This window comes from Mauremys mutica, chromosome 17, assembly GCF_020497125.1.
Source record: "Mauremys mutica isolate MM-2020 ecotype Southern chromosome 17, ASM2049712v1, whole genome shotgun sequence".
NCBI classification, from domain to species: Eukaryota; Metazoa; Chordata; order Testudines; family Geoemydidae; genus Mauremys; species Mauremys mutica.
Genome location: NC_059088.1, coordinates 7529513 through 7671126, shown reverse-complemented (window position 1 = coordinate 7671126; position 141614 = coordinate 7529513). Strand labels below are relative to the sequence as shown.

At 52.9% G+C, this 141614-nt stretch overlaps 3 protein-coding genes across 3 annotated transcripts; 1 reads left to right on the top strand and 2 right to left on the bottom strand.

Moving 5' to 3' along the window:
- Positions 1-1923: 1923 nt before the first annotated feature.
- On the bottom strand, positions 1924-39625 carry LOC123351886 (IgGFc-binding protein-like). The gene is made up of 11 exons (XM_044991567.1): positions 39503-39625; positions 13911-18715; positions 12330-12906; positions 10989-11578; positions 8616-9183; positions 7634-8235; positions 6515-7088; positions 4416-4615; positions 3552-3932; positions 2745-3033; positions 1924-2388 (listed from the first exon to the last, which is right to left on the bottom strand). Exons 1-11 carry the CDS (start codon positions 39552-39554, stop codon positions 2378-2380), a joined length of 8649 nt encoding a protein of 2882 aa, XP_044847502.1. The 5' UTR covers positions 39555-39625; the 3' UTR covers positions 1924-2377.
- A 36699-nt stretch (positions 39626-76324) lies between these two features.
- LOC123351770 (IgGFc-binding protein-like) lies at positions 76325-111460 on the top strand. The gene is made up of 20 exons (XM_044991383.1): positions 76325-76347; positions 79883-81109; positions 81538-81878; positions 82757-83330; positions 85373-85971; positions 86803-87352; positions 91007-91596; positions 92092-92665; positions 93594-93793; positions 96572-96713; positions 97191-97522; positions 98817-99387; positions 100087-100682; positions 102463-103027; positions 103391-103986; positions 105544-106114; positions 107356-107555; positions 108450-108830; positions 109668-109951; positions 111401-111460. The coding sequence occupies exons 2-20, from the start codon at positions 79903-79905 to the stop codon at positions 111408-111410; spliced, it is 8883 nt and encodes a 2960-aa protein (XP_044847318.1). The 5' UTR covers positions 76325-76347; positions 79883-79902; the 3' UTR covers positions 111411-111460.
- A 2677-nt stretch (positions 111461-114137) lies between these two features.
- Positions 114138-134634, bottom strand: LOC123351768 (IgGFc-binding protein-like). The gene is made up of 13 exons (XM_044991381.1): positions 134522-134634; positions 132137-132187; positions 129964-131199; positions 129408-129733; positions 128021-128597; positions 125701-126293; positions 123677-124196; positions 122456-123024; positions 121248-121791; positions 119645-119844; positions 117300-117677; positions 116518-116807; positions 114138-114262 (listed from the first exon to the last, which is right to left on the bottom strand). The coding sequence occupies exons 1-13, from the start codon at positions 134610-134612 to the stop codon at positions 114202-114204; spliced, it is 5436 nt and encodes a 1811-aa protein (XP_044847316.1). The 5' UTR covers positions 134613-134634; the 3' UTR covers positions 114138-114201.
- Between the last annotated feature and the right edge of the window lie 6980 nt (positions 134635-141614).

The window sequence follows — 141614 nt, the reverse complement described above, 5'->3', positions numbered from 1 at the left end:
GGTTAAATTGCTTCCCCTGGAATAGGGGTACAAGGCTGAGGCATAGTAGCAGGTTGCCTGGCCTGACATGAGACATTAAACACATGGGGCGATGCCTCAGTCTTTGGATGATAGGATTAGGGAGGTAAATAAATCATCACGCTGGAAACCAAATGTTTTTGCTAACCAAGGTAAGTAAATAGGTCAGTAAGCGACAAGACAGAATGTCTGAGCTAGCTAAGATAAGAGGGAGAACTCCCAGGGAAATATTTACTGTGAACAAATTCACAGTGGACAAGATAAATTAGGAATGTAGAGATGAGGTAAAGAGTAGGTCGAACTTGGACAATATGTGCCCAGAGCATGCTGCACAGGGATTGGTTCCTACAAAGTAACCAACCCAAGCCAAGAATGTGTGATGCAATATGAGATGTGTAAATGTATTTAAAGGGAGAGAGTTTCTGTGTAATTTGGGAGCAGTGACGTGCCCACCATCCACCCCACCTGTGTTTGCCTCCCACCTGCACATCGCAGGTCACAGAATGTCACCACCCATCTGGCTGAGGGATTCAAGTCCTCAAATCTTGATTTAAGGACTTCAAGTTAGAGGGACTCCACCATTTACTCCAGCAAATGGCCTGTGCCCCATGCTGCAGAGGAAAGCAAAAGCCCCCCAGAGTCTCTGCCAATCTGATCTGGGGGAAACTCTTTTTTATAAAGGTCGATCATGCCAGACCAACCTGATCTCTTTTCTATAGCTGCATATTTCCCATCTGCCTTCCCATCATCCTGCCCTTCTTTGGGACAACTTTCCCTGGGCTTTCCTCTCTTGACCCAGTCACCCTGAATCTCTTTTCCAAGGAATTAACAGCTCTCTGCTCCCTGATGCCTCTCTGGCACATTGGCCAGTTCAGCTGCCTCCACCACTGGGGCAGGTTCTTTATAGAGTGTCCACCTTGAACTCTGATGGACAACCATTCCACAACTGCTCCGGATCACCCTGGTGCAATGCCTTTCCCCAAGTGTCTGCTTTGTGCCCTGGCTGCTGGTGCTCTAAACACTCCTCCAGTGTGGGGAGCAAATATTTAGTAACGGGCTCTTCCATCAGGCAGAGGAAGGTCTAATACCATCCGCCGGCTGGAAGTGGAAGAAGCTTCATGAAGTCAGACTGTAACTGAGGTGTAAATTTTGAACAGCGAGGGGAATGAATCATTGTCACCATTTCCCCAGGGGCGTGGTGGATTCTCCATCACTGGCCATTTTTAACTCCCGGTTGGATGCTTTGCTAACAGATCTGCTCAAGGGATTATTGTGGGGCAGGTCTCTGGCCTGTGTTATCCAGGAGGTCAGACTAGATGGTCACAATGCTCCCTTCTGGCCTTGGACTTCGTGACCCTATGAATCTGCCTCCTGGCACAAGTTTTCCCTCCTTATTTGATGCATTTCCCTGAATTTCCTTCTACGATGCCCAGGGGTCAGTGTGATACTGCTTTTCACCATCCTTTGGTGCATCTACCTATTGTTCCATCCGTCATCCACTGCTCTCTCTTTCTCTCCCTCTCTCTCTCTCTAGTCAGAGAGCAGGACGGGGGCTGAGTAGGGGGCTTCAGGCTGCAGAGAGCAGGGCAGCGGGGGCTCAGAAGGAGACTGTCTATTTAGCCACATGCAAAGAGAAATGGCTAACTAACTAAGATGTAGGTGGGAGAAAAATAACGACACAGAAGCAAATCCAAAGCCTTTGCCAGAAGCGTTTATTGATTCATAGATTCTTAGAGCACTTTCAGTTGAATTCAGGATTCTCCTTCACTTACTGTCCCAAAGTGTTGCTGTGCATCTGTGTGTTAAACACCTGTTGCACCCCACCCCAGAGGAGGCTGCATCTCAGCGCTGGGCGAGCCATCCCTGTGCGGCTGTTCCCAGCTGCCCCACCCTAGAGGTGGCTGCATCTCAGTGCTGGGCTAAGCATCCCTGTGAAGCGTCGCTGTGTGGCTGTTCGCCAGCTGCCTCCCCAGAGGTGGCTGCATCTCAGTGGCAGGTAAAGCGACCTCAACATAAATAATTTGCATAACACTTTGAGACAAAAAGGGGCTTGGTAATATTAGTAAAAAACACGGAGAGTTTTGAAATCAGGCATTAATTTGCATCTAGACTAAGATCTTCAGCTGGTGGAAATCCATTGCTGGGTCTACGCCGATTGACAGCAGCTGAGGACATCCACCGCCATAGCGTTTAAACAGCATCTCTGCATTGCAAGCAATCCACAAAGTCAGCTGCTCTGCACAGGGATCTAGGGAAGGGAATTTAGTGCTTGTGCTAAGCTGGGATCCGTTGTGTCTTAGAGCCTGGTGGATTTCCAGAGGGCGACCTGAATCCTTAGAGGGCTTCAGAAATTCGTATCTCAGTCGTAATCTAAAAATAAAATAAAAAAGGGTGTGTGGGGGGGAGGTTAAATAAAGCAACCACTTAACTTCCTCTTAATTTGAGAGTCAAAATTCTGCTATTCCAAAAATACAGGGCTAGATGGGCCCATGGGTCTGAAGTGGGGCCTTGGTGGAGGGATACTGGGCCCATTGATCTGATCTGGGGTGGCGATGGGGGTTGGGGGAACAATATCAGGGTAGATGGGCCCATGGATGGCAGGTGAAGGTGGGATATCAGGTTAGATGGGCCCATTGATCTGATCTGGGGCAGGGGATACCAATCTGGGACACTGGCCCCTTAGCTCCTTTGGACCCAGACTCTTGGTTCTGCTCTGCCCCACGTACCATCCTGGGGGTTCTCGGAGAATCTCCAGTAGCTGAGGACCTCGCCGATGTTGTCCAGGACTGTCCCATCGGGCAGGCGCAGGTCGTCGGCGCTGTTCCCGTTGTAGTTCCCGCAGGCGGCTTGCACCTTCCTGGCTAGCTTCCCATCAATTCTCACCGTCACATCCCCACTGGTGCTGAAGAGAACCCGCAGTGCCGAGCCCTGGGCCACGGTCACCACGTTCCCTGCCCGGCTCACTGACACGGCTCTGGAGGGCCTGGCTGGGAGCCGCACAGGGCGCCCATTCACCTGGAACATACAAATGGAGAGGTCACTGCCAGAGATGCCAGAGAGACAAAGAGAGGGGATAGAGAAATACCTCAGACTGAGGAAAGAGGGTCTGCGTCGGGTGGGTACAGAGACAGACATTGTAAGTGCCAGGGATGGAGGGTGGATGGACAGACATTGCAGATGGCATGGATGGATCGACACTGTAAGTGCCAGGGATGGATGGATGGATACTCCAGGTACAATAGACAGACGGATGGATAGACAGATGCTATAAGTGTTATGGATGGATGGAAGAGTGGCTGGACATTGTAGGTGGCATGGATGGATGGATGGAAGGATGGACATTGTACATGGCATGGATGGATGGTGATGGGAGATACAATAGATGGATGGTTAGATGGATGGACAGATGCTATTGACGGATGGATGGATGGACAATGTAGGTGATATGGCAGATGGATGGACAGACACTGTAGGGGCAATAGGCAGACAGACTGACAGGCCCCCAGTGGCACCTCCCCAGCATTTCCCCTTACCAAGACTCTGCCATTGCGGTTGACCAGGATGGTGAGCTTGTGAAAGTAGACGGTGACGGCCGTCACTCTGGGTGCACGGCACTTTTTGCAGGTCTGGAACTCTACTACCACCCGGAACCAGCTGGCAGCCCTGGTGTCGATGAGCGAGGAGATCTCATAGGTGCCATCCAGGGGCACCTTCCCTGAGACCCCATCGTAAGAGGTGAAGACATCGCCTCGGGTGATGGTGCAGTTCCCGTCCCGTCTCACGCAGCCCCATCGGCCTTGGCTCAGCTCGCAGAGCTCTCCCGCTGGGCACTGGAATGACTGGCACACCACCCCTCCTCTTGGGATGCACCTGCACCGCTGCCGGCACCGTGGTGTGAGCACCCTCTCACCTGGCTGCCAGGAGAGACAGACACATGGTCGGACAGAGAGCAGACTCCGGGGTTCTATCTCCAGCTCTGGGAGGTGGGTGGGGACTGGTGCTTACAGTGGGAGAGAGGGGGCTAGGAGCCAGGAGTCCTGGGTTCTGGGAGGGGAGTGGGGTCTAGTGGGTTAGACCAGGGGGGCTGGGAGTCAGGACTCCTGGGTTCTAACTCCAGCTCTGGGAATATCCAGAATGGAATGTTACATCCTTTCTGATTTCATAGTAGCAGATTCAGACTGAAGGATTCCAACGTTAGGGTATTTTGAGCTATCCATCCCCATTCACACCCCTCCCACAGCCCCCTATCTCTCTCTGTTACCCCCTCACACATCCAGTCCTGTGCTGAACCCCTGGTTCCTCAGCTCTGTGTGGGGCAGCTGTGGATTCTCATTTGGGTCCTTCTCTGCCTCCAGATGCCTACCGCGCTGGGCTGGCCCTGTCGGGCGAGGGCTCACCTTGTAGTACCTGCCCTTGCGGAAGCAGTGGCAGTGCCGAATGGAGACACACTCATTGCCGGCCCAGAAATAGCCTTTGTTGCACTGGCACCCTTCAGCGCAGATCTTGGGGCACTTGGTGATGTTGGCCACTCCTTTGCAGCCGCTGGAGCAGGGGTTGGCACAGAGTTTGTAATGGCTGTTGGCTGGGCAGGTCATGGCTAGAGGGGAAGAGAGGGGAATGGAGAGGGTTAGTGCATAGAGGAGGGATGGGGAGGGAATGGAACAGTAGGAGTGGGGAGAAGGGGTTTTATAAGCGTGTTCTCTTTCTGCTACTCTTGGATGAATGGGTGGATGGATGGACAGATGCTGCTGATGGATGGAAGATGGAGGACGGGATGGACGGAGATACTGAGGCTGGATGGATGGAGGAAAGCAGTAGTGGAGATATTGCAGATGGATGGATGGGGATACTGCTAGATGGATGGAGGCAGGAATGGCTGGATGAATGGATAGACAGAGATACTGCTGATGGATGAAAGGAGGAAGGGATGAATGGATGGTCAGAGATACTGCTCATGGATGGATGGACACAAATATTGCTGACGGATGGAGGGATGGCTGGCTAAACGGAGATACTGCTGATGAAGGAATGACAGAGATACTGTAGATTGATGGATAGATGGACAGACAGAGATACTAGGATGGATGGAGGAAGGGATGGGTGGATGGATGGACAGATTCTGCTGATGTATGGATGGAGTTACTGTGGATGGATGGATGCGCGGATGCAGATACTGCTGACGGATGGATGGATGGTCAGAGACTGCAGCTGGATGGATGGAGGTATGGATGGGTGGACAGCTACTGTGGTTGGATGGACAGAGATATTTCAAATAAAGGGATAGATGGATGAATTGGATAAATGGAAAGAAAGCTATTGTGGGTGGCTAGCTGGATGTATACTGCAAAAGGATGAGGAGAGAGATATCATGGATGGTGGAATGGATACTGTGAATGGATGGGTGGATAAATACCTTGGATGGAAGGATCTGTGGAGAGATAGATCCTGAGCAGGGATGGAGGGACTGAGAGAGAGATTTCAAACAGATGGATGGATGAATGTGGAGGGAAGGATACTGAGGAAGGACGGATGGACGGTTGGGTAGAGATATAGATATTGTTAGTAGATGAATGCTGTGGAAGGAGAGAGAAATAGATTCTGAAGACAGCTGGATGCTGTGAATGGATGGACCAAGAAAGAGGTGGATGGAGGGATGCAGAGACAAGCTGTGACGAAGTTGGGGATTTTTGTAGTGTTTTACATGAATAGTGTGAGTGTGCCTCAGTTTCCCTGTGTGTTGCATGTTTAACAAGGTGGTGGGAGAGGGTTTGTTGTTGCAGAGGACCAGGGGTGACCTCATCTATCAGCCAGGACCCCTGAACAACAGCCTGGAGCTGGGGAACCCTAACAACTGGTGACCTGGTGACTAAGAGGCCCACCCCAGCTTGGCAGTCAGCTGGTTCAGGCCAGTGGGAGGACAAAGGGCTGAGGCTGGTGACCTGACCAACCAGTTCCAACCAGAGGGGAACAAAGAACTGAAGAGAGAGGGACCCAGCGACCTATTTACCTGGACAGAAGACAAAGGACAGGGGAGGAGCTGTGGGGGCTGGTGATATCCGATGCCCAGCTGGACTGGAGAAAGAGAGAGCAGGCAGAGCCCACCTGGATGCAGGGGAGACTTAGATGTGCTGTGCTGAATGAGGCCAGGCCTGAGGCCCTGAGAGTTTCCTGTGCTGGGTTCAGACGCTCCATAAACCCTCCTGTTTTACGCTGGCTGAGAGTCGCTCTGGTGCAGAGATCAGGGTGGCATTATTCCCTCTGGGAGTGGAGGCCCCGGGAGTCCAGACAAGTGGGGGCCCACGGCGAGAAACAGGTGTGCTAAGGCTCAGAGAGGTGGAGGGGCTTAACCCGAGAGAGAGTGGACCCCCGAGAAGGGCTGTCACACTGAAGGGGGTTTCCCGCAGAGACCGTACGGGGCCAAGAGTGGGCCCGACCTGTGAGTCCATGACACAAGCAGAGGGATATCGAGGAGGTTTCAGCCACAGGCAACACTTACGGCAGAACTTCTTGGTCCTCCAGGGCTTGATTTTGACACCAGCGGCCTGGCAGGCAGTGACGTAGCTGTGGATGGACCTGCACATCAGCCGCCGGTTCCCCCCAGCTTTACACAAGTCGTGCACGCAGTTGTTGAAGAAGACGGTGGGGTTGAGGGTGGAGTAGCAGGTGCTGAAGGGCCCATAGGGTGCCCGGATGATGCCACAGTAGTTGTTGTGGACATAGCTTGCCTTCCGGGACTCCTGGCAGGCAGGGCAGACCAGGCTGGCACAGCCGTGGTCACACACCGCCCCGGGGACTCTCACCCTCCAGGAGACACCCAAGTCCCGCAGGTCTCGGGCCAGGTGGCCGTTGGGCCGCAGGAGATCGTCGTGTGGTTTGCCATTGTAGTTGCCACACAGGCCGCAGGTCTGGCTACGGTAGCTCTTGGGCACAGTGATGGCCAAATAGTAGTTCAGGTCAAAGGAGATGTGCAGGCCAAATTTGGTGCGCAACACCACATTGGCACCATGGTAGTAAACACGCACCAAGCCGCTCTCCAGCTGGAAGGGAAGGTAGTAGGAGATGCCATTCACCTGGGGCAGGGGAGAGGAGAGAGTGGGTTTAATAGGAACTGTGGCATTTACTGTATAAGGCAGCTACTGCCTATGATAGGCCCCCTTACATATCCTTTCATCCATCCCATTCCCATTCCCCTTGTCCATCCATCCATCCACCTTTTCTGTCCACCCACCCCGCCTTGGCTGTCCAGCCATCTACCTTCTCCATCCCATCCCCCTTGTCCGTCCACCTTATCCATCTTGCCACCAATTCACCCACTCACCTTATCCATCCATCCATCCACCAGTATCCACCCACCCAATGAGCTGTATCCATTCATCCACTAAAATCCATTTATGCATCTCCTTATCCACCCATTAATCCACCCACCTATTCACCAGTCTAGTATCTATCTCTCCACCCTTCTCTCTCTGCATCCCCTTATCCTTCCACCCATTACCCTCCTGCATCCCTCCATCCCTCTTCTCCATTTCCCCATCCCGCCTTTCCCCCATGCCCTGCCCCCTTTGGCAGCCAATCAGAGACAGAGGCTCCCCAGGAGCGCTGTGTGCGCTCTTACCAGGACAATGCCATTCCTGTTCCGCACCAATGTGAATGTGCGCCTGTAGACGATGATGGACACAGTGTTGGTGACAGCAGCCTTGCTCCTGCCCAGCCGTTCATTCTTCACATGGATGGCAAAGGAGGGCAGGTAGCCCTTTCGGACACAGCTCTTGGCAAGGACGTAGGTGCAGTTGCCTTGAAAATCGAAGGGGAAGCCATCGAAGGTCAGGTAGTGGGGGTCACCAGCAGCATGACATGTGCCAGCCCTGGGCACCACTGGGTGGCACTTCTGGATGCCGTCGACTACCCGGCACTCCTCATTGGGGCCGCAGGAGAAATGGTGGCATTCCACGATCCCGCCTGCCTGGCATGAACACTTCTGCTTGCAGAAGCCGTTGGGGTAGAAGGTCTCTCCCGGCTTGTAGTAGAAGCCCCGATGGACGCAGCCGCACTGGGAGAGGGGGACGCACTGATCACCGCTCAGCACAAAGCCTTCGTTGCACACGCAGCCCTCCCGGCACTTGCTGGGACAGCGGGTTGGGACGTAGAGACTGCGGCAGGTGGCCGGACAGCTGCTGGAGCACATCTCGTAGTGGCTGTTCTGGGGGCAGGGTGGCCCTACGAGGAATATCAGAAGGATGTGGACGTCCCAGCTTCCTAGTGCTGACTATGACCCCTATTCCCGTGATCCTCCCCTCATCCCCTCTATGCTCCCAAACCCCCTTCCCCTCTTTTCCATCCCCCAACAACCCATCCCCTCCTCCCACATGTCCCTGCCCCTATCCCACCCAACCAGAAACTGGAGAGAGGACCTGCCTCTTGGATCCCACCCCATCCCTGGACGACTGGGACCGTGAAAGTGTCACCAGCTGGCTTGTCCGTGGGAATGTATTTATACAGAGTGCCCAGTGGGAATCAAACCTGGGACCCTTGGATCTAAAAGCACGAGCCCCAGGGATGGGGGAAGAGATGACACACCATGCAGTGGGCACACTCACGGCAGAATTTGTTGGTCCTCCACTCATAGACCTTGGCACCAGCTGCTTGGCAGGCAGCAGCATAGCAGGCGAGGATGTGGCAGACCACAGTCTGGTTGTCCTTGTGGGAGCAGCGGTCGAAGATGCAGTCTTTGAAGTACCCCTCCGGGTTCACCTTGTTGTGGCACTTCTTGAATGGGCCGTCCCTGATCAGGAGGAGCCCGCACTCTTTCTTGCTCTTCCTATGCTGCTTCTCTACCCTCGCTATGTCCATGCAGTCTTCCTTCTCCATCTCTATGCAGCCTGGGATGTCCCGGGCCTTCCAGCTCCTCCCAAAGTCCGATGGGGTGGGTGCCGGCAGCAGGTTGCTCATGGTCATGTCATTGTCATCTTCCCCATCAAAATTGCCACACAGGCCACACACTGAGCGGCCATAGGTGGCTGGCACCTTCACCCGGATGTGGTTCTGGCCATCAAAGGTCACGGTTAGGCCAAAGGCCGTCTTCACTACTATGTCCCAGCCCCGGTGATAGGCCGAGATCTTGTCATAGTCGATATTGTAGGGGAGGTTGATCTGCAGGCCGTTCAGCTGTGGAGGGCAGCAGTGGAATACGAGGGGAGAGAGAATACTGCAGGATTAAAACTGATCTCTGGCCATGGAAATGTCTTTAGCCCAGGAGAAAACACCCATCAGTGTCTAGGTGAATACAGATCCCGCTCAGTGGGGACAGGACTGAGACTGGAACATCTTGTACATCTTTGACTCTCAGAGCCTAATCCAGAGTCCTTAGTATTTAGTCAGTAGTTTTTATTAATTACTCATGATTCATTCCTTATTCAGGAGTTACTCATTCCCTACACACTACCTACTTATTCCTTACCCCTTAGTAACTAAGGGGTGGGCAAACTTTTTGGCCTGAGGGCCACATCTGGGTATGGGAATTGTATGGCAGGCCATGAATGCTCACAAAATTAACAATTCATGTTCAAACAAGGACATAAGAACGGCCCTACTGGGTCAGACCAAAGGTCCATCTAGCCCAGAATCCTGTCTTCTGACAGTGGCCAGTGCCAGGTACCCCAGAGGGAATGAACAGAACAGGTAATCATCAAGTGATCCATCCCCTATCGCTCATTCCCAGCTTCTGGCAAACAGAAGCTAGGGACACCATCCCTGCCCATCCTGGCTAATAGCCATTGATAGACCTGTCCTCCATGAATTGATCTAGATCTTTTTTGAACCCTGTTATGGTCTTGGCCTTCACAACATCCTCTGGCAAGGAGTTCCACAGACTGACTGTGTGTTGTGTGAAGAAATACTTCCTTTTATTTGTTTTGAACCTGTTGCCTATTAATATCATTTGGTGACCCATAGTTCTTGTGTTATGAGATGTAGTAAACAACATTTCCTTATCTTAACAACACAAGATTGTTTCAAAATCAACACTATTAAAATAATTCTGTTGAACAAGGCGCTGTTAGAAAATTACATTACTGAGCTGTTTGTTGATTACTCACTCCTTACTCAGTAGTTACTCATTACCTACTAAGAAGTTATAACTTCCTTGCTCCTTACTCAGTATTTGTGCCTTATGCATTCCTTACTCAGTATTCACTACTTACTAAGAAGTTATACCTTCATCAGTGTTTATGCCTTACTTTGTACTTACTCACCTCTAACTCTGTAGTTACTACTTCCTTTCTCCTTATTCTGTACTTACTCATTCTTTCTCAGTATTTACTTGCTATTTACTCATTCATTATTCATGACTTACTCATTCCCTACTAGTTGCTCAGTAGTAAATTAATTTCTTGATCCTTAGCCAGTATTTATTCACTTCCTCACTCCTTACTCAACACCTGTTCCTTATTTAGTAGCTACTCATTACACATTCCTTACCCACTACTTATTCAATACTTATTAGTTACTCGCTAATAACTCCTTATTCATTCCTTACTCAGTAGTTTCTCTTTACTCATTCTTTATTCTGTATTTACTCACTCTTTACTGGATAGTACTCCTTGATGTCAAAAGAAGGTGCCTGCATCTGTGCAGCTGCATGCAGCAACTGCACACTTACCCTGCAATGACTGGTGACCAGGGCCGGCTCCATGGGTTTTGCCGCCCCAAGCAGCCAAAAAAAAAAAAAAAAGCCGCGATCGCGATCTGCGGCAATTCAGCAGGAGGTCCTTCGCTCCGAGCGGGAGTGAGGGACCCTCTGCCGAATTGCCGCCGAACACCTGAAAGTGCCGCCCTGCTCCGGAGTTGCTGCCCCAAGCACCTGCTTTATAAGCTGGTTCCTGGAGCCGGCCCTGCTGGTGACTTACCCTGCAGCGACTGCACAGTTACCCTGCAACAACTGCACACTTACCCTGCAGTGACTGCACACTTACCCGGACCTTTCCGTGGATAATGACAAGCTTCACGCCGTAGACATGGATCTCTACCACCTTGGTGCCAGAGCCACTTTGGCTGCCCTTCCTCTGGTACTGCACCAGGACCTGGAACTTCACCAGGCTGGAGTTCTTGTGGCACAAGCCAGCCAGGAGGTAGACACAAGTTCCACGGAAGTCATAGTGCAGCCCGTCGAAGGTGATGTAGTGTGATTCCCCCAGGGCAGAGCAAGTTCCGTAGCGGGTGGGGTAGCAGCTCCGGATGCCGTTGGCCACCCGGCACTCCTCACCCTCCTGGCACCGGGAGAGCTGGCAGGTGACCTTCCTGCTGTGCAGGTTGCACTGGCACTTCTGCCGGCACTTCTTATCTCCCCAGAAATGCTCTCCGGGGGCGTAGAGACGCCCCTTGTGGATGCAGCCGCAGCGCCCCTTGGGGATGCACTGACCCCCGTCCAGCATGTAGCCCTGCTTGCACTGGCAGGTCTCCATGCAGGGCAAGCGGCACTTGTCCAGGGATGCAAAGTTGTTACACGTGGAAGGGCAGGCGGAGCCACAGAGCTGGTACTGGCTGTTCTCTGGGCAGGGCAGAGCTGTCAAAGGGAAAGGACACCAGCGTCAGTGGTTACTTCTCCCTAACAAAGCTATCGCCACTGGAGTCTCAGCTGCATTATACAGGAGACACAGGGTCTCCTCCTGCTGTGCAGACACAGGCCTGGGCCTCCTGAACTAAAGGGGAATCACTCTCTGTTGACAGCAGTATGTGGGATATGACACACAGCTGTTCAAATCTGATTCCATCCAGAAGTGAGTGTGGGCACACACACACACACAGACCAGATGCAACACATCCTGCGAGAGGTGGTAGTTATTACTCATGCACACTGCAGACAGTATATTCATCCATCCAACCAGTTACAGTCCATCTCCATCCACAGCATACATCTAACCGCCCTTCTGCAATATCTATCCATCCATCTTCCATATCTCTCCATCCATTTGCGGTATCTATCATCCATCCCTCAGTCTATCCAGGTATCTTCCATTTGTCTCTATCTATGTGTTCACCTCTCCATCCATCCATGGTATCCACCCATCAATTTAATAGATGTCTGTCCATATATGCATCTACTCTGACTATCCACCCTTCTGCAGGACCTATACCTACCCTTCCATCCAGACATTTACACCACATTCCATCATATTGGGACCCAGAGCCCCATGCTGCTGGAAACCCAACAAAATGCACCCATTGGACAGAACACCCATGTCCTCAGCCCTTCCCCACGCTCCCAGCACTCAATGATATGGCTGCCCATGGCCCCATCTCCTCTTATTACTCACGGCAGCCAGCCTGTTTTCTCCAGTCTTTCACCACTGCGCCCTCCCGCTGGCAGGCGTCCGCGTAAGTCTTGAGCGCCCGGCACAGGATCTGCTTGTAGCCATCGTAGGTGCAGAGGTCGGCCACGCAATCATCCAGGAAGGCTTTGGGGTTGATCAGGGCATGGCAACGCCGGAAGGGGCCATTTTGGGCTGTCTTGGTGATCAGACCACAGTAGGCCTCTCCGCGGTAGCGCCTCACCAACTCCGGCGAGCAGCCCCAGCACTTCCCCTTGCAGCCATGCTGGCACTGTCTGTCACCATCCTCCACCTTCCAGCTCTTGCCAAACTTCACGGCATTGGCGGCAGGGTGCCCCGAGGGGGTGAGGAAGTCATCACTGGGGTCCCCGTTGTAGTTGCCACACAGGCCACACAGCTGGCCCAGGAAGGCCTTGGTGACCCTGACCACCAGGTAGTAGTTCCAGTCGTAGTAGACCTTCAGGCCGAACTCGGCCTCCACGACCAGCTGGCCTCCTCGTTGGTGGAGCCAGAGCTTCCCGTCGTGCAGGGAGACGGGCAGGCGGGTCCGCTGGCCGTTCACCTGGGGAGGGTTAAAGGAACAGCCTCCATCAGGCTAAATGCCAAACACCAGGCTGAGGGGAAGAGCAGCCTTGTGGCTAAGGCCTTGGCTGGGGTCTTTGGAAACCTGAGTTCAAGTCCCACCGGTGCCATTTGGGCTCTCCCTCAGCATTGGTTTGGGAGCTGGGCTAGGCCTCAGCAGTGTTGATTCCTGGTTCTGTCCCTTGGACTAGGGTGGGATTTTTTCCCACCACCCTTTACAAGGGATCTGGATGCCAACTTCCCTTGGAACCAGGCAGCCTACCCGGCAGAACTCGGCCATAATCTCCCAGTGCAGTGCCAGGACCTCCTCCACTGGGGCATCTAGGCCCCTCACAAGCATTAACAGATCACAACCCCTGGGAGGGAGAGCAGGGCCATTATCCACAGAATACAGGGATCAAACAGAGGATCTGTGGCACAGCAGGGAATTGTAAACCAAGGTCTTCTACCCTGTAGGCTAGTGCTGCAACTGCCTCCTATTCCTGTTCAGCTTGTGAGGTCTTGGGGGCAGGGAGTGTCTCACGCTGAGTCTGGGCAGTGCCCGGCACAACGGGGCCCTGATCTCAGCTGAGGCAGGGCCTGTCTCGTGCTGTGAGTCTGGGCAGCGCCTGGCACAACGGGGCCCTGATCTCAGCTGGGGCAGGGTCTGTCTCTCGCTGTGTGTCTGGGAAGCACCTGGCACATCAGGGGCAGGGACTGTGTCCTGCTCTGTCTGGGCAGTGCCTGACACAACAGGGCTCCAACCTCAGCTGGGGCAGGGATTGTGTCTTGCTCTGTCTGGGCAGCACCTGGCAAAAAAGGGTGGCCACTGGATGCATCTGATCCACTCTGTTGTAGTCAGTGGACCTGATTCTCCACTTGCACACAAAGGTGTAACTCCGTTAGCTCCAGTGGAGTCACTCTGGATTTACACCGGGTGAGTGAGAGGTGACTTAGCCCCGCTGACCCCAGCGGCCTGGCTGTGGGTGGCGCTGAGTTCCTTACCCTGGCGAGCCCGTACTCGTATTTGACCATGGTGATGTTGTAGTGGTAGGCCTTGACGGTGACCTGGCTGACGAAGGAGACCCGCGTGTTGTCGCGCTTCTGGCTCTTGGCGATGATGTGGAAGGCAGGGAGCTTGGGCTTATGGCGGCAGGTCTTGACCACAGTGTAGCTGCAGGTGCCGTGGAAGTCGTAGCTGTGCCCGTCGAAGGTGTGGTAGTGGGGGTGGCCTGAGGCCCAGCAGACGGGCTGGGAGCGCGATGCCAGGACGCACTGGGGCCAACCACCTGCCACCTCGCACACCATCCCTTTGCTGCACTGGACAGTGTCGCAGGACTTGTGGGTTGGCACGCACTTGGGCCAGCCATTCACCACCTGGCACACTGTTCCTGGTTTGCAACGGATGCTGGCACAGGAGGGTTTTTTTGGCACGCACTTGGGCCATCCATTCACCACCTGGCACACTGTTCCTGGTTTGCAACGGATGCTGGCACAGGAGGGTTTCCTTGGCACGCACTGGGGCCAACCATCCACCATCTGACACAAGGTATCCGGTATGCAGAGGATGGTTTCACAGGAGGGTTTCTTTGGCACACACTGGGGCCAGCCATTCACAATATGGCACACAGTACCTGGTTTGCAATGGATGCTGTTGCAGGAGAGCTTCTTTGGGACACACAGAGGCCAGCTGTCCACCATCTGGCACACGGTGCCCGGTTTGCAATGCACACTGTCACAGGAGGGTTTCTTTGGCACGCACTTGGGCCAGCCGCCCACCATCCGGCACACAGTACCCGGTTTGCAACGGATGCCATCACAGGAGGGTTTCCTTGGCACACACTGGGGCCAACCGTCCACCATCTGACACAAAGTATCTGGTTTGCAACGGATGTTCTCACAGGAGGGTTTCTTTTGCACGCATTTGGGCCAACCGTCCAGTATCCGGCACATGGTACCTGGTTTGCAATGGATGCCATCACAGGAGGGCTTCCTTGGCATGCACTTGGGCCAGCCATCCACCATCTGGCACACGGTGCCCGGTTTGCAGGCAGTTTCAGCACAAGATGGCGGAGACAATGGGGCAGCTCTGAAAAATCGCATACACTTGGGCCAGCCATCTATGGACTTACACACAGTCCCTTCCTTGCAATGTACTCCGTCGCAGGCCGGTGGGGTGTGCACACACTCTGGCTGGCCATTCACCAGTTTGCACACAGTGCCCTCTTTGCACTTGAAGTGGTGGCAGGATGGCACTGGGACACAACTGGGCCAGCCGTGAACGATCTCGCACACAGTCCCCGGAGGGCACTGGAAATTCAGGCAGGATGGTGGCACGGGAACACACCTGGGGCCATCTTTCCCCATCTCGCACATGGTCCCTTCTTGGCACAAAAAGGCAGCACATGATAAAGGCGGGGAGGAGACACACATGGGCCAGCCCTGAAGCATCTCACACACCATGCCCTCTTTGCAATGAGTGTTCTGACAGGACGGCACAGGGAGGCAGTTGGGCCAGCCGTTTACCATCTTGCATGCTGTTCCTTCTTTGCACTGGATTTCTTTGCAGGATGGTGGGATGTGGACACACTTAGGCCAACCATCGTCAAGCTTGCACACAGTCCCCTCTTTGCAGCGGGTGTTCTTGCAGGATGGCACAGGGACACACTTGGGCCAGCCACCTTCCTCCTGGCAGAGGGTCCCCTCTTTGCAGTGGGTGTTCTGGCAGGATGGTACAGACACACATTTTGGCCAACCATCTTCAACCTTGCACACAGTCCCCTTTTTGCACTGTGTGTTCTGGCAGGATGGCACAGGGACACACCTAGGCGAGCCATCTACTACGCTGCAAAAAGTCCCCTTTTCGCAGTGGGTGTTTTGGCAGGATGGCACAGGGACACACCTGGGCCAGCCGTCTATGATCTGGCACCTGGTTCCCTTTTTGCACTGGATGTTCTGGCAAGACGGCACAGGGACACACCTGGGCCAGCCATTTACTATGCTGCAAAAAGTCCCCTTTTTGCAGTGGGTGTTATGGCAGGATGGCACAGGGATGCACTTGGGCCAGCCGTCTATATCTTTGCACACTGTCCCCTTTTTGCAGTGGGTGTTCTGGCAGGATGGCACAGGGATGCACTTGGGCCAGCCGTCTATATCTTTGCACACAGTCCCTTTTTTGCAGTGGGTGTTATGGCAGGTTGGCACGGGGACACACTTTGGCCAGCTGTCTATGATCTGGCACACAGTGCCCTTTTTGCAGTGGGTGTTCTGGCAGGATGGCATGGGGACACACCTAGGTGAGCCATCTACTATGCTGCAAAAAGTCCCTTTTTTGCAGTGGGTGTTCTGGCAGGATGGCACAGGGACACACTTGGGCCAGCCGTCTATATCTTTGCACACTGTGCCCTTTTTGCAGTGGGTGTTCTGGCAGGATGGCACGGGGATGCACTTGGGCCAGCCGTCTATATCTTTGCACACTGTCCCCTTTTTGCAGTGGGTGTGATGGCAGGTCGGCACAGGGATGCACTTGGGCCAGCCGTCTATATCTTTGCATACTGTGCCCTTTTTGCAATGTGTGTTCTGGCAGGATGGCACGGGGATGCACTTGGGCCAGCCGTCTATATCTTTGCACACTGTCCCCTTTTTGCAGTGGGTGTTATGGCAGGTCGGCACAGGGATGCACTTGGGCCAGCCGTCTATATCTTTGCACACTGTGCCCTTTTTGCAGTGGGTGTTATGGCAGGTCGGCACAGGGATGCACTTGAGCCAGCCGTCTATATCTTTGCACACTGTGCCCTTTTTGCAGTGGGTGTTATGGCAGGTCGGCACAGGGATGCACTTGGGCCAGCCGTCTATATCTTTGCACACTGTGCCCTTTTTGCAGTGGGTGTTATGGCAGGTCGGCACAGGGATGCACTTGGGCCAGCCGTCTATATCTTTGCACACTGTGCCCTTTTTGCAGTGGGTGTTATGGCAGGATGGCACAGGGATGCACTTGGGCCAGCCGTCTATATCTTTGCACACTGTGCCCTTTTTGCAGTGGGTGTTCTGGCAGGTCGGCACAGGGATGCACTTGGGCCAGCCGTCTATATCTTTGCACACAGTCCCCTTTTTGCAGTGGGTGTTCTGGCAGGATGGCATGGGGACGCACATAGGTGAGCCATCTACTATGCTGCAAAATGTCCCCTTTTTGCAGTGGGTGTTATGGCAGGTCGGCACAGGGATGCACTTGGGCCAGCCGTCTATATCTTTGCACACTGTCCCCTTTTTACAGTGGGTGTTCTGACAGGATGGCACAGGGATGCACTTGGGCCAGCCGTCTATGATCTGGCACACAGTGCCCTTTTTGCAGTGGGTGTTCTGGCAGGTCGGCACAGGGACACACTTGGGCCAGCCGTCTATGATCTGGCACACAGTGCCCTTTTTGCATTGGGTGTTCTGGCAGGATGGCATGGGGACACACATAGGTGAACCATCTACTATGGTGCAAAATGTCCCCTTTTTGCAGTGGGTGTTCTGGCAGGATGGCACAGGGATGCACTTGGGCCAGCCATCTATATCTTTGCACACTGTGCCCTTTTTGCAGTGAGTGTTCTGGCAGGATGGCACAGGGATGCACTTGGGCCAGCCGTCTATATCTTTGCACACTGTGCCCTTTTTGCAGTGGGTGTTCTGGCAGGTCGGCACAGGGATGCACTTGGGCCAGCCGTCTATATCTTTGCACACTGTGCCCTTTTTGCAGTGGGTGTTCTGGCAGGATGGCACAGGGATGCACTTGGGCCAGCCATCTACAACCTGGCACACGGTCCCCTTTTTGCAATGTGTGTTCTGACAGGATGGCACGGGGATGCACTTGGGCCATCCATCTATGATTTGGCACATGGTACCCTTTTTGCAATGAGTATTATGGCAGGATGGCACAGGGACACATTTGGGCCATCCATCCATGACCTGGCACACGGTGCCCTCTTTGCAGAGTGTGTCATGGCAGGATGGCACAGGGATGCACTTGGGCCAGCCATATATCATGTGGCACACTGTGCCCTTTTTGCAGTGGGTGTTCTGGCAGGATGGCACAGGGACGCACTTGGGCCAGCCATCTATATCTTTGCATACTGTGCCCTTTTTGCAGTGGGTGTTCTGGCAGGATGGCACAGGGACGCACTTGGGCCAGCCATCTATATCTTTGCACACTGTACCCTTTTTGCAGTGGGTGTTCTGGCAGGATGGCAGAGGGACACACTTGGGCCAGCCGTCTATATCTTTGCATACTGTGCCCTTTTTGCAGTGGGTGTTCTGGCAGGATGGCACAGAGATGCACTTGGGCCAGCCGTCTACAACCTGGCACATGGTCCCTTTTTTGCATTGGGTGTTCTGGCAGGATGGCACGGGAACACATTTAGGCCAGCCATCTATGATTTTGCACACTGTCCCCTCCTTGCAATGCGTGTTCTGGCAGGATGGTACAGGGATGCATTTGGGCCCACTGTCTGCCATCTGGCAAAAGGTCCCGTCCTTGCAATGGGTGTTCTGGCAGGATGGCACAGGGACACAGCTGGGCCAGCCATTCTGAAGTTTGCACACAGTCCCCTGTTTGCATTTGATGTGATGGCAGGACAGCAGGTTTGGGACGCACCTGGGCCAGCCGTGTACAATATTGCAAGTAGTCCCTTCTTTGCAGTGCACTGAGTTGCAGGTTCGAAAGTCAGGGATGCAATCTGGCTCTCCATTCTTGTCAATGCACTGGTACCCCCTTCGGCACTGCACCCCACTGCAGGGATCTGGGTGCTTGGGATGCTCGGAACTCACAGCTGAGGAAGAAAAATACACACAAGTAATTGAAAAGGCCACCGTGGAAGAATCCACTCATGCTCAGGGCAAGACCTGCCACTTGGGTGGTATCTAGTGAGAGCTGGAAACGAAGCTGGTTTCTGCAAACAGCAGTGTGAGAAGGATGGCACAAGTACCCACCTGGGTCAGCCATCTATGGCATTGCACATAGGCAGCCTGCATCTGTCCCCATTAGTTGACTCTAATTAAGCCTGTGTGTCTGTCACGGAGGTCATGGGAGCATGAGTGGTACATCTAATACGCAGGGGAAAGCTGTGCCTCCCCAAACACCCCCGCGTTGCCCTGCCCACGTTCTGTCCGGAGGTCCCTTCTTGCTGTTTGTTGGCCCCAGCCCAGGCAGGCTGCTCCTCTTCCAGGAAGGGAAGCCTGCTGGGGCTGGGGCTTGGGAGGCTGGGACTTGGAGTAGCTGAGGGTGCCCAGTGTTGGGAGGGCCCCTGGCACAGGGGCTGCGCCACCCAGTGCTCCAGGGCTAGGAGGGAGCTGGGGGGGGGCACATGCCACCCGCCTGCCCAGTGCGCTACGGCTGGGGGCTATGCGGTGTCTGGTGCTCTGGGGCTGGGGGCGGGGTGGGCTGCCGGCCCGGTGCTTTGGGGTTGGGGGAGGTGCATGCCCACGCTTTGCTCAGCGTTCCGGGCCTGGGGGCCACCTGCCTGTCCAGTGATCCAGGGCTTGGGGCTGCAGAGGGTGTGTCTGGGCTTGGGGGGAAGGAGGAGGGAGGGACGGGGCCAGGCCAGGCCAGGGGCCAGGCCAGGGGCTAGCCTCCCCAAGCCACTGGTTCACCCACCGCCCACGCATGCAAGTCATGGATTTTGTGACTTTCCGTGACCTCTGTGACTTCTGCAGCCAGTGTGTCTGGCTAAGGGGCTGCCTGAGCCGGGCAACCTCTGGGCCAGCAGCAACAGCAGTTTGGGTGTGGGACGGGGCTCAGGGCTGGGCAGGGTTGTTGGGGTGCAAGGCGGCACTTACCTGGTGTGGGGGAAGAAGCTCCCTGGCTCCCACCGGCATGTCCCTGTAGCGCCTAGGCGGAGGAGCCAGAGGGCTCCGCGCACTGCCCACACCCGCAAGTGCTGCCCCCGCAGCTCCCATTGGCTGCGCTTCCCGGCCAATGGGAGCTGCGGAACTGCCGCTTGTGGTGGGAGCATGCGGATCCCCCCTGGCTTCCCCTCCCCTGAGGAGCATCAGGGTCATCAGTGGGAGCCAGGAAGTTCTCCCCCTCAGGTAAGCGTTGCCCCCACCCCAACACCCTGCCCCAGCCCTGAGTCCCCTCTCCCCCCAGCACCTGTGGGGGTCCTGGGTCATAGAATCATAGAATCATAGAACTTAAGATCAGAAGGGACCATTATGATCATCTAGTCTGACCTCCCGCAAAATGCAGGCCACAAAAGCTGACCCACCCACTCTTGAAATAATTCTCTCCCTTGACTCAGCTGTTGAAGTCCCCAAATCCTGGTTTAAAGACTTCAAGTAGCAGGTAATCCTCCAGCAAGCGACCCCTGCCCCATGCTGCGGAGGAAGGCAAAAAACCTTCAGGGCCACTGCCAATCTACCCTGGAGGAAAATTCCTTCCCGACCCCAAATATGGCGATCAGCTGAACTCCGAGCATGCGGGCAAGACTCTCCAGCCAGACACTCAGGAAAAAGACTTTCAATATCCCAACATTGACTCTCGGTACTAATTACCAGTGGCAGCACGTTATTGACCTATTGACTAAATAGTGTTATCCTATCAAACCATTCCCTCCATAAACTTATCAAGCTTAATCTTAAAGCCAGAGAGGTCCTTCGCCCCCACTGTTTCCCTCGGTAGGCTGTTCCAGAATTTCACTCCCCTGATGGTTAGAAACCTTCGTCTAATTTCAAGCCTAAACTTCCCGACTGCCAATTTATATCCATTTGTTCTCGTGTCCACATTAGTACTGAGCTGAAATAATTCCTCTCCCTCCCTGGTATTTATCCCTCTGATATATTTAAAGAGAGCAATCATATCTCCTCTTATCCTTCTTTTGGTTAAGGAAAACAAACCGAGCTCCTCAAGTCTCTTTTCATATGACAGGCTTTCCATTCCTCGGATCATTCTAGTGGCCCTTCTTTGTACCCGTTCCAGTTTGAATTCATCCTTCTTAAACATGGTCGTGTGCCATTGCCCATCCCCCACCAGCACCAGTGGGGGTCCCGGGCCACCCCTGCCCAGCACCCGAGGCCCCTGGCCCAAGTTTTATTTAGGGGTATATAGTAAAAGTCATGGACAGGTCACGGGGTATGACTTTTTGTTTACTGCCCGTGACCTGTCCATGATTTGTACTAAAAATACCCATGACTAAAATGCAGCCTTAACGCCAATATGTAATACATCAAGGGGCTAAATGTCTGGGAGGGGGAAGATCTATGAAACTGAAGGAGAACATCGGCACAAGAACCATTGTGGGGGCTGTGATCCAGGAATTTCTTGATTCCAGCTGGTGGTGGTGGTGGTGGGGGGGGGGGAGGAGGGGCTAGAGTTTCACAGTCAGAGGTATGCACATACCAAAAGGCGGCATGTGAGGTCTCTACCAAGACCCCCAAAACCACTGGTCATCTTAGTTGTTGCGAAACGTACGTATGGATCATGTTTAAGGAATAACGTATCTGTGCTGAAAATGATGTTCTGAAAGCCTGTGAAATACGGCAGGGCCCCATGTTATGAAAGAATTGGACTTGACATAATTCGGTTGTGTATTGAGCCACCATTACCTGGAATTGAGAACACCATGGAGTCAGGAATAATTTGGCCTTTGTCTAAGTAGAGCAGACAAAACAGCTGCACAGATTCAGTGTTGCTACCAAGGATAGATAAAGTAACAGATTCACAGGAAAGGAAGGGAATGTGGATTGCTAACCCTGAATCTGGGTGTCTCTGACTATGAGTCAGGGGCGGCTCTAGTAATTTCGCCGCCCCAAGCATGGTGGCACGCCGCGGGGGGCGCTCTGGCGGTCGCCGGTCCCGCGGCTCCAGTGGACCTCCTGCAGATGTGCCTGCGGGACGTCCACCGGAGCCGCGGGACCAGCGGACCCTCCGCAGGCACGCCTGCGGGAGGTCCACCGGAGCTGCCTGCCGCCCTCCCGGCGACAGGCAGAGAGCCCCTTGCGGCATGCCGTCCCAAGCGAGCGCTTGGCGCGCTGGGGTCTGGAGCCGGCCCTGCTATGAGTGCTTTTGTTTGGGAGTTGCTTTACTGATAAGTAGAATTATTAGTTACTTTTGGTGTTGCTAGGGAAATTGTAAACCTATTAGGGGTTATTATAAGTTATGTGCTTGGCTTTGAACAACTGATACAAAGATTAGAGTGTGTACTTGGGAGAAGTTTGGAGAGAGATTTCAACAAGCTAGGAGACTGGCTTCCAACTCCGCAGCGGCTAGGAGGAAGGCTGGCCACTGGAAACTTGCTGCTTTAGACCCAATAAAAACAAGGATTTGGGAGTGAAAGCACTCTTGTGTGTACCAATCATTTATCAGATGGAGGAGCTGTGTCCCCAGGGATTTATGTCCTGAAACTGCCTGGGAAACAAAGATTACCATAGTTTTGGGTTCAGAAAACCCTGGGTAACACCAAGAGGGCGATAAACATGCTTCTGTCAGGTAGGAGGGAGAGATGCTTCTTTCTCTCCAGCTGGCCATTATTGTATCGGGGCTTGTCCGCTTGTCACAGACCCAGCTGAGTGCTAATCAAAAGATTGTGGAATCAACAGGAAAGAGGCACACAGGAAAGTCATGAGTAAAGACAATGGTTTTGGGGGCTATGACCCTGATACACTCTGGATCTTTTCCACTGGAGAGGCAAGCTGACAGCATGTCCTGTCTTGGGAATGGAAAATCACAGCCAAGTGTGTCTTTAAGATGCTGGCAGGATTTTGGGTAAGCTTTGCCCTTTGAGACACAACAGTAACTAATTCATAGATTCATAGATTCCAAGGCCAGATGGGACAATTGAGACCATCTAGTCTGAACTCCTGTGTCACACACACCAGAGAGTTACCCCCAAATAATACCTAGAGTAGATCTGTTAGAAAAACATCCAATCTTGAGTTAAAAATTGTCACCGATGGAGAATCTGCCATGCCCCTTGGTAAGTGTTCCCATGGTTAATTATTCTCACTGTTAAGAATTTACCCTTATTTCCAGTCTGAATCTGTTTAGCTTCAGCTTCTAGCCGCTGGATCGTGTCAGACCTTTCTCTGCTAGATTGAAGAGCCCATTATTAAATATTTGTTTCCCATGTAGGTATTTATAGATGGCAATCAGATCACCCCTTAACCTTCTCTGTGTTAAGTGAAATGGATTGAGCTCTTTGAGTCTATCACTATAATGCATGTTTACTAATCCTTTAATCATTCTCGTGGCTCTTCTCTGAACCCTCTCAGGTTTATCAACCTCCTTCTTGCAAAGTGGGCTCCAGGACTGGACACAGGATTCCAGCATCGATCACACTACAGCCAAATACAGAAGTACAATAACCTCTCTGCCCCTACTCAGGATTCCCCCACTTATGCATCCCAGGATCGCATTAGCACTTTTGGCCACAGCATCGCACTGGGAGCCAGGGTTTAGCTGATTATCGTCCAGGATAAGTAAGTCTAGTTACGCAAGTCTGAAATGTGTGTTAGGTTTTTATTTTATATGTAACCATCTGTTTCCAATATTTCTACTTGCTGTCATTTGAATTTCAGTGCTTTGTTAAATAAATTTGTTTCCACTATAAACATATCTATGTGCCGTTTGCAGCGTTGGTCCCAGGATATGAAAGAGAGAAGCTGGATGAAGCACTATCTTTGATTGCACCAACTTCTGGTGGGGGAAAATACAAGATTTTGAGCTTCCCAGAGCAGAAGATGAACTCTGTGAAACTCAAGAGTGTCTCGTCCACCAACAGAAGTTGGTCCCGTGAAAGGTACTACATTACCCACCATGCCTCATAGACTTTAAGGTCAGAAGGGACCATCATGATCATCTAATCTGACCTCCTGCACGCTGCAGCTGACAGAACCTCACCCACCCACTCCTGTACCTGACCCCTAACTTCTGGCTGAGTTACTGATGTCCTCAAATCATGTTTAAAGACTTCAAGTGATAGAGAATCCACCATTTACTCTAGTTCAAACCAGCAAGTGACCCATGCCTCATGCTGCAGAGGAAGGCGAAAACCCCTCAGAGTCTCTGCCAATGTGACCTGGGGGAAAATTCCTTCCTGACCCCAAGTCTGGTGATCAGTTAGACCCTGATCATGTGGGTGAGACCCACCAGCCAGACACCTGGGAAATAATTCTCTGTTGTAACTCAGAGCCCTCCCCATCTAGTGTCCCATCACTGGCTGTTGGAGATTTTGCTGCTAGCAGTCACCAATGGGTTCCATGCCATTGTGAGCAGTCTCATCACACCATCTCCTCCATAAACGTATCAAGCTCACTCAGGCTTGAAGCCAATTACGTTTTTTGCCCCCACTGCTCCCCTTGGGAGGCTGCTCCAGAACTTCACTTCAAACCTTTGCCTAATTTCAAGCCTAAACTTTCTGATGGCCAGTTGATATCCCTTTGCTCTGTGTCTGTTTCACATGTAAGTACTGTGTGTTCCGTGGGGCAGTGATGGGTAAACTGGGGTGTGCTGGGGAGCACCTGGGGGAGCAGGGGGACGCTCAGCAGACTTGGGGGTTGGTGTGTCCTATTGCTGATTGAAGAGAGGCAGTGGGGCCGGCGTAGGCTGAGAAGAGGGTTCTTGCGTTGCCCACAGCTGGGGGAGTCGGGGAGCTGGCCTATGGCCAGAGACGATGTGTAACTCTTGATGGTGGTGGGGCACAATTCTGGGGTGGCACATAACCACCCCACATGTTGCCTCTGGGCTGAGGAGCAGCAGCAGAGCCAGGAGCGCCAGGACAGTGGTGAGCGAGCACCTTGGGAGCATCTCATGCAGACGGGCTCCATGGGCAGGGGCCAGCTCCAAGGGTCCGGCATGGGGCTCCTTCGGGGGAGAGGCAAGAGCTGTGCTGCCCGCCCTGTCTGAGAAGCGCACGGCCATGCAGAGGCGGCCTGGCCCAGGGAGCAGGGCAGGGAGGGCTGCCGGGCAGCCAGTCAGCATCCCATTTCCTACAATGCAGAGGCCAGGGGCCTGAGTAGGCTGGGTGGCTCCCACCAGCTTCTGATCTGCCAGCTCCTGGCAGGAGGTGACGGTTTTGGGGCAGACCCCTCAGTTTGAAAACTACTGTGCTAAATGGAAGGCAGAAATCTGTGGGGGAGGCATGTGACCTGGTGTGCTCCCCTCCCCCACACATTTCCTCTGCCTAGGGCAGGCATCATTTAATTCGTTTCGGAGAGATATTGACAAATTTATGAGTGGGACTGCACGATGGGGCTTCTTGTCATGGTGGAGGGCAGGGTTTGGCAGCATTGGGGGTCCCTTCTGGTTTATGTCTGATGTTCCTAGACTTTCATGCTTCAGGGCTTCAGACAGTCACCTGCAGGGGTCAGGAAGGGATCCACCCCCATCTCTATTCTGGGTTATGATTTTTCTCCTGCCTCTGAAGCACTGGGGGCAGCCACGAGGGGACACCGGGCCATGTGGGCCAGGGCTCTGCAGCGGCACCCAGCTTTCTGTCCTTGGGTGCTTGGCTGGCTGGTTCTCACCCACATGCTCAGGGTCTGGCTGATCACCATAGGTGGGCTCAAGAAGGCATTCCCCTCCCCCTCCCAGCTCAGATTGGCAGGGATCTTGGGGGATTTTTTACCTTCCTCTACAGCATGGGCGGGTGGGTCACTTGCCAGGTTATTTGCATATTTCTCACTTAATCATTGCCCTGCTATTACTGGGGCCTCGGGCACCGGTGAACCTTGGTTCCTCCTATTCTCTGCCTGTGGCACATCGTAGTCCCGTCTCCTGTGAGGTGTAACTTTTTGGTCTCATTTTGGTGATTGGGTTGAGCGTGGGGGTGCTGGGGGATGTTGGGGGATTGTGATATACAGGTGGTGAGGTACCCCCCTATGGCTCCAGGATTCTCTATATCAGTGGCTCTCAACCTCTCCAGTCTACTGTACCCCTTTCAGGAGTCTGATTTGTCTTCCAAGTTTCACCTCACTTAAAAACTACTTGCAGACATAAAAATACGAAACGGTCACAGACACACTAGTACTGAAAAATTGCTTCCTTTCTCATTTTTACCATATCATTATAAATAGGGCTGTCGATTAATCACAGTTAACTCAGGTGATTAACTCACAACAATTAATCATGATTCATTGCAGTTTTAATTGCACTGCTAAACAACAGAATACCAAGTGAAAGTATTCAATATTTTTGGATGTTCTTCTACATTTTCAAATACAGCAAAAGCATTGTTATTCGGCATGTTGGAGGAATGGGGGGTGCCGGTAAGTCAATAATTCCGGTTAACTAAGAGGGATGGAGTTTGGGTGTGGGAGGGGGCTGGGGCGCAGGAGGGGGTGCGGGGCATGGGCTCTAGGAAGGAGTTTGGGTGCGGGAGGGGGCTCAGGGTACGAGGTTGGGGTGTGGGAGGGGTTCCAGGGAGCCAGATCCAGGTGGCGCTCACCTCGGGCGGCTCCCCGCAAGCGGCGACATGTCCCTGCTGCTGCTCCTAGGTGACATGGCGTCCTGGCCAATGGGAGCTGCGGAGACAGCGCTCGGGGAGGGGGCAGTGCATGGAGCACCCGTGGCCATTCCTCCGCCCAGGAGCAGCATGGACATGTCACCACTTCTGGGGAGCCACGCAGAGCAGGTAGGGAGCCCCGCGCCAACTGGACTTTTAATGGATATCAGAAATGCTGATTTCTAGAGCTTTCCAGTTGGTAAAGTGCCAGATAGCACAGCTTTTACTGTATATTGATTTCAGTTACAACACAGAATGTAAGTGTATGCTGCTTACTTTATATTATTTGTGATTCCAAATATTTGCACTGTAAAAGTGATAAATAAAAGAAATAGTATTTTTCAATTCGCCTCATACACCTCTACCTCGATATAATGCTGTCCTGGGGAGCCAAAAAATCTTACTGCGTTATAGGTGAAACCGTGTTATATCAAACTTGCTTTGATCCACCGGAGTGCGCAGCCCCGCCCCCCCGGAGCATTGCTTTACCACATTATATCTGAATTTGTGTTATATCGGTCGCGTTATATCGGGGTAGAGGTATACAAGTACTGTAGTGCGATCTCTTTATCGTGAAAGTGCAACTTACAAATGTAGATTTTTTGTTACATAACTGCCCTCAAAACCAAAACAGTGTAAAACCTATAAATCCACTCAGTCCTTCTTCTTGTTCAGCCAGTCGGTAAGACAAACACGTTTGTTTACATTTATGGGAGTGTAGTGGGGTGGTCACCCGCTCCGGCCTCAAAGGGCTTAAAACAGCCCAGGAGAGGGCTGTGGCTGGGAGCAAGCAGTTCCCAGGCTGATTGGGGAAGCAGGCTCAGCTGTGGCCATGCCCCAATCAGGGCTCAGCAGGCCTTTATAAGAGGGCAGTGGGCCAGGAGCAGAGTCAGTTTCTCTCTGTCTCTAGAGGGAGAAGGGCCTGGATGTTGGGAAGCTGAACAGGGTACCTGAGAGGGGCAGGGCTGGGGAATAGGGCAAGGGACCTGGGGAGCTCCCGCCCAGAAAAGCCCCAGGCTGCGCCTTGTCAAAGGCCAGAAAGGTACTAGAGTGCAGACAGGGTAGGCAGAGGCAGTTGGTCCAAACCCCCCTTGCCTGTGATGAGTGGCTTGTACACTGCAGTCTGCCCCAGTGAGCGGGGGCTAGGTGGTGACTGGCAGTAGCCCAAGACTGAGGCGAGGTGGGGATAGTGGGTGGGGGTTCCCCTGGGTGGGGAGACCCAGAGAGCGGGTGTACTGCCAGGGGGCAGCGCCCAAGGACAAGGGGCACCGGGTCCGGGAGGGACACGGGGGCCAGTGGCAGTGAGGCACTAGCCTGCAGAGGGCGCTCTGGGTCAAAAGAACTAAGTCCCAGGATGACCGACAGGAGGTGCTGCAGGGGGGAGTCTCGCCCCTGTTACACGATGGTGGAGAATGTGGGCATAGGCGGTTCACCCCGATACAAGGGGCATGGGAAGGATGGTGGGACTATTGAACTAAAAGGAACAGGGGATGATAGATCCTGGATACACTGGGGTTTTCTATGGGGAGACCCCGGGTGTTGTCCCTGGGTGGGCCCCGAGGTCAGCGCCCTGGTGGAAGGGGGCTAATGACCTGCAGGGGGGCCGGAGACCCAGAATGGACTGTGGGAGGTGCAATGGGCCCTCCATAGACAGATGGCCCAGCTGGTGGAGGAACAGTGGGCCCTGACAAAGCTCCTCCGGAGGGAGTTCAGGAGGAACTACCGAGGGCCGGGGAGGAGCCCAGTGCCAGGGCTAGGAGGCCTGGTGCGGAACGGAAGACGTGTTACACCTGTGCCAGGCATAGGCATTTAAGATGGGACTGTCCCTATTGGGGTGGAGGCAGGGCGCTGCGGCCGAAGCAGGGACAAGGACAGGTCCTTAGGACAGTCTGCTGGGTGAGGGAACCCAGGCGGCTGCCGACCTGTTGGGCCTGTGGGCGACAGGGCCGCATGCAGTGGACATGCCCAGGCTTGATGCGAAAGGTCCACGTCAGTCCTGGCAAAAGGACGGAACTCCAAATGGACCAGGAGAAGCCCCGGGCAGCACGGGGAACTGAGAGGCGGCCAGAGGAGGTGCCAGTGGGCCCAGAAGGGCCAAAGCTGGAGAAGACAGTAACCAGGATGGAGGGGACCCCGAAGGAGGTCGGGACCCAGACCATTGCTGGGCAGGTCGCCAGTACAGAAACCCAGACTGAGTGGGCACAGCATGAGGCTGCGGCCCAAGTGGCCCAGGAACAAGAGACGAAATGGACCCAGACCCTGAAGGAAGAGGGCCTGGGGGACCCTGGCCTGAGGGCACAGCTCGAAGCGGCGGAGCTGGCCCGTTGGAAGGCCGAGGCGCAGGCCCGGGAGATAGCCTGAGGCTGGAGGCCTCGGAGAGGAAGCGTGCGGGACTGGAGGGGTGGCTCTGGAGGGCTAATTTCAGGAAGCCCAGACCAAGAGGCCCCCCTTCCCCCATGGGTGGGGTTTTGAGGGGTGTGTGTGTGGGTGTGGCAGGGTGGTCACCCGCTCCGGCCTCAAAGGGCTTAAAACAGCCCAGGAGAGGGCTGTGGCTGGGAGCAAGCAGTTCCCAGGCTGATTGGGGAAGCAGGCTCAGCTGTGGCCACGCCCAATCAGGCCTCAGCAGGCCCTTATAAGAGGGCAGTGGGCCAGGAGCAGAGTCAGTCTCTCTCCGTCTCTAGCGCAGGGGTCGGCAACCTTTCCAAAGCGGTGTGCCGAGTCTTCATTGATTCACTCTAATATAAGGTTTTGCGTGCCAGTCATACATTTCAACGCTTTTAGAAGGTCTCTTTCTATAAGTCTATAATATAGAACTAAACTATTGTGGTATGTAAAGTAAATAAGGTTTTTAAAATATTTAAGAAGCTTCATTTAAAATTAAATTAAAATGCAGAGCCCCCTGGACCAGTGGCCAGGACCCGGGCAGTGTGAGTGCCACTGAAAATCAGCTCGTGTGCCGCCTTCGGCACATGTGCCATAAGTTGCCTACCCCTGCTCTAGAGGGAGAAGGGCCTGGATGTTGGGAAGACGAACAGGGTACCTGAGAGGGGCAGGGCTGGGGAATAGGGCAAGGGACCTGGGGAGCTCCTGCCCGGAAAAGCCCCAGGCTGCGGCCTTGTCAAAGGCCAGAAAGGTACTAGAGTGCAGACAGGGTAGGCAGAGGCAGTTGGTCCAAACCCCCCTTGCCTGTGATGAGTGGCTTGTACACTGCAGTCTGCCCCAGTGAGCGGGGGCTAGGTGGTGACTGGCAGTAGCCGAAGACTGAGGCAAGGTGGGGATAGTAGGTGAGGGTTCCCCTGGGTGGGGAGACCCAGAGAGCGGGTGTACTGCCAGGGGGCAGCGCCCAAGGACAAGGGGCACCGGGTCCGGGAGGGGCACGGGGGCCAGCGGCAGCGAGGCAGCAGCCTGCAGAGGGCGCTCTGGGTCAAAAGAGCTAATTCCCAGAACGACCGACAGGAGGCGCCGCAGGGGTGAGTCTCGCCCCCGTTACAGGGAGATAATGTTGCTCACTTCTTATTTACAATGTCACTTGAAAGTGAGAACAGGCATTCACATGGCACTTTTGTAACTGGTGTTGCAAGGTATTTATGTGCCAGATATGCTAAACATTTGCATGACCCTTCATGCTTCTACCACCATTCCACAGGACACGCTTCCAGGGGTGGCAGGTTTGTATAATTTTTGGTGGTGCCCAGAATGGGTTCAAGTCCCACGTGCGTGCCACCCCTCCCCCCCGTAAGCCGATATCTATCTATCTATCTATCTCATATTTTAATGGACTGGAAACAGTAAACATGTAACACTTTCCCTATATTGAACAATGTGGGGTGGGGGGTGAGGGCTAAGGTAGAGGGTTGGGGTGTGGGGTATGAGGGCTCTGGCTGCGGGTGAAGGGTTTGGGGTGTGAGGGGGCTCAGGGCTAGGGCAGAGGGTTGGGGTGAGGGCTGCAGGGTGGGCAAGGGATGAGGGGTTCACGGTGCAGGAAGGGGCTCAGGGCTAGGGCAGAGAGTTGGGGTGTGGGGTGTGTGTGGGCTCTGGGTGGGGCAGGGCTGGGGATGAGGAGTTTGGGGTGCAGGCAGGCTGTCCCAGGGCTGGGGCCAGAGAGGACTCCACAGTCCCCTCAGCCCTCTCCCCCGCAGCAGCTCACTCACCCAGCACCGGCACTGCACATGCTACTAGAGCAGGGGTGGGCAAACTATGGCCCGCGGGCCGGATCCGGCCCTTCAGGGCTTTGGATCCGGCCCGCGGGATTACCCCTGGTGGTGCTGCGGGCCCGGCGTTGCTCTCAGAAGCAGCCCCCGGGCCGGGAGGCAAAGGGCTACATGTGCGCACGCAGAGCCCTCTGCCCCCCACCCCCACCCAGGGGCCGCAGCACTTCCTGGAGTGGCGTGGGGACAGGGCAGGCATGCAGGGAGCCTGCCCTGGCCCTGGTGTGCGCCACTGCCACCCCGGAGCCACTTTAGGTAAGCGGCACCGGCTGGAGCTCAAACCCCTCCTGCCCCCCGCCCCCCAACTTCCTGCCCTAAGCCCTCTGCCTGTACCTCGCACCCCTCCTGCACCCAACTCCCTGCACTGAGCCCCTTTCTGCACTCCTGTGCATTCCAACCACCTGCCCTGAGCTCCCTGCTGCACCCTGCACCCTGTGCACCCCAACTCCCTGCCCTGAGCCCCATCCTGCACTCCGTACCCCTCCTGTACCCCAACCCCCTTCCCTGAGCCCCCTCTTACACTCTGCACCCCTTCTCTGCCCCAATCCCTTGTCCTGAGCCCCTTCCTCCACATCCCGCACTCCACCCGCCCTGCCCCGGCCCTGCATACAATTTCCTCACCCAGATGTGGCCCTCGCCCCAAAAAGTTTGCCCACCCCTGTTCTAGAGGCTGGGGCCCTCTCAGGTCCAGGAAGCCCCTCGCCCAGGGCCGGCTTTAGGAAGTGCAGGGCCCGATTTGAATAGTTTTGACGGGGCCCTAGCAAGGATGACTCACCCGGTGGCACTCCGGGTCTTCGCTCCGGGTCTTAAGCCGACGAAGTGAAGGACCCGCTGCCGAAGACCCGGAGTGCCGCCAGGTGAGTAAAAATTAAAAAGGCGCTCTTCTTTAGGGCGCAGGGCCCTCTTAGGCACCGGCCCTGCCCTCGCCTCCCCTGTGGTGGATGCCAGGGAAGGGGTGGGAGGGCTACCATCATGTGCGTGCCTCTTCCCCTCCTCCCTCCGCAGGCGGCGGCGGTGCCACCACCTCAGCCTGCCACCAGCACTGGTCCCTTTTGTAGCCAGCAGCAGCTGGTGAGGGAACGCAGCGCGGAGCAGCAGGGCAGCCGCCCAGTGCCCCGGGATGCTCCAGGGGAGGTGCGCAGGGGTGGCAGGTGGGGCCGGGGGACACTCCAGGGGAGGCACACGGGGCAGCAGGCAGGGCCAAGGGAGAGACCTGGCCCCAAACACTGGTGGAGCCAGGCTCCTGTGACCTGAATTTGTTGGACCACGGGCACCACGGGCCCATATAACTCGCTGCAGATGCTTCCATGCTGATGACGCTCATTAAAAAAATCATGCGTTAATGAAATTTGTGACTGAACTCCTTGGTGGAGAATTAGATGTCCCCTGCTCTGTTTTACCCACATTCTGCCATATATTTCATGTTAAAGCAGTCTTAGATGTTTGTTTCAAGAACACTTTAACTGCAGATTTGACAAAACGCAGAAGGTACTAATATGAGCTTTCTAAAGATAGCTACAGCACTCGACCCAAGGTTTAAGAATCTGAAGTGCTTTCCAAAATCTGAGAGGGAGGAGGGGTGGAGCATGCTTTCAGAAGTCTTAAAAGAGCAACACTCTGATGCAGAAAACTACAGAACCTGAACCACCAAAAATATATATATATATAATCAACCTTCTGCTGGTGGCATCTGACTCAGATGATGAAAATGAACATGCCTTGGTCCACACTGCTTTGGATCGTTGTCAAGCAGAACCCAGCAGCAGCATGGACGCATGTCCCCTGGAGTGGTGGTTGAAGCATGAAGGGATATATGTATCTTTACGTGTCTGGCACATAAATACCTTGCAATGCTGGCTACAACAGTGCCGTGTGAAGGGCCTGGTCTCACTTTCAGGTGACACTGAAACAAGAAGCAGGCAGCACTGTCTCCTGGAAATGTAAACAAGCTTGTTTGTCTGAGCGATTGGCTGAAGTAGGACTGAGCAGACCTGTAGGCGCTAAAGTTTTACATTGTTTTATTTTTGAGTGCAGTCATTTTTTATCCATAATTCTACATTTGTAAGGTCAACTTTCATGACAAAGATTGTACTACACTACTTGTATTAGATGAATTGAAAAATACGATTTCTTTTGTTTTTTACAGTGCAAATATTTGTAATAAAAATAAATATAAAATGAGCATGGTACACTTTGTATTCTGTGTTGTAATTGAAACCAGTATATTTGAAAATGTAGAAAACATCCAAAAATATTTAAATGGTATTCTATTATTAACAGGGTGATTAATCATGTGATTGATCATGTTTGTATTTTTTAACCGCTTGACAGCCCTAATTATAAAATAAACCAATTGGAATATAAATACTGTACTTCCATTTCTGTGTATAGTATATAGAGCAGTATAAACAAGTCATTGTCTGTATGACATTTTAGTTTGTACCGACTTCACTAATGCTTTTTATGTAGCCTGTTGTAAAATTAGGTAAATATCTAGATGAGTTGATGTGTCCCTTGGAAGACCTCTGCGTACCCCCAGGGGTACATGTACCCCTAGTTGAGAACCACTGCTCCATATGATCCTAAACTGGAGTCACTCTCTTTGAAAGCAGATGGGTTATGTCTTTACTGGTGTGGCGCCACACTGAGATCCAGAGGCAATGGAGGGCAAAAGGGAGGCTGAGGGAAGGCAGGAGGATGTGGGGGAGGGAGGACATAAGGACGGCCATATTGGGTCAGACCCATGGTCCATCTAGCTCAGCATCCTGACAATGGCCAGTGCCAGATGCTTCAGAGGGAATGAACAGACCAGGCAATCATGGAGTGATCCATCCTGTCCTCCACACCTGGCTTCTGGCAAGTGACAGCTGAAGCATGGTGTTGCATCCCTGACTCTCTTGGCTAATAGCCATTGACGGACTGTAGCACATTCCTTTTTTAACCCAGTTATACTTTTGGCCTCCACAACATCCCCTGGCAATGAATTCCACCTGCTGTCCCCTCAGCTTCCCTCCTGCCCCCACAACCCCCTGCTCCCCCCTCAACCAATTGTGCATTGTGTGAAAAAATATTTCCTTTTGTTTGTTTTAAACCTGCTGCTTAGTAATTTAATCAGGTGACCCAGGCTCTTGTGTTACATGAAGAGATAAATAAATGACACTTCCTGCTTTACTTTCTCTGCACCATTTGTGATTTTATAAACCTCAATCATATTCCACCCCCGCCCCCAGTCGTCTCTTTTCCAAGCTGAAAAGTCCCCGTCTTATTAATCTCTCTTCATATGGAAGCTGTTCCACACCCCTCATAATTTCTGCTGCCCAGCTCTGTACTTTTTCCAATTCGATTTCTTTTCAGAGATGGGGTGACCAGAACTGCACAGAGAATTCCAGGTGTGGGTGGACCATGGACTTATATAGTGGCATTATATTTACTGTCCCTTTTTTCCTAACATGCTGTTAATTCTTTTGACTGCTGCTCCACACTGAGTGGACGTTTTCAGAGAACTATCCACAGTGACTCCAAGATCTTTCTTGAGCGGTAACAGCTAATTTAGAGCCCATCATTTTATATGTGTAATTGGGAGTATGTTTTCCAATGTGCATTATTTTGCATTTATCAACACTGAATTTCATCTGCCATTTTGTTGCCCAGTCACCCAGTTTTGTGAGATCCCTTTGTAACTCTTCACAGTCTGCTTTGGACTCAACTATCTTGAGTAATTTTGTATCGTCTTCAAACTTGACCACCTCACTGTTTACTCCTTTTTCCAGATCATTTATGAGTATGAGTTCTTAGATTTTATGAGTTCATAGATTCTAGGGCTGGAAGGGACCTCGAGATGTCATCGAGTCCGGTCCCCTGCCCTCATGGCAGGACCAAATACTGTCTAGACCATCCCTGACAGACATTTCTCTAACCTACTCTTAACTATCTCCAGAGATGGAGATTCCACAACCTCCCTAGGCAGTTTATTCCAGTGTTTAACCACCCTGACAGTTAGGAACTTTTTCCTAATGTCCAGCCTAAACCTCCCTTGCTGCAGTTTAAGCCCATTGCTTCTTGTTCTATCCTTAGAGGCTAAGGTGAACAAGTTTTCTCCCTCCTCCTTATGACACCCTTTTAGATACCTGAAAACTGCTATCATGTCCCCTCTCAGTCTTCTCTTTTCCAAACTAAACAAACCCAATTCTTTCAGCCTTCCTTCATAGGTCATGTTCTCTAGACCTTTAATCATTCTTGTTGCTCTTCTCTGGACCCTCTCCAGTTTCTCCATATCTTTCTTGAAATGCAGGGCCCAGAACTGGACACAATACGCCAGTTGAGGCCTGACCAGCGCAGAGTAGAGCGGAAGAATGACTTCTCATGTCTTGCTCACAACACACCTGTTAATGCAGCCCAGAATCACGTTTGCTTTTTTTGCAACAGCATCACACTGTTGACTCACATTTAGCTTGTGGTCCACTATAACCCCTAGATCCCTTTCTGCCGTACTCCTTCCTAGACAGTCTCTTCCCACTCTGTATGTGTGAAACTGATTTTTCCTTCCTAAGTGGAGCACTTTGCATTTGTCTTTGTTAAACTTCATCCTGTTTACCTCAGATCATTTCTCTAATTTGTCCAGATCATTTTGAATTATGACCCTGTCCTCCAAAGCAGTTGCAATCCCTCCCAGTTAGGTATCATCTGCAAACTTAATAAGCGTACTTTCTATGCCAATATCTAAGTCGTTGATGAAGATATTGAACAGAGCCGGTCCCAAAACAGACCCCTGCGGAACCCCACTCGTTATACCTTGCCAGCAGGATTGGGAACCATTAATAACTACTCTCTGAGTACGGTTATCCAGCCAGTTATGCACCCACCTTATAGTAGCCCCATCTAAATTGTATTTGCCTAGTTTATCGATAAGAATATCATGCGAGACCGTATCAAATGCCTTACTAAAGTCTAGGTATACCACATCCACCACGTCTCCCTTATCCACAAGACTCATTATCCTATCAAAGAAAGCTATCAGATTGGTTTGACACAATTTGTTCTTTACAAATCCATGCTGGCTAGTTCCAAGTGTTTGCAGATGATTTCTTTAATTACTTGCTCCATTATCTTCCCTGGCACAGAAGTTAAACTAACTGGTCTGTAGTTTCCTGGGTTGTTTTTATTTCCCCTTATAGATGGGCACTATATTTGCCCTTTTCCAGTCTTCTGAATCTCTCCTGTCTCCCATGATTTTCCAAAGATAATAGCTAGAGGCTCAGATACCTCCTCTATTAGCTCCTTGAGTATTCTAGGATTCATTTCATCAGGCCCTGGTGACTTGCAGGCATCTAACTTTTCTAAGTGATTTTTAATTTGTTCTTTCTTTATTTTCTCTTCTAAACCTACCCCCTTCTCATTAGCATTCACTATGCTAGGCATTCCTTCAGACTTCTCGGTGAAGACTGAAAAAAAGAAGTCATTAAGCATCTCTGCCATTTCCAAGTTTCTTGTTACTGTTTCTCCCTCTTCACTGACCAATGGGCCTACCTGTCCTTGGTCTTCCTCTTGCTTCTAATGTATTGATAAAAAGTCTTCTTGTTTCCCTTTATTCCCGTAGTTAGTTTGAGCTCATTTTGTGCCTTTGCCTTTCTAATCTTGCCCCTGCATTCCTGTGCTGTTTGCCTATATTCATTCTTTGTAATCTGTCCTAGTTTCCATTTTTTATATGACTCCATTTTATTTTTAGATCATGCAAGATCTCATGGTTAAGCCAAGGGGGTCTTTTGCCACATTTTCTATCTTTCCCAGCGGAATAGCTTGCTTTTGGGCCCTTAATAGTGTCCCTTGGAAAAACTGCCAACTCTCCTCAGTTGTTTTTCCCCTCAGTCTTGATTCCCATGGGACCTTACCTATCAGCTCTCTGAGTTCCCCAAAATCCACCTTCCTGAAATCCATTGTCTCTATTTTGCTGTACTCCCTTCTACCCTTCCTTAGAATTGCAAACTCTATGATTTCATGATCACTTTCACCCAGTAATCATGATCACTCCCTTCAGGGGTCACTCCCTCCATGATCACTTCCTCCAGGGGTCCCAGTACAGACCCCTGGAGGGAGACACCATTATTTACCTCTCTCCATACTGAAAACTTCCTACCCTTTGTTTCCTTCTTTTAACCCGTTCCTGATCCATGAGAGGACCTCTTATCCCATGACTCCTTATTTTGCTTAAGAGCCTTTAGTGAGGCACCTTGTTAAAGGCTTTCTGAAAGTCCAAGTACACTATAGCCACTGGATCACCCTTGTCCACAAATTTGTTGGCCCCCTCGAAGAATTCTAGGAGATTGGTGAGGCATGATTTCCCTTTACAAAAGCCCTGTTGACTCTCCCCCCCAAAAATTGTGTTCATCTACGTGTCTGACAATTCTGTCCTTTACTATAGTTTCAACCAATTTGCCTGCTACTGAAGTCAGGCTTACCGACCTGTAAATGCCAGGGTTGCCTCTGAAGCCTCTTAAATAATCAGCGTTACCTTAGCTATCCACCAGTCATCTTGTACAAAGGCTGATTTAAGCAATAGGTTACATACCACAGTTATTAGTTCTGCAATTTCATAGTTGAGTTCCTTCAAAACTCTTGGGTGAATCCTATCAGGTCCTGGTGACTTATCAATTTGTTCCAAAACCTCTTCTATTGACACTTCAATCTGGGACAGTTCCTCAAATTTGTCGCCTAAAAGAATGGCTCAGGTGTGGGAATCTCCCTCACATCCTCTGCAGTGAAGACTGATGCAAAGAATTCATTTAGCTTCGCCCCAATGGCCTTGTCTTCCTTGAGTGCTCCTTTAGCACCTCGATCACCCACTGGCCCCACTGACTGTTTGGCAGCCTCCTGCTTCTAATGTACTTAAACGATTTTTTGCTGTTAATTTTTATGTCTTTTGCTAGTTGCTCTTCAGATTTTTTTTTGGCCTGGTTAATTTTACTGCCATGCCAGTCTATGATTTGACTTCCATTTTTTAAAGGATGCCCTTTGGTCTCTAACCACCCCGTTTGCTCCCATGGTGGCATTTTTTGGTCCTCTTTCTGAAGGGGAGAGGAGGAAAGCTGGGAGATATAGGGGACAGCGGAATGTGGGGTGGGTAGGAGGGAGGCTGAGGGGGGAACAGGGTGTTGTGGGGGCCAGGAGGGAGGCTGAAGGGGGAGCAGGGGGATGTGGGGGGGGGGTAGGAAGGAGACTGAAGGGGCAGGGGGATGTGGGGGCAGGAGGGAAGCTGGGGGGGTGGGAGGGAGACTGATGGGGGAGCAGAGGGATGTGGGGGGCAGGAGGGAAGCTGGGGGGAGGAGAGGGATGTGGGGGGAGGGAGTCTGGGGGCAGAGGGATGTGGGGACAGCAGCAAAGCTGAGGGTGCAGGGGGATGTGGGGGACAGGAGGGAGGCTGAGGGGACAGGCAGTTGTGGAAGGCAGGAGGGAAGTTGAAGGGGGCAGGGGGTTGTGGAGGCAGGAGGGAGGCTGAGGGGGAACAGTGGCATGTGGGGGCGGGAGGGAGGCTGAGGGGGAGCAGGAGAGAGGCTGAGCGGGGAGCAGGGGTATGGGGGACAGGAGAGAGGCTGAGGGGGAAATAGCGGGTTCTGGGGGTGGGAGGGAGGCTGAGTGGGAGCAGGAGGATGTGGGGGCAGAAGGGAGGTGGAGTGGGATGGGGCAGGAGGGAGGCTTGGGGGAAGCAGATAAATCTGGGGGGCAGGAGGGAGACTGAGGGGGCAGAAGGGAGGCTGAGCGGGAAGGAAGGGTGTCTTAGTTGGGGGGCATGCTGGGGAGCGAGGTAGGGGGTAGAGGGGAGCTGTGTCATGGCAGGTGAGGGGGTCCTGTGGCTCCCCCCTTTAGCCAGTGCAGGAGGAAGGGGTGGGGGCCCCAGGTACAACGTTGCCTGGTAACTTATTCTAATGAATTGTGAGAGTGGGGAGCACCCCCCCCATATATAGCACCTTCTCCCTCTCCCGTATACAGCACATCCCTCAAGCACACGGTATGTCCCCCCATGTACGCAGAACCTCCCACCAGGTATACAACACCTGACCCCTCCTGTATTCAGCACATTCCCCCAGGCACACGACACGGCATGTCTTCCCCCGTGTACACAGATCCTCCCACCACTGCAGGTACACAGAACCTGATCCCCTCCCTCCCGTATACAACACGTCCCCCACAGCTAGGGCCCTAACAAATTCACATTCCATTTTGGTAAATTTTGTGGTCAGGATTTTAAGAATCTGTGAGAGTGGCGTGCTAGGGTATTGCCACCCTTCCTTCTGTATAGCCACCAGCAACAGCGATGGAGCTTCCTGCAGCCAGGGGAGGTTCCTGGAGGTGGGTCTGACCTGGCCCTGGAGTGGCCTGTGCAGGAGAAGAGGAAGTCCAATCCCTCCTCAGTCCAGCCGGGACTAGCAGCTCGAGCCCAGTAGGAGCCCTTGGCTGGGGTGCCCCCAGCCCTGCCCCTCCCTGGCTCTGGCCCCATCCCTCAGGGATTAAAGGAGCCTTGGGCTGGCAGTGTATGTGTGTGTGTGTGGGGGGGCAGGGTGGTGGTGACCACAGTACCCCCCCTCCATGGTGCCTTGGGCGGCTGCCCGCATCACCCACCCATAAGGCCAGCCCTGACAATGCCCCCATATCATGCCACTCTCACTTCTGCGCTGCTGAAGACAGCACAGAAGTAAGGGTGGCACTGCGACCCCCCTAAAATAGACAGATTTCATGGGGGTGACCAGATTTCACAGTCCATGACATTTTTCATGGCCATGAATTTGGTAGATCCTTCCCCAAGAACATGGCGTAACCCCATATACGCAGGCCCTCCCCCCAAGACATATAGCATATGCCCCCCTGCGTACAGCATGAACCTCCATCCAGTATACAGCACCTAGCCCACAGTTCAACTCACCACAGAGGAGAGCGAGCCAGGCCCAGAGCAGTAGCGTTCGGATGGGCCCCATTTCTGCAACAAACAAGAGACAATAAAAAATGGGACCTGGAAAAGAAAGGGCTAGAAATAGACTGACACCCCCCCCACTCTAACCACTAGACCCCACTCCCCTCCCAGATCCCAGGATAGAACCCAGGAGTCCTGACCCCCAGCCCCTCCCTGCTCTAACCACTCAATCCCCCTCCCCTCCCAGAGCCATGGATAGAACCCAGGAGTCCTGACCCCCAGCCCCTCCCTGCTCTAACCACTCAATCCCCCTCCCCTCCCAGAGCCAGGGATAGAACCCAGGAACCCTGGCACCCAGCCCCCCCCATGCTGTAACCACATGACTGGACTTACCTCGTCAGGGCCATCTGGCTGAAACCTCATCTGGATTGTCAGGCTTTTGTACTATCCGCGTCTGGGGGTCCAGCCAATGGCGCGAGGGACATGCCCACTTGGCATCCTCCAGCAATATTTCATCCCCAGCCCCATTCAGGGTGGGTGGTGCCTCCTGCTCATTGGCTGCTCAGAGACTCGGTAGGCGGGAACGGTGGGCTGGATCCTTCTGGAGAGCCAGTGGGACCCGCCCAGTGCTGTGCTGAAGTACTGCCAGCTGCCACATGGGGGCAGCCATTAGTGCTGGGTGCAGGATCTATCTATCTATCTATCTATCTATCTATCTATCTATCTATCTATCATTGTGTGGCCATTCTGCCATATCTATCGACTAACATTCATTCTCAGAGTGCCCAATGCCTCATCACCATGAAGACGAAGGTGAGAAGAATGTCATGCTGGGACCCAATGGCCATTCCCCACCAAGAGGGCTCTGGGCAGCTGGGAAATCAGCTCCTGAGTGGGGTGAAAGCCTCATCACTCAGGACATTAAGCGCTAGGACTGTGTAGGACCATGAGGAGCAGCCTGTCGGGAATCATCGTGCCTTGGTTGAGGTTGGTTTGCACTCATCTTTTGGCAAATCTCTTTTGCCACTGGGTGTCAGTGGGACCTAGTGGCAATGACACTGCACTGGGGGGCAGGGCTCCTGGATTCTGTTCCTGGCTTTGCCATTGATGTACTGTGGGACCTTGGGCTGGCCTCTCCCCCTCTTTGTCCCACTTCCTGCCTCCTTTGTCTATCTATATTGTGAGCTTTTGGAGGCAGGGACTGCCTCTCGTGTGTCTGTGCAGCACCTGGTACAACAGGGACCTGATCTCAACTGTGGCAGGGACTGTCTCTTGTTGTGTTTGTGCAGCATCTGGCACAATAGGGCCCTGATCTCAGGTGACAGTTAAATCCTGCTCTGGAGATGTTTCTAACAGTAGCACTGAGAATAGAAGCCAGGAGTCCTGATTCCCAGGTCTCAGTGCTAAGCACTACACCCCACTCCTCTTCCACAGCTAGAGATATAGCCCAGGAGTCCTGACTCCCAGCTCCCCCTGCTCTGACCCTCTAGACCCAACTCCCCTCCCAGATCTGGGAGCAGATATCAGGCTGTTGTCAATATCATGAACCCCTTCTGAAAGCATGGCCCATTATGACATGAATGTGCACTCAGTGCCAGCTGGTTGGAGTGTGGTATGTGGGATATGGTGCTTTGTTTGAATGGCTGTGACCCAGAATGGAGCTACCCAGACTGATTTTATCCATTCAGCATTGGGTCAACTCTACACTATCGCTTCTGCCTTTTCTTCTGATAATTGCTGAGCAAAGGAACAACTGGGACTTAATCATTTTCCAGGACGCAATGCTCCCTGTTTATTAGTGAAAAGTTTGATTGTATAAAAACACAAAACCGAGCCAGAAAATGCTGGTTGAAAGTTTTTTTTTCCAGGCTGGGGATTTGTGCATCAAAACATTGCAATACAGATAAGAACATAAGAACGGCCATACTGGGTCAGACCAAAGGTCCATCTAGCCCAGTATCCTGTCTACCCACAGTGGCCAATGCCAGGTGCCCCAGCGGGAATGGACAGAACAGGTGAACATCAAGTGATCCATTCCCTGTCACCCATTTGCTTCTGGCAAAAAGAGGCTAGGGACACCTGCCCATTCTGGCTAATAGCCATTGATGGACCTAGCCTCCATGAATTTATCTAGTTCTTTTTTGAACCCTGTTATAGTCTTGGCCTTCACAACATCCTCTGGCAAAGAGTTCCACAGGTTGACTGTGCATTGTGTGAAGAAATACTTCCTTTTGTTTGTTTTAAACCTGCTACCTATTAATTTCATTTGGTGATCCCTAGTTCTTGTGTTGAGACAGTAAATAATATTTCCCTATTTACTTTCTCCACACCAGTCATGATTTTATAGACCTCAATCACATCCCCCTTAGCTGTCTCTTTTCCAAGCTGAAAAGTCCCAGTCTTCTTAATCTCTCCTCATATGGAAGCTGTTCCATACCCCTAATAATTTTTGTTGCCCTTTTCTGAACCTTTTCCAATTCCAATCTATCTTTTTTGAGATGGGGTGACCACATCTGCACACAGTATTCAAGATGTGGGTGTACCATAGATTTATACAGAGGCAGTATGATATTTTCTGTCTTATCTATCCCCTTCTTAATTATTCCCAACATTCTGTTTGCTTTTTTGACTGCCGCTGCACATTGAGTGGATTTTTTCAGAGAACCATCCACAATGACTCCAAGATCTCTCTTGAGTGGTAACAGCTAATTTAGACCCCATCATTTTATATGTATAGTTGGGATTATGTTTTCCAATGTGCGTTACTTTGCATTTATCAACATTGAATTTCATCTGCCATTTTGTTGTCCAGTCACACAATTTTGAGAGATCCTTTTGAAGCTCTTCACAGTCTGCCTGGATCTTAACTATCTTGAGTAATTTTGTATCATCTGCAAATTTTGCCACCTCACTGTTTACCCCTTTTTCCAGATCATTTATGAATATGTTAAATAGGACTGGTCCCAGTACAGACCCCTGGGGTACACCATTATTTATGAATAGTGACCATTCTGAAAACTGACCATTTATTCCCACCCTTTGTTTCCTATCTTTTAACCAGTTCCTGGTCCATGAGAGAACCTTGCCTCTTATCCCATGACAGCTTACTGTGCTTAAGAGCCTTTGGGTGATAGACCTTGTCAAAGGCTTTCTGAAAATCTAAGTACACTATATCCACTGGAGTCCCTTGGTCCATGTGCTTGTTGACCCCCACAAAGAATTATAGTAGATTGGCGAGGCATGATTTCCCTTTACAAAAAACATGTTGACTCTTTCCTAACAAATCATGTTCATCTATGTGTCTGACAATTTTATTTTTTACTATAGTTTCAACCAGTTTGCCTGGTACTGAAGCAGGTAATTGCAAGGATCACCTCTGGAGCCCTTTTTAAAAATCAGTGTCACGTTAGCTATTCTCCAGTCATCTGGTACAGAAGTTGATTTAAATGATAGGTTACAAACTACGGTTAGTAGTTCTGCAATTTCACATTTGAATTCTTTCAGAACTCTTGGGTGATACCATCTGGTCCTGGTGATTTATTACTATTTAGTTTATCAATTTATTCCAAAACCTCCTCTAACGACACCTCAATCTGAGACAGTTCCTCAAATTTGTCACCTAAAAAATGGCTCAGGTTTGGGAATCTCCCTCACATCCTCAGCTGTGAAGACAGATGCAAAGAATTCATTTAGTTTCTGTGCAATGGCCTTATCGTCCTTGAATGCTCCTTTAGCATCTCGATCCCGCAGTGGCCCCACTGGCTGTTTACCAGGCTTCCTGTTTCTGATGTACTTAAAAACGTTTTTGCTTTTACTTTTTGAGTCTTTGGCTAGCTGTTTTTCAAATACTTTTTTGGCCTTCCTAAGATGTATTTACTTATTAATATTTCTATTATAGTATCCCCCAGAAGGTTGCCAACTGAGATCGGGGCCCTATTGTGCCAGGCACTGCACAGAAACACAGTGACTGAAATCAGGGCCCCATTGTGCTGAGCGCTGCCCAGACACCAATGAGAGATAGTCGCTGTGCCCATGAGCTCAAAATCTAAACAGCGATGGCTGACAAAGGATGGATGTCTTGTCTATATTCATGGTTGCATTGTTTTAACTTTAAATCAGATTTAAATCAATTTACTTAAATGGCTACAAAATGTGGTGTGGATGTACTTAATCTAAATTAAACTTACTTTATTATAAGCATCGCTAGTAGCACTACTTTAGTTAATGTTGCCTGGCATGTCCCATTATAACAGCCTATTTTCAGTTGCTTGTAACTTTGCTAAATTTTATCCATTTGGCTGAAATCTTCCATGCTGGGTTTTGTTTTGTTTTTTATTTTGTTTTTAAAGTTTCAGCATAAACAATTTAGCCATTTTCAATGTTAAGGGTGAACACTTTGTTTAGAGTGACCAGACAGCAAATGTGAAAAATCAGGATGGGGTGGGGGCAATAGGAGCCTATATAAGAAAAAGACCCAAAAATCGGGACCGTCCCTATAAAATTGGGACATCTGGTCACCCTGACTTTGTTTTGCCTGTGTTAATTTTTTTTTTTTACAACTGTTACCTTGAGCAGCTCTAGCACATCAGTGCTTTGGAGCAGAGACTGGAAATTTGGAAGAGGGTGGTCCCCCTGGTGTCAGGGATGTGCCTTTTCCTGGGTTTGTGAAAATCTGCCAGAATTTGGCTAAAAATGAAACTCTCAGTTCTCATGTGCTCAATAGAGCTGGCAGCTAAATTAGCCAATGATTTCATCTGCACTGAGCATGCTCCAGCCTACGGCTCCTACATTGCTTGGTCTGCACATCCCTGCGGAACAGGGAATGCTCCAGCCTAGGGCTGCTGGGTCTCAGCTGGACTTTCCCTGGAATTGCTCCTCCACATGCTGTGGAAGTGGAACAGGCAGCAGTGATGGTGTTTCTCCCATGCCCCATTGCTGGAGCCGGGTAGCATGGACGAGGGAGTAGCTGGATTTGAATGGAAAGGAGACAACAGCTGGATCTCAGGTGTGGGAGAAGCCTGGGACAAGGAGTCTTGCAGGGGAGACTGGGAGCCAGGGGATGAAGACTGGGACTTGGAAGGTGGCACCTAGAGAGAGAGACTAGGACTGGCTGGACAAGGAGCCTGGGATGAGGAGAGACTAGCGCTAGGTCTCCCCTTGGCGCGCGGGGGGGGGGGGGTGTCGACCTAAGATATGCAACTTCAGCTATGCGAACAGCGTAGCTGAAGTTGGTGTATCTTAGGTCGATTTACCTGGCCGTGAGGACGGCGGCGAGTTGACTGCTGCCGCTCCCCCCTTGACCCCGCTTCTGCCTCTTGCAGCGGTGGAGTTCTGGAGTCGACGGCAGAGTGATCAGGGATTGATTAGACGCGATAAATTGTTCACCGATAGAACAATCACTACCCGCCGGATCGGCAGGTAGTGTAGACGTACCCTAGGACAAGGAACTGGGGGTGGGGAAGAGACAGGACTGGGGAAGGGACTGGCTGGGTGAGGCAGAAGGGGTCAGAATTGGGGAGAAATGGACAGAAGGGGCTGTGACCACAAGAACACGCTCCTCTCCAAAGCCTAGAATGGAATTGAGGTGCTCTGAGTCTCACCAGTCCTCTGCTGTCAGCCAATGTTTGTGCGGGAGGGATACCTCAGTGGTTTGAGCGTTGGCCTGCTAAACCCAGGGTTGTGAGCTCAATCCTTGAGAGAGCCATTTAGGGAATTGGGGTTAAAATCTGTCTGGGGATTGGCCCTGCTTTAAGCAGGTTGGACTAGATGACCTCCTGAGGTCTTTTCCAACCCTGATATTCTATGGAACCTATTGGAAAAGTATGTCTCATCCACCTCTAGTGGCTGGTCTGCACAGAGCAGAACAACCTACTACTGCTATCAGTTACTTCATTAGCACAAGGCTGGCATCTTCTGGAAACAACAGCATATGTGATCTCACAATGTGGATGCCTAAATTAAGGTTGCACAGACAGCATTAACTCTGGCATTTCCTACCTTTGGAGTGCTTGGCTTTGCAACCTTGATCACATTCTTTTAAAACATTTAAGATGTAATATTGATTTTGCTTAACTTGATAAGGGCAAGAGGGGGACTAGCTGGGTCAGGAATAGGATGTGGGGCTTTCTGAGGGAGCCAGTTCCAATCTGTGTCACTGCATCTGTTGCATTTGGTACAGCGACACACTATCAGAGCAATTGATTCAGGCTCTCTGCAAACTCAGGCAGCAGCACTGTGTTGGTTACACTTCCATCACATTTTCAAGGCTTTTTTGCAACCATGACAGCTAGAGCATTGTGTAGTTTTGTTTAGAGGGAACTTAGATTGTGGAGCACAATTGAGATTCTTTTCTGTACACCTCTGGCTAGAGCTTTGTGCCCTGGGAAGCAGCAGGGCAGGGGAGGGGCACCTTGGCTTAGACTCTGGGCCAGGACTCAGAAGTTATTTTCCTGGCTCTGCCATGAACTCCCTGGGTGACCTTGAGCAAGTTACTGTCTCACTCTGTGCCTCAGTTTCCCTACCTGACAGTAGGGCCATGGGGAGAAAAAAATCTGTTAATGATTGTGAGGCACTGAGCTAGGATGCTGATGGTGGCCATATAAGTGGTTAGTGGGATACAGGGACAGTTTCCAAGCTATGACTGAAACTCATTGGTGTGAGCCTGGGGATATTTGCCAATACATTCTGACTACACAGAATCCAGCCATGCGAGGCTAGTAGAGGACATGCTGTGTCTTTCCAAAGACAATAGTTCTGCGGTTCTGTGCAGAATTTGGACAAAGGTAAAGATGTTGAGCATGGTCTCTTCTATGATGTAGTCTAGTGGTTAGAGACAGGGGCAGGGAAATGGGAGCCAGGACTACAGGGTTCTATTCCTAGTTTGGGGAGAGGAGGGGAGTCAGGACTCTTGTATTCAAGGCCTGGCTCTACCACTAACTTTCATCAGGGGCAGGTTGCTTAATTTCTCTGTGCCTCAATTTTCCCATCTGTAAAATGGAGACACCACCACCTCCTTATGTCACAGAAGGGTTATAGGGTAAACCCATTAATTAGATTAATCCACGAGACCAGAGATCTCCAAATTGTGGGGCGTGACCCCTAGGGGGGCATGGAGGAACGTTTGGGGAGGTGCAGCAGGGCCTGGGCCAACCAGGGGGTGGGGATGGAGCGCTACTCAGCCTTGCTCTGCTTCCAGCTCTGCTCTGGCCCTGGGGCAGCCCCCAGCCTCAGCCCCCAACCATGGAGTGGCTGCAGCTCTGCGCCCGGCCCCAGTCCCAGCCCCGCCCCCCAGCTGCTGCCCCACCCTCAGCCCCTTTATCCCTGTCTGTGATCCCCCCTTCCTGGAGCTGCGGCCCTGCTCCCGACCCCGGGAGGCAGGAGCGCATGGACAGGTGTAAGGGGGGCACAATCCTGAAAAGTGTGGGGCTGACTGCATCAGCTCTTTAGAGCAGGGTCTGTCTATTGCGTGTCTGGGCTCGGCTTGGCACAACAGGGCTCTTGTACCAGCTGGGGGTTATCCACCCTACCACTAACTACACCTAATACAAGAGTTAATAGATTAATAGAACCCAAGGCCAGGAGGGACTGTTGTGCCCACCCACTCTTCTCTCCTGCCTAGCCCAGGCTGAGAACCTCCCCAGGGATCAGATCTGATGATCGAGCTAGAGTGCAGCTTTTAGAGAGGTGCCTGATCACCATGGAAAGACTCCGAGGGTCGGAGACTCTTTCCTTTCCCTGGGGCAGTTGTCTGGGAAATCTGCACCTTATTCCCAGTCTCGATGTGTCTGGCTCCATCCCTCAGCCATAGACTTTTGCTCTGCCCTTGTCTGTTGGGTTAATGACCCCTCTGCTCCCTGAAACCTCCTCCCTGGGGAGGTCAGACAGACAGAGATCTAGTCCCCTCTGAGCCTTCTTTGGATTAAACGCACTAGTTCGAGCTCCTTCAGTCCCTGGCTCTTGGGCAGGTTTTCCAGCCCTCGGATCATTCCTGAGGCTCTTCTCTGACCCCTCCCCCATTTCCCGACACTCTGTTTGACGTGCGCCCCCCCGAGCTGGGTGCAGGCTCCAGTTGTCTTCCTGATTCGACCCCAACTCCAACTCGCTATCCCCCTGGTTCTGCAGCCCAGGGTCACGCTCACCCTCTTAGCCACAGCGCTGCCTGGGGAGCTCATGGGCAGCTGGCTCCACCAGGACACCTGGGTTCTTCCCAGAGTTGCTGCTTTCCAGGGTACAGCCCCTTCCCCCCCAGCCAGTGAGCCTGACTGACAGTCTGTGTCCCCACCCATGTATGACCTTCCACTGGGCTGTATTTTAACACATGTTGCTCAGATGAGCCTTGCAAGAGGACTGGTGTGAGGGAACTCCAGCATCAATGAGGTTCTGCCTGTGTGTGCTGAGGCTAGAACCTAGGAGTCCTCCCAGCTCCCCCTGCTCTAACCACTAGAACCCACTCCCCTCCCGGAGCTGAGGTTAGAACCCAGGAGTTCTGACTACCAGTCTCCCCACTCTAACCCACTAGATCCCACTGCCCTCCCAGAGCCAAGGATAGAACCCAGGAATCCTAGATCCCAGCCCCCCTCACCCCTCTTTGATGATGTGGAATCCAGGGGTGGATGCCCCATGTCAGGATCAAAGCTCTGCCTTCCCAGGGGACCTTGTCTGGCCCCACTAGGTCTGACCCGGACACGGTGCCCCCCGCACCCCTCAGCTCCTTAGCATGTGGCTGTCTCTGTGCATCTCACGGCAAGCACAGGCTGACCCAGCATTGATACCAATCTGACCCGCAGGGAGGGGGTGGGGGGCTTGGGTGCTGGGGAACCATTTGGACCCTGGCCTGTCTTCTGGGAGCTAAGGGACATGGGTTCTGAGGCTTGGGCTGTGGGCAACTGTCCTGCTAGGAACCGGGCAGAATAAATGGACTCAACTCATCACTCATGGCAACCCCTAGTGGGGAAAGGCCCCATTCCTCATTCCCTGCCACCCCAGCCATCCCAGGGGCCTTGCAAAGTCCTTGCAGGCTTGATGGAGATCCCAGGCCAATTGCAGACAGGGCCGGCTCTACTGTTTTTGCCCCCAAGCAGCGCGCCGAATTGCCGCCGCGGGCGGCGGGGGCAGTCCATGTGCCGTTAGGGCAGCACACACGTTTCCGCGGCGGCGGCAATTCGGCGGCAGCTTCTGTGTTCAGCTGGAAGACAGAAGCTGCGCTGCCGCAGACAGCTGAACATAGAAGCTGCCGCCGAATTGCCGCCGCCGCGGAAACGCGTGTGCTGCCCTAACGGCACACGGACTGCCCCCGCCACCCGCGGCGGCAATTCGGCGCGCTGCTTGGGGGCAAAAACACACAGACTGCCACCCCTTGCAGATTGCTGCCCCAAGCACCTGCTTGGAATGTTGGTGCCTGGAGCCGGCCCTGGTTGCCGACACCAAAGGGTGTTCACCCCAGTGTCCTGCTTAGTCAGGAACTTTTCAGTAAACATTTTTTCTCTTGGGAAAAGAGCAAACTCAATGAAAAGAAAACTTTTTGGGGACAGGGAGTCTCAGTGCCAGCATGACATTTCTGCACCTAGCAGGTTTGATTGAATTAGCCGGCAGTCTGGGGGATTAGGGTATTTAGCTGAGGAGTGAAGACATGGGTTCAAGCCCCTTCTCTGCCTGGTTTAAGCCTCAAAGCTGGGTCTCCCTTATCCCATGTGAGGAAAGTGCTTGACTAGTCCAGTGGGTCTCAAACTTTTGTACTGGTGACTCCTTTCACATAGCAAGCCTGAGTGTGACCCCCCTGCCCTTATACATTAAAAACACTTTTTTATATATTTAACACCATTATCAATGCTGGGAGCAAAACGGGGTTTAGGGTGGAGGCTGACAGCTTGTGACTCCCCTGTAATAACCTCAATCTCCCACCCCACCGCCCTTGGGGTCATGCCAGCCCTACCCCAACCCCCAGTTTGAGAACCCCTGCTCTAGTCCATAGGCGAGGGCTCTAACCACCGGGGTATTGGCTATGCTGGGCTGCAGCTTTCTCAATCCCTCTGTGAACATTTTGAACGATCTTGGGGTTTTTTTGTCCTGCCGAGGAAGAAAAAATAATTTTGAAACCTTGAAACTCTTTGTAAAACGGAATCTGTGTTCTCAGACCAGCCATAGTCCTGGTTAAATTCATATACAGTCCATCTGTGTAAAAACTACCCCTCACGACTGGATTAGATACAGGGTTCCCTTTCTTGTCGCATCCCAAATTATGGCGCAGCTGTTATGCCATAGAGGAGGCTGCATCTGAGCCCTGCATGAGTCCTCCCCATGCACTGCTGCTATGTGGCTGTTCCCCAGCTGCCCCACCCCAGAAGTAGCTGCATTTCAGCACCAAACGAGCCATCCCCATGTGGTGTTGCTGTGTGGCTATTATCTAGCTGCCTTGCCCCACAGGTGGCTGCATCTCAGTGCTGGGTGATGAGTCCCTGTGTGGCAAGTCATCCCCAGGCACCACCTCTGTGTGGCTGCTTCCCAGCTGCCCCACCCCCAGGTGGCTGCATCTTAGTGCTGGGTGGGTGCTCCCTGCAGAGTGCTTTAAGAGCCTTCCTTCTGGAACACATTGTTCCAAAGCAGGAGATTTGATCATGCAAAGGGGCAAAGGTCCCTCAGGGGAGGAGGGGGTGTGGGGGATGGTGGTTATGAGTTACCTATTGTTTAAAAGAACAAAAAGATCCTGAGTTAATTCCTTTGCAGCCTCAATTATCATGAGCAAGGGAGCAAGAGAACCTGAGAGGACACAAATGTTCCCCCCACCCCCCGCCAGCGACCAGATAACAATAGGCGCCGACACCACCCAACCCAGTCCTTGGGACCCAGCGACACCACAACCCGGATGTCCCTGCAGACACCAGCTGGGAGACGTTGGGAGAGAATGGTGAATTGTCTACAGGCCAAAAAAATTACAGAGTCTGGGTTCTAGCACATGTCTGGGAGGGGAGTGAGATCTAGTGGTTAGAGCAGGGGGGCTGGGACTCCTGGGTTCTATCCATGGGTCTGGTGGTTCTAGGGGGGGCTAGGAGCTATGACTCCCAGGTTCTAGCCCTGGAAGGGGAGTGGGGTATGGTAGTTAAAGCAGGTGGGGCTGGGAGTCAGAACGCCTAGATTTTGGTGATAGTTGTACCACTGTCTCCCTCGCAGGCCTTTTGCAATTCACTTCCCTTCTCCACGCCTCTGTTTCCCAGGCTATAAAATCACTTCTCTCCTTCACAGGGGAGCACTGATAATTGAGTTCTTACCATGTCTAAGGGGCTGAATAGGAAGCATGCTGCCCTTGAGAAGCAGCCCTGTCTGGGGCAGAGCACTGCACCCAGCACAATGTAACAAGGGTGGGGGGTGGACAAAAATTGGCCAAGGACAGTTGGGAAGCGCTGTGTTCAGGAAATAGATTGCTTCAGTGCAGCGATTAACTAGGATTCTACCCCTCCACCCCCACTATCCTACTTGGGGCACAGTCTATACTCCTTGGACAGGTCCAGTATTCTCAGGGATCAGTGTATTTGAAGACCAGCAGGTGCAATGGTGGATTAAGGCATAGGCATTATAGCCTCCAGTCTGGGGTGCCAGCTCCTGGAGTCATGAGAGTCCAGCAGGCTCCCAGGTACATTGAAAAAATCTAGAGACTCTTGTCCACGTGGTTGACCCAAAAAAATGACGGATTCCTGCCTGAGTGTGCGCCCATTGTCGAGAGAGTGGGGAGCTGCCCCATGTGTGACCAATGCAGTGATGCTGCTGCCTCTGCGGACAGCCTGAGCCCATCACTCAGAGAGGGGGGAACTGCCCTGATGTGACTGATGCAGCAACGATGTCTAAGCATGAGCTCATCGTTTTGAGGGGCAAGAGATCCCCTGTGCATCACAAAGGGGTGTCAGTCTCCCACCCCACTGCCCTTGGGGTCATGCCAGCCCTACCCCAGCAGGGAGTTGGGGGGGGGCACAAAGGGGGTGGCCCAGCCTCCCACCTAAGCACAAACATCCCAGTTGCAGGAGGACAGCAGTCCCTTGCTCTTACTTTGGAGGGGAAGAAGGTGACCACATGCTGCTGGGGGGAGGCATGGCACAGGGGGTGGGACTGCAGGGGTCCCCAATTGTCTTAACCCTGCCCTGGCTAGCTACCAGCCCCATAGGATAGGGGGAACTGAGACTCCATAGCACAGAACCACCCCTGTTGAGCTACAGGAGTCAGATCTTTAAGGTGCAGCACTATGAGGTTGTTACCTTGTATGTGCTCCAGTGAAGTAGGGGATGGGGACGGGGACACACACACACACACGGATTCCAACGCCCCTCCAGGATGGCACCCACAGTTTGATTTCCATATAAGGAGGAACTCTGGGAAAGGGAGAAGGTCCCGGGATATGAACCTGGGTCCACCCTCATCAGCTACTGCCATAGGAGTGTATCCACCCAGGGAAACTGAGCCAGGCAAGCAGCAGCAGCTTGGGTAAAAGGTCACACACTGAACTCAAAACAGAACCCAGCAGTCATAATGCTCAGCTCCACCACTAGACCCCACTCTCCTCCCAGAGCTCAGGAGAGAAGCCAGGCTCCCAGCTCCCCACCCCCCAACCAGAGCTGGGGAGAGAACCCAGGCATCCTGGCTCCCAGCCCCCCACTCTAACTACTAGACCCCACCCCCCAAAGCTGGGGAGAGAACCCAGGAGTCCTGGCTCCCAGGCCCCCCCGGCACTGGGCCCCGCTCCGTCCGCACCAGAGCCGGAGCTGGGCGCAGTACGTAGCTGTGGTGTGTGTGAGCGCTGCCCCCTGCAGGACGGACCATGGCCCCGCCCTGGGTTCCCGGAGCGAGCAGTTCCAGGAGCGCCCAGCAGAGGGAGCCCGCCCGCCGGGCACCGCGGGCTCGAGGACCCGGGCGGGGTTCGGCGGACGCGCCAAGCTCGCTGCGCCGGGCACGGGCCGCGGGGCGGGACTCGGGAGCGGCCCCGCGAGACGCGCCGCGGAGAGCCCGTGGCTGCGCGCTGGGGGGCGGGGGGAGCTGTAAGGCTCTGAGTGGGCACCCCAACATCTGCGCCGTGAAACCAGTGTTGTCTGATCCCCCCTCCCGAGACCGACCCCCTGTGTCTGATCCCCCCGAGACCGACCCACGCGTGTCTGACCCCCCCCGGATCTCAGCCCCCTGAGACTGAGACAGCCCCCCTAGTGTCTGGTCCCCTCGCGTGTGACCCCCCACAACTGACCCCCCCGTGTCTGACTGACTGACTGACCCCCCCAAGACTGATCCCCAGGAGACTGAGCCTGCCCTGTCTTAACCGCAACTGACTGAACCCCCCTGAGACTGACCCCCCCAAGTGTGACTGGACCCCCCCCAGTGTCTGACACCCAAGACTGATCCTCCCAGTGTCTGACCCCCTGAGTCTCAGCTCCCCCAAAGACTGATCCCCCAAGACTGACTGACCCGCCCCAAGTGTGACCCGTCCCAGACGGACCCCTCTGAGACTGACTGACTGACCCCCCCACGTCTGACCCCGAGACTGACCGCCTGGGGTCAGACTGACCCCCCAAGTCTGGCCTCCCCATGTCTGACCCCCTTGAGTGTGATCACCCCTGTGTCTGTCCCCCTGAGACTGACTGGCCCCCCCATGTCTGATGCCCTGAGACTGAACCCCCCCATGTCTGACACCCCTAAGAGAAGTTGGTCAGATAATAGACAGACAAGGTGGGTGAGGGGATCTCTTTTACGACACACCTGTTCCTACAGCTCTCGCAGATACGCCACCCCAGCCTGGAAGCAGGACCTTGGGGGCGACCCCTTTAGTTTGCCGCCATACAGTCTGTGGCCTACATGACTCTGAGATGGGATCTATGGGGGCCAGTTCACTCCATCTCTCTAGATGGCTTCCTGCCACGAACCCAGTATCATAGAAGATTAGGGTTGGAAGAGACCTCAGGAGGTATCTAGTCCAACCCCTTCCTCAAAGCAGGACCAACATCAACTGAAAATCATCCCAGCCAAGGCTTTGTCAAGCTGGGCCTTAAAAACCTCTAAGGAAGGGAACCCCTTCCAGTGCTTCACCACCCTCCTAGTGAAATACTGTTTCCTAATATCCAACCTAGACCTCCCCCACTGCAACATGAGACCATTGATGATTGTTGTCATCTGCCACCACTGAGAACATCATAGATATACCTATCTCATAGAACTAGAAGGGACCCCAAAAGGTCATGGAGTCCAGCCCCCTGCCTTCACTAGCAGGGCCATGTACTGATTTTTGCCCCTGATCTCTAAGCAGCCCCCTCAAGGATTGAACTCACAACCATGGGTTTAGCAGGCTAATGCTTAAACCACTGAGCTATCCCTCTGAAGTCCAAACTCTTTGGAGCCCCCTTTCAGGTAGTTGAAGGCTGCTATCAAATCCCCCCCCCCCCCTCTTCTCTTCTGCAGACTAAATAACTCCAGTTCCCTCAGCCTCTCCTTGTAAATCATGTACCTCAAGCCCCTAATCATTTCTGTTGCCCTCCACTGGACTGTCTCCAATTTGTCCACATACTTTCTGTAGCGAGGGGCCCAAAACTGGACGCAGTACTCCAGATGTGGCCTCACCAGTGCCACATAGGGGAATAATCACTTCCCTCGATCTGCTGGCAGTGCTCCTACTAATGCAGCCCAACATGCTGTTAGCCTTCTTGGCAATAAGGACATACTGCTGACTCAGATCCAGCTTCTTGTCCACTGTAATCCCCAGGTTCTTTCCTGCAGAACTGCTGCTTAGCCAGTCGGTCCCCAGCCTGTAGTGGTACATGGGATTCTTCTGCCCTAAGTGCAGGACTCTGCACTTGTCCTTATTGAACCTCATCATATTTCTTTTGGTCCAATCCTCCAATTTGTCTAGGTCACTCTGGACCCTATCACTACCTTCCAGCGTATCTACCTCTCCCCCCAGCTTAGTGTCGTCTGCAAACTTGCTGGGGGTGCATCCATCCCATCATCCAGATCATTAATAAAGATGTTGAACAAAATTGGCCCCAGGACCGACCCCTGGGGCATTCTGCTTGATAGTGGCTGCCAACTAGACATCGAGCTGTTGATCACTACCTGTTGAGCCCAATGATCTAGCCAGATTTCTATCTACTTTTCTCTCCAGACCCTTGTACCAGGCTGTGGCAGGAATCATCTTTGCTTCCTCTCTCTGACTCCTCTCCATCTTCCAGGTAAAGCCTCTGTATATCTGCCAGCTCAGTTCTTTCCCCAGGCGCCAGACACCTTTCCCCTTCCTTCTGCAGCTCAGAGCCTCTGGTCTGCTTCCCTGATGAGCAGTGGAGGGGGGAGGGTGGGGATTTCCTGCCTCTTGGTTGTTACTCATTTAGTGGGAACGTCCCAGCCACTGGGGCTTTCCACTGTCTCTTCCAGACCCTCCATTCACACGCACTGGCTATGTCCCATTTGTCGATGATTCTGGTTTCATGAGGCCAACACCTTGACCCCCTCCCTTCCCACTCAGTGGACAGCAGTACGAAGCGGCATGATAAAAAACATTACCCCAATTCCCATTATTGACAAATCTCTTCCTCCGTCAAGACTGTGTTAAGCAGGGTCACTTGAACCAGGGTGAGCTCTAATCCTCTACTAGCTTGGCACTTATGAGTTCAGGTGAAACCACGGCTGTTATCCATAGATCTTAATGCATCTTTCCCATCCCCTCTGCTGCCCTGCTACGCGGCTGTGAAATTCCCCTCTGGTGTTACCCGGACTGGTGATCTGCTAGGTCACTCCAATCCTTGACTCTGGGAGCCAGCCTTACCCTGCTCTGCTGTGAGAATCCCCACTCCTGGGCTGTTCACGCACAGCCTCTGGCATGTAAGGTGCTTTCAGCTCTTTGCAAGCAAATGACACTAGCCAATATCTCCGGTCCCAGACACAACCCTAGGAACCTCTGTCTCGCAGTGTCCCGTTATGCCCCCTAGACGCTGCAAGCTTATATAAATTAGTCAGTTTAACAAAGAAATTGATATGTCCCAGGCTTGTTCTCCCAAGGGGAGTCTCTGACATGCTTCAAACCAAACACACTGCTCCAGGTAGAGTAAACAAACAGATTTATTAACTATAGGGATAGATTTTAAGTGATTATAAGTCAAAGCATAACAAGTCAGATTTGGTCAAATGAAATAAAAGCAAAACGCATTCTAAGCTGCTCTTAAAAAACTTTCAGTGTCCTTACAAACTTAGATCCTTCTCACCACAGGCTGGCTGGTTACTTTTCAGTCAGGCTCTCCCCTTTGATCAGAGTTTCAGTCGCTTGGTGGTGGTGGTGTCTGTAGATGTAGGTGGAAGAGAGAAAGCACGGCAAAATGCCTCTCCCTTTTATCATGTCCTTTCTTCCCTCTTGGCTTTGCCGCCCCCCCACCCCGAGTCAGGTGAGCATCACTTCATCGCAGTCTCAAACTGAACAAAGAAAGGGGGGGTGACTCCCTTGAGGTTCTAACAGATTCTTTCGTTGCTGCCTAAGCCAGTGTCCATTGTTCCTATGAAGATGGGCTGGTTTTGCCCTGACGAGGTGTGAACTGCCTCTCTGTTAGAATCATAGAATATCAGGGTTGGCAGAGACCTCAGGAGGTATCTAGTCCAATCCCCTGCTCAATACAGGACCACCACCAACTAAATCATCCCAGCCAAGGGTTTGTCAAGATGGGCCTTAAAAACCTCTAGGGATGGAGATTCCACCTCCTCCCTAGGGAACCCATTCCAGTGCTTCACCACCCTCCTAGTGAACTAGTGTTTCCTAATATCTGACCTAGATCTTCCTGGAGAGTTTTTGCATGGGCTTGCTTTAAGCCACGAGGATACATTTTCAGCCTCATAATTTCATGTATATAGTTATAACCTTACATTACTGTAACAATTCCTATAAAATCACTATAACAACCATGCTCAGTGCATCAGGAACCTTCCAAAAACACCCAACATGACAAACTTTGCACTGGACACCACACTATCATTTTAGAAAGATAAACATGGGGGTGTAGGGTGTTGCCCTGTGGTACAGAGTGTCACACCGGCACATTCAAGATCCTTACAGCCCAGTTTCTAAGCAATCAAACATGCTGTTTTCCTAGCATGCTATCAAGCGGGTTCACATCCTCCTGGAGGACTTGTCCTTTAGATCAGGGGTCCCCAACCTTTTTAGGTCCAGGGACCGGTTTCGTTTGCCGGACCCTCCGCAGGCGTGCCTGCGGGAGGTCCAGCTGAGCCGCGGGACGAGCGCTCCCTCCGCAGTCGTGCCTGCGGGAGGTCCGCTGCTCCCGGGGCTCAGCTGGAGCTTCTGCAGGCACGCCTGCGGGAGGTCCACCGGCTCCAGTGGAGCTTCCGCAGGCGTGCCTGCGGAAGCTCCAGCTGAGCCCCGGGAGCAGCGGACCTCCCGCAGGCACGACTGCGGAGGGAGCGCTCGTCCCGCGGCTCAGCTGGACCTCCCGCAGGCATGCCTGCGGAAGCTCCACTGGGTCGGTTCGTGGCCCGGTTTCTAAGAGGCCGCGGACCGGTACCGGGCCGCGGACCGGGGGTTGGGGACCCCTGCTTTAGATGACACTCTGAGGGTGCTCTGGAACCCCACCCTCCCATCTCCCTGCCACCCCAAAGGCTTTTTGGTTTGAAATTGGGTTGGCATTTCCCCATTTTCCCTTCATCTCCCAGGGGTTTTCTAAGCATAAGCAAGAAATCCCTAGTGCTTAGCCTGGGTTAGCTCTAAGGGGCATATGGCGCTTGCTTATTATAGAAGCTGCTGTCACCTTTTGAAAAAAAATTAAAACTAATATGTGTGTGTGTGTGTATTTACCTGCGTTATCCTTGGAAATAACTCTCTTATTTCCTTTCCCTAGTTAATAAATCTTTAGATAGCGTGTTACAGACTTGGCTATAAGCATTGTCTTTGGTGGGAGATTTAATGTGCAATTGACCTGGGGTAAGTGACTGGTCCTTTGGGACTGGGAGTAACCTGAATATTCCTATGATTTTTGGTGTCAGGACCCATCTATCACAACGGCAAACTTGCTAGGTGGCAAGATAGAACAGAATACCTATAGGCATAGTTTGGAGGGACAGGGAGGGGCATTGCTCCCCCCAAACAGAGGCAAAGCATGAGGGGGTCACATGTCACTCCCCCCCATTTCTGTGAGCACTGAGCTGCCTGCAGAGCTTGCTCAGCTCACCCGGGGCAGGGGGAGAGGCGGTGGCTTTGTCATTCCCATGCTGCACCCCCCCCAACACGTTTCGGCTTGTGGGGAGCAGACCAAGCTGCTTTTCCCCTCTGTTCTGGGTCCTGCCTCAGCCACTGGAGGCCGCCTCCTGGGTCCTAGGGACTGCCTGTTTACTCTACAACCATGAGTGCCCATGGGAGGCGGGGCAGAGCAAGGGGGTGGGGTAAGGAGAAGAGACAGTGGGGAAGGGAGGCAAGGGGAGAGGAAGGGGGAGGGGATGGGGAAGACAAGGGGACATGGGAATGGCAGGGCTGGGGGTGGGGGAAGTAGGACCCCAGCATGTGGCATTCCCTGGGTGGCAGCAGCAGCCCCAGAGCAGTGACATCACCGCAGGAGCCAGTGCCGCAGTGGTCAGCAGCAACAGCTGAGGCTCCCTGTTCACTGTCCTGTCTCCCCCAGCACCAACAGCCCAGGTACCACTGGAGGCAGGGGGAGAGAGCCAGTGAACCAAGAGGTCTGGCTTCAGCATGCGTGTGTGTGTGTGTGCGTGCTCCCCCCCCACAACATAGCAGTCACACTATGCCTGTGGGAGTACCCCACGGGGCTGGCAGCTGTGACTCCATGGTCCAGCTGTCATCGTGCCTGAGGAGTTTGCAGTTGCGAGCTGGTTGGTGAAATCAAAGTGTAGATCTCACAGTTCAGTCTGCCCTGAGGTTGGTTCCCACACTCATGAGCCACTGCAGGACAGCGTGACACACCCACAATTTGTCACAACAGCCCTGTAGTAGGTCGCTGACTCACAGGCACAGCGCCTCCTGCTGGTCATCCAGGAATTAGCTCAATTCCAGCACAGAGCACCTCCTGCTGGCCAGGGTCTCTCCTGCCTCACGCTCCTATGTCCTTCCTGGACCCCACTGCCCCTTACCTTGGGGTTCTGCCCCCCAGCAGTACCCCATAACTCTGGGCCTCCCCTCCCAGGTGAACCCCCTCCCCCATGCCCACCTTGCCTCAGTGGCTACTGCCAGTCATCATCTAGCCCCCCCTCACTGCGGCAAACTGCAGTCTGTGATGGCCACTCATCACGGGCAAGGGGGTTAGACCAGCTGCCTTTCCCTGCAGCCCCAGTATCTCCCTAGGCCTTTGAGAAGACCTCAGCCTGGGGAGCTGCTGGGCTGGAGCTCCCCAGCTCCCCTTGCCCTTGCCCTGCTTCAGGTACCATGAACTCCCAGGCAGCGAGGTCCTTCTCACTCCAAGGCTGGAGTGAGACTGACCCAGCTCCTGCCTTAGCTCCTATATCAGGGCCAGCTGTAGCCTGATAGGGTGTGGCTGCCTCTCCAAGCAGCCTACCTCAGCTGCCCTCACTCCTTGTCTCCTAGGAGCAGGGTAACTGCCCCGCTGCAAGCCCAGAATGACCATTTTTTTTTGCAGCAGCAGCATCACCCTATTGACTTATCTTCAATGTTCGTGAGGCTCACACCAATTATTTGTTCTATCTGGCATCTCACCATCAGAAGCATGGGTCCAGTACAGTGGTGCAAAGTCCACATGCTAGTTTTAGAGACAGGGTGCCCCCTGACCAGTCCCACATGGGCCTGAGAGATGAGCAACTGAGTGTTTGGAACAGCGCATGAAGCACCAGCAGACACAGGAGTTTTGGCTGGGATGTTACCTGGGATTTTGCTGAACTCAAAGTTCTTGGTAACTTTTCTCTTTGCAAAGCAGTGGCAGGAAATAAATCAATGGGGACACGGTTCGTCTGGCCGATAGTTGATGCAAGCAGGCAAACAAAAGAGCTTTCACTCAAAGCTTCTACTTGATTTAGCCTCCAGCCCTTATACACATCCGCAACAGGTTAGCAGAGCACCCCAAATTAACCCCAGATTAGTATTTACCCAAGATCTTGAGGAGGTCTCGAGTGGATATCTGTAGACATCCAGTGGCCAGCCTTCTGTCTGCAGGGGGACTTGAGAGGTGTCCAAGAAATGTCTGAGTTCAAGTGTCTACCCAGTTCAGATCTCTTCCTCTTTTTATACCCAATTTGTTAGCATCGCATAGCTTGAGCATTTAAAAAAACAACAACCTGCTGAGCAGAAGCTAAGTTAAGTGTGGAGTTTTCCAGCCTCTCAGGCGGGGCATTTCCCATCAGTTAACCAGCTGGACTTCACATAGCAATAGCTACCTATTGCCAGACTTCCCATCTTGCACAACTGGATGCTTCGGGAAAATACCTCAAGTCAGGAGGGCACAGGGGCATGTTTATGCCTTGTGCCCACTCACTTCCCCTCCCCTCCTGGTCTATTAGTTGTGCTAAAGCAGGGGTAGGTGACCTATGGAACGGGTGCTGAAGGCAGCACGCGAGCTGATTTTCAGTGGCACTCGCACTGCCCGGGTCTTGGCCACCGGTCCGGGGGGCTCTGCATTTTAATTTAATTTTAAATGAAGCTTCTTAAACATTTTAAAAACCTTATTTACTTTACATACAACAATAGTTTAATTCTATATTATAGATGTATAGAAAGAGACCTTCTAAAAACGTTAAAATGCATGACTGGCACGCGAAGCCTTAAATCAGAGTGACTAAATGAAGACTCGGCACACCGCCTCTGAAAGGTTGCCGACCCCTGTGCTAAAGTTTCAGAAATGGCCTGTCTAGCTGCTTTAGCCATGAGTATAACAATTGGTATTCCAGCTGTGGGCAGTGGTCTAAGCTTGTTACTAGGCTCTAGGCTATCAAAAATTCCCCCCTCCTACAGGGGGAGGCTACTGTGTCTGTGAGCTATGCTCACCCCAGCCCTCCCGCCCAGAGAGCTGCTTAGGCAGTGCTGAAACACTGCGCTCCAGGAGTTTGCACTGGTGGATGGCTACTGATTGGGGAGCAATCGATTTGGTACTGGCGCACCCACAGCATTGCCCTCCGGGTGGGCAAGGCCGTCTCTGGCTGTGTGGGCTTGTGACTCTGGGTGAAGGGCAGGACATAAGAGAGGGATGTGAAGCAATGGGCTGCCCCAAATGCAGGGAGGCAATAGAGGGGAGGCCCTGCCCCACTTTGCTAGTTCTCCAGCCTGTGAAAGCTGGGATGAAGGTGGGAGTTTTCTGTCATATTCTAGTGAACCCTACACCTGACTTGGGGTAACCTACCCACTGCCTATGGTTACCCACTAGGGACAGACTTATTCTCCTCCCTGGGACAAGGGAGATAACAGCCATGGGGTGGAGGCTGGGTTTGGAATGAGGCAGCTGAATGAGAACTGGCTGGACTTTCCACCCATGCATGGAAGACCTGGTGTGAACAATGGAAGAGCCAAAGAGTGGGCCAGGCTACTGGGGCAGCTGAAAGCTGGCGATTGCCTCCAAAGCCCTGCAGGGAAGGAGAGTGAAAACCTGAAAACCAAGGGGGTGTCTTTTAAGGATGCTGTGGTGAACAGACAGACTCACTCGGACAGAGAGAGCAAGGATGGACCTCTGTCTTATGCTTCCCTTTCCCATGCTGACCTAAGGTCTTTAGCATGCTGGATTCCGGGTGACTGATCAAAGCCACCTGGTTTTGAAAAGTCTGGGCAGCATCACTGCAGATCCTTGCTCTCTGCATTGCTCCCTAGGAAGGGCAAGCCCCTATCTGAGGTCCGATTGCAGACCCAGGAGTGCTGGAGCCCAATGGCCTGGTCTTGGCGGCACTGAGGCTGCATGGAGCAGTGCGACCCCCCCCTTGGGGTCTCTGGTTCAATAAAGGTGGGAAGCCTGTTTCAAGGCCAGGGTAGCACCCAGATGCTGTGAATCCATGACACTGTGCTGGTGGATCACCAGGGATATTTCACTGCCGTGAATGGCAGCTGGTCTGGGAAGGTGTGTGGCCCTCACGTCTTTGGGCACACAGAGCTTTCCCCAAAGATGCAAGTAGGGCTATGGCATATTCACATCGGGGTTCATAGATTCCAAGGCCAGAAGGGACCATTGTGATCATCTAGTCTGACCTACATAGCATAGGCCAGAGAACTGCCCCACATAATTCCTAGTTTAGATCCTGGAATTGCAATGCCAGTGGTGATTCTGGGGCACTTGATGTGACGAAGTGGGGTTTTAGTCATCTTGTTATGTTGCATGTGAGTCTTACTGTCCTATACTAATACTGTGTGTACCTTAGTTTCCCTGTGTACTGCACCAACACTTGGGTGGTGGGAATTGGGTGTGTGATTCTGCTGAGGCCCTCGGGGCAGGTGAGACTGCCCAGCTATTTGCACCTGTGTAACCTGAGACCCAGGAGGGGGGTGCGACCAGGTGACTCCTTTGGCCAGGGAAAAGAGACAAAGGCCAGAGGAGGGGCTGGAGAGTTTCAGTTTGGAGCTGGCTGAGGAAACGGAGGGAGACCCAGAACCGGGGTCTGGGCTCCCCACCCCCCCCAAGATGGACCTGACTGAGGGGTCCTGTTCTCTATACCTACAAGCTCTCTTTTAGACTGTGTTCCTGTTATCTAATAAACCTTCTGTTTTACCGGCTGGCTGAGGGTCACGTCTGACTGTGGAGTTGGGGTGCAGGGACCTCTGGCTTCCCCAGGAGCCCCGCCTGGGCGGACTCGTTGAGGGAAGCGCACGGTGTGAAAAGGGGATGCTGAATGCTCCGACATCAGACCCAGGAAGGTCGAAGCTGTGTGAGCTTCTTGCCCTGGAGACAGTCTGTTCAGAGAGAGGAGACTTCATCAGAGTCCTGACTGGCTTCGTAGGGAGTAGTTCCAGAGCATCGCCCGGTGGCTCCGTGACACCTGGCCTACCCTTTGTTCCCTGGTTTTTGGAACCCTTCACCGGACACCTGGAGAGCAGCAAGGAGATGGCTGCAGAAGGCGGGTTTGGTAGACTGAAACGGGTGCTTGGTGATGCTTTCTGGCTACTCTGGGGCACAGCCAGGCAGCTGTTCTCCTTGGTATTGCTGCATGGTGTGTATCACCTCACAGCTGTGAAGCAAAGTGGGGAATCATGGAGAGGTCGGGCTGGAAGGAACCATGGTCCAGCCCTCCGCGCTGAGGCAGGACCAAGTAAACCAAGATCTTCCCTGACAGGTGTTTGTCCAACTGTCCTTAAAAATCTCTGTAATGGGTCAGACTCACCCCTGCGGCGCCTCCTGCTGGTGACTCCGGGGAATTAGCTTGGTTTCTAGCACGGAGCGCCCTCTGCAGGCCAGTGATCTGCCTGTTCCCTGGCCCCAAATCCCTCCCTGGACCCCGGTGCCCTTTTACATGGGGTGCTGCCCCCCGGCAGTAACCCCTTTCTCTCAGGTCTCCCCTCCCCAGGGAACTCCCACCCTCTATCCCCACCTTGCCTCAGTGTATGGCCACTGCCAGTCACTGTCTAGCCCCATGTCCTGGGGCAGGCTGCAGTATCAGCCTATTCATCACTGGCAAGGAGGGTTTGGACCTGCTGCTTTGTCCTACCCCTGGGCTGCCTCTGCAACCCCCAGTACCTGTTAGCCCTCTGCTAGGCGGCAGCCTGGGGCTTTCCAGGCTGGAGCTCCCCAGCCTTTCCCCAACCCTGCTCCACTCAGGTACCCGGTCTAGCTCCCTGCAGCCAGGCCCATCTCCCTCTGAATGGAGAGCGAGAGACTGTCTTGCTTCTGGCTTCCCTGGCCTTCTTATAAGGCCCTGTTGCTCAGCTTGGGGCGTGGCCCCAGCTGCAGCCACTTCCCCCAATCAGCCCAGCCTAAAGGCTGCTTTCTCCAGCCACAGCCCCTTCCCAGGGCTGTTTTTAACCCCTTCAGGGCAGGAGCAGGGGACCACCCTGCTACAACCTCCAATGACGGGGCTTCCACAACCTCCCCTGGAAACCTGTTCCAGAGCTCAACTACCCTTAGAGTTAGAAAGGTTTTCCTAACATCTAACCTAAATCTCTCTTGCTGCAGATTAAGCCCATTCCTGCTTGTCCTGTCTTCAGTGCACATGGAGAACACTTGATGCTCTTTATAACGGCCCATAACATATTTGGAGACTGTCATCAGGTCCCCCCTCAGCCTCCCCTTCTCTAGACCCAACAGGCCCAGTTCTTTCTAAAGAACTGTTCCTTTTCTAGACCTCTGATCATTTTTGTTGCTTTCCCTAGGACTTTCTCCAATATGTCCTCATCTTTCCTAAAGAGCGGCAGCTGGAACTGGACCCAGGACTCCAGCCGAGGCCTCTCCAGTGTTGAGCAGAGCGGGACAATGACCTCCCATGCCTGACCGATGACATGAAGAAGAGCTCTGTGGAACTGGAAAGCTCGTCTCTTTCACCAGCAGAAGTTGGTCCAACAAAAGATATTCCCTTGCCCACCATGTCTCTCCAATACTACGCTCCTGACATGCTCCTGGACGGGTGGATGGGCAGAGTGGAAAGGCAGTCTGCCGATTTAGGACAGCCAGATGCGAGGGCAGGAATCAAAGCCCATGGAGGGGTGGTAGGGCTGAGGGTGGCCTTGAAAGATCACATCGCTTATGTGCCAGAAAGATCACTTGGCCCACAGAGCACAGCACTGCTGTGTGCTGCTTTGTGTAGTGTACTCCACTGTGGGATGTGTGTGATTTCGTCCAGAGGAGAGAAGGCTGAGGGGGGCCGTGATAACAATCTTCCAATATGTCAATGGCTGTTATACTGAGCGTGGGGATCAATTTTTTCTCCACGTCCATCAAGAGTAGGACAAGAAGGAATTGGCGTAGCAGGTTAGATATTGGGAACTCTAAGGTATGGGTGATGGGTAATGGAGATTGGGGGAGGCTACGTCTCCTCAAACTTCCGCTATTGCTTCCTACCGCGGCCCCCTGGCCAGGCCGCTGTGAGGCTCAGAGCTCCTTTGGGTGGCCCGGGCTTAGGGCTCAGCCCTCCGGACTGCTCCAGGCACCAGCAGTTCCGGCTGGGATTCAGGGCTGCTCTGGGCACTGGCAGGGGTTCGGGGCTGCACTGGTGGGCCAACTGGCAAGAGCAGAGTGGGGCGGGGCCTTGGGTGGAAGGGGAGGGGCGGGGGGCTAGCCTCCCCGAAGGGGGGGTGCATGAGTCATCCATGCTTTCAGGCTAGGTCAGCACTGGGACAGGTGACCTAGGGAGGTTGTGGGATCCCCGTCCCTGGAGGTTTTAAGAACAGGTTAGACAAACACCTGTCAGTGTGGTCTTGGTTTACTTTGTCTTTCTTGGCGTGAGGGACTGGACAAGGTGACCTCTCGAGGCCCTTCCAGCCTGACATTTCTCTGATCCTATAAATGTCTGCTGTCATAGAATCATAGAATCATAGAATTCAAGATCAGAAGGGACCATTATGATCATCTAGTCTGACCTCCTGCAAGATGCAGGCCACATAAGCCGATCCACCCACTCCTGAACTAATTCTCTCCCTTGACTCTGCTGTTGAATGCTCCAATCATGATTTAAAGACTTCAAGTAGCTGTGAATGTGATAGTTGGCATGGTGGGGGAGGAAGGGCAGGGGACACGGGAGATTTGGTTTGGGACACGTCTGACACCCAATAAAACAAACAGAGATTTTCAAAAGCAAACTTTATTGAGTGCAAAAAACCAGACGGCTTAAGAACAGCAAACACTGAGGGGTATCACCAGCTGGAAAACCTCACATGCAGCCTTATTAAAAGGTAGACCACTCACTGCGTTATTTGGGATCAGGTAGGAATGGTCCTCCAGGTCAGATTGACAGAGACCTTGGGGTTTTTTCACCTTCCCCTGCAGCATGGGGCACGGGTCATTGGCTGGTGTAAACTAGTGTAGATGGTGGATTCTCTGGAACACTAAATCTTTAAATCGTGATTTGAGGACATCAGTAACTCAGCCAGAGGCTAGGGGTCTATTACAGGAGTGGGTGGGTGACGTTCTGTGGCCAGCGATGCAGAGGAGTTCAGACTAGATGATCACGATGGTATCTTCTAGCCTTAACTGAAACTCACTGGGAGCTCATTGTCTGACCTGGCATGGTTCACAACATGCATCGTGGCAGTTCTCTACCCATCTATCTTCCATCCACATGGAACGGGAGGCTGGCCATGCAGGTGCCATGTGCACATGTGGCATGAATGGCTCTGTGTACATCGCACCATCCATGGCGCAGAGAGATTTGGGGGTGGTTTGCTCCATTATGTTCTGCAGCGATTGTTTGTGCTGCTTGAGAAGAGTCCTGGGGGACTTTATGTAGCTCTCTGTCCCCTGCCTCTCTTTGCTTTTCTTGGAGCACACGCTTCTTTCACCTGCTGTCCAGCATCCAGATCCTCCAGTCCTTGCTGTCCCAACTGGCAGCCTCTGAGGTCTGGAGAAGCGTAGCTAGGCTGGCACAAACCCCTTGTGTAGACCCCAGCAGATGGAATTTTTCTGGTGGGGTAGGAACGCCATGCCACCAAATGCCATTCGCTGTGTTGGCAGAAGTGCTCTTCTGTTGGTATAGCTGGGTCTACACTGGGGTTTTTGGCAGCACAGCTATGCCACGAGGGTTTTCTCACTCCTGACCAACCTAGCTAGGCCTGTATATAGTTTGAGCGAGACTAGGCCATCCTCATGTGTGCCTTGTCCCCCAAACCCAGCTTTCACACTCGCCAGTCCTGTAGAGCAGGACTTTCCTCTTAATACTTTATTTGCCAGCTTCATGTTGAAACTGCAACTTAATACGAGGAGAGCACTTAGCAAACAAACAGGCCTTTCTCAGAATTACAACTCGGGGCACAGGGTAAACACGGGCAGCAGCTGTGGGGAAAGGATTTGCAAGGGAGATGTCTGATTTAATTCAGTGGGGCTTTTCTACATCTGTGATTTTGAGGCATGAGGAAGACCTTGATTCTAATTTGCATGTGAGAATAACATCCTGTAGCAGAAGGTTCCCAAGCAGCATACTGGGGAATGGTGTTGTAATCCTGGCTCTGGGCGAGGAGGGCGGCTGGGAGCCAGGACTTCTGGGTTCTATCCCAGCCCTGGGAGGGGAGTGAGGGCTGGTGGTGGTTAGTTCGGGGGGGCTGAGACTCAGGACTCCTGGGTTCTATTCTGAGGTCTGCTACTCAACCTGTGGCTGTGTTACTCCTGTGATGCATGAACCAGCTGCAGCCTTGGCTCTGGGCCCTAGGGTGTCTTACACTGTAACATGAGTAGGTAAAGTGCTGGGGGATTATCAGATTAGGGAAAAAAGATGAGTTTGCTCCAGGTCATCAGATAAATGCCTGAAATCTGGCAGATGAGGTGTCAGAGTAGCTGCACCCCAGCCATAGGGATGGAATAAAGCAGTGGGGCCAGATCCCAGCTGGGGACAATTGACTGTAGCGCCACTGAAATTAATGAATCCTTTTTGATTTACTCCAGCTGGGGATTTGGCCCTGGTTCTCATGGGGGACTTCAATCACCCTGATATCTGCTGGGAGAGCAATACAGCAGTGCACAGACAATCCAGGAAGTTTTTGGAAAGCGTAGGGGACAATTTCCTGGTGCAAGTGCTGGAGGAACTGACTTAGGGGCAGAGCTCTTCTTGACCTGCTGCTCACAAACAGGGAAGAATTAGTAGGGGAAGCAAAAGTGGATGGGAACCTGGGAGGCAGTGACCATGAGATGGTCGAGTTCAGGATCCTGACACAAGGAAGAAAGGAGAGCAGCAGAATACAGACCCTGGACTTCAGAAAAGCAGACTTTGACTCCCTTAGGAAACTGATGGGCAGGATCCACTGGGAGAATAACATGAGGAGGAAAGAAGTCCAGGAGAGCTGGCTGTATTTTAAAGAATCCTTACTGAGGTGTCAGGAACAAACCATCCCGATGTGTAGAAAGAATAGTAAATATGGCAGGTGACCAGCTTGGCTTAACAGTGAAATCCTTGCTGATCTTAAACGCAAAAAAGAAGCTTACAAGAAGTGGAAGATTGGAAAAATGACCAGGGAGGAGTATAAAAATATTGCTCAGGCACGCAGGAGTGAAATCAGGAAGGCCAAATCACACTTGGAGTTGCAGCTAGCAAGAGATGTTAAGAGTAACAAGGAGGGTTTCTTCAGGTATGTTAGCAATAAGAAGAAGGTCAGGGAAAGTGTGGGCCCCTTACTGAATGAAGGAGGCAACCTAGTGACAGACGATTTGGAAAAAGCTAATGTACTCAATGCTTTTTTTACCTCTGTCTTCACGAACAAGATCAGCTCCCAGACTACTGCACTGCGCAGCACAGCATGGGGAGGAGGTGACCAGCTCTCTGTGGAGAAAGAAGTGGTTCGGGACTATTTAGAAAAGCTGGACGAGCACAAGTCCATGGGGCCAGATGCGCTGCATCCGAGGGCGCTAAAGGAGTTGGTGGATGTGATTGCAGAGCCATTGGCCATTATCTTTGAAAACTCATGGTGATCGGGGGAGGTTCTGGATGGCTGGAAAAAGGCTAATGTAGTGCCCATCTTTGAAAAGGGGAAGAAGGAGGATCTGGGGAACTACAGGCCAGTCAGCCTCACCTCAGTCCCTGGAAAAATCATGGAGCAGGTCCTCAAGGAATCAATTCTGATGCACTTAGAGGAGAGGAAAGTGATCAGGAACAGTCAGCATGGATTCACCAAGGGCAAGTCATGCCTGACTAACCTAATTGCCTTCTATGATGAGATAACCGGCTCTGTGGATGAGGGGAAAGCAGTGGACTTGTTATTCCTTGACTTTAGCAAAGCTTTGATACGGTCTCCCACAGTATTCTTGGCGGCAAGTTAAAGAAGTCTGGGCTGGATGAATGGACTATAAGGTGGATAGAAAGCTGGCTAGATTGTCGGGCTCAAAGGGTAGTGATCAATGGCTCCATGTCTAGTTGGCAGCTGGTATCAAGCGGAGTGCCCCAAGGGTTGGTCCTGGGGCTGGTTTTGTTGAATATCTTGATTAATGATCTGGACGATGGCATGGACTGCACCCTCAGCAAATTTGCAGATGACATAAAACTGGGAGGAGTGATAGATATGCTGGATGGTAGGGATAGGATACAGAGGGACCTAGACAAATTAGAGGACTGGGCCAAAAGAAACCTGATGAGGTTCAACAAGAACAAGTGCAGAGTCATGCACTTAGGATGGAAGAATCCCATGCACTGTTACAGACTAGGGACCGAATGGCTAGGCAGCAGTTCTGCAGAAAAGGATCTAGGGGTTACAGTGGACAAGAAGCTGGATATGAGTCAACAGTGTGACCTTGTTGCCAAGAAGGCTAGTGGTACTTTGGGCTGTATACATAGGGGTGCTGCCAGCAGATTGAGGGATATGATCATTCTCCTCTATTTGGCATTGGTGAGGACTCATCTCATAGAATACCAGGGTTGGAAGGGGCCGCAGGAGGTATCTAGTCCAATCCCCTGACAGATTTTTACCCCAGTTCCCTAAATGCCCCCCTTAAGGATTGAGCTCACAGCCCTGGGCTAAGTAGGCCAATGCTCAAACCACTGAGCTATCCCTTCCTGTGTCCAGTTCTGGGCCCCATACTACAAGAAGGATGTGGAAAAACTGGAAAAAGTCCAGTGGAGGGCAACAAAAATGATCAGGGGGCCGGGGCACATGACTTATGAGGAGAGGCTGAGAGAACTGAGATTGTTTAGTCTGCAGAAGAGAAGAATGAGGGGAGATTTGATAGCTGCTTTCAGCTACCTGAAAGGGGGTTCCAAAGAGGATGGATCTAGACTGTTCTCAGTGGTAGCAGATGACAGAACAAGGAGCAATGGTCTCAAGTTGCAGTGGGGGAGGTTTAGGTTGGATATTAGGAAAAACTTTTTCACTAGTAGGGTGGTGAAGAACTGGAATGGGGTCCCTAGGAAGGTGGTGGAATCTCCTTCTGTTAGAGTTTTTTAAGATCAGGCTTGACAAAGCCCTGGCTGGGATGATTTAGTTGGTGTTGGTCCTGCTTTGAGCAGGGGGTTGGACTGGATGATCTCCTGAGGTGCCTTCCAACCCTGATAGTCTATGATGGTAAGGTGACTGGTCCCCAAATAAACATTGGTATTGAGAAGAAGTAGAAGTTAGACTTGTGGGTTCTGGTCTCCCTTCTAGGAGGGGGTTGGGGATCTAGTGTGTTTAGAGCAGGGGGTTGGGAGCCTGGGTTCTAGCCCCAGCCCTGGGCAGGGAAGGGTGCTTCCTGGTTAGAATTTGCCCTAGTGGCAGAGCTGACATCAGCAAGTATTTTGCACACGGAAGTATCATGCCTCTGAAGGTGCCATGAGTAGAAAAGTATCTGCAAATATTTGGCTAACACCCTGGGCTAACAGGGGTGTAATGTGTGCACAGGGCTGTGGGCTGCTTACACACACAGAGCCCCAGGGCTGAGTTCAGGAGCATGAGCATGACAACGCTCAGCATGGCTCTTCCATAGCCCAGTGAATACAGCCCCTGAGTCAGTTACACTGCAGGAATAAGGAGTCACTGGGTCCAATTCCCCCTCACTCACCCTGGTGTAAATCAGGAGTAACTCCCCTGGGATCAATGGGGCCAATTCCCCTCTCACTCACCCTGGTGTAAATCAGGAGTAACTCCCCTGGGATCAATGGGGCTCATTCCCTGCTCATTCATCTTGGATTAACTCTCTGGTAATTCCATTCAGTTAGCTAGTCCATCTCTGGACGGAAGTCAAGGTCGTGGAGATTAGCATCTGGCGCTACTGCTACTGGGGTGAAAGGGGTGAGGCCGATTGACACCAGCATAATGGACATCAGAATCTGGATTAAAATCTGTGGAGTTCCTCCTGGTTTCCTCCAGGCAAAGCATGACCCCATCACAGACCGTGAGCTACACCAGATTTACCCTGTGCGATTGAGAGCAGAATCCGGTGGTGACTCAGGGAGCTGAGCCCAGGGTCTGTCTGTCCTGTTGGCACACAGCAGCGCTAACTGCACTGAGACAGCGATGCCTGGATGGGGCGCAGGCAGGCATTGGAAGTCGATAAATGGTAATTGGGCATTAGCTGCCCTCGCTTTGTGCCTGTGTGTATCTAGCTGGGGGAGATAAAAGTTACTGGCCTTTATAGGAGGGTAAATAGTGAGTGGAGCGAGATGCAACACTGACAAATCCTGGTGTAAATCAGGTGTAACTCCATTGGGGTCACTAGGGCTCATTCCCCTTGCACTAACCCAGGTGTAAATCAGGAGTAACCCATTGAGGTCATCACTGGTCCTTATTCCCTCCCACTCACCCAGGTGTAAATCAGGTGTAACTCCATTGGGGTCACTAGGGCTCATTCCCCTTGCGCTAACCCAGGTGTAAATCAGGAGTAACCCATGGGGGGGGGTCACTGGGGCTCATTCCCCTCCTGCTCACTCTGGTGTAAATCTGGAGTGACTCCACTGGGGCTCATTCTCCTCTTGCTCATCCTGGTGTAAATCAAGAGTAACTCATGGTGGTCAGTAGGGCCGATTTTTCTATTGTCACTCCTGATTTACACGGAGCGGGGAGTAAGAGGGGAATTGGCCCCAGTGACGCCTGTGGAGTCACTCTGGATTTACCCCAGGGGGAGCAAGAGGGGATTCAGCCCAGTGACCCCTGTAAATCAGGAGTGACTCCACTGGGAGTCATTTCGGATTCACCCTTTGTGAGGGAATCCAGCTCCATAGCATCTCTATTACTCACTAAACATATTGAAACAGCTAAAAATAACCCTCAGGCCTCCCCTAGAGTTGTGCCTGGCCGCCTCTGCCCCTGTGGGTTTTGGGCCCGTTTCCCAGCTGCTGGCAGTCGGCCGTAGCGCCTCCGGAGTTACGGAAGCAGGTGTGAACCAGCCCTGCAGGGGATCTGGCCAAGGCCATGGGAGCCAGGGTGAGGGGGAACTCCCTGTGGTTGGGCTGTGAGCGGAGCTGCATGGGAACATGGGCTCTCCTCCTTCTCAAACACCACACCAGGCAGGGGTTAGCGCTGAGCATACAGCTGCTGAGCCTCACCCACCTGCAGACAGGCAGCGGAGAGATTGTGTAAGGCTGGGCTGGGCACTGGGCTGCAGGAAGGGGGGGTGGGGGCTCAGCAGGGGGTGCCATGCTGCAGGAAGGGGGGGTGGGGGCTCAGTAGGGGGCACTGTGCTGTAGGGAGCAGGTGCTGGGCTCAGTATGGGGGGGCATGCTGCAGGGAGCACATGGAGGACTTAGTAGGGGGCACCGTGCTGCAGGGAGAGGGGTGGGGGGGTCAGTACAGGGCACTGTGCTGCAGGCAGTGGGGTGGAGGTTCCACAGGGGGCACTGTGCTGTGGGGAGCGGGGTGGGAGTCAGTAGGGGGCTGTGCTGCAGGGCGGGTAGCAGGAGGGGACTCAGTAGAGGGCGCTGTGCTGCAGGGAGCAGGGCGGGGTCAGTAGGGGGCGCTGTGCTGCAGGGAAGGGACTCAGTCGGGGATGCTGTGCTGCAGGGAGCAGGGCGGGGGTGGACGGGGGCGAGGGTCAGTAGGGGTTGTGCTGCAGGGAGCAGGGCGGGGGTCAGTAGGGGGCGCTGTGCTGCAGGGAGCAGGGCGGGGGTCAGTAGGGGGCGCTGTGCTGCAGGGAGCAGGGCGGGGGTCAGTAGGGGGCGCTGTGCTGCAGGGAGCAGGGGGGGGGGCAGTAGGGGGCGCTGTGCTGCAGGGAAGGGACTCAGTCGGGGATGCTGTGCTGCAGGGAGCGGGGCGGGGGTGGAGGGGGGTGAGGGTCAGTAGGGGGCTGTGCTGCAGGGAGGGTAGCAGGAGGGGACTCGGTAGGGGGCGCTGTGATGCAGGGAGCGGGGCGGGGTCAGTAGGGGGCGCTGTGCTGCAGGGAGCAGGGCGGGGGTGGAGGGGGGCGAGGGTCAGTAGGGGGCTGTGCTGCAGGGAGGGTAGCAGGAGGGGACTCGGTAGGGGGCGCTGTGCTGTAGGGAGCAGGGCGGGGTCAGTAGGGGGCGCTGTGATGCAGGGAGCGGGGCGGGGTCAGTAGGGGGCGCTGTGCTGCAGGGAGCAGGGCGGGGGTGGAGGGGCGAGGGTCAGTAGGGGTTGTGCTGTAGGGAGGGTGACAGGAGGGACTCAGCAGGGGGTGCCATACTGCAGGCAGTGGGGTGGCGGCTCCATAGGGGGCTGTGCTGTGGGGAGCACTGTGGGGGCTCCGTGGAGGTGCTCATTCCACACCTCCTCTCATGGATGCTCACAGCCCTGGCTCCTCACAGCAGCGCCCCATGTCCCCCCGGCTGGGGGCAGGGCATGGCCCCGGCGCGCTCCCTGCAGTCAGGCAGAGAAGTTCCCCAAACAGAGGTGTTGTGCGATACAGTGTCCAGGCCGCAGGATCCCCTGAGCTGTGACGGACCACGGTCCGCCTGCCATTCACTCAACTGTGGCCAGTTTGCAGGGAACCGGCCGTGCCAGCCAGGGCCGGCTCTAGACCCCAGCGCGCCAAGCAGGCGCGTGGGGCGGCCCTTTCCCTGGGGGGCGGCATTTGGCTCCGGCTGAGCTCCCGCAGGCGTGCCTGCGGCAGGTCAACCGGAGCCCGGGAGGAGCGGACCTGCCGCAGGCATGACTGCGGCGGGTCCCCTCTTCTCGCGGCTCCGGTTGAGCTCCCGCAGGCATGCCTGCGGCAGGTCCGCTGGTCCCGGGCTCCGGTTGACCTGCCGCAGGCATGCCTGCGGGAGCTCAACCGGAGCCGCGGGAAGAGGGGACCGGGTAAGGGGCGGCGCTGCGCACGGCTGCTTGGGGCAGCCTATTTTCTAGAGCCGCCCCTGGTGCCAGCAATGGACATGTGGGGCCTGCCGTACCCACTGTGTGAAAGGGCAGTGTGCTGGGGTCCCCAGCCCCGCAGCGACACCAGGCAGGGATCTTGGCAGTGGGGGAGGTGGGCAGCGCAGGCTGGGAGGGAATGGGGGGAACCTGGCAGCGGGGGAGGCGGGCGGTGTGGGAAGTGCAGGCCGGGGGGGAAGAGAATGGGGGGATCTTGGCAGCATGGGAAGTGCAGACTGGGGGTGAAGGGGATCGGGGGATCCTGGCAGCGGGGGAGGTGGGCAACATGGGAAGTGCAGGCGGGGGGGGGGGGAGAAGGGGATCAGGGGATCCTGGAAGCAGGGGATGTGGGCGGTGGCATGGGGAGTGCAGACTAGGGGTGAAGGGGATCGGGGGATCCTGGAAGCGGGGGATATGGGCAGTGTGGGGAGTGCAGGCTGGGGGGGATCCTGGTAGTGGGGGAGGTGGGTAGTGTGGGGAGCACAGACTGCGGGGGGAGGGGAATGGAGGGATCCTGGCAGTGGGGAGGTGGGCAGCGTGGGAAGTGCAGGCTGGGGGGGAGGGGGATTGGGGGATCCTGGAAGCAGGGGAGGAGGGGAGGCATGGGGAGTGCAGGTTGGGAGGGGGATCAGGGGATCCTGGCAGTGCTGGAGGTGAGTGTCATGGGGTGTGCAGCCGGGGGCGATCAGAGAAGGATCCTGGCAGAGGTGGATGCCCTAGGAGCACAGGACGGGGGGAACGGGGGCTCAGGGAGAGGTCCTGGCAGTGGAGCAGCTATGACAGTGCCTGCCCTGCCTCCACTGGTGTCAACGGTGGGATGAGGAAGCTATGTCTGCGGTGGTCCTGACCTGACCCAGCCTGTGTGAAAACAGTCACAAATATTGACACTAATGCAGGAGTGCTGGGCCAAGGGGTGGGGCTGCATGGGGGGGTGGGGAGAGGATGAGGATTCAGGGGGGCAGAGGGATTGGGGGGCTGGGAGTCAGGACTCCTGGGTTATATCCCTGGATCTGGGAGGGGAATGGGGTCCGGTGGGTTAGAGCAGGGGGAGCTAGGAGTCAGGAGTCCTGGGTTATATCCCTGGATCTGGGAGGGGAATGGGGTCTGGTGGGTTGGGAGCTGGGAGTCAGGACTCCTGGGTTCTATCCCTGGCTTTGGGAAGTGAGGGGGCTCAAGTAGCTGGAGGTCAAGCAGTGGCCTCTTTAATCGTGGGTGAATGGAGAGGAAAGAAATTGATGAAACATTTTCTCTCAGGAGAGGCATCCAACCCACATCCCCTGTCTCTGCCATGTCCACCCCTCACAGATGCTACAGGGACCCAATACCTCAGTATCCTGTCTGTGGTGGTTTTAGGATTAGGGTTTGGCACAAGAAGGTAAAGAAACCTGCTAGTGGCATTTGGGGGGGGCATTTCTCTTTAACCCAAGGCATTGTGGGGTTCTATCCCATAATACTTTGATGCTTCTTCCTCAACTGCAGCAACTGCATAAGAACTCTGCCCTTTTTGCAAGCCTTGCTGAGTCCTTGATCCCAGGGGCACCCTGTGGCGAGGAGTTCCACAGGCCTCTGTTGCATTGTCCCATCCCCTCGTTCTTTGAATTACAGGGCAAAGGGACCTGACTCTGCCTTCTCTCCCAGTCCAGAAATTGTAACCCTCTGACACAGCCCCTCCTATTTGTCATCTCTCTACACCTCATTCTCCAGCTCCCTTTGCCGACTCTGTGTAGAATTGCCCTCCTCCAGGAAGCTGTGATGAAACTCGACCCATTTGCCTCACCCATGGGTGTCACCACCCGCCCGGGGGAATCCCTTGCCATATAAGCCCCTCAGGCTCCGCTGCTGAGCTAGCCAGGTGCTCCCAGCAGGTGAGTCCAAATTCTTTCCTTCCTCTCTTGCCCCAGCCACTCACTCTGCAAAGGGGTGGGGTGGGGTGGGGGAACCGGAGGGGACATTTGAGGGGGCAGGAGATTTAATGCTGCTGGGATTCAAATTCAGTGGCCATCAGATAGATAGATAGATAGAGGGTGTGTATGGGGATGGGGGAGGGAGAGTTTGTATATAGGGATAGATAGAAGGTGTATATGTAGATAGATAGATGATGGGCTCACATGGGGATGGGTGAGTGGCTAGCTAGCCACATGACGGGTATGTATGGACATAGACAGATCAATGGACAGACAGATGTGCACTGAGGCACAGCGAGAGAGACAAGAGGGGAGCAGATACTCAGCTAATGGAGGGTGACAGAGGAGAGCGTGGGGTAGATGGAGAAGGGGGTTGCTCTGGAGAAGGACCAGAGAGATAAGCGACAGACAGGGATGTTTTGGGGTGGGGAGCACTGCAGGGCCCATATAAGGCAGCACCTCCCTCTAGACCCAGCGGAACAGATCAGACCAATGGGCCAACAGTTACCAATCCCAGCAGCATTAGAGTAGGTGCAGGACACCACCTGATAGCCAATGAAGGAATGACGTGCCACAGGGGAAGTCGCTGATTGACCTCATGCCAGGAGGGATGGGTCTCAGGGGGATCTGTCTTTATGGGACCACATGCCTGGCAGTCTCCAGCTCCTCCTCCCACCTCCATTACCACTTTGCTAAGGCAATATAGGGGTGGCTGGTCCTATTTTAACCCTTTGTGGTTGGGACAGTATTGGGGTGTGAGAGAGACTGAGGGAGGGCGAGATTCATCTACATTAACCTGTAACAGACAGGAGACCCTCCGAGAGCTGGGGATAGAACCCAGACGTCCTGGCTCCCAGCCCCCCTCTCTAACTCAATAAGCCCCATTCCTCTTCCAGAGCTGGGAATAGAACCCAGGAGTCCTGGCTCCCTGTCGCCTTGGGAATCCCAATTCCCCATCAGTGCTGCCTCCCCCCATCCCCATACTCAGTAGGTCCCCTGGTCTGCCCACCTCCGCTCCCCCCAGGCTCCCCAACTCCTGGGGCAAAGGTGACCCCAAGCCCCCCACTCTGTCTCCCCTGATTAACCCCCTGATTAACCCCCTTGTGTTTCAGCCATGGTGACAAGGAGGATGCTGTTGCTCTGGGCCGGCCTGGCGCTGCTGGCAGGTGAGTGGGGATCCAACCCAGGGCCAGGGGAGCTCAGGGTGAGGGAGGGTCCCGGGGGCGGAGCAGGGCATGGGATTACTAGACTGGGAGTGGGGCAGTAAAGAGCACCCAGGGGCTGGGACCTGGGCAAGGGGGGAACCACAGGGCAGGGAGGGATGGAACATTCTCCAGTCACCCTGGGTAAATCAGTGGGGCTGATCTCTCTTTCACACACACTGCTGTAAATCAGGAGTGACTTCACTGGGGTAAATGGGGCTGATTCACCTCTTGCTCACCCCAGTATAAATCTGGAGTAACCCCACTGGAGTCGATGGGTCAGATTTTTCTCTCTGTGTGAACTCAAGCTCACTGTTGGGCCAGCCCCTCGAGCCAACCTCCCCGGTGCCCAGCACAGCCGGGGTTCTAGGGGTGCTGCTCCAGATCGGCACAGTTCACACAGCCTTGGGGCTGCTGTAACGTTTGCAAACTGCTCCTGCTTCAGGGGTGGGTGGCTGGGACCATGCCCCGTTACCTTAGCCATGCCCCTATGTTGAGGAAGGGGTGTGGCATAACTTCAGCTACTGCTACACTCTACCGGGGTATCACCCCTCTGCCCACCCCAGCTGGGACCAGGCCCCAGGTGTGCAAAGCTCACGTGGCTCCAGTTTGCACACTTGGAGGGTGCATCATACTCACTTTTCACATGCAATAGGGGAGAGGGAGCTGCATAGAGCTCATCAGCGTGTGTGTGCGTGCTCATGCACGTGTGAGCACGTATGCTATCATAGATATGTATGTCAGTGTGTGTAGGTCTTCGTGTTTGTGTGTCAGCATGTGTCTGTGTGTTTGTGTATGTCAGTGTGTCTGTGTATGTCAATGTGTGTGTAGATCTGCGTGTTTGTGTGTGTATGTGTGTCTGTGTGTGTGTCAGTGTGTGAGTCAGCATGTGTCTCTGTGTGTCAGTGTGTCTCTGGATGTTTTATGCATGTCAGTGTGTGTGTGTGTGTAAGTCAGCATCTCCATGTGTATGTCAGTGTATGTTTCTATGTGTGCATCAGTGTGTGTACGTTAGTGTGTGTACATCAGCGTGTGTGTATGTGTGTCAGCATATGTCTGTGTGTCTCTGTGTTTGTGTGTGTCAGCGTGTGTGCATGTCAGTGTGCATGGGTGCAGGGGTGGTTTAGCTCTTCCCCTCTGCCCTGCCCCTCCTGCAGCCTCTTTGCCTCAGAGCTGGGGAAGGGGCTGCAAATACAGCGGAGGATGGGCACAGAGCAAGGGTCTGCTGGCAACACCCTGCTTCAATTTGACCACACCCCCTTTCCTCTTTGGCCACTGCTTTCCTCTCTGAACTCACCCCTTTGCCTGCTGGTCACTCTTGCATTTCCTCTGACCACACCCCTTCTTCTGCTGGCCACACCCCTTCTTCTGCTGGCCACGCCCCTTTCCCCTCTGGCCACGCCCTTTCCCCATGTCACTCTTGTATTTCTTGTGACCACACCCCTTTCCCTCTGACCACACCTCTTCTCCTGCTGACCACGCCATTGTCCTTTTGATCTGACCACACCCATTTCCCCTTTTTGCCATGCTCCTTCCTCCTCTGGCCATGCCTTTCCCACGTGGACACACCCGCCATTCGACCATGCCCCTTCCCCTCTGGCCATGCCTTTTCCCCGACACTCAGCCTCAATTGCCCACCGCAGTGCTAGTGGCAGGGAGGGGCATGGTGGTCCCACCCCGAGCTGGTTACCCCAGATTTAGGGGTGTTTCCTGCCAGGGTTGAGCTGGGCTATGAGGCCTGCAAGGAAGGCCTGTGAGCCAGGACTCCTGGGTTCTGTCCCTGACTCTGGAAGTGGGGTCTCTTAGTTAGAGCAAGGGGTTGGAAGCCAGGTCTCCTGGGTTCCATCCCCAGCTCAGGGAGATGCTTAGTGGTTAGAGCCAGGAATATCTGTGTAAGCAGGAGAATGGTCCCGCTATTGTGGGGAACTTTCTTGGCTTATACACTACTCTGGTGAAATGGGCTAGTGAAAGGATCTGAGTCCTCGCTCCCACTCCCTTTACCCAGAGGCCTGCCTGACCTCAGGGGCTCCCCTTCCATCTCCTGTGTGGCAGAGTCCTCGTAACCCCAACAAGGCTGGGCCCAGGGTTCCTGAGGGTTCGACCTCCAACCTTGTCATGGTCACTTATGGCAGGGGCTAGGGTGTCCCCACTCCAGGCTGCTCTCTCTACACTGGGATGATTCACTGACCCGCTGATCGTTACATACAGTTCAAAGCAAATGCAATTTATTAAACCACAACCATTTAAAAAAAAAAGGGAAAAAACGGGAAAGGTTAAAGAAAAACCTGTCACCCTGCTCTGTGGCACAGGGACATCACAACCAGCGTCTCTGGGATGTCGGGGAAGTTTGGTCTGTTCCTCACACGTCCCAGGCCCTGGCAGTGCTGCAGGGATGCTGCAGGTTGGACACTTGCTCTGGGGGTGGCCACATGCTCTCAGGCACTAAATGGCAGGACCCTTCTTCCCAGCATCACCCCTGCCCCATTGGGGTGAAGATCCCCCTCCGAGTCTGACCTGCAAGGCCTTTTGGCTGGGGGTGTCTCCCTGCGCTGGGTCTGCTGCCCAGGGTCCCCCTCGCTCTCCCCAGCTGCTCACTGCACCCAGCTCCGGATGGCTCCAGCCCCAGCCTCACCCCAGCCCCAACTTCACTCTGCCTCTGCACTGCTGCTGCTCTGCCTCCAGCTGCCTGGGCTGCTTCTCTGGCCCCTCTGGCTCTGGTTGCTGCAGCTCTCCCCATCCCAGCGCAGGTCTGCTCCCCCAGCCGCTTCTGTGGCCCTTCTCCCAGCTCTCACCTGCTCCCTGGGCTGCTTCTCTGGCCCCTCTGGCCGGCCCGGCTCTGCTCCCCAGCTCCACTCAGGCCCTTGCTGTCTCCTTAGCTCAGCCCCACTCCATCTGACCCAGATAATTCCAACTCATGCGGAGGACGGGACCCCCCTGACCTCCTGACTCCCTCATTGGCCTGCCTGCCCTGTCAATCAGGCTGACCTGGAGCATTGGCCTCTCCCCATTGACCCTGGGGAGTGTCAGTCTCACAGTCCTGATTTCCCATCGACCCCTCCCCTTTTAGTACTGGGCGCTAGCAACCAAACACCCCACTGAGTTTCCCCTTACATTTGGAATCTGAAATCTGGTTTCCCAGCTCACTGGGGGTAAATCCACTGGCTTTAGAGATGAGCTGGCCCCACTGCTGGCCCCACAGCAGCACCTGGACTCAGCTCTCACACACCCGACTGTAACTTCCGTGGGGTCAATCCTCATCACACTACACTGAGTGAGAGGTGAACTGGCCCCACTGAGGGCCAGCAGAGCTGTGTGAAGGGCTGCCCACGGCTGGGGTCTACAGGTCAGGACTGAGGGGCGCTGGCAGAGCAGTGTATGGGTTACTGAGAGCTTTAGCCATTGCTATTTGCTCTTTTCCATCACTAAGACACATAAAAGCAGCTGCAAAACCCACTAGAGCTGCCGACTTGGTGACCCCTCTCTGTCCCTCTCCCCTCAGGCCCCGGCACGGCCGCCCCCATGGGCCAGGAGTTCATCACGGCCTTCATGCAGAATTACCAGATCAGCTACTCCCAGGCTGACTTCCAGCTCTTTGTCTCCGGCTACTCGCCCTCCACCACCGTCACCGTCGAGGTGAATAAGTCCCCGTTCCGCCACAGCTTCCAGCTCGGCCAGGGCCAGACGGTCTCGGTGAAGATCCCGGCCAATGCTGAGATGTCCGGCACCACCAAGTTCTGCAACACCGTCCTGGTGCAGGCAGACAAGGATGTCTCGGTGATGTCGCTCAATGCCAAGGAGCTGACGGCTGACACTAGCGTGGTGTTCCCGGTCCAGAGCCTGGGCGTAGAGTACTACATCGTCACGCCAGCTGGAGACGTCTCTGGGACCTACAAAGAGTTCTCCGTCATGGCATGGCGGGAGCCCACCACCGTGGAAATCTACCTGAAGGGCAGTGTGAGGTTCCAAGAGCAGGTCTACCCGGCTGGCAGCAAGATCACTGTCTCCCTTTCGCCCTACGAGGCTGTCCAATTCCAGAGCAGCCAGGACCTGTCTGGCACCCGGGTGGTGTCCCTGAAGCCGGTGGCAGTGCAGAGCGGGCACAGCTGTGCCCAGAAGAACACCAAGTGCAACCACGTGGCCGAGCAGCTGTTGCCTATCTCCAGGTGGGGCACGGCTTTCTTCGTGCCACCGATGCCCTTCCAGGCCAGCTACGACCTGGTATACGTGGTCGCCTCCCAAGCCACGCAACTCACCTACCTCTCTGGGGGGGCCCAGAGGAGCCAGGGTCTGGTGTCTGGGCAGGTCCTGCAGTTGGAGGTGAGTCTGGCCAAACCACTGTACATCTCAGCCAGTGCTGGCATTCAAGTCTTCTTCTTCTGCACTGGCGGGACTCAGGGCATCATGCGTTACGACCCCTTCTTGGTCAGCATCCCGGACGTCTCCAGCTACTGTGCCTCCTACTCCATCGCTGGCCAGCAGGGCTTCCAGAACTATGCCATCATTGTGGCCAAGACTGCATCGGCCGCCGGCATCACCATGGATCGGCGACTCCTTAGCGGGGTGCGCTGGAACCCGATTCCTGGCACGGAGTATTCCTGGGGAGAGTTCAACCTGGGAATCGGGGCCAGTGCCCGCTCAGTGGAGCACCCCAGTGCCACCTTTGGGCTGCTGAGCGTCGGTATCGCTCAGCAGAATGGCTACGGTGTGGCCGCCCTTTGCCAGAGTGGTGAGTGGGGGGTATCTGAGGGAAAAGGGGGCTATGGGGTGTATCTGGGTGCTTGTCCTGTTGTAATTGTGAAATCTTAGGGTGGTGAGCAGTGTGAATAGCCCCTATGGGGGACCGCATGCATGGATGGGTGTGGGGGTGTCTCTAGGGCAGGGGTGTTGCACGATCCTGCTATGGTCACCCCAACGAGCATTCACAGCAAAATCCATCCATCCACCCATCCACTCATCTCCAATCAATTCCACCAACTATTCTTCCCTTCCATTCATCCCTCCATACGTCACCATGTTATAATACCCTGTCTATGTGCTCTAAGCCACCAGGTCAACCCACTGGACCCTATGGGTTGACCTGGTGGCCAGTTTGCTTCCTGTTATAATGTCCTGTCTATCTCTCTGCTCGCCCTTTCCTTCCCATCCTGTCCCCAGCAACCCCAGTGCCCTCCTGCAGCTCCGTGCAGTGCCGGAAGAAGGAGACCTGCCAGATGACTAATGGCAGACCCGGGTGCGTGGCCACCTCCGTGGCAACTTGCTGGGCGCTTGGTGATCCCCACTACCGCACCTTCGATGGGCGCAACTACGACTTCATGGGCACCTGCACCTACACCCTGGCCAAGACCTTCAGCTCGGATTCAGCTCTCCCAGCTTTCCACGTCACGGCTAAGAATGAGAACCGGGGCAACCAGAGAGTTGCCTACGTGGGCTTTGTGACCGTGCAGGTCTATGGCTACACCATCTCTGTGGTCAGAAATGAATACGGACTCGTGAGGGTAAGAGTGTACCCATCCCCTTCCTTATCTATCCATCGGCCTTTTCTTTGCTTCTCCCTCTTCATTTCTTTATTTTTCTTCCTTGGTTTCTCTTTCTCCCTTCTTTTCTTTTTTCTTTTTTTCTTTTTTCTTCCTTCATATTTCTTTTTCTTTTCTAAAATAAAAAAATAATTTCAGGTCAAAACAAAAATAAATTAGAAATTTTTGGCAAGTTGAAAAGTTGATTTTTTTGGTTTGGGTTAAACAAAAGTTTCATTTTGATTTCAACATATTACATTTTAAAAAATTAAAGGAACTTTTGAATTGAGACGTTGTCTTGAATTGAAAGACAAACATTTTGATTTTTTCCAGAATTTTTTTTTTGAGGATTTTTCTTTTTCATTGAATTGTTTTGGTGTCACCAAATCTGCTTTTTTTGGGGCTGAAAAACTACTTCAGTTGAAAATCTCCCCTGCCTCTATTGCCAAGCAGGGCAGATGATCCACCTATCAGGGTCCCACCTCTAGCAGCAGTGGATGTTCCAGGGAACCTGTGGGAGGTGGTGACAGAGTTACCTGCCTTGGGAAATATCTCTTGTAAACACCAGGTGGCTCAAGGTGAAGTGGGTTACAATCATAAATTATTAGGGACCTCAAGAGATCATCTAGTCTAACCTGCTGCTCAAAGTAAGACCAACCCCCAAATGGCCCCCTCAAGGATTGAACTCACAATCATGGCTTTAGCAGGCCAATGCGTAAACCACTGAGCTGTCCCTCCCCCCACTTGGCTTGGGTGGGCTTTGGACTTGCCTGGTTTTTAAGGGAGAGGTTGCTGGGAATAGGACATGGGCTGAAAGGTTTGCCTGAAACGATGGCCATTGCTTGTGGTTGCCCTCCCAGGTGAATGCCCAGCACTCCCGCCTTCCTATCTCCCTGATGGAGGGGAAACTGAAGCTGTATCAGAGTGGGGGCTCTGTGGTCATCGAGACTGACTTCTCCCTGAGGGTCACCTACGACTGGGTCAGCTCCCTGGTGGTGAAGATCTCCAGTAGCTTCTGGGAGAGTGTGCGTGGCCTGTGCGGCAACTACAACGGGGAACCTGGGGACGACTTTGCCACCCCCACGGGGGCACTGGCTGCCAGCCCCGTGGAGTTTGGAAAGAGCTGGAAGGTGGAGGATGGGGACAGGTTCTGCTGGGATGACTGCCATGGGGTGTGCAAGAGCTGCTCCCCAGAGCTGGTCGGCAGGTACAAAGCTGAGCCCTTCTGTGGCTGGATCACCAAAGGGGCGGGCGGACCCTTCAGCCGATGCCACTCCGTGATCGACCCCAAAATCTACCTGGACAACTGCGTCTACGACCTGTGCATGAACGACGGCCTCAAGGAGATGCTGTGCCGGGCGCTGACGAGCTACGCCGATGCCTGCCGGAGAGAGGGGGTGGATATCTCTGAGTGGAGAAGTCTCACAGGCTGCAGTGAGTGGTGTTAACTCCTGGTTTGATCATGGCAGCTAGTGCCAAAGAAATTCAGAGCACTGGCTGCTCAGGGGATGGGGCATGGAGTCTTCCCCCTCTAGGGGGCAGTGGCTCCCATCTGGCCCCAGGTTGGGGGACTGGCTGGCTCTGCAGGGGCTTGGAATGGGGCATGTGGCCTTTCCCCTCTAAGGGGCGTCGATGGGAGACGGGCTGTTTTAGGGAAGTGGGAACATGCTGGTCCGTTTCTGGCAAGGAATTTGTGGCAGATCCTTGTTACACAGATCCATTTACTAGCACACTCGGTTTGGGGAGGAGACCTGGAAGCCACGTCTGTCGCCCCTCAGAGCTGCAACAGTGGTTCTCAACCTATTTACCATTGTGGGCCGCATAACAATCCGTTATGTGGGCCATAGGCGCCGACTTCTAATGGCGCCAGTGGGTGCTCGATCCCCCTCTGCCCCTGGCCCACCCCAACTCCACCCCTGCTGCGCCCCCTCCCACTCCCATTCCAACCCCTTCCCCAAAGTCCCCGCCCCAACTCTGCCCCCTCCCTGCCTCTATTCTGACTCCTTCCCCAAATCCCTGCCCTGTCCCCAAATCCCCGCCTCCTCCCCTGAGGGCGCCACATTCCTGCTCCTCCCCACTCCCTCCCGGAGTTTACTCCAGCTGTTCGGTGGCGACAAGCGCTGGGAGGCAGGTGGAGGAGCGGGGACGCGGCGCGCTCAGGGGAGGAGGTGGAGGAGGAGGTGAGGCGGGGCAGGGCAGGGCGGGGAGCTTGGCTGCCAGTCGGTGCAGAGCGCCCACTAATTTTTCCCCATAGGAGTCGGCTAGGGTGACCAGACAGCAAGTGTGAAAAATCGGGATGGGGGTGGGGGGTAATAGGAGCCTATATAAGAAACCCCCCCAAATATCGGGACTGTCCCTATAAAATCGGGACATCTGGTTACCCTAGAGTCAGCACCTATGATATGGGCTGCATGCAATACGACCTGTATGGCCATGAGGGTGTCACATGGGCCGCAGCTGTGTGCTGATTGGGCGGCAGGTTGAGAACCTGCGTGCCATAGTATCACAAAGTTTCCCTTAATAAATAAGGCAGCAACCCCCCCGTCCCTCCAGTGGGACTGACACCAGGATGTGCTTATAGGGTTCTGCTTCCAGGCAACGGGGGATGGGAGGATAGACTTGGAAGATGGTTAATTTGGGGGACAAAGGAGGCAGCAGGGAGGAGACTAGGGGGCAGGCAGATGTGGGAGGCAGGAGAGAAAGGAAAAGGGTCTGGGGGACAGAGGCATGTTGGGGGAATAATATGGGGGACAAGGAGGGTTTGGGGGGGAGAGTGTGGTGGGGAGAAATGTGGGAGAGCAGATGAGTGGAAAGCTGAATGTTTGGGGCCCAGAAGGATCTGAGGTTGGGAGGCAGGGAGGAAAAGATGGGGCAGAAAGGGGGGCAGCAGGGACACACACACAGATCAGTGTCCATACCCTCCAGCAGGGGGCAGCCTACACACACACAGCAGGACCCATCCCCTCCAACAGAGGACAATATTCATACACACACCCACACACCCACACGCACACACGCTGTCTCTCTCTCCCTTAACCTGAGACTGTCTTGCAATGCACTCTCCCCCACCTCCCTCAGGACAGGGCTGTTTTCTCAGGACTCTGGCCTCTGCCGCGTTGCAGATAACTCCTAACAACAGTTGTTGGTGGCGGTGGGGAGCTGCAGGTTACAGAAGCTGGAAATGACCAATGCCCGCCTGACACAGGATATTTATTTAATTTAACCTACAAAAATTTTATGAGTTTTGACCAATCTCTCCATTTTTTGGTGGGCTGGCAGAGGGATTATTTTAAGTGTCATGATTGGCAAGAGCGCAGGCCTCTGATGCTTGAGCTAAAGGAGAGCTCCCTCAGTGGGCAGCAGTAGTAGAGCTCTTATCTATCTCTGAGGCTGATGCAAGAAGCTGGTGGTTCAAGCTGCAGCATGTGTTGAATGCAGTGATATTCCCAGTGACCCATGTCCCATCCCTTTGACAGCTCTGCCCTGTCCGGAGAACAGCCAGTACCAGCTCTATGGCTCTGCATGTCCTGCCACCTGCAATGACCGAGCGGCCCCTAACAACTGCTCCTCGCCCTGCGTGGAGACCTGCCAGTGCAACGAGGGCTTCGTGCTGGATGCTGGGAAATGCATCCCCAAGGCCGGCTGCGGGTGCGAGTTTGAGGGCCGCCTTTACGCCCCTGGAGAGCAATTCTGGGGGGACGGTGCCTGCATGAGACGCTGTGTCTGCAACCCGCAAACCAGGCAGGCGAGCTGCCAGGTCGCGGGGTGCAGGACTGGGGAGCAGTGCCGGGTGGAGAAAGGCATCCAGAACTGCTACCCCATCAGCTATGCCAGCTGTGCGACCAGCGGGTATTCCCACTACCGCAGCTTTGATGGGCAGAGGTTTGACTTCCAGGGCACCTGCCAGTACCAGCTTGCCGGGCTGAGCAAGAAGAGCCAGGAGCTGGTGGATTTCCGGGTCCTGGTGCAGAACGCCCGCCGGGATGGCCGATCGGTGTCCTTCAGCAAAGTAGTGCAGCTCCACGTCTACGGAGTGGAGACCACTGTCAGCTGGGCCTTTCGGGGCAAGATCATGGTGAGTCTGTGAGCCTGGACTGGGGAGATGCCAACCAGTCAAGCGCAAGGGCTGGCTCCCCAGCTGGTCTGCTTCTACGTCAGCCTGAGTTTCTACACTTCCTGTCCTAAACTCTCTGTCCAGTAGTAAAAAGCGACAAAGAGTCCTGTGGCACCTTATAGAAGTATTGGAGCATGAGCTTTCGTGGGTGAATACCCACTTCGTCAGACGCATGTCCAGTAGTAGCCTCCGCCCGGCCCTTTCAGAGAAGTCCAAAGCACAGACGTCGACACAACCCTTTCCTGAGGCTGGGAAGTGCCCATTTCACAGCTGGGGAAACTGAGGCATTGACAGATTAAGGAACTGTCACACAATCACCCAGCAAGTCTGGACTAGAACCTATCATTACCCCGGCGCTGTAACCAGTAGACCCCACTCACCTGAAAGATGGGAACAGAACTCAAGAGTCCTGGCTCCCAACACCCCCTGCTCTAACCAACTAGACTCCACTCCCCTCCCAGAGTCAGGGAGAGAACCCAGGAGTCCTGGCTCCCAGCCCCCCTGCTCTAACCACTAGACCCCACTGCCCTCCCAGAGCTGGGGAGAGAACCCAGAGCTCCCAATACTGTGCCTTAACCTTGAGACCATCTGTCCTCCTCAGTAACTTGTGGTCTGTGAATCAGCTGCCCTACCCCAGATGTGGCTGCATCTCAGAGCCGGGCGAGCCATCCCTATGTGGCATTACGTGTGGCTGTTCCCCAGCTCCCCCACCTCAGAGGCAGTTGCATTTCTGCACTGGGGCTCAGTGAACACTGCACAGTCTTGTATCAAGGTGTCTGTCTTTATCCCTAGGTGAATGGTGTTTTGACCAACCTGCCATACCAAGTAGGCACAGGGAAGATCTCCATGTACCAGAGAGGCTGGGATGCCGTGATCCAGACAGATTTTGGCCTCACTGTCACCTTTGACTGGCACAGCCGGGCCACCGTCACAGTGCCCAGCACCTACGCCAGTGCCCTGGGTGGTCTGTGCGGCAACTTCAATGGGGACAGGAGCGACGAGCCGGCTGGGAAGGACGGCGCGGGTGCCGGGCGCAGCTGGAGGGTGGCCGAGCCCCAGGGGTGTGGCGAAGTCGACGTGGGGGCCTGTCCCGACCTGGAAGCCCTCGCCAATCGCCAGCGGGGCATCAACACCGAATGCGGGATCATCCTGGAGAAAACTGGCCCCTTCAGAGAGTGCCACAGCAAAATTGACCCTGAGGGCTTCTTCCTTGACTGCGTGTCCGACTACTGTGCGTCCAAGGGGCAGTTGGCTGTGCTAGGGCAGGTGATCGCTGGCTATGCCTCAGCCTGCCAGGCCGCTGGGCTGACTGTATATCCCTGGAGATACCACGTCTTCTGGAGTGAGTGTCTGCTGGGCAGGGTTCCTGAGCCGGGCTACTGCACAGGGCAGGCTGGCCAGCATGAGGCGCCCTCCTGGTCTCCAATGCATGATCCTAGGCATTGCTTTATCTCTGATGAGGGAGAATATTTATAAACCTGGATAAGTTCAACCAGATCCCAGCTGGGATCTATCAGCCGTAGCTCCATTGGAGTCAATGGGTCCAGATCCCAGCTGGTGTGAATCTGCACCATTGCATTCAAACCAATTGTGTTACACTGACAAACAGCAACTGAGGTTTTGCTCTGTTTTTATCCCCTGAGCTGGCTGAGAGAATGGGCCTTTCCCCTCTAGGGGGCGCTGTCTCCAATCCTGCCCCAGGGTGGGGGACTGGCTGGCTCGGGGGTGGGGGGGCGAGGAATGGGGAAAAGGGCAGACAAATAAACAGTGACAAGTTTTAAAGTGCTTGTACACAAATGCTAGAAGTTTAAATAATAAGATGGGTGAACTAGAGTGCCTTGTGATAAAGGAGGATATTGATATAATAGGCATCACAGAAACCTGGTGGAGTGAGGACAATCAATGGAACACAATCATTCCGGGGTACAAAATATATCAGAAGGACAGAACAGGTCATGGGGGGGTCATGTGGCACTATATGCAAAAGAAAATGTAGAATCAAATGAAGTGAAAATCTTAAATGAATCCACATGTTCCATAGAATCTCTGTGGATAGTAATTCATGCTCTAATAAGAATATAACATTAGGGATCTATTATTGACCACCTGACTAGGACAGTGATAGTGATGATGGAATGCTGAGGGAGATTAGGGAGGCTATCAAAATAAAGAACTCAATAATAGTGGGAGATTTCAATTATCCCCATATTGACTGGGAACATTTCACTTCAGGACGAAATGCAGAGTTGAAATTATTCAATACTTTAAATGACTGCTTCTTGGAGCAGCTGGTACGTGAACCCACAAGGGGAGAGGCAACTCTCGATTTAGTCCTGAGTGGAGCGCAGGAGCTGGTCCAAGAGGTAACTATAACAGGACCACTTGGAAATAGTGACCATAATTTAATAACATTTAACATTTCTGTGGTGGGAAGAACACCTCAACAGCCCAACACCGTGGCATCTAATTTCAGAAAGGGGAACTATGCAAAAATGAGGAGGTTAGTTAAACAGAAATTAAAAGGTACAGTGACTAGAGTGAAATCCCTGCAAGCTGCATGGACACTTTTCAAAGACATCATAATAGAGGCCCAACTTAAATGTATGCCCCAAATTAAAAAACACAGTAAAAGAACTAAAAAAGAGCCACCGTGGCTTAACAACCATGTAAAAGAAGCAGAGAGAGATAAAAAGGCATCTTTTAAAAAGTAGAAGTCAAATCCTAGTGAGGTAAATAGAAAGGAGCATAAACACTGCCAAATTAAGTGTAAAAATGTAATAAAAAAAGCCAAAAAGGAGTTTGAAGAACAGCTAGCCAAAAACTCAAAAGGTAATAACACAGTGTTTTTAAGTATATCAGAAGCAGGAAGCCTGCTAAACAACCAGTGGGCCCCTGGACGCTCAAGATACAAAAGGAGCACTTAAAGATCGTAAAGTCATTGTGGAGAAACTAAATGAATTCTTTGCTTCAGTCTTCATGGCTGAGGATGTTAGGGAGATTCCCAAACCTGAGCCACCCTTTGTAGATGACAAATCTGAGGAATTGTCACAGATTGAAGTGTCACTAGAGGAGGTTTTGGAATTAATTGATAAACTTAACAGTAACAAGTCACCGGGACCAGATGGCATTCACCCAAGAGTTCTGAAAGAACTCAAATGTGAAATTACGGAACTATTAACTATGGTTTATAACCTGTCCTTTAAATCAGCTTCTGTAACCAATGACTGGAAGCTAGCTAATGTAACGCTAATATTTAAAAACGGCTCTAGAGATGATCCCGGCAATTACAGAGTGGTAAGTCTAACGTCAGTATTGGGCAAATTAGTTGAAAGAATAATAAAGAATAAAATTGTCAGACACATAGAAGAACATAAATTGTTGGGCAAAAGTCAACATGGTTTCTGTAAAGGGAAATCGTGTCTTACAAATCTATTAGAGTTCTTCAAAGGGGTCAACAAATATGTGGACAAGGGGGATCCAGTGGACATAGTGTACTTAGATTTCCAGAAAGCCTTTGACAAGGTCTCTCACCAAAGGCTCTTACGTAAATTAAGTTGTCATGGGATAAGAGGGAAGGTCCTTCCATGGATTGAGAGCTGGTTAAAAGATAGGGAATAAAGGGTAGGAATGAATGGTAAATTTTCAGAATGGAGAGGGGTAACTAGTGGTGTTCCCCAAGGGTCAGTCCTAGGACTAATCCTATTCAACTTATTCATAAGTGATCTGGAGAAAGGGGTAAACAGTGAGGTGGCAAAGTTTGCAGACGATACTAAACTGCTCAAGCTAGTTAAGACCAAAGCAGACTGTGAAGAACTTCAAAAAGATCTCACAAAACTAAGTGATTGGGCAACAAAATGGCAAATTAAATTTAATGTGGATAAATGTAAAGTAATGCACATTGGAAAAAATACAATACAATATGATGGGGGCTAATTTAGCTACAACTAATCAGGAAAGAGATCTTGGAGTCATCGTGGATAGTTCTCTGAAGACGTCCACGCAGTGTGCAGCGGCAGTCAAAAAAGCAAACAGGATGTTAGGAATCATTAAAAAAGGGATAGAGAATAAGACAGAGAATATCTTATTGCCCTTATATAAATCCATGGTACGCCCACATCTTGAATACTGCGTACTGATGTGGTCTCCTCATCTCAAAAAAGATATACTGGCATTAGAAAAGGTTCAAAGAAGGGCAACTAAAATGATTAGGGGTTTGGAGAGGGTCCCATATGAGGAGAGATTAAAGAGCCTAGGACTTTTCAGCTTGGAAAAGAGGAGACTAAGGGGGGATATGATAGAGGTATATAAAATCATGAGTGATGTGAAGAAAGTGAATAAGGAAAAGTTATTTACGCGTTCCCATAATATAAAAACTAGGGGCCAACAAATGAAATTAATGGGCAGCAGGTTTAAACAAATAAAAGGAAGTTCTTCTTCACACAGCGCAGAGTCAACCTGTGGAACTCCTTACCTGAGGAGGTTGTGAAGGCTAGGACTATAACAGGGTTTAAAAGAGAACTAGATAAATTCATGGAGGTTAAGTCCATTAATGGCTATTAGCCAGGATGGGTAAGGAATGGGGTCCCTAGCCTGTTTGTCAGATGGTGGAGCTGGATGCCAAGAGAGAGATCACTGTTAGGTTCACTTCCTCTGGGGCACCTGGCATTGGCCACTGTTGGTCGACAGGATACTGGGCTGGATGGAGTTTTGGTCTGACCCAGTCCGGCCATTCTTATGTTCTTATGTTCTTTCCCCTCCAGGAGGTGCTGGCTCCCATCCAGCCCCAGGACGGGGACTGGCTGGCTTGGTGGGGGTGGGGAGGGTAAGGGGCATGGGGCCTTTCCCCTCCAGGGGGTGCCGGCTCCGATCTCGCTCCAGGTTGTTGGGCTGGCTGGCTCAACGGGGCGGGGAATGGGGCAGGGCCTTTCCCCTCCAGGGGGGCACCAGCTGTGATCAGAAGCTGCTGCAATGACACCTCATTCTGCTCCTGTCGCAGAGCCAGCCTGTCCCCGGAACAGCCACTACGAGATCTGCGCCTGGGGCTGCCAGCCGACCTGCAGCAGCCTCTACGCCCCAGTTCAGTGCTCGGCCCAGTGCTGGGAGGGCTGCGTCTGTGACGAGGGCTTTGTGCTGAGTGGCGACCGCTGCGTGCCCATGTCCCAGTGCGGCTGCATCCACCAGGGCTTTTACTACCAGGCCGGGGAGACCTTCCAGCCGACGTGCCAGGAGCAGTGCGTCTGCCGGGCCGGCGGCGATGTGGCCTGCAAGGGCTCGTCCTGTGGCCCCAACGAGGAGTGCAAGGTGGCGGGCGGCATCCGGAGATGCCACCCTGTGGGATCCGCCACCTGCACTGTCTCCGGCAGCTCCCGTTACATCACCTTTGATGGCACTGCTGCCAACTTCCAAGGTACCTGCACCTATGCCCTGGCCACGACCTGCGCCAATGCTCAGAAGCTGACGCCCTTCGCCGTCCACCTGGAGAACAAGCCATGGGGCACCAGGCAGGTCTCCGTGGCCAAGCTGGTGTCCATCCGCCTCTATGGGACCACCCTTGCCCTGCTGCAGGGCATGAGGGGGCTGATCAGGGTAAGTCTTGCTCATGGGATGGGCCAAGGAGGGGTGGACTCCGTAGTGGGGTGGACAGAACAGCAGGGCCGGTCCCTACATCTCAGAGACAGCAGAGTGCCCACTTGCTAAGAGGGGTGCTCCCAGCTGAGCTCTGTCCCCCCATCTGCATCTGGGACCTGTCCCTCCAGGGCTGTAGCATTAGACCCCCCTACACGGGTTCAGAGACCTGGTGCGGGGGAAGAGATGGGTTGATCCTGAGTGACTCTGGAGTCATGCCTCTGAAATCTGTGAGCTGGCTCTGGATTTATCCTGGGGAAGCTGCAATAAGAATCCAGCCTTGACCCTATTTCAGTCAGGGGTGACTCTGGATTTACACCGAATCTGGCCCTGGCTCTGTTGGGATTTACGTGCGTAGAACAGAGTGGAATTCAGCCTGCATGCTTTCCTGTTGCATCTCTCCTTCGCCCCAGTGTCCGCTCCCCCCACTCACAGGGAATGCTCTCTCTCTCCCAGGTGGACGGGGTGTCCCACAACCTGCCTGTGGTCGTGGCCGACGGGCGGCTCTGGGCGTATCAGCACGGCGGGAATGTCCTGGTGCAAACTGACTTCGGCCTCACCGTGAGCTACAACCTCCTGTACAACGTGAGAGTCACCGTCCCAGGGAACTACCAGGGCCAGATGTGCGGCCTGTGCGGCAACTACAACGGGCGTCAGGATGACGAGTTCCTGCTCCCCGATGGCAGGGTGGCCCCTAACGTGGCAGCGTTCGCCTCCGCCTGGAAAATCCCAGTCCCAGGAGTGGCCTGTGCGGATGGATGCGCCGGGAACAGCTGCCCGGTTTGCGAAGAGACCAAAAAGGACGTCTTCAAACAGCGCAACTACTGCGGGCTGCTCACAGCCCCTGATGGCCCCTTTGCCACCTGCCACAGCACAGTCAGCCCCACTGTGTATTTCAACAACTGCCTGAATGATCTGTGCCTGGGCAACGGAGACTCCCAGCTCCTGTGCCAGAGCCTCCACAGCTACGTGACGGCCTGCCAGGATGCCGGGGCCCCCATCCAGCCCTGGAGGAGCGCCTCCTTCTGCCGTAAGTGCCGCGATGCTGATGGGGTGGGGAGGGCTGTCCCGCTCACCCCTCTTGATCTGGGGAGCATCAGGTCTGGGCATCTCATTCCAGACCCTTAGCTTATCTGTCTCTTCTCACCCAGTCTCTCCTCGTCCTCCCACTTTGGCTCCATTTCCATCCATGCTGGTGCACAGAATAATCTGAGCCACATGTTCACTTAGTCCTAAAGTTCTGCACAGAGGGATACAGCCTGTGGGTCAGATTCACAGACTGTGGGGGCGGGGTTGTACCCTGGAAAGCAGCTGCCCATGAGCTGCCTGGGCGATGCTGTGGCCAAGAGGGTGAGCATGACCCTGGTCTGGAGAAGCAGGGGATAGTGAGGAGAAGCCGGGAGATGGGGTCCCCTTGAGATACAGCATTGGGGAGTCCACAGTTGGAGACTGTGCCCAGCTCTGGGGTGCCGCACGTCAGACAGAACATCGGAAATGGGGGAGGGGTCAGAGAAGAGTTACAGGAATGATCTGAGGGCTGGAAAACCTGCCCAAGAGCCAGTGACTGAAGGAGCTTGAACTAGTGTGTTTAACCCAGAGAAGGCTCAGAGGCTAGTCCCGGTCTATCAGCACCTACCTGGAAAGGAGATTTCGGGGAGCGGAGGGCTCGTTAACAGAGGCAGAGCGAGAGTTGACGGTTGGTGGGTTGGGGGATGAAGTCAGAGAAATCGAGATTGGAAATAAAGGGCAGATTTTCCCCAGGGAGGGGAACTGACCCTGGGAATGGCTGCCCCAGGGACAGGACAGTTTCCAGGCCTCTGCGTCTTTCTAGGGAGACCTCTCTCTAAAAGCTGTGCTCTAGCTCGACCATCAGATCTGGGCTGGGGCAGACTGGTTGCTCATGATGGTTCCTGCAAATCTATGGCTCTGTGAATCAATAATTTCTCTCTTTATTTTAGCTCTGAGTTGCCCAGCCAACAGCCACTATGAGGTGTGTGCCGACCTCTGCACTGCGACCTGCGCCGGGATCACCGAGTCCACCCCGTGCCTGGAGACCTGCGCCGAAGGCTGCCAGTGCGACGATGGCTTCTTCTTCGATGGCCTGGACTGCGTGACTGTGGAGAGTTGTGGCTGCTTCGAGAAGGGGAGATACTACAAGGTACTGCCCCCTGCTGGTAGATGAGGATCTGATCCTGTTACCCCAAACTGGGAACCTAAGACTAGCTCCTCAGTTGCAACGAAGCAGATCTACAGCCCAGGGGCGCGTATGCTGGATCAAAACATTGGTCCCCTCGGCTTGGCATCCAACCCATTGGCCATGCTTAATTCCCGATCTCTAGAGACAGGCAAAGAACCCTAATGTGCCGCTTGTCGCTGAATTCTGTAGTCAGCTCCTTGATCGCACTTTGATGTGTTGTGAAAGATACTCAAGAGATCAAATAACCAACATCAGTTAGCTTTCTCGATAACAGGTAATAGCAGTAGAGCCAGGCTGATGCAGTGTGGGTGTAGCTGTGTCTGTCCCAGGATATTAGAGAGGGGATGAGTTTGTAGAGTTTCTCGTGGAGTTGTTTGGGGAAGGATTTGATGATCTCCTTCAATTCCTGGGTAAACTATGGTGTGAGGTCTTCTCGGAGTCCTTCATAGGAGTGTAATCACCCCCTTGCAGTTCAGCTTGGCAGAATTCAGTTTTTATGGTTTTATAATTTCAACCGATAATATTGAGGTTTATGTTTAAGCATTTTTTGTTTTTATCAATTTAAATGTTCACAATTTGCAAAATTTGTGTGTTTTAAACATTTATTTTATTTTGGCTTATTTAAATTTTCACAGTTGCGCAAAGCTGTGGGTTTTAACCATTTTAATTTTTTCTTTTGATTTAAAGTTTAACAGTTGCACAACATTTGTAGATTTGATGCATTTTTAATTTTTTTAATGGATTTAAGTTTTCACAGTTGCACATAATTATGGAGGGGGGAGTGTCAGACTATAATTAATTAATGACAGTAGCTGCTAAGATTCAAAAAGTTACAACTTTATAACCATTAAAACACAAATTGTCAACCTCACATCAAAATACACAAAGCGAACAGCCTTAAATCAAACTCTGATAAGACGCAGCATTTTTCTTACTTCGCCTAGCTGTGAATTTCGACTATTATGGATGGAAATATTTTTGTCCTTGGTTTGTGTGTATGGTGAAATCAATGTTTGTCGACATTTGCCGGTACAAATCTAATCATTCCAAGCCTAAAAAATAGTGCAGGAAAAAAGAGTTCAATACAATAGAAATTTCTGGGAAGCTGTTGCATACCACATTGTTGAATTCCCCTTAGAAAGAAGGTGTGTGTCCAAAGTTACTGCTCCTTTTTACACCCATCCTGTTTACAAATAAAAAGCTGTAACCATCATGCGGAGGCTAGAAGTAACCAGTCATCTTTGTATCTTGTTTTTTGGGTACCGTGGTGTACCTCTTATCCCTGTGTTCTGACACATGGGTGGGAAGGCATCTCCTCGGCTTGTACCGGGGTAACACCCCTATCTTAATCCTGACAGTTTTTCCATCAGCTTCACCCAAAGCCAATGCAGGGCATTATGTGATACTTAGCACAAGTAAACCGGTTTATAGGATGATGTAGGTCAGTTCAGGCCTGGTAACTGCTAGAAATATGCCCACAATATAATGTTATAATGCTTTGTCTGCTAAATGCATAGTCATAGATTAATCGATTTGTATAGTCCAAGGCAAGAAGGGACCACTGTTGGAGGCAAGAAGGTCCACTAGTTGGACCTTCTGCATAACAAAGGCCAGAGAGCTGCCCCCAGACCATTCCTAGAGCAGATCTGTTAGAAAAAAACATCCAATCATGATTTAAAGATTGTTAGTGATGGACCTCACCTTTGGGAAATAGTTCCAGTAGTTAATTGCTCTCACCATTAAAAATATACGCCTTCGTTCCCGTCGGAATTTGTCTAGCTTCAAGTTCCAGCCATTGGATCATGTTAGATCTTTTTCTGCTAGAGTCAAGAGCCCATTATTAACTATTTGTTCCCTGGGTAGATACTTATAGACTGGCATCAAGTTACTCCTTAACCGTCTCTTTGTTAAAGTAAAGAAACTGAGCTCCTTGAGTCGATCACTAGAAGCCATGTTTTCTAATGTTTTCATCATTCTCCTGGCTGCTCTCTGTCCCCTCTCCAATGTATTAACATCCTTCTTGACCTGCAGACCAAAACTGGACACAGGATTCCAGCATCGGTCACACCAGGGCCAGATACAGAGGACAAAATAATCCCTCTGCTCCTACTTGAGTCTCCTCTGTTCATGCATCTCAGGATCACATTAGCTCTTTCGGCCACGGCTCATGTTTAGCTGATTATCCATCCTGACCCCCACATATTAATGTGCGTGGTGAGAATAATACATATCATTAATGTGATTTTTTCAATGTTAGCCCCATGTATATTGATCAACACTATCCCACAGCGCTGGGGTCATCTCCCTGATCGGCCTGTTCCCTGAAAGAGACTGGAGCTTCCTGTAACTTGCTCTTTCTTCTTGTCATCACCAGACAAATTCAGATTGGAAATAAGGCACAGCTGTTTAGCAGCGTGGGTGATTAACCAGTGGGACAAACTCCCAAGGGAAGTGCTGGATTCTCTGTCCCTTAGTGTCTTCCAACCCCGTCTGGCTGCCTTTGTGGAAGATGCTTTAGCCAAACACGAATGATTGGGCTCAACCCGGGAATAACTGGGGGAAGTTCCCTGGCCTGTGTTCTACAGGAGATCAGACGAGATGATCCAGTAGAAATCTAAGCAAGCTCCCACTGCAGCATCCTCTCTCTAATATCCTGCAGCAGTGGGTTCCACAGGTTGATGAAGCAGAACTTGATTTTTCTGCTCTGTGACATGGGATTATTTCCCCTTTCTCAAACAGCCCAACGAGACAGTGCTGGTGAGCGAGTGTCAGCAAAGATGCAGCTGCAGCCCGGCCCGAGGGCTGAGCTGTGAGTCCCACAGCTGTGCCAGTGATGAGACCTGTGAGATCAAAGATGGTGTCATGGGCTGCATCAACAAAGGTAAAGGACAGTGGCTGATGTAAACATGCCATGAGGGGTTATCGGGGCCAGAGTATATAGGTGATTGTCAATGCTACCAGCTAAGAATGGGGTCTAAGGGTTAGAGTGGGGGGCAGGGCTGGGAGTCAGGACTCCTGGGGTCTATCTCAGCTCTAGGTGGGGAGTTGGGTCTAGTGGTTGGGGTGGGAGGCTGGGAGTCAGGATTCCTGGGTTGTATCCCAGCTCTGAGCAGGGAATGAGGCCTAGTGGGTTAGAGCAGGAATGGAGGCTAGGGGCCAGGACTCCTGGGTTCTTTCCCCAGATCTGCTACTGCCTTGCAGTTATAGAAAGTCTAGCCCTGACCTCTGCTTTGTTCTGCTGAACATTTTGGTTGGACACCTCCTTAGGCTGATGGGGGTGGCTCTGAGCGTACCCCATGCCAGCTCCCAACCAGTTCTCACCCTCCCATCCTGCCCCGGCTGGGCTCTCTCCCTGCAGACCCCTGCAAATCCCTGAGATGCCGGACCAAGGAGACATGTAAGGTCGAGAGCGGTCGTGCAACGTGTGTCCCTGACTACAAGAAGACCTGCTGGGGCTGGGGGGACCCGCACTATCACACCTTCGACGGGCTGAACTTTGACTTCCAGGGTACCTGCACCTACACCCTGGCCAAGTACTGCGGGACCGACCCCACCCTGGAGCCCTTCACCATCGATGAGAAGAACGACAACAGGGGGGGCAACCAGGCTGTCTCCTATGTGCGCCTGACCAACATCTACGTCTACGGGTACAACATCTCCATCTACAAGAAAGAGGTCGGCAAAGTCCGGGTGAGTCTCCCGGGTCGGGTCGGGCTTCCAGCCAGACCAAGGGCAACACACCGTGCTTCACACCAACACAGCACAACTGCAACACAAAATACTTCACACCAACACAGCACAACTGCAACACAACGTGCTTCACACCAACACAACACAGCATAGCACGACTGCAACACATAAAACCTCATGGCAACACAACACAGCTTTGCACAGCGCAACTGTGGCACGAGACAGCACACATAGCATCACGCCACCACAACATGCTTCACAGCAACACAACATATTCTTAAACACCTGAACCCCCAACACAACACACAGTGCTGCCACTGTATTGTGTATAGTATCTTCCATAGCACCTGCAACACAATATACCACAACAGACAACACCGACACAATATTCTATATAGCGTTTTCTGTAGCACTGGTACCCGCAACACGCTACAACACCCAGTGCTGCAATGGTATTGTATATAATATCTTCCGATAGACCAGTACCCTCAACACAACACAGCACCACAACATTGCCGCTGTATTGTGTATAGCATCTTCTGTAGCCCTGGTACCTGCAACACAATACACCACCACTGTATTGTGTAGCATCTTCTGTAGCATCTGTACTCCCAACAAAACACACAATGCTGCCACTGTGTGCTATATAGCATCTTCCGATACACTGTACTTCCAGCACAACACTATTACTACATTGCTTATAGCCTCCTCCATAGCATCTGTACCCCCTGCATGCAAGGCCGCCACTGTATTGTGTATGGCATCTTCCAATACACCGTCACCCCCAACACACAACGCTACCACTGTACTGTGTATTGCATCCTCCGTTGCACCCGCACCCCCAGCACACAAGGCCGCCACTGTATTGTGTATGGCATAGAATCACAGAAGATTAGGGTTGGAAGAGACCTCAGGAGGTATCTAGTCCAACCCCCTGCTCAAAGCAAGACCAATCCCCAACTAAATCATCCCAGCCAGGGCTTTGTCAAGCCTGACCTTAAAAACCTCTAAGGAAGGAGATTCCACCACCTCCCTAGGGAACCCATTCCAGTGCTTCACCCCCCTCCTAGTGAAACAGTGTTTCCTAATATCCAACCTAGACCTTCCCAGTCTTCCAATACACAGTCACCCCCAACACACCACGCTACCACTCTACTCTACATCTACATCTTCATCTTCCGGAGCACACGTACCCTAATGCGCCGCGCCCCAACGCTGCATTGTCATGCACGCCCTTTGCTGTCCCAGGTGTGGATGGCCGCGACCCTAATGCCCCCACCCTTCCCCTTTGCAGCTGAATGACATCGTCACCAGCCTGCCGCTGACCCTGGCCGACGGCAAGCTGCGGCTTTTCCAGAGCGGCCTGAGCGCTGTGCTGCAGACGGCCTTCGGCCTGGAGGTCTCCTTCGACTGGAACTGGCTGCTGGAGGTGACTCTGCCCAGCAGCTACTATGGTGCCACCTGCGGCCTGTGTGGGAATTACAACCAGGACCCAGCAGACGACATGGCAACGCCGGCCGGCGCCCGGCTCAGCTTGGTGGTGGAGTGGGCTGCCAGCTGGAAGGTGAGGGACCGCGACCCATTCTGCTGGCACGTCTGCCAAGGGAAATGCCCGACCTGTGAGGAGGAGCAGCGGCAGCGCTACCACCGGGATGAGGCCTGCGGGCTGATTGCCAAGGTGGATGGCCCCTTCCGCGAATGCCACCGCAAGCTCAGCCCGGATAACTTCTTCGACAGCTGCGTCTACGACGTCTGCCTCAACGGTGGTGCCAAGAGCATGCTGTGCCAGGCGCTGGGTGCCTATGCCGCCAGCTGCCGCAAGGAGGGGGTCGTGGTCCGCGATTGGAGGACGCAATCCGGCTGCAGTGAGTGTGGGGCCAGTGGGGAGAGGGTTAGAGTGGGGGGCTGGGCTCCTGGGTTCTATCCCTGGCTCTGGGAAGGGAGTGGGGTCTGGTGGTTAGAGCAGAGGGGGGCTCAGAGCCAGGACTTCTAGGTTCTATCCCATCTGTCGGAGGGGAGTGGGGTCTAGTGGGTCAGAGCAGGGTGGGCTGGGAGTCTGGATTCCTGGGGTCTAGCCTCAGCTCTACATCTCCCATGATGCACCAGGGCTATTGACTCCCATGATGCACTGCTTCCCCTTTCCAAAAGGGGAGAGCATGGTGCATCATGGGTGATGCAGTCCAACCCAGAGCTTGGTTTATAGATGAGAATGAGACACCTGAACTATGGCCCCCAGGAGGCACTAGGACAGCATTTCTGAATAGAACTTTCTAGATTTCTCTTTCTTTGTTGTCAGCTGAAATTTTCACCCAAAATTGACATTTTCCATGGGAGGAAAACCCTCATTTTTCAATCAGCTCTCAGGTTTCAGGGTATGACTGACTGCAGGGTCAGGAAGGGATTTTACTCCAGTCTGCAGCTAGCTGCTGCGTGTGTGATGCTTGAGTGTGTAGCATCCTCAAAGGGAAGTGGGATACAGGATTGGCTGGACCACAGTCTTATGCATCGGGATAGCTGTTCAGTCAGTTTGGCTATTGGTAATTCTCGCCCAACTCTGATCCCAGCCCTGCCCTGCCCTGAGAACAGCCACTACGAGGCCTGTGGGAACGCCTGCCCAGCCAGCTGCTCTGACCGAACTGCCCCTTCCTCCTGCCGGGAGCCCTGTGTGGAGACCTGCCAGTGTAACGATGGTTACGTCCTGAGTGCCGGCCAGTGTGTCCCTGTGGGGAGCTGCGGATGCGACTATAACGGCCAATACTACAAACCCAGCGAGGAGTTCTGGGCCGACGAGAACTGCCGCTCTCGGTGCAGGTGTGACCCCCGCCTGGGCATGGTGGTTTGCCAGGAGACCAGCTGCAAGGCCAGCGAGAGATGCGCCGTGGTCAATGGGGTCCGTGGCTGCCACGCAATCAGCTACTCCACCTGCACGGCCTCCGGGGACCATCATTACACCACCTTCACTGGGAGAAGATATGACTTCCAAGGCACGTGCATCTACCAGCTGGCTGGGCTCTGCTCCAGGGACCCCACGCTAACCCCATTCAACATCACAATCTGGAACAACCGTGGCAGCAGGGCCTTGTCCTTTGCCAAGGTGATGACCTTGGAGGTGTACGGCAGAACCATCACTGTCAGCCAGCAGCACCCTCGCAGGATCCAGGTAGGGAAACAGCCATGGCCCTCTGAAGAGCGGGGATCTTGGGGCCAGATCCCCAGTGGGTGGGAATGGGCTATCGCTGAAGTGGAGTCAATGGGGCCAGATCCCAGCTGGGGTCAATGGGCCGTAGGTCCATTGGAGTCAATGGAGCCAGATTCCAGCTGGGGTCAATCGGCCGCAGCTCCATTGGAGTCAATGGGGCCAGATCCCAGCTGGGGTCTATCGGCTGCAGCTCCATTGGAGTCAATGGGGCCACATCCCAGCTGGGGTCTATCGGCTGCAGCTCTATTGGAGTCAATGGGGCCAGATCCCAGCTGGAGTCTATCGGCTGCAGCTCCATTGGAGTCAATGGGGCCAGATCCCAGCTTGTGTCAATCAGCCGTAACTCTATTGGAGTCAATGGTAAATCCACAGAGGATGTGAGTTCTGGTGTCTGTGTAAACCAAGGAGCCCATAGTTAAGCAGGTATCTGGTATGTTGGAAAATTTCAGTGCCATGTTGTATGCATGATCCACAGCTACATAATGGGGGTGGGGGCTCAGTAGGGGGCGCTCTCCCCTCAATGTCAGTGCTCAGCCCAGCTGCCCAGCGCAGAGCTGTGGCGCAGGAAACGGGGAGGAGATTACTGTTACAAAGCTCAAGGCTTCTACTCAGCCATTCCTTGGTGATTTTCAGGCACAGGTCTCCAGGCTCTGTAGAAAGAATACGTACCACTCCTGTTTAATTAACAGGGAAACTGAGGCATACAGCAGGACAAAGACTTGGCCAAAATTACATAGACAGTCAGTGGTAGAGCTGGGAATAGAGCCCAGGAGTCCTGGCTCACAGCTCTAACCACTAGACACTACTCCCACCCAGAGCTGTGGATATGTCATGGACTCACAGGACTCGTGCTCTCTCTCAGCTCCATATGATACCTGGGGGCAACTCCCTTCAGTGCGATAGCCCTTCTCGGGGGTCAAGCCGTAGGCCCCTCCTCCTCCTGGAACCACTCCCCTCTGAGCCCTCAGCACGTCTCTCGCCGTGGGCCCCCTCAGGGAGTCCACTCGCTCTGGACCCCCGGGGCCTCCACTCCCAGAGGGAATAATGCCCCCCTGATCTCTAGCCCAGAGCGACTCTCAGCCAGCGTAAAACAGGAGGGTTTATTGAGCATCTGAACCCAGCACAGGAAACTCTCAGGGCCTCAGGCCTGGCCTCCCTCAGCACAGCACATCCCAGTCTCCCCTGCAGCCAGGTGGGCTCTGCCTGCTCTCTCTCTCCAGTCCAGCAGCCCCCTCCTTCCAGATGGGCATCCTATATCCCCTCCCCCAACAGCTCCTCCCCCGTCTTTTGTCCTCTGTCCCAGGTAAATAAGGTCACTGGGGCCCTCTCTCTTCCGTCCTTTGTTCCCCTCTGGCTGGAACTGGCTGGTCAGGTCACCAGGGCCCGCTCTCCTCAGCCCTTTGTCCTCCCACTGGCCAGAACCAGCTGACTGCCAAGCTGGGGTGGGCCTCTTAGTCACCAGGTCACCAGTTGTTAGGGTTCCCCAGCTCCAGGCCATTGTCCGGGGGTTCTGGCTGCGAGGTCACTCCTGGTCCTTTGCAACAACAAACCCTCTCCCACCACCGTGTTAAACAGGCAACACAGGGAAACTGAGGCACATACATACTATTCACGTAAAACACTACAAAAATCCCCAACTTCGTCACAGGATAGAACTCTGGAGGCCTGGGTCCCTGTCCCCTGCCCCCAACTAGTGGTGTTCATTCAAAATTAAGCCCAGGCTCTGCCATGTCTGTTCCAGGTGGATGGAGTCTTTGTGGATCTGCCTTTCTACCATGAGGAGAAGCTACAGGCCTACGTCAGCGGAGCCCAAGTCCTCATCAAGACTGCCTTCGCCCTGATTGTGACCTTCGACGGGAGCGGCCTGGTCCGGGTCACCGTGCCCAACACCTACACCAACGCCCTCTGCGGTCTGTGTGGCAATGGCAACCAGAGCCCTGGCCAAGATCTGACCATGAGGGATGGGAGCCGGGCCGCCAACGCCGTCCAGTTCGCAGAGAGCTGGAAGGTTGGTGACGTCCCGGGGTGCTCGTCTAGCTGCACCGGGGACTGCCCAGTCTGCAGCGAGGCTCAGAGACAACCCTACAAGGGAGACCAGTACTGCGGGGTCATCACCAGAGGGGATGGGCCATTCAGACAGTGCCACGGGGCCATCGACCCAGCCCCCTTCTTCAATGATTGTCTCTCCGACACCTGCCAGTACAAGGGGCATTACTCGGCTCTGTGCGACGCGATCGGCGCCTACATGACAGCCTGCCAGGCTGGGGGCATCCAGATAGGGCCTTGGAGGACGGCCTCGTTCTGCAGTGAGTGTCGCCTGCGGGACTCTGCTTTAGGGACGGGCGCGTGCTCACCAGCCCCTGCTGCTGGGGACGCGGTGGGTGTGTGTCAGAATTTCTCACCCACATGCCACACACATTTGTGGCTTATTGCTATCTAATGGGGATTGGCCTGAGGCTCACGCAGCCGGGCCAGGGATAGAGCACAGGAGTCCTGGCTCCCAGCCCCCCCCACTCTAACCACTAGACACCACTCCCCTCCCTGAGCTGGGGATAGAACCCAGGAGTCCTGACTCCCAGTTTCACACCCACCGCAGATCTGTCCACTGTACCTTAATGGGCCTTTTATCTCACCTACATCTGCACGTTCCCTCTGATCTTCTCCTGCAGGCCCCACCTGCCCCCGTAACTCCCACTACGAGCTCTGTGGGAGCGGCTGCCCTGCCACCTGCCACGGGCTCTCGGCACCGGACAACTGCGACGCCCCCTGTGCCGAAGGGTGTTTCTGTGATGCCGGGTTCCTCCTGAGCGGAGACCGGTGCGTCCCCGTCGCGCAGTGCGGCTGTGTGCACCAGGGCAGGTACTACAGGAAGGGAGAGGAGTTCTACGCCAGCGCCTCCTGCCAGGAACGGTGCCGGTGCCAAGACAACGGGGTCGTCGAGTGCCAGGAGGCCTCCTGCGGAGCCAACGAGCAGTGCAGGGTGGAGAACGGAGTCCTGGGCTGCCACGCCATGGGCTGCGGCAAATGCACCGTGGCTGGCGATTCCCACTACCTGACCTTCGACGGACGGGCCTTTGACTTTCAGGGCTCCTGCACTTACACCTTAGCCGAGCTCTGCAGCAGCAGTTCCCGACTGGCGAACTTCTCTTTGGTGGTGGAGAAGGAGAGCTCTGGCGATGGTCGCGTGGCTCGGACGAGGTCGCTGGTAGTCTCTGTCCGTGGCTACGCCATCACCGTGGAGAGGGGGAGGAAATGGGCAGTCGTGGTAAGGTCCCTGTGTGCTTTGAGCCCCGTTGCTGGCCAACGCCATGTTTGCTGGTTGTTCCGCAGCCTGACCCGGGTGCCCTGACGTTCAGAGGCAGCATAGCTTAGTGGCTGGAGTGGAGGGGAGGGATGGCCCCCGTGGGGAGGGTGCTTGGGAGATTTGAGTGCCTGTCCCTGCTCCATCAGAGGTTTGCTGTGTGACCTTGAGCACATCCCTATACATGTAACCTGTGTGTTAGCCCAAACCTTTCTACTGTTCACATGGAAAAACCTCTGACCTGGGGCTTTAAACCCTGGCTAGCGGACCCAGCTCCTGGTGGGTTAGAATTTCAACATGGGCTGGAAGCTGATGCAGGCTCAGTCATTCAAGTGTGGATGGTCCTCCAGTGCCTTCCTACATCCCTGCCTAAGGACAGGCAAGTTCTCTCGCAGTTGACTGGGAAAGGATCCCAGAGTGTCTCATCACTCAAGCTACCCCCCCAGGCAGACAAGGGCAAGCCCGGTGATGGCAAGGGCACGGGAATATGGGGAGGGACACACCCGGGCTCGGCTAAGCTCAGAATCGAGTACCAATGACTCGGGTGAGCTGTGCAATGAAGACAGATTCTTTGTCCATCTGTGCCTCCCAGTTGTACAATGGGGATAATGGCACTGCCCTGCTTCCCAGGCAGATTGTCAATAAATACACCTCTACCCCGATATAACGCGACCCGATATAACACAAATTTGGATATAATGCGGTAAAGCAGCGCTCCAGGGGGGTGGGGCTGTGCACTCCGGTGGATAAAAGCAAGTTCGATATAATGCGGTTTCACCTATAAAGCGGTAAGATTTTCTGGCTCCCAAGGACAGCGTTATATTGAGGTAGAGGTGTATGCTAAAGGGCTGCTCAGATACCAAATTAATGCAGGCCAGATAAGGACCTAGAACAGAGCAAGGACACCTGGGCTCTATTCCCAGCTGCTCTGCTGGTTGACTGTGGGCAGGTCCCTTCCCCTTTACGTGCCTCATTTCCCCCGACTGTATAACAAACCCCCCTGCGGCACCACGGCACCATGTCAGAAATATTTTGGTGTTTTGCAGAAAAAAGTTGAAATTTTCCTTGGGGCAGGGGTGGGAAAAAGCCCATTTTCAGAGCAGTTCTACTAACTCAGAAATGCCGATGGTCTTCTACGCCGAGTCTAGAACTAGTCTAGCCCCAAGCATGGGGCAAAAAATGGTGGTAGTCTGGGTTACGTCTTCGCGAACATTGGGGCAGCCTCTCCCCAGAATCCACCCAACCTCTCCCAACTGCATTTACATCAAGATCCTGCATTAAGCTAAGACAAGATAAAGAAAGAAATAGACGGCAATGAGAGAGGCCTTGGTGATTTGTCTCGCCCAGGTATGTGTCCTGGAGGACTAGCTAGAGGAGAGACCCTAGGAAGAAGAGCCAATATGGGCTCGGAGTCCCAGGAAGCCCCAGTAGATCAGCCTATGGAAGCTACATGACAAAGCTCAGGTCAGTCTTTCTGGAATCTAATGCAGTGATGGGCAAACGTCCCTTTCCTTGGCACAGGTGAACGGGGAGCTCTATGCTCTGCCACTGGCCCTAGACAGCGGGAGAATCCGTGTGAACCAGGAGGGGAAGAATGTCGTGGTCCAGACCGATTTTGGCCTCAAAGTCCTTTACGATGCTTCCTACTACGCCTTGGTGTCCGTCCCCAGCTCCTACAAGGGAAACGTGTGTGGCTTGTGTGGCAACTTCAACGGCGACAAGAACGACGACTTCCTGCTGCCCGGTGGGAAAAGCGCACGGAACGCGGATGAGTTCGGGGCCTCCTGGAAGGTGCCCGTTGATGGTGCCACCTGCGCCGATGGCTGTGGTGAGAGGTGCCCCGTCTGCGATGCAGCCAAGACAGCACCGTACCAGGTCGAGAGCTCCTGTGGGCTGATCAGAACTGCCTCGGGTCCCTTCAGAGACTGTCACTTGCTGGTCAGCCCCGCCGAGTACTTCAACCATTGTCTCTACGACATGTGTGCCACTAATGGGGCGGGAGAGACCCTGTGCCAGAGCCTCCAGGCCTACGCAGCCGCATGCCAGGCAGCTGGGGCCAAGATCAGAGCCTGGAGAACAGCCTCCTTCTGCCGTAAGTTTATAGAGCAACCTACAGCCCTGGGCTGAGGTAACTTCCCAGACCTCTTCCCTCCTCTGTCTGCCCCCACCCCATCATCCCCACTCCCTGGGACCCCAGATCTCCTGATCCCAACCTTCTCTCCACCCTCTCTCTGCCCCACCCCCCAAAAAACCTGCTCATCATCAGCAGCTTGGTCATTAAAAACCCAAACAAACTAGGAAACATCCAGAAAAATAACTTGACTTGCTCAGGCCAAGGAGTCCCTGGTGGAGCTGGGAATTGAACCCAGAATATTGGAGTCTTAAAAAATGCATCTCTGTGGCAACATAACCACCCAACCAACCCAGCCACAAAACCAGACCACCGGCGGTGAAAAGGATTGGGGGGTGGGTCTCAGAGCCCCGGTGGGCACATCTGCACTGCTATTGACCCATGTAGCTATGTCGCTATAGGTATATGGGCATACGCTACATAAGCTGTAGGTGTGGCTGAAGGCAGTAACGGAAGAGCCTACAGGACCCTGTAACAGTAGCATAGCCAAACTAGCTAAGGTGCAAGGCCCAAAGATTTGATACAAGTAACTAACCCAAAGGTGTCTTGTGACCGTCTGTGTCAGGATGTCAAGAGTGCTGTTTTAAGCTAAAGTGCCAACCAGCTGTAGCAGCGTAGGCGACCGAGCTATGCCAGCGTACACACTACAGCCTTGTCCCACAGGCGTAAGTGCCCGACTACACCGACATCATAACTCCACCTCCCTTAGCGGCGGCGGACTTTTGTCAGTGTAGTCAGGGCAAGGCCGCGTCCGTGTAGACACTGTGCTCCTTACAACGGCTGTTGGCTGTCTTCAGTTGAAACGGCTCCCTGGAGAACGCTGGGCAGTTAGAGCCTGCTCTGAGCCAGGCTGTGCCTGCCCAGCTCCCTACTCAGGGAGGCGAGATGCCCGAGTGGCTGCCCCCGCTCCTGGCTGGGAATGGGGAGGCGAGAAGCCCAGGTGGCTGGTCCCTGCTCCCAGTTGGTGGAAGTGCTCCCGGTGAGGACGCGCATCACTGACAGAAGGAGGGTAGCGTGGACATCAGCCACTGCAGTAATTACATGGGTCGGCTTAAATCTGTAGTGTAGCTAGACCCTTATTCACCTGACTTTGCTGTACCAGACCCACTCCCCAATGTGTGTGGGTGGGTGCCGGTGATGGATCTAAAACACATGGCTTTGCTGCAGTGTTGCTTGAGCATTTACTCTGTTTCTCTCTCCAGCCTTGGCCTGCCCAGCCAACAGCCACTACGAGCTGTGCACTAGATCCTGTGATTTCACCTGTGCTGGCTTGTCCACCCCTGCCCAATGCACCAGCAAGTGCTTTGAAGGCTGCCAGTGCGATGTGGGCTATGCGGCCGATGGGGAGGGGTGCATGTCCATGGACAGGTGCGGCTGTGTGCGTGATGGACGCTACGTCAAGGTGGGTGCTGGGTTATCAGGGTGTGAAGTTTCTCAGGCTGGCTGCTGCCGTTGCTACCTGCTGACCTGCAGGGATGGTGCATGTGAGGTCACATTGTGCAGCGATTAGAACAGTTTTGTTGTAGAATGTGTGGTTGTGGGCTGGATGGAATAGTCCTGGAGGCTGGATCCGTCCCATAGGCTGCCAGTTGGACCAGGTTTTTTGTGAATTCTGGGGCATGCGACTGAACCAATCGCAAATGTTTTAACAGGGTCACCTGTGAAACAAAACATTTCGATTTTTGGGGGGGTGGTCCAAATCAGCTTTTCTGTTTCAAAATTTCCTTCAGTTGTCTGAATAAAGCCAATCTCCAGGGTTTAAAAATAGTGGACATTGAAACAAAACATTTAGATTTTGTTGAAACAAAATAGTTGGTTTGACCTGACACGATATATTTTGGACTTTTCAATGCGCTGAAAGTTTTGATGAATTTCATTTTCAGTTTGACCTGAATCAACTTCTTTTGGAGTTGCCAGCAAGGCAAAAAAATGGCTGTTCACACAGCTTACTCGTGTCTGTGTTGCTGTTTTCTGTTTGCTCGCTGCTTCGCGCTGGGGGGTGTTTATATACCACGGAGTCCAGGGATGGTGAGATTTGACTCCCTTAAGCTGAAAGATGAAGGGAGGGACAAGCAGCTGTTTGAGAGGCTGGGAGTGGGCGCCTGAAATCAGGCCTCTCCCAGCCGATCTGGGCAGTCTGTCTTGGCATTATCAGTGCTTCTGCATCTGTTCTTAGCAGAGTCCCCATCCGCTGCCTGCTGGGGAGGGAGATGTGGCTGCTTCCCGCTGCTGATATGGAGACTTGACACTCTCTCCAGTGGAAATTTAACCAAGTTGTTTGGGAATTTCCCTGCAGGCCGGGGAGAGCGTTGTCTCCAGCGACTGCTCCGAGAAGTGCACCTGCCGTGCCACAGGCGGGCTTGTCTGTGAGCCACACAGCTGCCCTGCTGGAGAGGCCTGTGTGCTCCAGGACGGGGTGCGCGGCTGCGTGAAGCGGGAAGGCCGGTGCACGCTGGTTCCCGGAGCCCGGCTCACCTCCTTCGACGGCGCCTGGGGGAAGATCCTCGACAGTGGGGCCTATGAGGTGGCTTCACTCTGCAACAGCAGCGCCCCCTCCTGGTTTAGGGTGGTGGTAGAGGTCCAGCAGTGCAGCAGCGGGGGAGTGGTGGCTGGTGCAGCCATCTACATCTTCTTCCCGGAGGCTTTTGTCGTTGTCAAGAGGAACAAGGAGACGTGGGTAAGAGGGGACCGGGTGAGAACTGGCTGAGACACAGGGGAGAGCTTCCTTCTATCAGAGCCAAGCTCTAACTAAATAATAAAATCCAGGAGCCCTTGCTCCCAACCCCTCCCTGCATGCTGCTCTAGCCCACTAGATGCCCACCACTCCCCTCCCCGAGCTGGGAACAGAACCCAGGAGTCCTGGCTCTCAGCCCCCCTGCTCTAACCCACTAGACCCCACTCCCCTCCCCGAGCTGGGAACAGAACCCAAGAGTCCTGGCTCTCAGCCCCCCTGCTCTAACCCACTAGACCCCACTCCCCTCCCCGAGCTGGGAACAGAACCCAGGAGTCCTGGCTCTCAGCCCCCCTGCTCTAACCCACTAGACCCCACTCCCCTCACTGAGCTGGGGACAGAACCCAGGAGTCCTGGCTCTCAAACTCTCCCCAGCCCACTCCTCTAACCTACTAGAACTGACTCTAGGCAGACCCAAGACCTCCGTTGCCCCTCCTGTTGTGTGTGGACATAGCGGCTTTTTACAGTTATTGCAGACAGAGCTGCTGGAAATTAAAATCCTGGGAATATCGAACATTCACAGGAAGTGATTTTTGTGCTGCCCGTTTTGGAAACGGGCCAGGTTTTTCTTGATGTTTTCTGCCGATTTATCCAATTGTTTCTATGCCAAAACCGGTCATTTTCCGAATGGGAGGGGAGAGGAATTCCACATTCTGACAGAACCAGCTGATCCCACTGCCCTGCAACGTGGCCCATGGACTCCAGGCCCCGCTGCCCTGCAATGTTATCGCTCCATCTCACTCATCCCCGTGTCTTCCTGACCTCCCCGTCTGTCTGTTCCAGGTGAACGGGCGCCCAGTGCCGCTCCCGGCGAAGATCTCCAACGTGTCTGTGAGCGAGTCTCAGGGCGGCGTGGCCGTGGTCCAGGCCTCGGGACTGCAGGTTCTGTTCAGCCCCAGTGGGGAGGTGACATTGAGAGTCGGTGAGAGCCTGGCTAACAAGCTGTGCGCACCCTGTGGGAACTTCAATGGCAACATGTCTGATGACCTGCGGCTGCCCAGCGGGCAGGTCACGGGGAACCTCGCGGAGGTCGTTGCTGCCTGGAAGGCCAGAGACTTCTCCGGGTGGTGAGTGGCTCTGCAGACGGCCTATTTTGGCAACCTCAACACCCCATTCTGTGTCTCCAGAGGATGCCCAGATCCCATTGATTTTCAGACCCACACCCCACTCGTTCCCAACCTCTCTCAAGCCATCTAGCCAACATGGCTTCCCACCATATCTCAGCTCTAGTCATCGGTACTCTGGTAGTGGTGGCCCACTGCAGAGCTCACTTCCAGGATCCCTGGCAGTGTTGCCCCGCATCCCTCTGGGTGGGGTTTGCGTTTCATTTTGGCTTTCCCTTTGTCACCAGGTCAGGCACCTCCTGCAATTGCATGAGTTGCAGGTACTTCCTGCCACATAGCAAGAGAGCTCCCTGCCCCAGTGTCTCTAACTAGCCAGACAGAAGGATGATCATGCCTGTTTCACACGTGGGGAAACAGAGGCCCAGAAATTGTGGTTTACAACATGGCCCAGAACAGGAGCGGAGACACTGCTGTAGCATTTGAGAACCTAGGAAGCCTGTTTCCCAGCTGGGGACTGAAGCGAGATCTCCCACATCCAAATGCAGAGCTTTAATTACAAGGCCATTGTGTGGGGATGGGATGAGCCTTGTGTAAAGATTAGGATAGGTTGAAAAATTTCTACTAAAACTGATTTGAAAAATTGGGGTTGTGTTGAAACTATTTCCTCTCTCTCTCTCTCTCTCTCTCTCTCTCTCTCAAAGTGTCTGTTTCTTATGACAAAGTTAGATTAATTGAAAACTGAGTACTGGAAAACCAAAATATTTAGATTTTGAAATGGTGCTGTAGTGCCTGATGGGAGTTGTAGTTCAGGTGCCTCATGTCACCATTCTTATGTATAGGCTGGGCTCCCTTGCTGGAGTATATCTCCCATGATGCAACACAGCCAGGTGACTGCCATGATAGACCCTCTCCCTTCACCAAGAGGGAAGACTGGTGCATCATGGGAGATATATTCCTACCTGGGAACCTGGCCTATAGATGAGAATCGGTATATGAGGAACCTGAACTACAGCTTCCCTAAGGTACTGCAACAGCATTTCAAAATTGAAATATTTCAGTTTGGGGGCTTTTTTTTGTTTTGTTTTACCTAAAAATCCCAAACACGTTCGATGGACAACAAGCACAAAATTCATTCAGTTTTCCAGGAAAATTTTTTCACCCAACCCTAATTTGTTGTTGATTTTCTGTTTGCCAAGACCCCAATGAATTTATCCATTTTTTGTCATTTTTCCATTTTAAATGTGGCCACAGACTCTTTTGATTTGGTCAAAACAAGTTGTGTTCCAGCTAACACCAATTTTGAGTTTTCAGTTTGTTGAGAGTGAACCAAAATGACCCAAAATGAATTTTTGGCCTGTGGACCCCCTGCCCACAAACCAGCAGCAGCCCAGCTCTAGTTCATGTGTGTTTTTGGCTCAGTGTAGATGCTAATTACTATTTTCTCTCTTTTAGCAAAGAATAGCTCCACCTGGGACCATCAAAGATCAGCACTGCACCGACATTTGACTCAGCAATTGTCTAAACAAATGCACAAACCACCCCAAGGTATTTGTGATACCTGACGGCCAGTTATAAGCCACTGTAATATCAATCAGTGTGTCTACAGCAATAAATCCTTGCAATCCTTTCAATACCCTTGTGCAGCTTCGTTGTCTCACCCTGCGCTTGTGTTATCCCTCTTAGCAGGGTACGCGTGGAAGGTTTTGGCAGAGCGTTTCAGAGCCCCGGGGCATTAGTGAAGTGTGATTTCATAGACAAGCCCAGACCATTGTAGTCATCTACACACTCTGGCATCCTGCATAAAACTGGACTTCACTGAATTTAATTCCCACACCAGTTAATTGAATGAGAGCAGATCTCTTGGAAAGAACATCCAATCTTGATTTAACAGTGTATGGAGAATTGCCCAGGACCCCTGGTAAGATGTTCCCCATGTTAGTTACCCTCTCCCTTAAACATTTTGCACCTTACTTCTGAACATGTCAGCTTCCATCCCTTGGATCTTGTTAGGCCTTGGTTTGTGAGATTGGAGAACCAGTACCAAGCTTCTAGTCCAGCACACAATAGAGTCCTAGACAGATCAGAACCCCACTATGTCTGAACAGGGCCAACCATGCCGGTACCTACCCTGCTGAGCCCATGGTATAAGTGACCATTTCACCTATTTATGTGGAACTACAGCAGAGTTCCTGATTCTCAGATGGCCATCAGCAGCATGAAGTCACCTTGACTGAAGGAAGCCCCAGGATAGATCTGGGATTCAAACCAATACAGCCCACTGCCTCTCAGTCCAAGGCCATCCCAAAGCACTGCTAGGACAACTGTCACTGGCTGTCCAGGCTACAGAAGGAAACTGATGGATGTTTTTAGAAGGCAATCAATGGGTCTTTGCATCAGGCTGTGTTTCCATTGACTAAGCACAGTAAGGCCTTAAACAACTTTTAGACACGGCAATAGGTCAAGTCTTAGTATCAGGAAGGGTTCTGGCAGCCCTAGGCACAACCCTAGCCATTTTGGTTCAAAATGGATGGGGGTGCGGGGAGAAAAAAAAAAGACAGCTGGTGACCAAACAGCTGCAACCATGTCTATTACTTTCCTCTAAACAGGATTATAGGAGATTAGGGTTGGAAGAGACCTCAGGAGGTATCTAGTCCAACCCCCTGCTCAAAGCAGGACCAACATCAACTAAATCATCCCAGCCAGGGGGTCAAAGCCAGGCCTTAAAAACCTCTAACGATGGAGATTCCACCACCTCCCTAGGGAACCCATTCCAGTGCTTCACCACCCTCCTAGTGAAATAGTGTTTCCTAATATCCAACCTAGACCTTCCCCGCTGCAATTTGAGACCATTGCTCCTTGTTGTGTCAAGACCCTTCCATCTCAGCCCATCCTCTCACTGAATAACCTCACAGAAAGGAGGAAAAAGGGGTACCTACAGAGACCCTGGCATGGAGAAGAATGGAGATAAGTGTGTGTGTGGGGGGGCACAGACATGCTTCTATGGTGGAGGAGGAGGACAGAGTCCCTCAGACAGAGCGGGATGGGAGAAGGAGCAGTGTGCTGAGCTCAGCCTCCATCTTCTGGAAGTTGAGATTCTCAGTTTGTGAGGGTTTGACACTTGAAGATCCCCAACTTATGCCCTAGAGCAGTGGTTTTCAGCTTCTCATTTGCAGCCCTGCTAAAAATCTTTGGAAATCTGAGAGTCTGCAGCCCCCACATTGAAAGCCACTGCCCTCGAGAGATTAAAAAGAAGTCTTACAAGTGGGGAGGAAAGAAAAAAAAGCCACTGAAGACAAAAAACACCAACCCCCAAAGTGTAGCTTGTTCCTTAGTTTCTTCCCACCTCCCTGGGGTGGGAGAAAGAGGCTGAATAACTTAAAAGGCTCCTGGCTCCCAGATCCTTCCCTCCCCTGTGCCCTACCCACTAGGCCTTTCTACCCAGAGGAGGGTAGGAACTAGTGGTATTGCCCTTTCATGGGGAGGGCCTTACACAGGAAGTGAGCAAGGGGAATCACCAGATCTAGTCTGCCCTCCTGTATGCACGTCAGGAGCCACCAGCACCACCCACACCCTAAAAATCAGACCAGACCCATCTCTTACAATGCGCCTTCCTCCCCAACCCAGCCAACACGGGGAATGGAAAAGAAGCTGAGCATTGCCCATGACTGCAAAGCTTTAGTTTTGAATAAGATCGCCAGAGAGTCATCCCCCCACCCCAGTTTTCTTTTGAGAAAAAAAAAGTTGCGAAAAGCCCCTAGACATGTTTGACAGAGGCTCATTACTAGTCAGAGAGGCTGGAAAACCTCCACCAGCTGTATGGAGGATAGGAGGGCACTGAAGTTGAGACTCTCATGGAAAGGTGAGAGTTTCTAATCTCTGGGCAACACAGCAGAGATCACCCTTTGCATGGTACATGGACACCCCAGTTCTCTGGTGTAAATCCAGAGTGACTCCATTAGAGTCAGTGTAAAGCTGGATGAGTCCCCCAAGATCTAGTTCACAGCATGTGACAGGCTTGGCGAGCACTATATATGGACCTGAACATGCCTCAAAGTCAGGGCTGCCCCCAGTGTGAGGGATATTGCGCTGGGTGGCATCTGTTATCTGTGTTCATGAATCATTCACTATTTCCTTGTATTAGGTCCTTATTGACAACACGGCCCTGACACCTGAAGGTGACAGAGGAATAGACAAGGGACCAGACTGTTCCAAGAGATTTCAGCTTTATTTTGTTACATTTGAACACTGAAGTCTTAGTCTGCAGCTCCGAGCCTCTGATCTGGACTGGACCCTCCAGTTAGGATTCTGCCACTGCTGGGATGGACAAACAAAAATATAGATCAGTGGAGAGCAGTAGGTCTGACGTGGCTGGAACAAGTGGCCTCAGGGAGGTGCCATAGCAGGTCAGTTGAGTCCCCATGCAAGTGGAAGCTTTTCTTATGCCTGCATTTGGAGCATGGCTCTAGTCCCAGTGCAATTTAGTTGCAGTCAGGATCATATTCTGTGTAGCCAAATTTCAAGGAGCACCACACCTAGCAGCGCCCCCCATCCCATGAGAATTAAATAGAACCCAGGAATTCTGATGCCCAGTGCCCTCACCCATCCCCCTGGTTCCAACCCACTCCCCTCCCAGAATAGGAGATAGAACCTTGGAGTCCTGGCTCCCAGATCCTTCCCTCCCCCTGTGCCCTACCCACTAGACCCTTCTACCAAGAGGAGGGGTAGGAACTAGTGGTAATGCCCTTTCAAGGCTGATGTGGAGGGCATTACACAGCAAGTTAACTAGGCACCAGTTGGTATTGGGTTGGGGTTGCAGGTCTCAGCTCCAGCTGTAGACACACGAGCCTGGGTCAGGGAGGAAGCCAGCAGCCAAGTGGTCCATATTTATATAGCAGAGGGCAACACCCTCATCTAGTGGCTGGTCCACAGAGCCAGCTGGAGAAGTTGCTTCATAGATTTAAGGCCAGGAGGGACCATGATGGCCCATCCAGTCTGAGCACCTGCATGGCACAGTCCAGATATCAGGCAGGGATCCTGTGCCCAGACCATAGCTTCTTAGGAAGGAGAAAGCCTAATGCACAGCTACAAACCAGGGAGTTACTGCGAGGTGGGTGCACTGCTGACAAGAAGCTGGGTGTAAACAGGTCACAAATTGAATCTGGCCCAATGTGATGCAGTTGTAAACAAGGCTAATATCATTCGAGGGTGTATTAACAGGAGGGTTGTAAGACAGACTGGGAGGTCATGGTCCTGCTCTGCTCAGCCAGAGTACTGTGTCCAGTTCTGGGCACCATGCTCCAGGAAAGAGGGAGCCAAACTGGACAGAGACCAGAGGAGAGCAACAAAGAAGATCAAAGGATTGGAAAACCTGACCTATGAGGAAAGGTTAAAAACAGCACATGTTTAGTCTTGAGACAAGACTGAGTGGGGACCGGAGAACACAGTTGAAGGACAGTGATCAATTGGTCTCCATGGCCACTGAGAGTAGGACAAGCAGTAATGGGGACTTGAATAAAAATCTCCCTTCCTGCAAATAGTTAAGGAAACAAAAATTTAATTCTAAGGCAAGTTGGAAGCCTATTCCAGAGCTTAAGGGAGGTTGTGGGATCGCTGCCTTTGGAGGTTTAAGGACAGGTTAGACTGGGGAGGGCAAACTACGGCCTGGATCCAGCCCATCAGGGCTTTCAATCCTGTCCACGGGATTGCCAGCCCTGGGGTGCAGCAGGGGAAAGACAGGCTCCCTGTCTGCTCTGGCCCTGCTCCTGGTCCCTGCGGCTCCTAGGGGAGGGCAGAGGGCTCTGTGCATTGCCTCCACCTGCAGACACCGCCCCCCTCAGCTTCCATTAGCTGGGAACAGGAAATTGCAGCCAATGGGAGCGATACCCACCGGCAAGGGCAGCGTGTGGCGGAGCTGCCTGCCCCAACCCACCACCAGGAGCCCTGCTGGACATGCTGGCCACTTCCGGAAGCGGCGCAGGGCCAGGATAAGCAGGGAGCCTGCCTTAGCCCTGCTGCCACCCCAGAGCTGCTCAGGTAAGTGGTGCTGGGCTGGAGCCTGCACCCCAAACCCCTGCCTTGAGCCCCCTTCCATACCCCAACCCCTGCCCCAAGCCCCCTCCCACACTCCCTTTTGCACTCCAACCCCCTGCCCAGCCCTACATTCATTGCCCTGCATACAATTTCCCCACCCAGATGTGGCTCTTGGGACAAAAAAAAAAGTTTGCCCAGCCCTGGGTTAGGCAAACCTGCCAGGGATGGTCTAGGTTTACTTGGTCCTACCTCAGTGCAGGGGCTGGACTGGGTGACCTCTTGGTCTCTTCCTGCCCTGTATTTCTAGGTTATCCTCACACTCCTGTGGAGATGGGGTAATAGCAGTGCCCCATCTGTACCACGGAGCACCAACACAGAAACTAAGGGACTTGCCCAAAGTCACATGGAGCTTGTGGTAGAGCTGGGGAATTGAACCTGGGTCTGAAGACAGCCATCCTGCCTCTATAAGTAGCTTGTATAGCAGCCCTCTGTCATCCCCTCCCCAGAAGGGATGGGTCACCCTGTTAGCTAGGACTTACCATGAAGAGGAGAAGTCCTCAGCTACCCAGGAAGCCAGGACCTCCTGGGTGTTGGAGGCTGGTGTCCCTCCACGTGTCATCAAGTCATCCATGCTATCACCATTGAAGTTCCCACAAGCGCCACAGAGCTGAGCAGCATACAACCCATTTGCAATCACCTCCAGCACCCCAGTGGCATTGAGATGGACCTCCACTTTTTCCAGCCACTGGACCACAATGCCCTGCTGGGACCTGGTTAGAGACAGCTCAGCATCGATGCTGGTGGGTAGTGAGACCTCTTGGCCATTGACCTAACGGGGTAAGGAGAAGGAACAGATTAGAAGGTGGTTGCTCAGCTCTGGTCTCTAGAGTGTCGTAAGATGCCTTAGCATAGGGGGCTGGATTTGGGTCCCTTCCAGTGCTTCACTTCTGATTCTCTAGATGTTGGCTGCTGTTGAGTTGCTTGCACCTTTGGAGACCAGATACCACAGTAAGTGGGCCCCTGGCCTGGTCTACCTCCCCAGTGACCTTGGTTCTCATGTATGAGATCTTCCCTCACCATTCAGGTGAGCAGCTCATGCAGTAATTTTCATGTGGCTAGAGATGGCCTGCTAGTGTACTATTGCCTTCTACTGGCTGGAAAAAGCTGTCCAGCCATGTTTCATAATCCCTATAGTGCAGGGAGCCAGGTGATTTTCCTGATGCTAGAGTGGCTTGATCTGTGTGTTTGGGATAAAGGCAATCCTAAACTACATCCCCATGGATCAAAGAGATCTAACCTGCCCTGTTGAGGCAGTCCTTACCCAGGCCTTGCCCTCTGTGTCAATGGCAATGAAGACCGCACTGAGGAACATGTACACTGTGGCCACATGTCTGGCATCTGGCTGGCACTGCCAGCTCTCCAACACGATCCTGAACCAGCCTGTGGTGTTCTGCTCGCAGATCCTGCTCACATCATGGGCTCCACTGGTCGGGGCTGCTCCGGACAAGCCATCGAAGGTAGAGAGGAGCTGCCCGGGGGCCACCAGGCAGGGATGCCACTCCGCATAGCAGCCTCGCACACCATTCCTCAGTCTGCAGGGCTTCCCGCTTGGGCACCGGTGAGGGGTGCAGGTCAGATTCCCTGAGGGCAGGCAGATGCACTGCAGGTTGCAGGAGGCAGAGAGGAGCGATTCTCCCAGCTGGAGAGAAGGGGACAGTGGTAGTGGAGGGAATTGAAGGCAGGCTAGTGCCATCTGTGCCAGCTACCTGCAGAGAGACCTAGTGCCAACCCAGGCAGAGCTAGCATAGCCTGTTGGGTTAGAGGGTTGCCTTTAACCCCCATCTCCAGCAGGGCTGGCTTTGCCTAGAGCTATGCTAGGAGAGAAAACAGGCCAACACACCATTGCTTGGCTCCAGTCTGGGATCCTGAGGCCAGAAGGCAGCATCAGTTTCACCCACATGCCCTGGTCTTGGGCCCAACAACTGCAGTTAGACCAAAGTGAGTCAGTCCTCAGGAGGAGTGTGCACGCCACATGCAGAAGGCACCTCTGTTTCTCCTGTTGCCAGTGCCCAGGAGATCCCAGGAGGATGTGCGCCCCTGGGGGCAGAGCAGGATGCTAGCTGTGTACTGAGCTGTTGTAGTTAAAGAGGCGCCATTGGAAGGCGGTGGGATAACTCAGTGGTTTGAGCATTGGCCTGCTAAGCCCAGCGTTGAGAGTTCAATCCTTGAGGGGGCCATTTAGGGAACTGGGGTAACACCCCCCCCCACCTGTCTGGGGATTTGTCCTGCTTTGAGCAGGGGGTTGGACTAGATACCTCCTGAGGTCCCTTCCAACCCTGATATTCTATGATCTACAATGGAGAGTCTGGACCCAAGTCCCATTCTTCACACAGGCCTGCTCTAAACCTAGCTGAGAGGCTGACTAGGGGGTTATGGGGGGGGGGTTGGAGCAAGGACTCCTGGGTTCTATCCCTAGGTCTCACTTACAAAATTCTCCATAGCCATCCTTGGGCAAGCTGCTTCCCTTCCATGCCTCATCTCTAAAATGGTGAAGCTTAACTACTTAATGGGGCTGTTGAGGCTAGCGTCTCAATAGATAAAATCTTCTAGCTTGTCAGCTTAGCCCAGCATCTCAAGAGCATTTTCCTTCATGAAAGGCTGGGTAGCTTTGGGAAGCTGTTCCAGAACCTCACTCTGATCAGCAACCTTCTCATTCCATGCCCAAACGGACTCCTGGCCCAAGAACAATGAGGCTTAACTGGCCAACGTTAATGAAATGTTGGCCAGTTCTCCCTGCCTGGCCTTCCCCACTGCCGTATGTATAGGCAGCAGTCAGATTCCCCTCTCAGCAAGCGTCTGGCCAAACAAACCAAGCCTTCTCGCTATCCCCCTATAGTCCTTCTCTGCACCCCACCCCCGTCTGAATGCATCTCTCGAGAGTGTGGGAACCAGAATGGTGCACTGTATTCTACATGCCATTGTCCAAGGCACTGATAAGACCAATCTATAGAAATAGATCCCAGCCATAGCATTTATTATAGAAGAGATCCTGCTGTTTAGCCTTTTCTATTCCCTTCCTCTCCTGTTAAAGCTAGTGAGGTCACTCTTCTGTTCTCTCCCACCCCATACTTCAGTAGTGGCTGCTACTTGAGGAGTTTGGGGAGCAATAGTTGCTGTCAGGTTTTCCAGGTCCTATTGGTAGGAGCAATGCCTATGGGCAGCCCAACAGACCTGTGTATTTAGACTGACTAGCAGCACAATTAGGGCTGGTTGGCTAATCACTCCACCTTCCATATCAGAAAATCATTTGTCAAAAAAACAAAACAAAAACCACACCCCAGATGTTCCGCAGAATTGACCAGACATTTTATCTGGGCGCAGGCTGCAGTGCCTCATGGGAGATGGAGTCCCAGTCCCACCAGTTGCACTACGTCTCCCATGAGGCACCCACAGGTGGCCCCAGATTGAAGTCAGCTCAAACACTGATGTTCCCAGAGTCATTCTGGCACTTCCTGTTTCCATGGAAGAGGTTGGTGGTTTTGGCCTCATCCAGCTTTTCCCATAGGATGAAGAGCACCATCAGCTCCCTCTCAGATGCCCAGCTGCAGCTCTGGGAAAGGCTGGGACACTGCCCCCATCGGTGACAGCGCCAGGTTTGTTCCCTACCTTGTAGGCGGTGCCGTTGCTGTAGCAGCTGCAGCTTCCCGGCCTTACGCAGGCCTGGCCGTCCCAGTAGTAGCCCTCGTGGCACTCACAGCCTTCCATGCAGCCCCGCTGACACGGGACCCCAGCCTCCTTCGCCAGACAGGCCGCAGAGCATGGGTCCATGCACAGAGCATAGTGGCTGTTCTCAGGGCAGTCCAGGGCTAGGCGGAAGAAGCCAGAGGTACATCAGTCTGCAACTCTAGTGTACCAGGACATGCCACTGTACTGACTTCACCTGCTCCAGCCACAGGACTCTCCCTCCAGAGCTAGGAACAGAACCCAGGAGCCCAGGCCCCCAGCTCCCACTCCCTGCCTACAGCTGGACATAGGACCCAGGAGTCCTGACACCCAGCTCCAACTACTAGGCAGCACTGTTAGCACCTACATTCATAACACCCAGCTCTTCTATAGCTCTGTTCATCCACAGATGTCAGTCACTTCACAAAACAGGTCATGATCCCCATTGTACAGATGGGGAAACTGAGGCAGAGAAGAGCTATACCTGCCCAGCATCATTTGGCAAGTCAGTGACAGAGCTGGGAATAGGTCTTGGGTCTCCTGCATCCCAGAGCCCTATCCACTAGGCCACACTGCCACCCTTTTGGTGGTGCCTCACTGCCCAGGTTACTGGTGTGATATCAAGTGAATCCTTGCCAGCCTGAGCCAATAAATGCTTCTTCTACACTGTAGGAGGATTCTCTACACCAGAGTCTTTACTAGAGCGATCTCAAAGCCAGTTCTCCCCTGCATGGACAAGTGTTGATCTAATCAACTTCAGAAAAAAGTTACATTTAAAAAAAAATCCCCTATAGTTCAATTTGGCTTTTGTGTTTTGTTGGACAGGAGACAGTTCTGATCAAGGCAGAAGCTTTGTGAAAGTGAACACTCAGGCCCCATATTTTTGATGCACATTTGACTGGCTCCATACAGGCATGTCTAGACTACAAAATTAAAAGTGGACCAACTTGCTGGTACAGCTGCATTTACATGAGTGGCTTCTTCCAATGTTGGAAGAAGGGATCACACCTCTTCACACCCCTGACACAGCTACACCTACACTTAACATGGCATCAGCACAGCTGCGGTGCTTTTATGAGGACTATGCTGATAGGAGAATGCTCCATCACTGTAGTTAATCCTCCTCCATGAGAGGCAGTAGCTATATTGACAGAGAGGCTCCTGCTGTCTATATAGGGTATAAAAAATCCACAGAGTAACATACTTCTGTTATAAGCCAGTAGCATAAGCCAGACCTTAGCCATGGCCTAATTCAGGAGGAGTTTAGAACATGTCACACCTTGTCTAGGTGAGCCGCAGAGGCCGTGTCTACACAGGTAAGCAATAGGGCTTGAACCCTGTGTCTCAGCTGGACTCAGGCTTGAGCCAGACTTGAAACCCTGGGCTTACAATGCTGTGTAGCACCATACCCAGAGATGGGACCTTCCTTTAGTCCTTGCCTGGGGAGAGGCCTCGCTGGTTCTGATCCGGCCGAGGAAGGGTTCCACTAACCCATTCCCTTTTGCCCACCCACCATCTAGTCCAGGGAAGGGGAGGGTGAACTCACAGCAGGAAGCCAGGTCCCTCCAGTGGCCAATTGCAACCCCGGCAGCTTGGCACATGGTTGCGTAGCTGGCCATCACACCGCAGCGTATGGCTGTGCTGTTCCCCAGGCAGACATCAGAGAGGCAGCTGTTGACGTAGGCCGTGGGCTCAACAGCAGAGTGGCAACTGCTGAATGGGCCGTCCCTGGACAGCAGGTGGCGGCAACGTTGGCTTTCATGGCTGGAGCATGGGGGCTGCCAGCCCTCCCCTTCTGTGTAGCAGTCCTGTCCCACGCCAGCTCTCCAAGCAGAGGCAAAGGCAGATGCATTGGGGGAGACCGAGCCATCCAGCAGTGTGAAGTCATCACTTGACACACCATTGTAATCGCCACAGAGACCAGCCATGTGCCCCTGGTAAGGTCCCGGGATGCTGATCATTACAAGCGAGGCCCCATCATAGGCAACCTGGAGGCCGAAGTCAGTCTCCAGGCGGAGAATTCTGCCGTGCAGGAAGATGTGCACTGAGCCATTCAGATCCAGGGGCAGATAGCCCCACACGCCATCCACCTGGGGAGGAACAGGCACCGGTGCTCAGCAAGGCCATGGGCTATAAAAACCTCAACCCTCAGGTCACCAGCAGGGTCCAAATCTGAACTTTGGCACAGGCTGACCACTCGAGCTAGCAGGGGGCAGCTGTTCTTTGTGGGAGCAGCCACTATGAGCTATGGACATAGGCCCTAGTACTTGTGGTTGCCTTGGCCATCTCCTTGCTAGCCAAGGGTGTGGGGGGGAATATCAGTCTCTTCCCCCCCTCTCCCCAACATTATCTACAAGCTTCGCTGGTGGGAAGCCTCCTGCACCAGGTTTTGCAAACCCTCACTTCCTAGGCCTTCTGCTCCATCAGTTTTGTGGGGAGGGCATGCATTGGAGTGCTGGTATCTCAGCTAGGAATTAACCCCATTTTAGTGAGGGGGAACCCTGAGTCCCAGAGGGCTCAAGCTCATTTCAGGGACCAGGCTGGAATTCCCACCCCCACAAGCTTGGGATAATCAGCCCATGCTCCCTTCCTGGAGTGGGACCCAGGAGTCCAATACCCTGTTCTGGCAGCAGCTCCCAGTCCCTTCCCAGACCAGGAAGAGAACCCAGGAATCCTGATCCCCTGCTCCAAGCCACTAGCCCCCACTTCCATCCAAACCAGCATCAGAGCCCACATGACATGCTTGTTACTCACCTGGATGGCTGCAGTGCCCTGGGACAAGGTAAGTCTATGGCCATAGACCCTGACCTCTGGCCACGTCTCCTGGTTAGCTCCTCTCAGCAGCCAGACAGCAAAGCTGGTCAGGTTACCTCCGGCCTGCGTCTCAGCCAGGACATGGCTGCAGTTCCCCCGGAGGATGAACGCTGTCTGGTCAAAGGAGATGTAGTTGCTCCTGCCAAAGGCTGAGCAGGTCCTGAAGAGGGCAGGGTAGCAGCTTCGCACTCCTGCCTGGATGCTGCACTCCTCATGGGCCCTGCAGCTGTGGGGCTGGCATGCCACCCTCCCAGGGGCCTGGCAGCTGCACCTCTCCTCGCAGGCTGCTGTGTAGAAGGAGCTGCCCAGTGGCCAGTACAGTTCCTGGTGCAGGCAACCACAGCCTGCTGGGGGTACACACTGGTCCCCACTGAGCACATGGCCTGGGGTGCACTGACAGCCCTCCTGGCATGGCAGTGGGCAGGGTTGTGGGAGGGAGATATTGCAGCAGGTGGCAGGGCATGCCGGGGCACAGGGGTCATAGCGACTGTTTGGAGGGCAGTTGGGACCTGCAGGAAAGAGAGGCAGAGGGTTGGGTGAAGTCCACCCCAATAGCTTCAAGGATGCTGCCTGACCATCCCACCATGGGTAGGGACTGAGCCCAGGGCCTTTGACACTGGAGCCAGAGGGGCAACTGTTATCCCCACCCCCAGTCTCTTGTATGGCCAACAGCATCCCCCTGTAGCCACCGTGCCACCCTCTTCCAGCACTGGAGGGATCCACTGGTGTCAGGGGAGGTGGCTCTCTCGGGCTTCACCACCCCGTTGGGGGGCCTGCAGAGAAGAGCCACGGTTATCTAGGTGGATATTGCTCAGACCCCTGTTCTTATCTCCAAAGAGGAGCATTGCCCCTCCCCCCAAAAAATGTACAGAGGCAGAGGCAGATCTGGGCTTGCCACTGATCCACCCATGTTCCCATCTGTTGTGCAATAACAGCACAGCTGGGAGGTGGATGCAGTGATCAGAACCTATATAATGGAGGGGAAGTCTGGATTCTATCCTCTTCCTGCTCCAGCCAGCCCATCACTTTCATGCTGTCATGTAGGTGGGAGACCCTGGGCCACCCACTAACTGCCCAGCAACAAAATCCAGGCATCCTGGCTCCCAGCCCCTCTGCTCTACCCACCAGACCCCACACCCAGGTCCAGCTGTTCTCACTTACTGCAGAAGCTCCCGTTTCTCCACAGCCCGACAGGAACCCGAGCTTCTTGACAGGCGGCTGCATAAGCTGCCAGAGCACGACACAGAACAGTCTCATTCCCCTGGTGGGAGCAGAGGTCAGAGATGCAGGCCTGGAAATACCCGCTGGGGTCTATGGTGCTGTGGCACCACATGAAGGGCCCGTTCTCAGCCATCATCATGCCACAGCGGTCCCTGGCCCTGTATCTCTGAGCCCCTTTGCAAGCAGTGCAGTTCCCATAGCACATGGCAGGGCCACACTCGGGGGCAGTGCCTTGCATGCCTCCAACTCCTGAGGCTGCTCCTCCGCTCCCAGACACGTTGCTGCACAGGCCACACACCCCGGCAACGTGGGCAGCAGGGAGGCTGAGCCGGAGCCGACTGTCCCAGTCGAAAGCAACTGTGAGGCCAAAGTCTGTCTTCACCAGCACATCCCAGCTGGTGCAGAAGACCACAAGCTGGTTCTTCAGGATATAGGGCAGGTGGACCAATATCCCATCCACCTGGAAGGTCAGAGGGACATGGTTAGCTGCAGGGGTTGGGAGCAGAGGAATTCTGTTTGAAGGGCTTTTTCCTGCTTGTTGTAGGCCCCTTGCTTAGGACTAGCATCCACCAGGGCACCTCTCCAGCTGCCTAAAAACCAGTCCTGTTTTGGTCCTCTAAGCCAGTTTTCTAGCATTTGCTGCCTGTGAAAAGTCAATGGTTTTTCTTCATTCTGATTTGGAATCAGACATTTTGAAGTTGCTCAGAATGGGTGAGCCTTTTCCTGCACGACTCTAGCCAAGGCAATAAGGAGGTGCCTGCAGGAGGCTTTGCCACTATTAGACAGCAGCATGTCGGGCCAGCTGCCTGCACACAAATATGGGGACTGTGGCTGGAAGCCAGCCACACACAATGGAAATGAAGGTACAGATCTTAGAATGGCTTCCCCTGTAGGTGAAATTTGATTGCAATGTTCAAAAGCGGTCTCTCACCAACAGAAGTTGGTCTAAAAGATTACCTTACCCGTCATCACATGGAGACTAAAAACCAAGATTTGGAACAGACTAGGTGGGTGAGGTAATATTTTATTGGACCAACTTCTGTTGGAGAGCTCTGAAGCTCAAAAGTGTGTCTCAGGTCTGGAGAAGGTAATCAGTGTCCAGCCAAGACGTGTGGTGGGATAGACATGTGAACCCCTTGTGCTTAAGTGTTGTAGGAAGGCACTTAACCTCTGCAGTTGTAGGACAATGGAGGATTAGCAGGCAGCAGGGTGAATTTTAAGATTAATAGGCCATAAACCCCTCTGTCTGCCAAGTCCATGGTGTTTAGCATCCAGCTGAATTATGGATTTAAGTTCCCAGGCTTGTCCCACCTTGTATTTAGCTTGGACACTCTGGTTACTGTCCCCAGAAGTGAAGTGCAACAGCTTGTCCCTTCCACCAAACAGAAGCTGAGCCAGTAAGAGCTATTACCTCACCTGACAAACAAAACCAAGACCTGATCCAGCCTAATAACTTGATGCAGGAATGACTGAGAAACTGGCTTAGGTTTGACGTCAGACCAGGTTAGCTGTGTTCCCTCCTGAATTTTAAGGCCAGAGCAGCCAGATGGGTTGTAGGTTTATGGAGTTCTTAAAACTGGATTAAGGTAGAGATTCTGTAGGAACTGGGATGAGTCACAGCTCTAGTGACAAGATCAGCTGCTCAGCTTTCGTTGAAGGAGCTTTTTTGAGGACTAATCAGAACATATGTCCTCACCCAGAGGTTATGAAAAAACCTACAATACAGCCCACACCCCACAAGCAAACATTTCAGGTTTAGTCAAAAGTTGACTTTTTGGCTGTCAACTTTCCCATTAGATTCAACTTCTATAGAAAAGATTGTAAGGTTGAAGTTGATTTTGACAAGGAATGTTTTGATCCACCTGTCTTGCAGGAAGGTTGTTTTCATTCCATTCCAAAACTCTAGAGTCAATTCCTGCCCATCCTCCCCAGTGGGAAATCCAGTTTCTGCCTTATCTACTCACCAGGACTGCCCTGCTCTGCTGCTTGCTCAGGGAGATAACCTTATCATACACCCCAATCTCAACAGACTTGGTGGCAGTGCCAAGTGGGCTCATGCCGGAGTGGATTTGGATGTAGAACGGGACCATGCCGGAGAAGACATCATCAGAACAGGACCCAGCCAACTGGTAGCTGCAACTACCCTGGTATTGAAAGCTGTGCCCATCAAAAGTGATGTAGTGATAGTCCCCGTAAGCCAGGCAAGATAGATAAGGAAGAGGATGACAGTCCCATGCCCCATCCACCAGCTGGCAGCTCTCCTGTGCTCCACAGCTGGCATTGTGGCATTCCATCTCCCCTGTGTCCTCATGGCAGGTGCAGATGCTCTGGCAAAACTCCCCCCAGATCTTTCCTGCCTCCAGAAAACGTCCCTCTAGGGCACAGCCACACTCTCCATGGGGGACACAGGCTGCAGCACGCTGGACAAAGCCATTCAGGCAGATGCAGGTCTCCTGGCAGGGGGCAGGACACTTGTCTGGGGCAGAGAGATTGGAACATGCTGCTGGACAGGCAGAGGCGCAGGTCTGGAGGCGGCTGTGTGCGGGGCACTGGAGCACTGAAACGAGAGAGGACAAGGCAGTTGGAAGAGGAAGAGAAGAGGCAACAGCCATCAGCTGCTAGTAGGAAATGGCCTTGTCTAGCAGAGATCACCTCTCCCAGCTTGTGGGGTTCAGATGGTGAGAAGTTAGGGACACCACATCTCCTACAGGGCTAGAACTGAGCCTTTGACAGCACAGGCCTCTAATGTGCTATAGAGCAACTCCATTCTCTCCTTGCTCTCCATTCTCCAGTCCCAGAGGGTTCATGTACTGATTCTCCAGCACCCTCTTCCCCCCCCCCGGTCACTCCCCCCCAGGTATTCACAGAAGTATAGGCCTGCCCTTGTTTGACAGCCAATCAATTGTGAGATCCACATAGTCACCATGCTGCTTACACAGGTCAGCTGAGTTTCCCAGGCAAGAACAGCCAGATCCTCCTGCCTGAGCAGCAGAGGCCCCACCACTTCAGCTAGAGCAGAGGTCACCCACAATCTAGACCCACAATCAAGCTGCTCCATTTCAACCCACTTCACTAGCTGGCAGCCTACCCAGGGTTATCCCCAGATGGGAGCAGAGAGAGGGCCAGCCTGTGGTCACCCAGCAAAGTGGAACCAGGGATAGAACCCTGCTCCCAGCAGGGAGGCTGGTTCACACTCCCACCTGTAGGAGGATTTAAATTTCACATGGGACAAGAGACATCTGGGTTTAGTCATCCCCTTAAGGCAATACCAATTTTGCATCCCAGTGGAGTGGGGCTGACAGGACACCAGCCATTACTGGCTGAGAGAGAGAGAGAAGACAGCTGGGAGCCTGGACTCCTGGGTTCCATCCCCAGCTCTGGGAGGGGTGTGGGAGCTAGTGGGTTACAAGGGGGGCCCCCATGGCTGGAAACCAACATTTCTAGTTTCTAACCCTGGTTCTGGAAAAGGGGTAGGGTCTAGCACAGGGGTGGGCAAACCACAGCCCACGGGCTGGATCCAGCCCACCAGCCATTTTAATCTGGCCCTCGAGCTCCTGCTGGGGAGTGGGGTCTGGGGCTTGCCCAGCTCCAATGCTTCAGCTGGGGAGTAGGGTTGGGGGCTGCTCCACGCAGCTCCCGGAAGCAGCAGCATGACCCCACTCCAGCTCCTACATGTAGGGGCAGCCAAAGGGCTCCACTCTGCGTGCTGCCCCGACAGCTCCCATTGGCTGCAGTTCCTGGCCAATGGGAGCTGTGGGGGAAGTGCCTGTGAAATGGGGCAGCATGCAGAGCCGCCTGGCTGCACCTCCGTGTACGAGCTGGAGAAGGGGCATGTTGCTGCTTCTGGGAGCCACTTGAGGAAAGCACCACCCAGAGCCTGCACCCCTGAGCCTCTCCTTGTGCCCCAACCCTAATCTCCCTCCTGCCATCCAAACCCCTTGGTCCCAGCCCAGAGCCCCCTCCTGTACCCAAACTCCTCATCTCTAGCCCCACCCTGGAGCCTGCACCTCCAAGCAGAGCCCTCACCCCCTCCTGCTCCCAAAGTTGGGGTTGAGATACATTCATGACCTGCCATACAATTTCTATTCCCAGATGTGGCCCTCAGCTCCCTTCCCCCCCCCCAAAAAAAGTTTGTCCACCCCTGGTCTAGCAGTTGATCCAGGACTCCTGGCACTTTGATGGAGGCGCTCCAGGCTCAGTGGGCTCCCTGGGTAGCAGGTGTTATGGGAGTGTAGCATATTGCCAGCTGCTGGCAATGAGTCTTCACACACTCGGGATACTCACTGCAGTGCGATGCCTCCCGCCAGCCATCCAGGGTGACTCCCTCAGCCTGGCACACAGCAGCATAGGCTGCCAGAGCTGGGCACAGGGACTTCTGGGCTCCATCACTCATGCACAGGTCATACAGGCAGCTTTCATAGAACTCCTGGGGGGGAACCACCAGATGGCAGGGGCCAAAGGGTCCCTCTGTAGCTCTAACTATGCCACACAACTCCTGGCCTCCAAGCAGAGTGGAGACATTGGTAGAGAGGCAGCTACGGCATCGCCCCATGCATTTGCTCCAGCAGGGCCGCTCTTTCCCACCAGGGACCCTCCAGGTGTTGCCAAAGGCAACAGCATCTGGAGCCTGAGTGCCCCCTGGTGTAACTAAGTCATCACTGGCATTGCCATTGCTGTTCCCACACATGCCCTGGACCAGCCCGTGGTAGCTGCTGGGGATGCCGATGGTTATGTGGTGCGGCTGACTGAGGAGGACTCGCAAGCCAAAGCTTGTCTTGAGAACACTGGACTCGCCGTGCTGGGAGACCTGGACCTTCCCTCCTTCCACGGAGACAGGCAGGGGCTGACGCTGGTGGTTGACCTAAGGACAGCAAAAGCCGAGCAGTCAGGAGGTGTCATGGAACTCTGGAAGGACTCCCACCATCAGCCGCACTGGTACTGGGGTGGGGTCTCAGCTCATCCAGTATCAGCTGACCCAATCCATGAAAGCCCAGTCCCTCCCCAGCGCAGGGGAGCCTGGGACATGGATACTTGGCATTAGGGATGCTGAGAGTCAGGGCCATGTACCCACCTCGAGAGCCCAGCATGAGGGGGAACCCCCTGGTGCTGGACAAGCAGCTGGGTAGTTGGTCTACAGTGGGAGGACCATAGGGTGCAGATCAGCCCCAGCTGCCACCAGCTCAGAAGTGCAATGCTCAGACCCAGTAGGTCCAGAAAGGGTAGGGTGACCAGACAGCAAATGTGAAAAATTGGGACAGAGGGTGGGGGTAATAGGAGCCTAAATAAGAAAGAGACCCAAAAATCAGGACTGTCCCTATAAAATTGGGACATCTAGTCACCCTAAAAAAGGGACCGGAGCTCTTGCAGAGATGCCCCTGTATCTGCTTGCACAGGTGGTGCTGCCTTCACAGCAAGGTATGCAACAGCACCCCACCCCTCTAGTGGGACACTGGGATCTGTCCTGAGGGGAGAGCACCATCTGCCAAGCTTCCCCCGCCCCACGTTGCAGCATGCACCCCCCCCCCAGCACCATGTCAGTACTGACAAGGGGAGAGCAGCCCCACCCTGCAGAACCTGAAGTGGGCTTGATTTCTCCCATCTAAAACCTAGCCAAGCCCAGCATCCCCTGTGCAGCAGAGTTGCCAGCCCTGTGCACCCCTGGAGAACTCACCCAGGCATGACTTGCATCCAGCCCCATTAGCTCAACCACAAGCTCATCATCAGGCAGTTCCAGCATCACCAGGGACGGCAGGCCAGCCAAGCCCTTCCGGGCAGTCACAGTGAAAGCTGGTAGCCTCTGGCTGAGTCCATCTGTCCGGACCAAGATGACTGTGCAGCGCCCAGGGAACTCGTAGCTCTGCCCATCAAATGTGCGGTAGTGGGAGTGGCCGGAGACCCAACAAGTTCTGCTGGAGGTTGCATAACAGAATGCTTCACCACTGGTCACCTTGCATCTCTCCTCTGGTCTGCATTGCATGGAACTACAGGGACCCAAGACTAGAGGGATGAGAAGAGGGTTGAGGGATAGTGGCCCTTGTTGAACATTGATTCCTCAGTATGCTGGACACCAGGACTCCTGGGTTCTATTCCTGGCCATTACCCTGGTGTGTCTCTTGGATATTGAGCCATCTGGAGCAGAACTGATTTGGCCAAGGTCTGGACTAGATCCCAGGAGTCCAGACTCCCAGCTGCCCACCCTCCCCGCAGCAGACCCATCAGCAACCCACCTTTGTCGAGACACACTGCCGTGGAGCTGTAGCCATTCATGTGCGATATCCCCACACTGGTCAGCCCGAAGGGGGCATGGGGATGAGCCAGGATGTTGTAGCCAGAGTCTGGGGGCAGCACCATTCCAGCCCAGGAAAAGCTGGTGTTGGCAATGCTGTGCCAGTCCAATGGGGGCATCTGCTTGCCATTGAATGATAGCCCAGAGACAGCAGAGGTCAGCACGACGAGGAGAACATAGCTGGTGAAGTAGGGGTGGGAGATGGCCAGGTAGGATGTACAGTAGCTCCCAGCTGCTGGCACGTTGAGCAGGAATGGGTCAAAGGAGAAGTTGCCCAGCAGCCTGGCCCCAGTACTAAAGAAGAAGACCTGGACACCTGCTGTGCTAGTGATATACAGTGCCTGAGCCTCCCCAACCCACTGCTCTACCACGTGCCCTCTGGTCATGTTCGTGACCTGGACGTTGGCTCCCTTGTGGACAGTGACTTCCGTTTGCTGGGCTGCTGTGATGTACACCAGGTCGTAATGGGGTTGGAAGGGCAGGGGTGGCACCAGGAAGGAGCTGCCCCAGCTAGGCACTGGCAGCAACTGCTGGAAGACGTGGTTGCACTGGCTGTTCCGCTGAGCACACGTGTTGCCGGATAAGACAGCTACAGGTCTCTGTGCTACCACGCGACTGCCTGAGAGGTCATCTTTACTTTGGAGCTGCACAGCAGATAGCTCCCTCATGGAGAGATGGAGCCTGGTCCTGGCCCGGTATCGGATGTTCTCAAATATCACTGAGCCCTTCAGGTAGATGTCCACCAAGTTGGGTTGGCCATGGTTGACAATGGCCATTTCCTTGAACGCTACATCTGGCTCCCCAGATGGGGTGAAGATGTAATACTCCTGGCCCCACTCCCGCACTGGGTACAGAACAGAGGCAGCTGTCGTGTAGAGCTTGTCATTGAAGGCTACAACCGAGACCTCCTTATCTGCCACCACCAGAACCGTGTGGTTGGTCCTGGAGCTGCGTAGCATCTCTGTGTAGGAGGGAAGCTGGACGGAGACTGGTTCCCCTGGCTGGAGCAGCAGCAGCCGGCTGTGGAAGGAGGAGCTACTCACTGTGATGTCAACTGTGGTGTTAGGCGAGTAGCTGGCAATGTGCAGCTCCAGGTTGGGCAGGCCGTAGGAAGAGACAAAGTTCTGCATGAAAACAGTGACGAACTCCTTGCCCAGTGGGTCTGCCGAGCAAGGACCTGGAGGGAGATGAATCGGGTCTGTTACTGGGGTAAAGTTCCTCCCTGCCCTATACAGGGGCTTAGCAGGAAAAGAATAGAGCCTGATAGACAATGTGGGTCATTGGCAGGGTTTTGATGAGAGCTGGTGACGTTCTCAGCTAGATTGAGAAAGGGTTCTGAAATCTGACAATTTGTGTCAAATTGAACTGAAAGCTGATTTTTCTTCCTTCCCAGAAGAGGCAAAGTGTCTCATTTAACTTAAAAATTTTGCCAATTTTTAAAGCCAAAGAGGATGAAAGACCCTAGTGCTGGTCAAACTGAAAAGACAAACAGATGCTGTTTTGAGGCAACCTAAATGTTTTGACCAATTCAAATTTGAACTGGAGTTTTTTATTCCAAGTTGATTTTGATTTGAATCCAATTGGATTTCTTAGTTTGGTTCCCAAACAATAAAAAACTCTATTGACTCAACTCTATCAATTCAGGACCTAATAGCCACAACCTGGACCTCTAGGACTTAGAGGGGATTAACTCCACTAGCCAGCAGCAATAGACTGTTCACTTTTGCTGGCTCTGAGGGGGAGGCACATCGCCTTTTGCAATATGCTCCATTAGCTTAGGGGAGGCCGTGTGGCCCAGTGAATAAGGTTGAGAATCAGTTTACCTGGGTTCTCTTCCCAGTTTTGCTGGTGACCATGGGTAGAGTCACTGCCCTGTCTAAGGTTTTTATTAAGCTCAGACTGTAGCAGCAGAAATCCATGTGCTCAAAATGTAATGGTGGTTACAACCCTGTCACTGCTCAGCAGCGAGTGAAATAGGAAACAAAAGCCACCACGAGATGTTACACTGTAGGGACCATGATACAGCTGAGCAGGCCCAGGCTTGTCCTCTCCAGTGGAGGCACTAGCCCGTTCATTAGCACGCTTAGTGAGTCAGTTTCAGACCCTTTACTCACCCAATAGCAAGGCCAGGATAAGCCACAGTAACAGTCTTTTGGCTGGCACGTCTGGAAGACAAGAACATTAAATCCAGTAGGGCCAACAGCTAACGGTGTCTGTCTGTGCCACCCCATTACCATAGCACTGGGCCACCTCACCTTCCTTAGTGTCTGTATCCCCACAACACACCCCCGGGAGGCAGGGCAGTAATATTTGTACTGTTCTACAGATGGCAAAGGGAGACACAGACTGACTTGCCCAAGAAGGCAGTGGCAGATGAGGTCTGCCAAGTCTTCAACTACTGTCCTAGCCCCTGGGCCAGCCTGGATTTCTAGGCATGGCTAGCAGTTCTGGGGGACAGTTCCAAAAGAGGCACAGAAAAAACCCAAACCCCATTAAAGTCTGAAATTGGGCACCAAAAAAAACCCAAGCCTATCAAGAGAAGTTTGCCCCACCCCTTCCACTTTATTTACAGAGAGGTTTGGGGGGGCTTTGGTACAACCATCTTGCCTGCCCCCACCCACATCTGCCCTGCCAAAAGTAGTAAGGCCTCAGAGTTCAGGCACTTTGGGAAGTTCTGACTTTTGCTCCTCCTCCTATAAGCAGTCACTTCCTGGGCACAGCTGCGTCCAGAGTAACCATGGCTACTAGCATTACACAATGCACCAGGTCTTGTTAGGTACAGTAACTCCTCACTTAAAGTCATCCTGGTTAACATTGTTTTGTTGCTGATCAGTTAGGGAAGATGCTCATTTAAAGTTGTGCAATGCTCCCTTCTAACGTGCAGCCACCTGCTTTGTCCACTGCTTGCAGGAAGAGCAGCTCGTTATAGTTAGCTGGTGGGGGCTTGAAACGGCAGCCCCCTCCCTCTCCCATCAGCTCCCTGCTCCCCTAAGTTCCCTGCACAGCAGCCACCCAGCAAGCTACTAATTGCCAGCAGTTCAGCTGTCCCTCCCCCCACTGCCATGTGCGGTTCCTGCCCTCTGCCTTGGAGCCTCCTGCTTGCTGTGCAGGGGAGGGAGAAAAAGGGGGCTAATGTCAGGGTGTCCCCCTGCTCCTGCACCCTGCTTACCCTGTCTCCATAGAGCAGGGGGACACATGACAAAGCTCAAGACAGAGGAAGCTTCCTGGCAGCAGCTGCATCTCAGCTTGCTGATTAATTTAACAAGACAATGTACTTAAGTGCGATCAGCATACTTAAAGGGGAAATGCACATCTCTCACACACAGTGTGGGTCTCCCCTCCCTCCATTCATGCTGCCTTGTAGAGTGTGAGGCTACATTAACAATGAGTTAAGCCTTGAGGGCTCAGCTGAGTGCTAGTTCATCATTTAGCAGTAAGGCATTCTCTGGGAAATATCCCTCCCTCTGACTCCACCACCTCAACCAAGCTTCACAATCACCATTGCTGTGTACAGTATTCAATTGTTTAAAACTTATCGAGCATGTATATCTCTCTAGCTCATCTGGCAAAAAGAAAATTTTCCCTGGAACCTACCCCACCCCCTTTACATGAATTCTTATGGGGAAATTGGATTTACTTAAAGTTTCATTTTTCAGGACCATAACTACAGAATTAGTGAGGAGTTACTGTACACTCCCAGCTTCCACTGCTCAGAACACAGCAAGCACCATGAGAAGGCTCACAAGTTATTTAAAACAGGGGGTTCTCAAACTGGGGGTTGTTACACAGGGAGTCGTGAGCTGTCAACCTCCACCCCAAACCCCACTTGTCCCCAGCATGTATAATGGTGTTAAATATATTAAAAAAGTGTGTTTAATTTATAAGGGGGGGGTCACACACAGAGGCTTGCAGTGTGAAAGGGGTCACCAGTAAAAAAGTTTGAGACCCACTGATTTAAAGGGATACCAGCCTAGGACATTGGGCTAGAACTCTGGAGACCTGGGTGATCTTGGGCAAACCCCTTCCCTCAATTCCTCCCCCGCCCCGGAGGGCACCTGGAGATCAATGGGTGAAGATCCAGGTGTTATCACTCTCCCTCCCCCCCCCTCCCATCATAGCAGGGTCAGCACAGAAAACCCATTAGAGGGAATCCAGACCCCCTGCCTAGAGATGTTTCCCCCATGTCTGAGTGACATTTCACAGTAAGAGCCGCTGAGGGGAGAAAGGGGCAGCCATTACCATTAGCCAGAGCAGTCCCCTTCATACCACACAGCAGTTGCATCCAATCAAGTGGGCTGTAGCCCACAAAAGCTTTTGCTCAAATAAATGTGTTAGTCTCCAAGGTGCCACAAGGAGTCCTGTTCTTTTTACAGTAGTTGCTGTGTCCCACCCCCAGGGCTCTCCCAGAACAGAACCATGACAGCCCCCCCTGCCCCAGCTAGGCCCCTCACCTCCCAGGCCCATAAGCATCACAGAGTCCCCTTCCCCCCACTATTTACCTGCATAAGCTGGAAGAACCCCAGGCTGGCCCCACACAGAGCCATCCTTTACCCAAGCCCCAGGGGGCTGTATTGTCCTTCCCCAATCCATTGCTAGAGCAAGCCTGGAGCATAAAGGCCTGGGGCCTGGTCAGGGGTGTATTTAACCCTCCCCAAACACTAGCCTGATTGGCTGAATCCTGATGGGAGTGGGGTGAAGCTGGGCAGCCCAAGACCAAACAGGTGGCAGCTGGAGGCCCTTATGGCCAAGGCCCCAGGCTGATTACAGAGTGTTTTGGCCATTAGCTACGTGGAGGCAGATAGAGGCAGCCACACTTGCCCACTAGGGTCTCAGCAAAAAATCACACCCCCTTGTCCCATTGCCTAGGTATTTGTGTAACGCACAGGGGAAACCGAGGCATACACAGTACTCATGCAAAACATTACTTCCCACTGTGTCACAGGCCTGCAGGAGAAGATCAGAGGGAATGTGCAGATCTGGGTGAGATAAATCGAAACCCAAAATATTTTCATTTGGAAATGTTGCTGTTGGAGTCCAGCTGCCTCATAGAATCCTAGCGAGGTAACAGCTTTTACTGGAGCAGTCTCTGTGGAAGAAAGGGACAGAGAAAGAGCCCAAGGGAAGGGACCTTGAGAAGTCATCTCGTTCAGCCCCCCTGCCCTGAGCCAGCTCTGACGGGTCTAGGGATGTGCAAACTCTTCTGAAAACCTCCAGTGACAGGGATTCCACACCCGCCCTTGGTCCCCTGTGTGACGCTGGCAGCCCAGGGGTCAGCTCATGCCGAGGGGCCCACGGGGAACGCTGACAAATGCCCTGCTGGAGCCAGTCTGGCTCACCGGTATGGTTAAAATAGGCATTTAGAGCTCTACGCATGTGTTCAGTGTTGAGGCTTGATGGACTGCTTGTGAGTTGCTGCCTGCGTTAATCTCGCCTATAACATCTGCTTTCCATACTGTAAGGCAGCAGTTCTCAACCGGGGGTCCACGAGCCAGTTTCTGTGGGGGCCGGCAGCTGAAGCCCAGAGCCCTGGTGCCTCCACGGGGCTGAGGCCAAGAGCTGTGGGGCTGAAGCCCAGAGCTCCATTGCCCCTGTGGGTCTGAAGCCTGGAATCATGGGGATGAAGCCCGGAGCTCTGAGCCCCAGCACTTCCCACAGGGCTAAAGCCCCAAGCCCTGGTGCCCCTGTGAGGCTGAATCCCCGAGCCCTGGTGCCCCCCACAGAGCTGAAGCCCAGAACTGCAGGGCTGAAGCCTGGAGTCCTGAGCCCCCCCCCCACCCCCCAAGCCCTGGTGCCTCCCATGGGGCAGGAGCCTTGATCCATGGTGCCCCCCGTGGGGCTGAAACCTGGAGCTGTGGGCCTGAAGCCTGGAATTGTGGGGCTGAAGTCTGGAGCTCTGAGCCCCAGCACCCCCCACAGGGCTGAACCCTGGAGCCCTGGTGCCCCCTGCAGGGCTGAACCCCGGAGCCCTGGTGCCCCCTGCAGGGCTGAACCCCGGAGCCCTGGTGCCCCTTGCAGGGCTGAAGCCTGGAGCCCTGGTGCCCCCTGCAGGGCTGAAACCTGGAGCCCTGGTGCCCCCCGCAGGGCTGAAGCCCGGAGCTCTGGTGACATGTCCCACTGCCCTGGGCTTCAGCTTCAGCTCCTAGCAGCAGGGGTCAGCTTCAATCCCATGAAACTTCTCCCAGCCCAGCCTATGTGGGCTGTGGGCACGTGCAGCAGGCACAGCTCTGCTCACTAGGGTGGTGGGGCACAGGGTTCAGCCCCAGGAGGTGGGGCTCAGGCTTCGGCATCAGCCCCTGGGGTGGGGACCACCCAGCCTATAGGTCATTCTCAACACCTTCCCACCCAGCGCTGGGTCCGTCCCCACAGATGGTCACCTGAGATTGTTAGCCAAAAGGGCTCGTTTCCCCTGGAGCTTACCTAATTACACCAAGGAGGCACGGAGACAGGAAGACAAGTACCACACCCTTTATTGATCGGTCAGCTGAGCGGGTGCTCTGATCGGCTAGTGCCAGAAGAGAGACACACACCTTCCATGGCCAGATGGGCTTACCTTTATACCCCGAAACAAACAACTTAGCCTACGTTTGTCTACGTCATTTGGTTGACCTGTAGAACCTGTACATGCATCTGTTAGGGGATAATTGGATATGCAGGATACATATATCATTTTGTGGGGGCTACAAGATACATCTGTTGAGGATACATTTGTCATTCTGAAGGGGACACAAGATACATCCGTTGACCCTTTGTACTAGATACTTTGGATGCATACATGTGAACACAGCTGCATACACTTGGGGAGCCAACATATACTTGGGGAGCCAAACAAAACTGATAAGCGAAATAGCTGACTTAGGTAGATACACGGCCTTCAGTCTAATGAGTTCTGTAAGCTTTCCAACACAGTTTGGACAAGCATAACATAACTTTGGTTTACTCAGGCCTAATACGGAAAGGCTTCATTAGCACTATGATTTTTCCAACAACTCCCCCCTTTGAGAATACTCACCAAACCTTTTGGCTGAGTTTTCTCACACCTTGAGGCCAAAAAGCAATGAAGCCCTGCAGAAATATTTACAACTGCTCTTTTAAGCTTAGTCACCCCCAACCCAGGAATGAATGCATGGACAAAAGAGTGGAACCTTGTTCATTTAACAACTAAGGGATCGGGGCACTGACTATAACTCAGGTAGGTATACCCAGTGGTTTAATTTCCCAGATGTCTCGGTGAATAATTTAATCCCATATGCATCCTCCCCATGGACCCGGCAGGATTCGGTATGTGGGAGCCACACCCACCCCAACCGGTCCATATGCTTGGAAGGAGCACTGTAAATGTACACACTTCCACCCAGAAAGTGTCCAAGTATGTCTTCATGACCACAGATCAGATGGTACTCCTGATATGTCTGTAAGGGCAGTGGGTCAAGTCTGGTGCTCAAGATCACTTCAAATGGCCATCAGCTGGTCATCGAGGAAATCCTGAAATTTTAAACATACTAGATCCCACTGCAATGCCTTCCCAGCCTCAGTGATATTCAATACCATCTCTGTCAGTAACTTCTGGGTTATAGAACTAAGGGTGGAAATGACATGTAACTTACCAACTCCAGCCTATACTTAAGATAGCTGAGCTTCAAAAATAAGGCTAGTGGCCTTTTCTAGTTGGCCCAATTTCTTAGCATATTCTTGGCTTTGAAAAATAATTCAGATGACTGCAACACTATTGGCCCCAGCCCACAGGGATCTGGTCAATTCCCCTTTCTCCAGAGGAAATAACCCAGGCTCTTTGTTGTGCTAAGCTAATGGCAGCCCCTTGTGAGCAATCTGGGTATGTAAAAGTGATCTGAAAACTGGATAAAGACAATGTCATTTAAAATCCAATTAGGAAGGGCAATACATACTAAAGGATTTATCCAAAACACAGGGCGCAGCCTGTAGAATAAACCCCAAAATCCAATTAATTCCACATTCCCAAACATGGGTCCCACAAGTTTTTTTTCTGCCAGTGTATAATTCCTCGGGTTTCTTCACCAGGGTCAGTTCTCAATGTCCTTTTTAGTCAGGAATTCCTGGACTTTGGCAGTGTCAGTGAAGTGAGTGTTTCTTCTAGAAAAGTTCAAAGGCACAGTTGGTCTGTCAGTGGACAAGGGAGAGGTTAGCTAGCACGTCACCTTGTCCTTTTTCCCTGCTGTCCAGAAGCACAGTTGAACTAGAAGAAAGAATAGGCTAATCATATAGGAGAGTTCTCCTGATGTGGACGGGTCTTTTTGCAGTGAGAATCATGGGTCCAAGCAATCAGTCTTTGGCACATCACAGCGGTGTTGGTAATCAGCAGGACTCAATAAGGGCCTTTCCAGTGTGGAGCCAAAGCAGTCTTCGTTGGTGGACCTGTACATTGATCCGGTCTCCAGGTTCCATGGAGTGGCAGGGCTGCTAGGGTCTTCGGGTAGTGCGTCTTTACCTGTGTAAAAAGGAAACCTAACACATTGCATTAGTGTCTTTGCAGATTGTACAGCCCCCCTTTTCTGGTTGTTAGCCAAGTGTCCTTGAACGAAGTCAGTGTATCTCTTTTTTTTTTTTTTTTTTTTTTTTTTTTTTTTGGACTGAGCTTGCTAGTTAAAGTTTTTCTCATTTAACTCGTTCTTTTTCCTTTTCCCCTTTTTGGCTTCCTTTTTTTTTAACCTACAAAGGAAACTTTTACGTTTTACTTATACACCTTTTGACTTTTACTTTTTACTTATACACCTTTTGTTAACAATGAACACATACACATTGCTGTTATACAGTACATTAGTCTTATTATTTAATATATGCCACATATACCCTTCTACTAAAATAACATTATTACAGAGCTTTGGAACAACAAGCCAGGACAAGCACACCCACTTTGATGAGTTCATTTAATACAAGCTCTAGTTCAATAGCTTCCCACCATCCCCAGCCCTCTGGCTAGAAATTTGAGGTAGCCAGAAGGATGCCATGCACAATATGGGGAGTGGGTTAACTTTTCATGTCCTCGCTTCCAAAGACTGTTAGTATGCAAATTTTAACAACAATTTTCAATTAAAAGATTTGGCCAATGTAGTTTCTTTCTCTTACTTAAGAAAATATATTAGACTTTAATAGATCACATTTTTCTGATGTATCCAAACACTTTGTATTTTAAGTTGAACAAAACAAATATCTGCATTTCAATTCAAGCCTTCTGCTTTATTTCAAACCAGACCATCCCATGAAAATATTTTTACTCTGCCAGTAAATCACGATACGTTGAATGCTGTTCAGCTGGCATTAGTTTTCTTTGATTATCTGAAAGACCAAAACAGAGGTCTACCCCTTCTGGGCAGTCAATTATTGCTTAAAATATACAAATACCCTTGTTGATTTCAGGCAAAACAAGGGAATTACCCCATATTGTCTTATATGTGTTTCATAGACAGCCCAGATTTCAGTGGCCTCTACCTTATCAGTTAGATAATTTGCATTAATACAGATGCTTTCTGGCTTGCTTTTTACTTTTAACTCCTGCTTTTAAACACTGAAAGAAAACATCACCACTTATAGTGCCTTAGAGCCTAATAAATTTTCATTTACATAGCACTGTATACATTCTTCAGCTAATTCAACAAAATTGTTCATAGCCAAATGATTGCAATCTAATAATTTCTTTGCCTGAATTTATTTACAAACATTTAAAAAAAAAAAAACACCAAGAACTTTTCTCTTTAGCATTTTTACAAAGTTCAACTACTATTCCCTCCAGCAACTACAGAGTTAACTTTTCACTCTCCTTCAGATCACTTGCTCTTTCCTTATATCACTTGCTTGGCTCCCAACAGCCACTTACCAATTCAAATCGCCATTCCAAATATCCTTCTGAGTATTTGAAATCCCCATGCTTATACTCACTTACTTCTTCCTTCCACGAGACCCTCAAAAGTTTCCAACCTGTTCTCCAAGCTCTCTGTCTGTTGCCTGCCTGCCTGGGCCCGATCCTTTTTTTTTTTTTTGCTGAACCGTTTCTTTCATGGGCTTCTGCCCCCACCCTTCTGGTCTTTTGCCTAAAACATTTTATTCACAAGACTACCCGAGTCCTCCCGTGTGAGGCTCGCCACCTGGGCAAAATGCATGGCCCACTGGCGTTTAACTATTTAATTGCCTCTTGTAGCAAACACACTGCTGTTACGGCGTATGCTGAGCACAAATGAGTAAATTTTAACAAGTCCCTAAAGGACTGGTACTTGCTTAGCCAGGGCTTCCTTTTCTAACTGGAAGTCCTGTCTCAAGGCCTGCAACTTACCCTGGGCGCAGGTTTGAGTTGCTGCCTGGTTCATGATCTATGCTCTTAATTGCTCAATTCTAGTTATCAAATACACACATTTTTTTTTCTCCAACTACTCTATTGCCCAGTCCTGCTACGACTGGGGGTAGATCCTTTCACCTGCCACCCTTCCTGGTCAACCAGGGTGGAGAGAGGAATGCTAAACCCTTCTCCAGTTCTCAGACTTACTGCAGCTGAGAGTGGGCACACCTTTAATTATGCAATCCTCAACATATAACACCAACAGAACCAAATAAAACAAACATAAAACAACAAGGGTAAAACAAATAGATGGTGTAAATTCTACAGGGTTCCCCCATTCTCTATTGCTCACCAAACTGTGACAAATTTCTGTTACCAATTTATGCCTCATGTCAGGTGATCAGGCTGACATTGCAGGACATTGCAGGAGGATAGAGAAAATACACCATATAACCAAATTTTAAAGCTTCATTAAAATGATAAAACAACAATGGAGAGTGTTGGGAACGCTTCCACATCACTCATAAAAAATATGAATGCCCCATACTTACACATATCCAGACTGGCCACGTCTGTATATAACATTCAAAAAAGGGGAATAGGTGGACGGGAGATTATCCTGTATACAGCTTGTTCAGAATTTCCAACATGCTTCTGCTCTTGGGAAGGCTGTTCTTTTACACCCTGGAATCTCCTGCGGTGTCTCTTTCAGAGATTCTAGTCCAGGTCAGCTACCTCTGGCTTCTCCAGTGTCACCAAGCCACACCAGCACCGGCATCCGTCACAAAGTCAGACTGTTGGATCTCACCAAACAGTTAAGCTTTGCAAATGTAATCTCAGTTCTGTAACTTGTACTGCCTTTGGTTTGCTTGACCTTGAGCATAAAACAACTTTCTCTTTTTATCTCTGGGCGAAGCTGAGTTTTAAATTAACCCGTTTCTAGACAAATTGCTCACACTGTGTCAGAGGCTTTTCTTTGGTGATTAAAAGCTCCTCTGAGATATATGATCTTATCTAGATTAAAGATCCCTTTTAATGGGCATTGTTTAGATGGATCTTCACGCGTATAAAGATTCCAATTCTCTAAATACCTGCAGGTTTTAGAACCATAATGTACGTACATATAATATGCTGGGGTACCCTTAGGGGGTGAGGTGGAATGTTTAGACTGTCCCTTACCCACACGGAAAAGAAGGGGGGAGAGAAGATGGGTTCACACGCTCCTAGACCCGGTTACAGTTTTGGCTTCCAGCATACCAATAGAACAAGAAACAAAAGTACCCCTA

Coding starts and splice junctions, on each gene's coding strand:
- LOC123351770 (XM_044991383.1), top strand. CDS start 79,903: ATGGGCCAGGAGTTCATCACGGCCTTCATGCAGAATTACCAGATCAGC. Junction 81,879..82,756: donor ATGAATACGGACTCGTGAGG/GTAAGAGTGTAC, acceptor TTGCCCTCCCAG/GTGAATGCCCAGCACTCCCG. Junction 85,972..86,802: donor CCTTTCGGGGCAAGATCATG/GTGAGTCTGTGA, acceptor CTTTATCCCTAG/GTGAATGGTGTTTTGACCAA.
- LOC123351768 (XM_044991381.1), bottom strand. CDS start 134,612: ATGGATTGGGGAAGGACAATACAGCCCCCTGGGGCTTGGGTAAAGGAT. Junction 119,845..121,247: donor GAGGGACCTGGCTTCCTGCT/GTGAGTTCACCC, acceptor TCTTCCGCCTAG/CCCTGGACTGCCCTGAGAAC. Junction 116,808..117,299: donor ACACAGAGGGCAAGGCCTGG/GTAAGGACTGCC, acceptor TTACCCCGTTAG/GTCAATGGCCAAGAGGTCTC.
- LOC123351886 (XM_044991567.1), bottom strand. CDS start 39,554: ATGGGGCCCATCCGAACGCTACTGCTCTGGGCCTGGCTCGCTCTCCTC. Junction 18,716..39,502: donor CTGGCTCGCTCTCCTCTGTG/GTGAGTTGAACT, acceptor TTTCTTCCTCAG/CTGTGAGTTCCGAGCATCCC. Junction 3,933..4,415: donor GCAAGGGCAGGTACTACAAG/GTGAGCCCTCGC, acceptor CTCTCCTGGCAG/CCAGGTGAGAGGGTGCTCAC.